Raw genomic sequence first — 144,179 nt, 5'->3', positions numbered from 1 at the left:
AGAAGTTCGCCATTCATCAGCTTTACATTGTATGATGTAACAATTTTGTTGGAAATTTGACATATCGAGTACTAGGCGAAGCATGATAACTGTTCAGTGTCTTAGTCTTCGTTTGACAGTACACATTATGTATGACAGGTCACGGTCAGTGCACGATGCCAAACAATAGCATTGACAGTACACATATGACAGGTCATGACAGGTCATGACAGGTCATGGTCAATGCACAATGCATTACAATAGAAGACGACCTCAGTGAAATATTAATGTACATATGGATATTAGATGCATCAATGTGAACAATACTCATTAAGAGTTAGATGAAGAGCTAGTAAACATTAAAGGCGTAATCAGTATAATTCTGTGAGTCACTTTAACTAGGAAATGTTTTCAAAACGAATATGATGAATGATGAACAACAAACTTATCTACAGTCTGTTATGACATTTACCATTTGAAATGAAAAATAACGCTTTTCATGTGTTTTGATAATTTTATCCAATTACAGATCTTCGTAGTTGCAGGGAATACTACATATGTCACGCAATTTGAATCTCGGACTTAATCCTTGTTACCTGCTGTGCAATAAATTTAAATAGATATATTGAGAAGTAAAACTACACAGACAGGCAATCGGGATTGGAATATTTCCTTTCAGGGTAATGGTATCGTCTGGCCAGCACTGCATGAAAACATCGGTCGGGTACAGCCCACCTTACCGCCCAATCCAAGATTTTCTGATGAAAGATTCCTTTCAAACTTAGCATTACTTGCCTTGCGAAGATGCAGATATGTATAGTGAATGGGTATAGTTTAGCTACACTTGAAGTCAGAGAGAAGAATCTACTTACAGATCTACTCTTATGAACAAACAGAGGCATAGTTTGGAGGACACCAACCACATCTCGGGGGGGGGGGTTGAGCAGCTGTATGTAGTATTTAGGGAAAGATACAAAAATGAAGTAATATTCTTTGAGTAGTACATGACATTCGTTGTAAAAGATTTACAACATTATCTTTTAAAATGCATTTCGGAAATAGTAAGGCTAAAACGAAGTGAGGACCCCGAACATTATGACAGGTGTTTACGTACGTGTCATAGTGGTGGAGTATGTGCATTCTTTACTGGGAACGACCAAACCATTCTTTAAAGACGATTGTTTTTCAAAAAAATCGCATAAAAGTATTATTGTAAGTCACTTCCCGGCAAAAGCGTGGTCCATCCCTGAAGTAATAAAATGAACAACTTGGAATGTCATTTTGAAATGATCGATTTGATTTCACAGACACAAGTAGCTTTGTCTGTCTAACCATATACCAAAGGCATGTCAATGCAGTATTTGAACACTTTGAAGCATTGAGTCTAGGAAAACGAACGCCATGAACCGTCTAGTCAAAAATACTAAAATCAAAGTCTTCAAGGGACAATCTCAAATTAAAAAGTAGTTTTCTCTTAAATTGACTTCTCGTAATTAATGATGAAATCGTAAAATATTGTTTTAACATTTGTATGTTTATTGATGAATCCGTAAGGCTCGTCATTATTTTTTATGATATGTTTATATTCACCTTGGGAAATATCATTGTCGAAAACGCCGCTGCGAATGAAGCGTCCATGTGAGAACGGAATATAGTGGATCGATGATATGTAAATCTACATTTTTCTTTGAACGGATAAGTCCGTGAGATTTGATAAAATTAGTTTAATATTTTCCTTAACATGGTGTGTACTTGGTTATCTGAAAAATGACAACGAACGATGCAAGAAATGTTTAGTTTATCGATACCCTTCATTCTCAAATATTTGTTTACCTTGAAACTATCGTTGCATCCGCATCCTTCAATGTATGTATGTGTGTAACCGTTACGGTTACCTATAGCAGAGTCTATCCTAGTCTTGTTCTCTGTTTGTCAGTCTCTCTCTCTCTCTCTCTCTCTCTCTCTCTCTCTCTCTCTCTCTCTCCATCCTTCGTCGTATCTGTCTAGCCGGATGTCTAGCCCCGACTTGCTGTCTAACTTTAACTCTGCCTTACAGTCTCTATCCCTATGCCCCTCTGCGCCCTCTGTCTCTGTCTCTCTCTATCTGTGTCTGTCTTTCTCTGTTTCTGTCTCTGTTTCTGTCTCTGTCTCTCTCTCTCTTAAAAAAAAACATTTTCATGATGAATTACAGATGCAAAGATTATCTTCAAAACATTCTTGTCACATTGTGTTGTTTCGGGGTTAGCGTCTTTCCTAAATTATGTGGCTTCACGAACTTGGCCTAAATATTTGGGTTGTGTACAAGCATCATGGATGCACTGTCCACTTCGTTGCAACAAAATGCATGACTGCATGAGTTGTGTGTCGTCACTATGGTAAAATATTGAAACATGGAGGCTTGAGAAAGTTCGGGTCGTCGTGACAAATAGAAGGGAGGTGTCTAAATAGAGTAATTATGACAAAGTAGATACCAAACAACACTCCTGCTGAGGACTTATTATTTATACCTTCATAATGGTTTGACTGGTTGAATCGTTTAAAAAGATGTCTTATATATTGCCTTAACAATTTTGAAAGGACTAAGTGACCAGCATGGTCACGGGGACACCATGGGGCAATTATTATGGTTAAAGTCTCACTATCAGAGGATGGTGAGTTCGAGACCAGGTAAGTCCGATGTAACGGACTCGCTGTTAGAGATGGTGAGTTCGAGATTCTACAATATTACACTATGCAAGGGCCTTCGCATTTTGATGATCGGTCTAATGAAATAAAAAAAATCACAGTTTTAGGTCAAATACCTCTGTTCTCTGCAAGGCCACTGCAGATAACACAAGTGATATCTATGGATTTATTTAAATACAAGTTACAGGGCCATTACTATGGCAGTGTCAAGAGAGCAACAAAAATATCGCGGAAATCCTTAAGGCGTTCGCGTATGACTGATAGCTCTATGCAGAAGAGATATGAATTGATAGAAGAATAGAAACAAGAGACGTCAGACTGAAACATACCCTCAGAGGCAGAAAGAATGAACAGTTAACAGGGTACAAGTATTGAGACGTACAGGAGTATATAGACACAGACAGCCATAGACAGATCAGTGTTCAGATAGTGACAGAGGCACAATAGGACGAAATACATGTACCTCTAAGAAAGACAAAGTGACTGACAGATACGTACTGATAGGAGAGTTTATAAAAAAATAATTAGAGGAGTGTCGTGTACAGTGACCCTACTAATTGTCGCATCATTAAATCGACGTGTTTCATGTTTGAGAATAAAACAAAAATATATTGAAAAGTACGATAAATACAGGGCGCTATATCTCACATGATGTAAACAATATATCACATGAACGTTGGAACTCCGTGATGCAGGCAGATAAAGGTATGATGTGAAGTAAGCGAAACCTATAGATAATTGAAAATGTTTGAACTTGAGTTAGATAAATGGTTGGTTTCTGAGTCAATGAGACGAACTAATAACGCCAATAATGTTTTCATTTTATTGGAAAGTATTCAAAGCCTTAAGCAGTTTCAACGTCACGTTCCTGAATATATGAAGATACGCATTATATTGGAACTATTGTGATGTCAGTTGGTCATATTACATGCTGTGAACTTCTGAGAAGCATGAAGTATCTATCTTAATTAATTTTGACAGTCTCTCAAGTGTTGTTTACCAGTCAGATATAAAACACCCATTCCGTATCAGACCTATCGGGTATGTTCTGGTCAAATATACCACATCCATTCCGTATCAGACCTATCGGGTATGTTCTGGTCAAATATACCACACCCATTCCGTATCAGACCTATCGGGTATGTTCTGGTCAAATATACCACACCCATTCCGTATCAGACCTATCGGCTATGTTCTGGTCAGATATCCCACACCCATTCCGTATCAGACCTATCGAGTATGTTCTGGCCAGATGTACCACACCCATTCCGTATCACACCTATCGGGTATGTTCTGGTAAGATGTACCACACCCATTCCGTATCAGACCTATCGAGTATGTTCTGGCCAGATGTACCACACCCATTCCGTATCACACCTATCGGGTATGTTCTGGTAAGATGTACCACACCCATTCCGTATCACACGTATCGGGTATGTTCTGGTCAGATATACCACCTCCATTCCTTATCAGACCTATCGGGTATGTTCTGGTCAAATATACCACACCCATTCCGTATCAGACCTATCGGGTATGTTCTGGTCAAATATACCACACCCATTCCGTATCAGACCTATCGGGTATGTTCTGGTCAAATATACCACACCCATTCCGTATCAGACCTATCGGCTATGTTCTGGTCAAATATACCACACCCATTCCGTATCACACCTATCGGGTATGTTCTGGTCAAATATACCACACCCATTCCGTATCAGACCTATCGGCTATGTTCTGGTCAAATATACCACACCCATTCCGTATCAGACCTATCGGGTATGTTCTGGTCAAATATACCACACCCATTCCGTATCAGACCTATCGGTTATGTTCTGGTCAAATATACCACACCCATTCCGTATCAGACCTATCGGCTATGTTCTGGTCAGATATACCACACCCATTCCGTATCAGACCTATCGAGTATGTTCTGGCCAGATGTACCACACCCATTCCGTATCACACCTATCGGTATGTTCTGGCCAGATGTACCACACCCATTCCGTATCACACCTATCGGGTATGTTCTGGCCAGATGTACCACACCCATTCCGTATCAGACCTATCGGGTATGTTCTGGCCAGATGTACCACACCCATTCCGTATCAGACCTATCGGGTATGTTCTGGCCAGATGTACCACACCCATTCCGTATCACACCAATCGGGTATGTTCTGGTCAAATGTACCACACCCATTCCGTATCAGACCTATCGGGTATGTTCTGGCCAGATGTACCACACCCATTCCGTATCACACCTATCGGGTATGTTTTGGCCAGATGTGCCAGATTTGAATAGAGTCGGACCGTTCGGCATCGACACAACAGACGATTTTACTTCAGGTTGGTATGTTTCATAGGCTGGTAAGAAAAAATTAATTTTTCGTCATTTTCGTTTGTTACATTGTTTGTTTGTTTGCTTGCTTGGTCAAATTCTCTTCTAAATAAACTAAAAAAAAAACGGAACATCTGTCAAGGGAAAGTAAACGGAGATCTTTATTGATAGGCAACGTAAGTGACGTCATCATAAAGCAACTTAACTCGTGTATATCTAATGAAAATAAAAATATAGTTGAAACGAAAGCTATAAAAGACTGGCATCATCATCAAAGCTTAACAACTCTGTAAAAATATTTAATTGCTTAGCAATTTGATTATATTGAACAGTGTCGTTCCTTTCCAATAAGAATTGATATTACAATTTCATCGACAAGGATAAAAATTTGCAAGACGAGCAAAGTAACGTTTTTAGAAATGATCATGTCTTGCTTGTGAAATGTTAAGAGTTATTTGTTGATAGCCGACTTCGTTTTATGCAAAGGGAGTCTCCCTATAATTAATATCTATCTACCTACCTATCTATCTGTCTATCTATCTATCTATATATCTATCTATCTATCTATCTATCTATCTATCTATCTATCTGTTTGTCTGTCTGTCTATCTATCATTTATCTATCTATTATCTTTGTATCTATCGATCGATCAATTAATCGATCGATTAATTGAGTAACAGTTACACATACAGATCTAGGTATACACAAAAATAGAGACGAAATCGTTGTATATAGATTACACGGATCTTGAGACAGATAATAAGTTGCTACATTAACATGGGGGTGGGGGAGAATAAACACACATTTGGCCTAAGGTACTGGCATGTAGGAGTGAAACAAATGTTACACATGTAGTTATGGTGGCATTTAGACAATCCGATTAAGAAACGTAGAGGGACACGAAAACTAACCATTACACTCAAAATTTAAAAACGCCTAAGCACGTGATCTGAATTATTTACTTGTATAATTCGCACATATACTTTTCAAAATACGACAGTCGAAGTCTCCAGAGTCTATCGTATCTGGTTTTAGATTTTGCTTCAAGCGTCTTGACAAAAGTTTACAATCACTTCGGGTATTCAACAATTTGTAATAATGTCAAGCTTTCCTTCCAGGACCACAGTTTATCATTACGCATGCGCAAAGGCTGTGTCAACGCAAGGAACATAAAGCCACCGCTGCAGTGGAAATGAGATAATCTGCCGGGAAATCGTTTGGGGAATTACTTCTCAAGCTTACATTTCTTATAACAACAGAGAAAAATACTTGATAAATAACCAGGGTCATTAAAATTTAATGTTAATATTCCGGCAACCAATCCTGATATAACCTTGGGCTAAAAAGTAATCAACATCGAGTCGTCAATTTCAAACCCGGAAGCCATGATGACGCTGGTACTCCACACGGGTACAATTCATTTGTTGTAAATACGTAGACAATCGTTAGCCATCCTCAATAACGTGTGCTATTACCGCTAACTACCCCCATGTAAAAAAAACAATACTGTAGCTTCAATGTCGGATTAGATGCCTTATTTACTTAAATATTGTTACTGCGGGGAATGATCGGCTCTCAGTAGTCTTATAATAACTTGTGAGTTTCCTCTTGTAAAAGTTTTGCCGGACAAATCTTTGCTTAAGGCAAACGAGCTCGTCAATCTTTCGAACAATTTCAGAACTTTTGAACTAAACCGAGCCATTCAGTCTGAGAGAAAATCTAAAGAATTTCCAAATCTTCTTTAAATATCATTTTAAACATGGAATCTTTCATATTTTCAATGATTTCGCTAAATGTAGACTAATTTCTGGCTTTGCAATATTCAATCATTCCCAATAAAAAGTCCACGTATACAAGGCACTGAAATGTTAACTTTATATAAGCCTACTAGCTCTTCTTATACTGTGGGTTTCACGCCATAAGGCGCGTTCTTACAAATCTTAGAACTACTGAAGTAATTGTAAATAATGAGCGATTCGTTTAGATATGGTGGGCGTCTACGTGCAAACATGCTGGTTCGTATTTCTCAATCAAACAAAACAAAAGACATGTTCATAATACGCACATGCATGCATTCATACACACACGTTCATGACACATTACAAATATTGAAAATATTTATACATATTATATGACAATACACTATCTTTATAATATGAGTAGAGAAAGCCGATAATTTGAGTACAATAAATGATTGAAAGTTGATAATTAGGGTACATTGAATGATTGATAACTGGAGGTAATTGCTTTGGGACGTTGAGCAGTGCGATGCCCTTAAACTCATTCCAAGTGGAAGCCAATGACGGTCAAAATTTATTGGAAAAATTGCTGGAGGTATCCCGAACAGGATGTATACACCATCTTTGAAGAGAACGGATCTGTCTTGTCATCAGTGTCTGTGATTCATAATAGTCGCGGGAAATAGAGACAATTATAGAGAAAATACAATATAATGACGAACGGGCTTCCAGACCATTGGTGCGACTTGTTTGGAACATACTTCATGCCGTTAATTTTCTAATTTTTATGGATACAAGTTGCTGATGTCTCACGTGTAAATCACACACACTTTCAATTACCGGCACAAGCCCTAAGTAATACAACTCTGTGTCGGCATGTAAATACAGCAACTCACTGGACGATTGTGAACTCCAGATGCGTTACGACAACTCAGTGAAAAGGTATAGGCCTCTCAGGTACATAGCCACAGATAGCTGTCACGTGTTCTGAAGGAGATGAATAAAATCGTCTTTACATGTCACACCTGCTGTTTATCAATCTTAAGGCGGCCATAATTAGGTAGACTTCTCTGATGGAAAGTAAAACCAACGAAAGCTTGACTTTGAAAACTTGTGACGTTATTGTCTGCACGATTCACCACATTGTTAATGAAGTCATTCTGAACAGACGTCTGTACCATGACACGGCGCTCTCTAGAGTGTCGTTGATCGATCATCACGTTGGGTACAAATCTCTGTCTAGTCGATAAACTATCATCGGAACGTTCCCTCAAAAATTCATCTCCCGTGATTTTCATACACCTTGCTCGTCATTGATGTGAATTTATTCAGTTTACTCGGTGCGACGAAAAGTTTGAGCATAACGAATTCAATCTGCTCTAAAATTTGCGTGGGTAACAATATTTGCCTGTACACTTCTTTTTGATTTGCTATCTTTTCACTTTTTTTCCCTGGAAGCATGTCATTTTAACACAGTCTGGTTTATATACATACGTTTGAAACTTTGGGACCTATAATTTTTACTTACTCCACAATCCAACGGATGGAAGCAGCATACGAATGCCTTGAACGAACCATTCGCTTATTGTAAGTCCGGTACATTGGCCATGCCGCGATAGGGAACTCACTATCTATAGATTATGCGTCACTAACTGCTTTAAAAATGCATCCTTTTATAATTGATTTGACCGAGACTGTCAAAAATGATAAGCAGGATGTTACTAATTGTGTCGGTTGTAAGCTGACATAATATCAAATTTTACGTAAACCGTAGCTAATGCATTTCCCAAAGTCCCAAATAAGTTCAGGTCTAAGAATATTGTGTTTCCAGCATTTTAAACTCCGCGAATTTAAGCATCAACGTATGGTATATAAAACTCAGGTTAAAGCAAGGCATACCATGTATTCAGATAGATAGATAGATAGATAGAATTAGATTACTCGTGTATGAGTATTTTTTGTGTCTTGATATGCAGCTTACAAGAAAAATGACACTTTTCACAGATATCAAGAAATGTAAAAACACGTGGTATAGAATTTAATTATCAATGCCCTGTTAGATTCATCGAATGGTACTAAATACACTGGCATCTGTTTCAATTGATGTGTTTGACACAAGTATTTACTTCCTTTTGATCGGCGAATCGTATCAATCAATTAACGGTTTCATTTACAATGTCATTTAGAGTGAATTGACTTATTAACGAAATAGACAAGGATTGTATCACGTGTTGACATATCCGGATTGACTCAGCTTTGGGTGTTAATCTGAGCGAACACATATTGAGTTATTGTTTAAAATATATCACTATAAGTGATTCATCCAATTTGTTAGTCACTAAGTCTCCTGTGTTGGTCAAATACTTAGCAAACCATATCTGGCGTCTCGTCTACTTGTTTAGAGTATTGGGAGGTACCTCGTGATACATTGTACACTGATTCGTCTACAGTGAAAAAGTGACGTCATAATAAAGTTGGTTGCTTTTATTCGGAAAGACTGCAGCATCATGGTATTTCTGTAGAAGATTCGAGTAATATTATAACATTTCCGTAATATGACGATTCAGTTAACTCGATTTTAGGTAGCTTTACGTTTCGATAGTAAGTTAACGTGATTGTTTGTTGGTGAAAAAAAAACTGGTACTGTTGCCATTTTAGTCTAATTTGTCTCCTTCATCATTCTTTCTCTTTCTTTCACTCTAGCCATGTTTGTAATTTCCGGTTATGTGTCATTTTCTCTTTGTGTATGTCAAATGTCATTATGTCTCTCTGTCTGTCCTCTCTTGCTCTGCATGTCTGTCTTTCTGTCAGGCAGTGCCCCTATTTTCCTCTGTCTATGTTCATACTTCTCTTGGTCTCTATCTATCTGACTGTCTACCTATCTGTCCTTGTCCAATGCCGTCTCTCAGTCTGCCTCTCCCTGATGTATCTCATTATCTGTCTGTCCGCCTTTGTCTGTCTTTCGAATGTTGTGATTCATTATTACATAGTGCGGCAGATAACAGAATTGGTTTGAATAAATTAGTTCCCCTAATTCTTGTATAGTCACACTGACACACGCTGGTTTATCACAATAACTGTGATCACTATTTGTAACAAACTTAGACAGACGTAAATGGTACAGAGAGGATTCAATTTTCAACAATTCACTTTCCAAACAGAAAGTGAGCAAACGATGATCCCTACCTCGTATTGGTATTAGCGACACGTACACGTAGACAATGTGTAATATGAGGTTATCCCTCGATATCACCTCTTGGTGGGGTCGTATTGCTGCTCGTGCGGTTGTGGGCGGCATCACACTCGTCTTCGACTCGTGTGATGCGGCCCACAACCGCACTCGCAGCAATACGACCCCACCAAGAGGTGATATCGAGGGATAACCTCTTTATCATATACCTATGCCCACGTTATTGAATGAATAAATCTCGTATATTAAAATATGATACGTTTACTGTGGTTTTTCTTGATGGACTACATTTATTTGCGTCATCTTGCTAAGGCGGATTGATGTACTAGCGTCTGACGTAATCTATCAGCTGGCTCATGGACAACTATTTTACGGTTGAGCAGAGAAATGCTTGAACCCTGTCATCAAACATGTAGGATATCTACCGAATCGGTACGGTACATGCAAGTGTTGTGTTTGGTATTATTTTCCAGAACGCATGTACCATGAATACATGATATTTTTGAAAGTTGTGCTTTTGAATTTGCCGGTCCTCCGACATGTCCGATAGCACTTTTGCTTGTCGTCTGCGCGTCTGTGCTTATGCACGGACGGAACAGCTGGTCTGTCATCGATCTGTCAGTGCCCGTACGTTGTGATGCTCTGCTCTTTAATTTGTTCAAATTGGTAGCACTACTAGCAGCTTAATCCGATATCGACACATGTGTTTTATTTAGTTACCCCGCACTTCCCTATGCTTCAAAACCCTGCCACTTTTGGAGATCGGACATGATATCGTAGTCAAAGTCAAAATCATAGACGGGCACCATGGTTTGTTTTGATTAGAGCGCCACCATGTAAGTAGTCCGGTATGCAAATCAACAGGCCGTATCAGGCTTTGTTATGTAAATCAACAGGTCGTATCACTTTTTCATATGCAAATATTCAATTGAATGAAAGAAAGACGCGCTGATCATTCCTTTTATATGCAAATCAACAAGGCGTATCACTTTATTGACATGCAAATCAACATGATAAATCATGTCACTGAACTCAGTACAGACACAATACAGGGCATAGGTATATGATAAGTGATCTTATCGATAGTTAGATGGGAGCCGACGTTTTACTTGTTAATGACATCTAATTTGGAAAACAAGAACGATCCATATCCGCCTTTGCGGAGGAAGGAAGCGGGTTTAAGATCTCTCAGCGATGAACACTAACAGCATCTACGTTTTCTGCCAGACACGGTTTGTCGATTAAAATGATAAGAAAGGAAAGTATTCAAAAGAGCACTAGAATTTATTAGAGTAATGCCGACTCTGCTGTTATACGTAATGACAAATCATAGAAAAAGATATCTCACGAAATATCCCAGAAGTTACTTTTTTTCAAGACTTCAGATTTTGTCTTATCCGATTACACAATCTTAAAACACGTCCACTCAGAATAATGTATTTGCAAACGTAAAAGCAAGGCATACTATGTATGCAGATAGTTAGGTAGGAAATACTAATTGCTTAAAAATCTCTTTTGAAATTTAAAGCACTTCGCATTCTAGTTCTACATGATGTACTTTAGAGGAGTCTCAAGAAGCAAGGACTGGGAAAACCATTAGCTAGGAGGAAAGACCAATTTCAGTACTTCTGCTTTAAGTCAGGCAACGCGGGTGTCAAGGTGGTGGCATTAAACCTGTCAGATCCATTAAAACATAATCAAGGGATCATTTAGGTTGGATCATGGTATTGACCACCATATTTTGTTTCTGACCATACAAATATATTATAGTTCTTCAGATATAGGAGTGGCATCAAGGAATTGCATTATACTCTACGTACAGTGTTTGTCAAGACATATTTTATTCTAGTAGATTGCCTCCTCTAGACTGGTTTGAAAATGAATCAATCCTAATCACAGACGTTAAGTAGCAGCGAAGTTACATCTACACACTGTGTGAAATGTAAAATGTCACCAGTGAGATTGAACTGCTCAGAAAGAAGTGAGATTACAACATATCTTTTCATGTCGAACTCACTTTGCAATTAAAGCGTCACTATGAACTATACAGCGCACTGAAATGAGACTTGTATTTTGTGGTCTTGACGTCAATCGGCGAAAAATTCCTGGAATTTTTCTTGTTAAAATTTTGAAGTGCAACTGGTCAGGCAATCTATCCTGTATGTACAAGAACATACCAAAATGCAACAGTTTATGCTGGATTATGGTAAGCTCTGTAAGCTTCCTAGAGGATATGAGCATTACAACTGAGTAAAAGGCAAGTAATTGAGAAAGTTTCACATTTCTGTGATTTTTAACAGCCAACCTGTACTTTATAATGTTGGGAAAGCATATTCACACTGTCAGGCATGATTGTACCTGTAAGTTAAATAAAGAGACATGCTGCACAAAACACTGAGGTGTGATTTATATTAGTTTTTGCATTGCTGAAATAAATTCTGGTCAAGGATAGTGTACCAATAACGTATGTATATAAATCCGTGCTTAAAAACGACTGTAAAATTGTGTTCAGCAGCTCCATCCAGCAGGCATACATGATTTAAGCTTATTTTATCGTGCAAATTTCATCACCAATACATTGCTGTACTTATATAGCTTGCTTACATCTTAGCTTATGGATACTACAGATAGCTGATGACTTAGAAATAAGACAAGAAGTGGAAAATGTGCCAGCAAAGTGCGTCAATGATTCATTTGAATGGACCGGAATTTTCATTGCTTATATATATGGTGAGGAAAATATACAAACATTCCACTTGAGTACAGGGATAGATGAAAATGGAGATTGTGTGAGTGATGTGAGATGTGAGAAGAGGTGCTTTACACTAAATACTGTCTAATATCTATTTACCCAAAAGTACATGAAGGTAACTGTGAATATTGATTCATAAAGTGCCCTTGGGAAGGATTTCAGAACGTTTGAAGGAAAATGATTTCGATGCCCATCAGGTACAACATCGAGGCATTGAACCGGTACTGTTTCAATATTCGAATGGGCCATGCATAATGGTAAGCTACCTCATATAAGTAACACACACAACACACACGTACACACAGACAGACAGACGTGCGCATATTAGCATCGAGCACTGTAATTCCCACGAGGACATCTGTATACTTCGATATAGCTATATATATATATATATATATATATATATTATATATATAGGTACAATGAAAGCACAGTGACTACTCTTAATTCTCATTAAACAATAGAAAATCGTTAACTTAACAATCAATTATATTGTTATGCAAATTATTCTCTATGGTATCAGAAATTCCTGCAGCGAACACTGGTGGTGCTTCTGGGCTTAAAGAAGTTTTTTGCGGTTTACTTGCCACGAACAGGTTATTTACTGTTTACATAATGCTATTGAGGCCATCCTTATAGGCAGCGCCATCTCCAGCAGCATACCCCTTACCCCTATCCTATCACCATGGCATTAACCTTTCCTAACTTTTGTAAATTGCGAATTTGGTTAAAAAAATTTAAGAGCACAAATGTAATGCCGACACACCACTCCCGTTTTGAACAAACACATCTGGTACTCAATGAATGAATATATTGAAAAAAGTTTTTTTTTCCGGTTTGTTACATAGAGTATGTTTTTTTATTTATACTAAACTCTCAAATATGATGCGCATTTTCAAAAGATCCATTGCAACCATTAAGTTTCTTCCGTACTGAATACTCTCACCTCGATAAAGTGTGCCATTTTGTGGTCAACCTGTTCTTGAATATTATTCAATTAATTAATGATATACACAACATTATAGTTAAAGTACTGTATATTTTAACACAAACCATGTCTCTCTCTGTGGAAAGTCGGTGATTGATCTCTTTATGTATCAGGAGGTCATTGTCAGTGCTTGCACAACTTTAAGACGCTGGTAATCTGACTTTCTCCTGTTTTTCATACTCAATATTCAGAAAGTGCTGTGACAGTGAAAGTAATGAAATCTTGTAAACCTATGATTACCCTTTACAGTATGCCCTGATACATATAAAATTAAGTAAAATAAAAATATAAAGTTTTCACAAAAACTATCAAGTTTTAAATACACAGACATTCAGAATGATTTTACAAACAGACATATAAATGACAAATTATTTCAAATCATGAAACAATGTTTCAGAATAGATGTAGGAAGTGTACCCCCTAAAATAAGTCAAAAGTTGAGAATGTAAACGTTCACATTTACATGTAATTGTGGCATACATACCACAAACACTTTACAAACTTTATTTACTTAAAAGTTGTGGTAGCTTAATTGGCCATCTTTTTGTTTTTATTGGATGTATATTTACCACACATTTATTTTTCCATTATTCAGAACAATGATGGAGGTGATCATCATACTCACATCCTTGGTGTTCAAAATGTCAAATACGGTGGAAGTCACAGTGCAGTAAGAGAGTACAACAGTTCTATGTTCAATTTGTCCCGTTTGCTTGATGCATTTGAAATGCGAGTGATCACTTATGAAGAGATCATAGCAATATTATACCAGCAGGTAGAACAATATGCTGAACAGATCATGGAGCTGATAAGAATGAGAAACGAAGACCGTGTTCGTTTAGAATCACTGGAGAAGAAGATAACAGCACAAGATAAAGTTATAGCATTCAAGGATGTCTGCCTAGCTGAACACGATTTGCGTATTCAGCATCTTGAAAACGCATCATATGATGGCACCCTGACATGGAAGATATCTGATTTTGCTGAGAAGAGAAGTGATGCTGTATCTGGTCAAACACTTTCTTTGTATTCTCCAGTCTTTTTCACTGATAGGTTTGGGTACAAGATGTGTGCCCGTGTATACATGAATTGGGATGGTATGGGAAAAGGAAAAGATGTGCCTCTGTTTTTTATTCTCATGAAGGGGAGTATGACGCCACCTTAAGATGGCCATTTGCTCAAAAGGTGACCCTAATGTGGATTGACCAAAACCACAAGAAAGATATGGTTTATTCCTTTCATCCTGATCCAAATTCCAGTTCTTTTAAGCGACCTTCCAGTGAAGAGAATATTACTTCTGGTTGCCCTGAGTTCATGCCACTCAGTTTGATTGACTGTACTACTAGTGGAAGTGCCTATGTGAAGGATGATGTTGCATTCCTATGCGTCAAAGTGGACACCGATGGTTTGTAAGTTAAAGTGTATTGAAAGAAACTTCCACTCTGAAAACATTTAACAAGTGGCATGAATACCGCTCCTGGTTGCCCTGTGTTAATGCAAGGTTATTGTGAATGTAATCATGTAGTTCATTTGTTGAGGTTTATTGCCTGTAAACAAAATAACAGTACTTTACGTGTTTATGAGTACCTTTCACTGCCAAAGAGTTTATCATCATATGCTCAAGGATAACTAACTTGCAGTACTAGGGTACTTTTTAACTCAGAAGTTGAGAAGACGTTGACAGTGGGTAGAATCAAAGATGTTTGTACAACTTAGATTTACAGGTGACAATCGTATTCTCAGATCACTGCCTGGTCATTACCAAAGTATATAGTCATAAAAAACTTGTGTTAGGGAGTTGAAAGAAACAAATCAATGTTTTCCTTCACTAGAACGTCATTGAAAGCTCCTACCATCATTAGCAAATCTCTTGTTGTCAATATGTATTAGATAGTATTCTTAGTAGACTAAGTTAAACTGCAACTATTGAAATCATCTGGAAGGAGCAGAAGTACAGCAAAGTCTTGACAAAGTGAGAGGAACAGCGGACATCCTTAAACAGTAATTCAATGTTCAAACGGTCTTTACTTAGAAACCAATGTTTCGGTAATACACAGATTGTCTTCCCAGGGTAGAACCTAATAAAAGTGGATAAAGTTAAATCTGTTAAAGCAGGAAGTTGTACAGCTACAGAAAAGTAAATGTGTAACAAAAACAACACAATCTTCATAGTACAGTAAAATACAAGGATTAAAAGTTTATGTGTGATGTAAATAATATAAATAGGGGAATAAATGTACAATATTTTGTCGCGGAAAATCTTGTAAAATATATATTTAACTTCAAAAAATGAAATAGTAAATAGATAGCAAAATAATGAGATTGCTTGAACTTTATAAATACCGTATATAGGAATGATTGATGCTTAGAAATGTTAAGGTTTGACATAAGTTGTTCAACGTACAACTTAGATGTCAATGTATTTTCCTAATTTATATTTTTGTAGGTTTTTAGACGTTCACCGAAATCTGATTTTGTGACACTCAGAACAGAAAATGTAATCTTTTTAAGAACTCACATAGCCTACCACAGAACCCCTCATTTGGAGGTGTGTCTAATACAAGTAGCAATTTAGCTGGACCTTTGGCAAAGACAGTGTTTCATGATACCTGTTGTGTCATTACAAAAGGGGATGTTCAAATTTCATCACACTAATTACATTTATTGGATTTGTCTATTACTGTTTTTTTTATTTTTGTTTTTTATTTGGCTTTATTTAATGAGGGTAGCCTGGTAAACTCTAGAGAGAGTTTATCTCCCCAAGGGCCCTCAACATTACAACAAATATATACAAAACCACAAAAACAATTTTCAAAAGTGAAAATACAAATAACCACATATAACAACTGCCACATTTAACAGGAAAAGCAAGAAAAAATTAAAATTCTGCCCAATATTGTTTTAAATAATTGCTTTTAAAAGAGACAAGTGTCTCAGAAGATTTGACTTCTGTTTTCAACTTATTCCATTCCATAGCTCCCTGTACTGACCATGTGTTTTTAAAAACATTCAGTTTGGCTCTAGGGATATCAAGCTTATTTTGGGAGCTAGCTCTGGTCACACGGCTATGACACTGATTGACATATTGAAACATTTCCGTCATTTACAATGGGGCTATACCTTTCAAGGATTTAAAAACTAAACGTATTTTTGTATAAAATTCTATCAGGTAAAGGCATAATATGTAATGATCTAAAAAGCCCATTGGTCGGATAATTATACTTAGTGCCCATCATAACACGCACAGTGCGTTTCTGTAATTTGAATAATTATTTATATTTACACTAGTTCCCCATGCACTACAACAATAGCCCAAATGGGGAAGTATATATGCATTATAATATGTTCGTCTAGTACTTAATGGTAAATACCGTATTATACGTCTAAGTAGAGCTATACGTGAATTGAACTTTTTATAATTGAATCAGTATTTGACTTCCAGTTCACGTGTAATTCTTTTCCTTCCATTCTTTTTAAGATATCTGAAAAGCTATTTAATCTTGAATATTTGAAATATTTATGCAATTACATGTCATACGTATTTATTTGTTGCACAAGATCCCAAAGGAAAAACAAATATTTAAACCAGCATTGCACCTCACAGAGCTCTGACGATCACATTCTGAACAAAATCATAGACAGGAGCAAGATCAAATACCCACATCTTCCATAATTTATAAAATGATCAGAAAACGATGCATTCACTGTCTAAACCATAATAGCCTGTTTGACAATCAAGAGCAGCCATCCAATAGCTGGAAGTCTGTGTGACCTTGAAGGACGCTGTTACGTTTCAGTAATGCAAATGGAAACTGGCAACAAAAATACTCCTAAAAATGTACGCTGTTCAAAATTAATACAATTATCGATGAAAATTGCCACATGTAATGTTTGATGTTAATTGTTGCCTACTTGAAAATTAATTGAAAAATATGAGGAAAATTCTCTCCAAATCTGGATCCAAGCAAGGGGCTGGTCTCTATGATGCATTCACTGCTTGGAATTGTCAATCGATGGCGATCCATAAGTGTGTCATGTGATATTCTTAATAAGTATCTATCGTTGACTTGTGAGAATTTCCTGCCACTGCAAATCAAAGTGAGACTTGGGTGGACACCGTGGCCAATGGGTATGTGTGAAGACAGTGCCGTGAAAAATGAAATTTAATGCAATGAAACACTGAATGCAGTCACTCTTTGGGAACAAATATTTTAATGACATATCAAAAACGAACAAAAATAATTGACCAATTAACAAAATTCTTCATAAGAGACACTGTTTAAAGCCACAGTAGCAGTAACTTTGAAGGATATTTGTGTAACTCACTTTAAGAAACAAAGTGATTAGTTTACATGTGAGGTGCAAAGCTAAAACATGTGAGGTGCAAAGCTCAAAGACTTTTAACGAAGCCACAGTAGAACTCTAGAGGGCGTTTAGAACGTCTTAAATACCAAAACAGGGACTTAACTTTGAGTGTGTGGATGCACACAGACTTAAGTTATTAACCCTGGTGTTTTTTAAATACAAATACTGTACCTGAAATTTTTCGAATTTTGCACAGTCCAAACGTAGTTTTAGTAACAATAATCATGTGTAAACAAAAAATAAACATTGGTTCTGTAATTGATCAGATATTTCAGAAAGTTACTTTGAGAATGCACTTTGAGACACAATTCAGAATAACATTCAGATTTTCACTACTGTGAGATAATATTCTGTATATTCTAGAACTAACAAGCTTTGCTTATAGTATTGTCTATGTCACTGTTAGATGTTGGCGTCAAATGTCTGTGTAAATGTATCTATTCTGTTTGTATTTGGCTCTTTATTGTTGAAGCAGCTCCAGGAATGCCAGTACGTCGTAGTACTGCAAAGAAAGAAAAGTATGTCAGAGAAAGGTGGTCTAATAACAGCTAAGACACACAAAACTACTTGAATTTTATATTAAATATTTTGAATATGTACAATATGTATTTTGTTTGTGAACTAAATTCTCCTTACAATGTCACATTATGCATTTTGTTAGTGAATTGATTCTTCTTACACCACTGTAAAACTGATATCAGAGAGAACTCTTCATCTGTGTTATACAATGTAAACAGATATACTTTGATTTGGCTCATAATTTGAAAGTTTAAAAGTCCAAACTCACAACAAGTATTAAACCAAATTTAATGGCACACGACAATATCAAGTTCTCTAAACATTCACACACCATACAGCAAGACATAAAATAGTACAAAAGCTCTGGAAGTGACGAAGATTTTGGAAAAAAAACAGCTTCAGAACAATAGAAACCATGCCTGGGAAACAGTCGTTACATGAATCAAATATAGCCATTACGTACACGCAAGCAGATGTACTTTGATTTGGCACATAATTTGAAAGTTTACAAGAGTCAAAACTCACAACAAGTATTAAACCCAATTTAATGGCACACGACAATATCAAGTTCTCTAAACAGTCACACCATACAGCAAGACATAAAATAGTACAAAAGCTCTGGAAGTGACGAAGATTTTAGAAAAAAACAGCTTCAGAACAATAGAAACCATGCCTGGGAAACAGTCGTTACATGAATCAAATATAGCCGTTACGTACACGCTCATTATGCATGCCCATTCAAAATTATTCTCACAAACATCCAAGCAAAAGCGACGTTAAGCACCCGTATCCTTCTGGCGCCGGCCTAAGTCGAACTTTAAACACCGAGTATCGCTTATTGAGCGTGACAGCTACTAACTCCAACAGATCAGTCATCTAAGATGTAAATGTATCCGTACTTAAGTAATCAGTGGACGTACTTGCATGGACTCCAATGCCTGTGCTTTGAAACACGTTTCGCGTGAATTGTCTGTGACCGCCATTTTGTAAATCATGGGTTCCAAACACTTTTTGTCGGTTATGGCTTTAACAAAAAAACTGGTTTCTTTCTGATATTTGCTGCAAAGTAGAAATTATGCCTTATGTTCAACTTTCTTGTACGTCTTACAGTGTTGTGTATTTTCTGTCCACCATGTGCAATCAATTTGTTATATTGACCAGCCTCAAGTTGTAGCTATGTTTGTAGCATACATTGTTGGTTTTCATGGCTGGACCATGGTGTAAAGTTTTAATTTTTTCCAAACAGGGTTGTATTGGAAAGCCTGTTGGCAATCTTTGTCATGCGCTATAATTTATTTTTTTGCAATGCCAGGCTATCTCAATGTGCAATTATTTGTGCGATTCCACGTGTTACTTGCCATTTTGTATTGATAGCTAGCAGCTTTGAGAATTAGAATTTTTCTACTGAATTTCGCTTTTTGTATCTTAGCCTTGTAATGAAGAAAGTTTACAACTGTTGTAATACTTGATACCCATTTCTATCTTTCTGAATTTCTAAAACATTTTCCTTTTTATTCAATGTATAGTAGCATGAGAATTCAGTGCCTTATTAATTATAAGTGATTGTACCATGAGTGTTTCTAAAGTCAATTGAAATACAATGTCTTTGACTTTTGGATACTCAGTCAAGTTGTTACTTAAAAGCTGCTAGGGATACATGACGATATTGCCTGACGACCAGCTGAGGACAATACCCTGCAATAATTTTCATAATACCTTATTGTAATAAATGTTACAATCAAGGCTGTGGTATTAAATGGGCCAGGGTTTTTACTTTTTTAATGCAAGTTCAACAATTTTTCTTCTGATTTATACCAAGTATTCATGACACACTACCTGGGACCCTATGAACAGACATAAAGAGCACCACACATATTCTGGCAATCGTCCAAATGGGTCAATTGGAACTGTTAAGCAGTGAATATGCAGTGGCAGCTACAGAATGCACTGCAGATGATGTATATGGAGACTGGTAGGGAATTCCTTGAAACGTTAATCGTTACATATGAAACAGGCTTAGCGCAAGCAAAATTCTAATGTTAGATTGACTTGACTTTTTTTTATCTACAATGAGGCTATTCACAATGTCTGTACGTAGTTAAGTTCATGCTATGTTTTCCATGAGAACAATATTGTCCATTCTGCTGTAATTGCTCCCAGTAGTTTTACGGGAATAAAATAATGGACTATGAAGTATCAATAATCTGCTACTTTTTGTATTAAGCAAGGCATAGAAAGTCACTTGGTGGATCATCTGCACAGTAAGTTAAAAATTCAAAGTGATTTCAAGCCATTTAAGTCTTACTATCTTCGGAAATTTATTCATGTCTAATAATTATTGATTGTATTATTATTTTTTCTGTAACAGTAATAGCGATTTTGCTTGCCATTGACATTCCTGTATGAGGTTTAAAATTGTCAACTTTGTGTTAATTTAATTGTTATGTGAACTCAGATGTTGTAGGGTTGTAAAATATTTAGGGTGAACGTGATAATTTGTGTTCTGTTTGAGGAACGCAATGTAGGCAATATTGTGAAGAACCACAGTACAAGAGTACTGGTAATGTCACTATTATCTACCCTGACAGCATAGGAGACAGCGCCCTCTACTGGTTGTGATTACTTGTGCCATATTTTCATTTGAAGCCAGAAGTCATGGTCAGCTGTCTCCCTTTCTTCTCCCACTCTGCCCTCTCTTAATTAAGAGTGTATCACATATTTAATTTGTTTAACAAGCAAGTTAGATCTTGGTCTCCTGTTTTAAGCATCCAATGTCATGTTGTTGGCAGGTCAAATAACAGTTCTGTAACTTCAAGTATTATTGACACTTGTCAATTTTGTACGTTATCTTTCCTGCAGTGCTTATTGTTCACGTTCAGGGGCCTGCAACAGCCTCTATTTCCTGCTAGCTTCATTAAAGAATTGCAGGTTCTTGCCTACTAACTGCCAACTTCATGTCCTTGTCATTTCTTTCATCTCATAATTACTAGGGTGAGCATGCTGGAGGGGAGTATCACCAGGAATCACAAACTTTGTTTACTTGAACGATCTGAATTGCTATAAATTATTAATGAGATGACGTTTGTACTGACATGTTTTTCATAAGATGACATCATCGCATTTTGCATATTGGGAGGAGTTACCGTTTGATCCTCCACAGATGTGTGTAAAACTTCTGGAATTGCTCAGAGCAATAATAGGGAGACTGTAATTATTACAGTTGTAGTCTGTTCTTTTACGTGACCGAAACAATGAGAACCCAAACAACGTATGTCAGTGATAATTTACAAATGCCAGTGGATGTATTGACGAAGACATCTTTTCCCTGAATATAACTCTCAACAACTTTTTCTCTTGATATCTCACATGATGAGCAATGGTCAACAGATCACTTTAAAACCTGTTCAATGTACTATGTGTCAAAGTGGCTTCGCATAACTTGTACAAATAGCGTGTGTTCTTCTCATTGGCCAGAATAGCAGCAGGGGCTTCTGTCAATCATTTTATATTATCTTTACAGCACTGTGTATACAGTCTGTCTAGCTGCCGGTACTTTGCTGTAAAACCTAACTCACTACTGTGCAGAATCAAAGGTAATGTGATCAATCACGAGGAAAACCTAAACTTGGCTGCCAAATTTCAAGGTTTGTTTGTAGGAAATTATATGAGGCACAAGAGAAACTTTGCGAATCCTTGATTTTTTTTAACGAAATTCGCAGACTTGAACCAAGTGTATGACGACCTGAAATGCATATGCAAATTTCATGATTTGTTAAAAAAAATGGCTTTTACAAAAGAAAAGTAAGATCATTCATAAACACATAATCTTTGTGACGTCCCTTACATACATTGCCTTGCCTATAAGTTGTTTACTCTAAAACCGAGTATGCAGAGTAGTTCACTGAATCTTACTTTGAACTGGTACAAGTAATAAACATCTTCCTATGGTCATATATGTTGTCTTGAACTTTGTTTTCATGGGAGTCTACAGATATCTCGTTTTTTCTAGACAGCGCCCTCTGCAGGTGAGTTTGATAGAAATTTTCCAAGTGGGGTTTCATCAAACTCATACCACTGGTGTCGACAGAAACTCCTGTAAGTAATTATTTGAGAGAATAGAAAAACAATATCAACAACGAATACTGTAACTCATGGAAAAGCAGTGAAGAATGAGTATTCAATTTCTGTTGAGGTTTTTGCCAGAGAATATCCATCATACATCAGATACATTTGTCGTAGCATTGAAGTGCTGAACACAACACTGCCATGCTGTGAAAATTTTGTGAGTGAATTCACTGTAGAGTGACATGAATCTGCATGTCAATACTTCATGAAAATGCCAAATAAATCCAATCTAGACAATGTAGTTTTTTTCTGAGATGGGCATACAAAACCATTAATTGAAACACCAGACGAAGGTAACTACGGTATTTTGACATATTCACAAACTGTGGGTCACAAACTGTGGAGTTACAAAGTAGCTGAATGTGCAAACAAAGGGGAAGACAATATTAAGAATGTATTTGTACCTTCTTTTCCAACTGTTTTCAACATTTGTTGTAGACTTTGGAGTAGTACATATTCAACAATGTCCTCTATTAAAGAATAATTGAATGAGAATTTGCAAAAAAGTGATTTTTTAGCAAAATGCCCTGCATTGGGTGCAGCGCCTTCGTTAACATCAAACTTTAAAGAGATACCTTGTCCTATAAATTCAAATGCCACACACCGCTACCTTCAAAACAATAACTTCTGGAAACACATTGCCCAGTCTTGATATCTAAGCTATACTATTAATTTTGTTTCTAACACTTTCTATGACACACAGTTAAACCTTGTCCTTGATACCCGACGTGACACTAGCGAACGTGGCATTGTTTTATTAATGTGATGCTTGTGTTAAAACTCTGGTACCCAAAGACACAGTGGTTAGAAAGATTTTTGAGGATAAACCTCTAAATGTGGGTATCATTATATGGTATCAGTTTGATATACAACACTTCAATGATATAAATAAAAGGATATTGCCTGTACAATAAATTTGTTATGGAACAGTCATGAATTTATTTCTTCAATTACATTCTATAACCTTGACATGTACCTAACGTTTCCAGTTGGTATGGTCTTCTAGAACTGTGGCCAATTAGGCACAGTTTAAGACTATCCTTAGCTATTATTTTTAAATGGGATGAGTTACTATACCCTTACAAAAAAGTCCTACAGGATCCCTGTAGGACCCAAGGATCCCTGCAGGAGTCCTATAGGGCTACCTCCATCCTATAGCACCCGTCCTATAGGACAACGCCTGTGCTGTAGGATTTATCTGTCATGTCTTATAGGTTCGTACTAGTCCCATAGGCTCATATTTGTGCCCTATAGGACACCCTACAAGATGATTCTGCCTGACTTTTAGGACTGTAAAACTGAACAAGTAATGTTTGAGTAATGTTTATAATTATAATTATTCCCTTACGAAAATAGTCTGTAGAATTTCACACATTCTCATTTACCCTTTCTCAAAAGCTATTTCTATTTACACACACATGCCAGGAACATACCATATTCCTTTTGCCATTTGTACATGTCATGGCTGTACACAGACAAAGACTCTCTTTGTTAGATCCAAGGTCAAGTGAGCTGACCTGTGCCTTTGCTTTGTTATGTAAATAGTTTCCTGCATTTACAATGGGCTGATTACATAATAGTACAGCCACCCATTATTCATTTGCACTTGAGGCAGTGCACCAGTGAACATGCATGGCTCTTGATCATGAAAAGTACAACTCCAAATTGCATGGAACATTAGGATCCAAGGTCCATTAGCAAGATTCTAACAGTGTTATGGAGAAGGGAGTTCACTAATATGTCACAACTGTAAGAATCGACATTGCAGCATCAACTGAACTGACCTCTTAATTACGTGAGTTAAGATACACATCTATTCAGTTAATAATGCACTTGGCTGAGGTGACAAGTCAAAGGTAGGCCTTGCATTCATATGTGTAGGTTGCTTTATATTTTGTAGTCCCTGTATGTTGCATTGATTTCTGTTTTGATTGATTGTTAATCTTAATTCCTTTAGAAATAAACTACATGTTTATAATTACTTGTTTTGTAAGTTGACTGACTTTTTGTGAGTTTTGCAGTTATTCATTGCATTGGTACCTATAGCAAAATCAGAAGGAGTTATTCCTTACTTAACAAAATTTCTGCACTCTTTTACAGAAGTTTGTTTGCCTTGTGCGAGTTCAATCTCTTAGAAAGTATGATAACAATATGTAAAGCATATTCTGTACCCTATAGGGCTCCCTACAAGACCCCCTATAGGGCTCCCTGTAAGACCCCCTATAGGGCTGCCTACAAGACCCCCTATAGGGCTCCCTGTAAGACCACTATAGGGTTCCCTATAAGACCCCCTATAGGGCTCCCTATAAGACCCCCTATAGGGTTCCCTATAAGACCCCCTATAGGGCTCCCTATAGGGTTCCCTGTAAGACTGCGTTCCAAAATCCTGTAAGACTACTACTGCCTGATGTCCTATAAGACCCTACATGCCTCTACCCTATAGGACTGGTATAGGATATTTTTGTAAGGGTAATATTGTAACTATATACCAATAGCCACTAACTTAGTTTCTCTCCTGTCTATGCTTAATTTAACATATGTTAATGGATGAATCTGCACCAGTTAAAAGTTCAACAAGTAATAATAAACTGTTCAATATTGAAAATTTATGTAAAATCTGTTAAGTTGAGGTAATGTTACACCCCTTAGCCACAATTTGGAATGATCCATTGGAAGATTGCCAGGCATTGTCTTGCTTTTAGGTAGAATCAAGTGAGTCAACTATTCATACAGTCTGCTTTGGTTAAATTTATGATGTGAAACCTGATGTATGCATACAACGATAAGCATTTTTATTTTTAGAATGGGACCATACAGTTTGCATCAGAATGTAGTTCATGGCTTACACTGTGAGTGGAATGATATGCCACTGTGCTTGTGCCTACCCACCTAGTGTGAAATTTATCATTCATCAGGACACTGCATTTAATGTCTTTATCAGTAATGATTACAAGATGACATGACTGCGAACAATCACCATGTCATACACTGGTTGACAAAACTGAACTTTAAACCCATTACTGTTACAAATTAACACAGTTGGTTTGTTATCAATCATGTGACAGAGTATTTATGACACAGCTACGTGTGCTGTGCAAATACAGAAACTAAATTCTGGACAATTTTTCAGTCAAACTCTACCAAATTAAGGCATATTTCAAAAGTTTCTTGTTGTATTCTGGTACTCCAAGCTTCAATAGAGCGATTGATCTCCATCAGTAATTTCTTCTGTTGATAGAATCCATCAAGCCATATCAACCAAGGTATGTTATATTCTCTCTACCAAGTACGTGTCACATTTTAATAATATGTCGGTGTTTTCATCAAAAGACAACCTGGTCACTGATCTCTCAAGGTTTCTTGTTGAATTTTACTGAACATAAATTATTGAATATTTACACACATTCAAAATGTAGACATGACTTATGAGAGCATTGTTCTATCATCTCTACATGAAATTCTCTCTGAAAAAATTATAATCAAGTCACACATTATAAATATTTTATTTACAAGAAACAATGCAGTTTGATAAAAAATCCTGTTCACTAATAGATTTAATCAAAACCCATTGCAGTTGGAGATTGAGGATGTTTTTACAGAAATGGGAGTGAATATATTAAATTAATCACCAACTTCTGCCTAGGATATGGTGTGCCAACATAATGTCAGTTACTGTAAAAAGCATTGTCACAGTAGAGGAAATGACTTGATTATCCCATCTTGTTCATTTTCATATTTTGAAATCCGGCCACTCCAAACACTTTACTGTAGATATATTTCTAGTAATTATAGCAATCAACACAGTCAGGTAATAACAAAGACACAAATGGGCAAATTTGTCACATAAAAGTGTGCCCAGGGAGAGTCAACTTACAAACAGTATAGTGATATCTAATATGAGTTACAACAGATTGATCTAAACTTTTCTTTCCTTGTGTTCAGATATTATTTCACCGTGGTTGTTCTGTGTTTAAAGCAATGTTTTGCAATACATCAGCAAGAACACTAATCTCAAAAGCCACAAGTGTGTACTAATTGTAAAGTAGATTTGCACAGCTCCATTTCTTTGAACTAAAATCATTATTCATAAAGTGGAATTGGTACCAGGCACTATCTTATTTAACTGCTATGTTAGTTTCATCACTGGCAATAGACATGACCTTAGATACCCTTTCCACCTCACCTGTCTTTTCATGTCTATATTTATCTGATGTGATGGTACTTTGACGGAAAGTTGGCAAGCAAATCTTTTAGGATAACTAAGTCATCTTCACAATTTAATGAAAAGTAGTAATTTTGTGAAAGTATATTTCTGCTAACTTTTTCAAACTACCGATCAGAAGTCTTTACCTAGCTGTTTTAATGCAAGCCCCTTGTGAAAACATTATAGATATGTGCAAACTGTGATGAAATCTGCAATATGTTTAAGATTTAATGTACAGGACCAGCAAATTCTGAATTTATAATGTTTAATCATTATTTGCACACACTTTTTAAAACTTGTGTTGTTAACTCTATGAGTGTTGCTGTAATGGTTCTACTCCGGAATAAAAAGGACGCGATGTGTTCTACAGACTCAGTACGCCCAAATAATCACGTGATGCTGGTACAAACAAGCTCACATGTGTACTAACGCGTATGGAGATACACGTACATCTATGCGCGTTTGCGCACATGGCTTTGTTTGTACCGTGGTCGATTCGAATTCTGGGTTTGGCCTATTACCATGATTTTTATGAAGCTGCTCTTGATACCTTTTACACACATACCAGTATCTTGGCACATCTCATTGAAAAATGACCACAGTCCTAACAATTGAACAGTCCAGACTCAATACTCTTTGACCTCAAATGAAAGTTTCAAGCGCAGTGACCTTGTGGCCTTCACAAAAACTGTACTTGTGTTTACTTAGGCTATATCATAAGCAGTAACGCATATCCGTGTAAAAGTTGCCAAATTTAATAGCAGGATGAAATTTCCTTTACTTCTAGTTACAAGCACTAGGATACATCGATGACTGTAGATATTGGATGACCAATATTTTTAAGTATATTATTACTCTACTGTTAAGCAATTAAAGATTTCAACCAAACTACATTGTACTGTAGCTGTGAAATATGTATGACATTCATGGTTAATTTCACAAAAAATCATAATACAAAACAGTATTTACATATTTGCTATCTTATATCTCTCATTACATTTTCATTCCTCCAGAGACAACTACTATTAAACAATTAAAGATTTCAAAACAAAATACATTGTACTATATTTTCTGAAATATGTATGACATTCATGGTTAATTTCACAAAAAAATCCTAATACAAAACAGTATTTACATAGTTGCTATCTTATATCTCTCATTACATTTTCATTCCTCCAGAGACAATGGCAAACACACTTTCTGAAGCACTACTTGTATTGACATCATGGAATACAGCATCAGATGACCTGACATCACAACCAACAAAAACACTGGTCAAAGATTTCTGTGCAAACACACTGAAGTCGGATCAAGTTTCTAAACTTTACTGTACTGTTCTTGATGTTGAAGTCAGTGAAGACCAGAAGAAAAGATGCAGAGAGTGTTGGTGTCTCTTTGATCCCAGCTACAAGAAGCAAATGGTTAAATCCTGGTGAAGATCAACCAGGGGTTCATTGGCTTGTACACCATGATAAATATTACCCACAACTGAAGGACTTACAAAATGTAAAACATGTAGTCAGCTTTTCTCCCAAGACAAAGAATGCAGCAGCTGCAATACATGAAAGTCTTTTCCCTCAAGCTCAGCTTCACCAAATATCTGTTCCAACTCCTCCTGGTGTAGTATTTGCTTTTGATGCCTGGAGCAGAGATGCCTGTGGTCTGACTGGATATCACAGAGCTATAATCCAGGATTTCATAGCTAGGAAGGCAGAATCAGGAGAATATCTCAAAGCATACTCCACTGTGGTTGATGTTGAACTCAGTGCAGATCAGATAGAAGATGCTGAGAAGTGTGGTGTTACCTTGATAAAAGCAGAGATACAGAAAGGAGTTGATAAGACACCGAAACCGGAATGGCTGGTAAATCATACAAGTCACTTCCCTGATCTAGGAAAGTTAGAAAATATCAAGTATGTGGTTGGTTATGCTCCTAAGACTGGATGGGCTGCTATAGACATACGGAAGAAACTGTTCCCTGGTGCAAAGCTGGTCTTGATCAACCATGTCTGTCAGGAAAAAAAATGTCTCTTGGTGGAGGATGAATTTTCTGAATTGAAAGAGGGGATGCTAGAGATGGCAAGTCAGGCTGACATACTGTTTTCTATTGGTCCTCACATACATGATCACTTCAGTCGTGCATACAGACGTGACAAGAAGCTGTCCGATATTCCGCACAAAGAGATTCTTCCCATACCAAGACAAGAGTATTTTGGAGATGAATCGCCGGGCATTGAACTAGTAGGCAGTGGATATACCATATTAACATATGGTCAGCTGAACACAGAGGAAGCCTTGAAAAGATGTGACTCAATAGCAGCTTCCATTGGATCTACAGCAAACAAACTCAAAGAACTTCATATAAAACAAACTGAATGGAAAATACTTGGAGTTACTGAAGAGGCATACGAAGAAACAGAGAACTTTCTGGTTGAAAAACTTCAAAGTAGCCATGCCGTGCTACAGCCCTACAAACACTACTCAGTAGAAAAACTCTTAAAATCTCTCCAACAGTCTGACCTTTGTCTTCCTCCATCATGCTACACTGACTACAGTTTTGAAGGCTTGGAAGCAATGGCAGCTGGTCTACCAACAACAGTCCAGGATGATTCACACATTGCTGCTATGATTGACAAACACTTTGAAGATCACAAGGATTACTGTGTTGTCAGGAATGGAACAGAAAATCTGACTTCTAAGATAATTGAAAACCTGACAAAAAACAATGTAGCTGTCCAGAATGCAAAGCGGCTCAAAGAAGTTTTAGCTGAGAGTGAAGCTGTGACAGAAAGCTTAGCTAGGTTTGCTTCAACATTGACTGATGAAGATGCAGAAACACAAAACTCTGATAAAAATGGTAGGTAATTTCTTAATTATGAGCACTATTTATCGCAATTTGTGAGCATAAAATCACAATGATATTGTTGGTTTATACTCCCTGTAACTGTTATGATAATGGACACTTTCACAAATAAATGTCAGACTATTTCAACCACTATATTGAGATTCATCTTCATGGCAGCAGTTATGAAGTACTGGAAAAGAATTTTATAAACAAAACAATTTTTGATTGATGTGCAGGTAAAACTGAAAAGAAGGAGAAAAGACAAAAAAAGAGACAGCTCAGGGGACTGGACCTGCAATGGCAATTACAGAAGGTTCCAGCAATACAGAAACTGATGTATTAATGCCATCTAGACCGTCCATCAACAACAGTGAGGAGACAATAAAGACCTAGGTGTAGAACTAGAGACCCCTGTCATAGAACATTTGGAGAGGAAAGAATTAAAAAGCACAGAAATGCAGTCTAGAATCTCAGTGACAGGAGAGACAGAGAAAGCTGAAACCAGAATAGTAAATCAAGGGATTGCAGTTACAGAAGATGTAGAGTGTATACAAACCACTGGTGTGCAAACTGGCCTATCAGTCACAGAAGGTCATGAAACTACCGTTACAACAGCCACAGCAGTGCAACAAGGGATATCAATTAAAGAAGATATAGAGACTGCATATACCACAGTAGTGCACCCTGGGATGCCAAACACAAAAGATATGGATGCTCTAGCAAGTACTGGTACAACAGTGCAATCTGGGATGCCAGTCACAGAAGGCATAGATACAACAAAACCCACAACAATGCAATATGAAGCCGTGAAACCCAACATACAGAGAATGGGAGGAGTCAGTAAAAATCCTGGAACACCATCACCACTACCACAGTCAATAGCAACAGGAGATGACAAAGGTATGAAATACTTTACATTTCACCATTTATAAACAATAATATCAAAACTGTGTGGCAGTTATATGTTTTCACTTCTAAAACAGTGAAAGTGCATGAAATACAAAATGTAACGTAAACAAACATTCATGATTGTCTGGCTTATGTTTTCATTATTGAGAATTTTATGTCATCAACAGACATTACTAAAACATTATAAACACATATATCCATCCATGACACTAAAGCACAATGCATATGTTTCTGCTAATTATGCATCTAGATTCTAATGATATTGTGGTACATATCGGGCTAAATGATGGATCCTATGAGCAGCAGTTGAGAGAGCTTGAAAAACAGGAGTCAACAAGTGGTGTCAGGGAGGAAAAAGAGAAACTGAACACTACATGGGAGGAGTGCAATGGAGAATTTGAGAAAAAGGTGAATGAGGTGACCGTCAGTGGAGAAAGCCAGCAGATGGTACACTACAATTGTAAGGAACACTTTGGTAAAGTCAAAGTCAAAGGCACTGAACAGGGTTCATTAGCAATCCACCTGGACCTACCCACTGTGTATAACCTGTACAGATTAGAACACACATGTCTATCTGGTAGTTTTCCTGACTCATTTGAACCACTATTGATAACTGATAAGATGAGAGAGGAGGCTGACAAAGTTGGATTACAACTCAAGTTGAAAGCAACATATGACCAAGCCAGATTCGATGAACTGGAACTGTTCTTCATAAATAGTAAGTTTACAGTGTCTAATGATGTTCCTCATATCTCAGTATTGTAACTACTGGACTTGATCATACACCTGATGTTTCTAAATGTTTTATCAATTCTCTGAGGATGTTTACTTCTGGTTATCAGGTAACTCTGACCTAGTATTTGAATGCAGGCAAAGGTCTGTGTTGTCTGCTAAATATCTGTCAATCATACAATCTTAGACTTTGGATTACCTCACAATGCAAACGATAACTGATGTCATTCCTACATTCACTTCAAATTCAGGTTGTGGTTGAAAATGATTGTGAAACAACTACCCACCTTGAATATTTGCATTGTGGAAAACTCTAAACAGCAGTTTGTCTGACAGTTTGTAAATTTCTGTCATTCAGGAGATGGTGGTGGACTTAAACCAGTCAAAGTCTATGATGATGTCATTGAAGGAAAGGATGCTGAAGAGGTACAAATTGATGTAAGTTTCTTGGCATTCAATATGACCTTGACAATAGCAGAAAAAGTGAACACAATTCAACAAGATACCGTCATTGCAGCTGCAGAGAATTTTATAATATTACTTCAAATTTTGTCATTGACAGAAAATTAGTGATACAAGTGAAACACCAAACATATAAACCATGTTTTACTTTTACATTAACAATTTCAGGATGAAGACACTGATCAGAAATCTCACACTGTAAACACAGGAAAAGTTGACAGAAGTTCTCAGACTGAGCAAGGACAATGTAAGTAACTGACATTATGAAGGTTTGTGTATTTCAGTTGGAGAACACCAGATATTCAAAATGTACCATCACATAAAATGATATTTTGATCAGTCTTAATATTTTACTGAGGAATGTATTGTTAATGACAATGTGAATCGTCACATATCCCACAATGCCATTGTGATGTTTTGCCACACTACCTTTCACAATAGACATCCACAGAACTGTTTAACGTAGAATACACCTCTGGGACAGATATTTAGACTCTAAAATTTACTTTTCTAATCTAACCATTGTGGGGCTCATTTTAAATCTCTTTTAGAAAGAAAACATTTCACCACTAAAAATTTATTTTTCCCATAGAGTTAATATAGGAATGGCAGCCATTTTAAATTTCAAAAATACGTAAATGCTAGGTAATTTAAAGTTTGCATGGTAACCCCTAATTTTTATTTGGTAAGAGAAAGGTTTAAAGTTTCATTGGGGAAATTTTGAGCAAATGTTTAAGTCTAGATCACTTTCAATGCACATATAATGAAGGCACCCAATATCATTAATTACAGAAAAACACAAATGCAGTAAATATAATTAGACTCAATTACATAATTTATATAATTACACTTAATTACTTTCAATCGATTTATAAAGTAAATGTTTAACATTTATGATTGGTATAAATCCGTCTGCTTTGTTTTTGTCAGCCACTGAAGATATCCAATCTAAATCTGAGATGGAAAGGGCAACTCTAGAATCTCAACTGAAGGCGGCAAAGGAAGAGATGGCTGCTTCAGAAGAGAGATGTAAGGAACTGACACAGAAGTTAGAGAGCAGTGAGAACTTTTTGGTCAGTCAACGGATTGGGACCAATGTAAAGCAGAATGCATTACAGTCTGAACTTGAAAAGAAGGAGACTCGGATCAAAGAACTTGAGAATACAGTAGAAGAATTAAAACATAAATTGGAACTATCAGAACTGGAGAAACATGGAGACAAAGGTAACAGTGTCCTTGACTACATACATGTTAGATTAATTTGTATCTTTGAATTCATGATTTGCTGAAGTAACTGGTTGATTCTATGTGAGTCAGTGTGTGTATTGTGATTGGTCAATATTGGTCTACCCTTGATGAAATTTAGCATGGCAAAACCTTTCAAATGGCGAACAGTCACTGATCATTTTGGAATAAATAAATTTGCATCAATTAATTCAAACAACATCCTAAATAATTTGAACATCTGAAAATGCTAGTAATGTTGAATATGATTTCATTTTCAACCTTTGATAGTTTCAATGGTGTGTACTCAAGTACCGGTATGAGTTTAGCTGGTAACTCATAACATTTATCTGCTGTGAAAGCAATCATTATTCATTTGGATTTTAATTTCTCTACTTTGGGTACCTGATGAAATCCACTAAATCCTAGTGAGCATGCTTAATAGAAATAGATTCCATTGTTTTACTGAATAAGCAGGGAATCTAAATCCAAGTGAACTGTCTCCAACATCAAAATAATGACATTAAATCCCAGCGACATTAATGCTTTTTTTTTTTTTTATTTAGTCCATCATCCAACGGGCGTTAGCCCATTTACAGGATTAGGTACCCATAACCCACTACCCCAATGGAGCACTTAGGAGTAAAGTGCCTTGCTCAAGGGCACAACACCGAGCTAGAGTCTCGAATTCACCGTCCTCCGACAGTGAATCCGCTACTCTGGATCTACCGGGACTTGAACCGGGTCTCGAACCCACCATCCTCCGATAGTGAGTCCGTTACCCTAACCACTAGTCCACGGTGCCTCCCTTTGCTTTTACAGTAATCCTCGTTTATTTGGGTATTTATAAATCCCTTTTAACTCTGACCTCAACATAACTCATGATAGGTTTAGATTTACAGCCTAGCAAGGTGCAAAAGTGGTAGATAATTAATTTTGTCATATCAGGCAATTTGTTTTATGATTTTTTAGGAATAACTAATTTCTCCAATATTTTTTTCATCAAGTCATTAGAGTAACAAATAATGTCCAAAACAAATTTCAGAAAAATCCAAAGTCCACGTAGTATTGTTAAATGCCACAAGCATTAGCAACTTTATTAATCTGTGCTATTTTTTGGTGTAATATTACATTTATCTCAGTAGATTAAGAACACATGAAATTAGTGGGTAAACATGATGGAATTTGCACAGATACTCCTTCAACTTTAAAATGAGACATATTTTCCCAACAGGTCCCAGGACCAGTGATCTTAGGTTTTTTACACTAAATCCTGGTATTTCATATCCCTCTGAAGCCTTGCTTCAAAATAAGTCATGTTGGATTTAGATTTACAGCCTAGTAACTTGCAAAAGTGTTAAACAATTTTGTCATATCAAGCAATGTGTTTTATGATTTATGAGAATAAGTAATGCCTCAAATATTTTGTCATCAAGTCACCAGTGTAACAAATACTTCAAAAATAAATTTCAGAAAAATCCAAAGTCCATCTAGTATTTGAATACAACATGCATCAGCAACTTTATTCATCTGATGTGTTACTTTTTGGTGTCAGATTTTATTTATTCAGCAAATTCTGAACACATGAATTCTAGTGAGTATCATTGCACAGATACTCCTTCAACTTTCAAATGATAGAGAGTCAAGGTCTTAAGATTCCTCTGTTTTTACACAGGTACCAGTGATCTGATTTTTTTTCACCGCCCTCACGGTAAAATCCACTGGCCCACAAAAATGGTTTTTGATAAAGCATATGGTAGGAGGAAAATTCTGACAGGGAGAAAGTGTAAAAGTCAGGTTGTAGAGTAGTTACTGATTTGACATATTTAATGGAATTGATGCATTCTTGGATAGACCTGAGATCAGAGTGCACATTGCAGCTTTAGTGAAAGGTATCTATCATTTGTTGTACGTACCTGGGTACTATGTTAAATCATTCAGAGAGCTGATTGCATTTATCAGTTGTTTACATTTGTGAGACATCAATGGTCACCAGCAGTTGAACAGTTGTCAGAGACAGTTGTGATTTGATTTTATGAAAACTTCTGCATCAGACTGAACTTGTAAAATGAAGTGAGTGTTAAAATGAGGTGCATAGATGCTCCTTGAAACTTGATGAAATTTTCCAGATCTGATAATCGCTAGTAGGATGGCAGCAGATAAACATCTTGCACTTTGTAAAATCCTCAGATCCTAATTTCATTTCACAATCAAAAGGAGTCTCTGTCTTGATGTCATTTTTACACAATTTTATGTTTACAGTCATCTGTCAAGGTGTAACTTACTGTAATAACAGCTTTCAAATGCTACCAAAACCTTCAAAAGTAGAGTTCAAATTGAAAAACCTTGCTTACCTTAGTTATTCTTTATAGATATTTACTGATGCGTATTATAAATTTACAGTTTGTAAATTTACCGAGCCCAACAATGATTTCCCTTGTACCGTAGAGTTTTGTACATTTCACAGACTTCAGTGACAAACAGAATTTTTTAAAGCATTTCTTTTTCCTGCCACAAATTATCATCTAATAAGGGTAACAATGGTATAAACTTGAGTTGGTAATGAAAGCACTGAAATGTATACGCTGGCATAATCTCTATGGCAGACATACCACACAAAGTATGTAATGTATTGTCATTTACATACTACACACATATAATCATCACAAATGTGCCAATATTGGTGGTGATTGGCAGAGATTTGATTACAAACGTGTTAGCAATTTGTGTTGCTTATTTTTACATGACATACCGGTATACATAGTCATAGTAAGTTTGCATAATTACAGAAATTCTCTTATGTACCAGAGGCTACATATTACTTGAGGTTAGCAGGTCATCCCAGGGTCACATCAGCCAAATACATAACACTGCCTGATAATCCCCATACCCAATTGACAGTTTCCAATGACACCAGTTAGTGTCTATTCATTTAAATTGACTGTTTGTATACCACTTTGCCATATTACACATATGCCAATCAATTTTGGTCATTTCTTGTGGTGCCGTCTGTTAATGTATAGATTGTCGCATTAGAAAAGGACACTGTTTATCAAACAAATAAAGCAGTTGATTAGTTATTTTTGAAGTTTAATCAGTAAACAGATCAGTGAAGCAGAAAACTGACAGTTCAGTTTAGGGGCTGTGTCACTTCATTACTGATTGCATTTCAAATTTATTAAAAGTCCATGCTTGGACCATTAAAAACTCCCAGATTTGCATCTCAGCTGGGACTATAGGACCACTTTGCTCAAATTGAACTCTAGTTCTGGCTATTACACTACAGTAACCTACACTGCCTCTTCAGTTGTTTTGTTGGTTTAAGTTGTTTGCAGAGACCACACATAAATGAATCTTGGTTGCAGAATGGCACCCTAATGCTCTGAAACTTGAAATCCTACAACCAGTTCCAGATGTCTGGAAATGCTGCCTGCAACTATTTGAAGATATCTAAAATTGCACCCTGCAACCATGAGTTCAAGACACATTTTAAATAGCAGGCAGAGTTAGAGATTTGTCCCAGATAATAGACTCCCACTTTGCTGTCATAGATTGCTTTTCATGTTGTACCTTACATTATTATACACCTGAGTCAGACTCTGTAACCTATGGAATTTCGTCGTACAGTTAGTTTTGGTATCAGACAGAAGACGCAAAGACCAGTAACTTTGACGCAGAGTACAAAAACTTTGGGTGTTATTGGACGCTATTTTATCTTTGACCTCAAAACACCTTCACATTAACACAGGGAAAAAGAAGAGAAAATTTTAGATTTTTCACAAAAATATAATATACTTCTTAGCATTGAGTACTTCACAAATTAAATCATCGTCAGTCCTAAACCTCTGAATTCAAGTGAAATTATGCTGCTGACGTACAATTTCTACCATGTGCACTGGGCAACGTGGGTTGAAATTTTGTTCTGTGCGCTTAGCAGATGCACTCAACGCGTTCCCAGTCTGCTCGTGATCGCTCAGTACAGTGCGTGACGAGCATCCAAAAGACACTTTAATTTCTACTTTTTTTCTTATAAAGTTGGACTAAAAAGGTGAATAATAATAAAGTTATTCCCAAAATACCGGGATTTATGTCCATATACATCGTACGCTTCAGTATTTTCATTGACGCTAAGCATCTCTGACAATACCTCCGCTTCACGATATACTTGGACATAAATCCTGGTATTTTGGGAATAACCTATATTATCGTCTTCTAAGACCTACAATTCACTCCCTTAGATGCAGTGCGGTAACCTCCAACTGGACGATGTCCCGGGCCAATCTTCATGCAAATGTTTTTACTAAAAGATGCAAATAAGATGACCCATGCGTATCCACAATACAATACTCAGTACATTTACACATCATGGCAGAAGGTGACCGCGGCCTATCCACAAATACATCTACACGCTATGAAGGTGACCCAGGCCAATTCTCAATACAAATGCATGTACAAACTATGGAAGGTGACCCAGGCCTATTCTCAATACAAATACATGTACACACTATGGATGATGACCCAGGCCTATCCTCAATATAAATACATGTACACACTATGGAAGATGACCCAGGCCTATCCAGAACAGGTACACACTATTTGTATTGATCATAGGCTTGGGTCATCTTCCATACTGTGTGCATTTACGTGTATTGTGGATAGGCCAGGGTTATCTCCATAGCCTGTACATGTATATGTTGATGGGTTGGAGTCATCTTCTGCCGTGATGTGTACATGTACTGAGTAATTATATTGTGGATAGGCCTGGGTCATCTTATATGCATAGGTCATAGTATTTGCAGGAGGATAGGCCTAGGACATCGTCCGGTTGAATGTTTATGTTGCTGTTCCTAAGATACTGGCTGTTGCATGATATGGGAAATCTACTTACTTTTAAAACAATAATCACCAAAGCTTTGACACAATGAGGTACTCAGGAAATCATCTGTTTAAGTCCTGGAAACTTTCACCGTTGTATCAGCCATGCGTCACAATCTACAAAACAATAGAAACATCATAAGTCCGGGCCATTTCCAAAATTGGTAATGCCATACCATAATATTTTTTATCCTATCATCAGCCACAAATTGACACAAAAAGCTCCATGGATGTAATTTGTGAAAAAAACAATTAATCATGCTGTATTGTGTCATATTATAATCTCCAACAGTGGCCACTCTGTCAACACACATTTTCAAATCATATATCATTTTAGTCTGGCTCAGATAACCAATCCCATATACGGTATTTCTTTGATGCTCGGACTCTCGCCTGAAGTCCTGCAATATATTAATGATGTACCAACACAGATTGTTCAGAAACCCCACTTGCATCAGAGATGGCAGCTAATAAAAATTCTTAGAGAGAGATGAAGGAAATAAGGAAAGGAGTAACTGAAATGAATTGTAAATATCTTGATTGCTGCTTTGCTTGATGGTCTTATTGTTTGACAAAGTGTCCTTGGGGAAAATAGGATCATGTTCATCATGAAAGAAGTGCCAAGTTTTGGATTTTGCAGCCTACAAGAAAGCTTGATATAAGAAGGCATGGTATAGCGTCACCAATTTCGGAAATGATCCGGACTGATTATTAAACTGTAGTCAAACTATATGTCTCACAAAAGTACTATGACTATTCATGACAGGAACAACACTGTAATTTTGATGTACTCACCTCTGAACTTTTAACATCACAGACTAAGACGGGATATTGTCATTTGAAGGCATGCAGACTACGTATTCACTGTGGCATTCTGTATAAACATTGTCTGAGAGGAAAAACGCAAAGAAATATTTAGTGTCATAGTACCTGGGACCTTATTTTTATCAGAATTGATGCACTTATGGATAGACCTGAGATCACAGTGCACATTGCAGCTTGCATTGAAAGTTTTGTCAAGATGTAACAGACCTAAAAGAAAGAAGTCACTTTGATACCATGCCACTACAGCTGTAATGAACACACTGACTGCAGGAAAGTAATCAGGGCTTGAAATTAAATTTCAAATGTGGTGGTCCATGTGGACCACCTAACAAATATTTTGGTGGTCCAAATTAAAAATGTAGTGGTCCGTAATATAACAATTTTTTAAGATGGCATTATAGGTTTGTGACGACATACATTCAAATGACAAGTTCTCGCCCAAACTATGTTATATACGTAAAACTTGCATATCACCAGAAAGCTCTTTCTATGAATTTTAATGCTGTACCATTACATTTTGGTTTTTTGAAAAGGCCGAATTTGGGATATTTCACCATGAAAATTATAACCATCACCTCACATAGCCGATTGTCATTTGAACAAAGCAATATAAAAGTTTAATATACTGTCAGCGTAACTGTGTCTTAAAATTTTTGAAGACGACTTAGGTTTGTTGAAGATCACCAGTCATGGTTTTGAATCATGTTTTGTTCATTACTTAGTTTATTTAAACTACGAAAATTAAAATCCTTAAATGTGTTTGGAAAAATCTGAGACACAGTTTGGAGACCATCTGTACGACTTTCACTTGTGAAAATTTGGTAGACATACCTGTCATCCTTGTCGACTTACACTATTTAGACCAAGAGAATCGTGTTAAAATGGCAAGAAAAGAAAATGGAAAAACACAAGAAGTTTGTTTGCATTCCTTTGTTGGCATAATTTTCAAGAGCGAATAATTTTTTCGGCATATCTGATGATACTATACTGAAAACTGACCACCTTCAAAGGCCATGTCCTTAGGAAGAAATGGCATGGAAAGGATAGTTTTTCGGAGTTTTGAAGGAAAATACTCATACTAACCTATCACGCTACCTTAAAGATGATTTTGACTTGTCAGTTCGCATACTCTTATGTTCAAAATTATCGCTGTTAACAATTATGATGACAAAAATCCCACTATTTGCTCCATTGAACTTGAAATTCACAATATTATTTTTCTGAACTTTATTATCTACTATAGAGAGTCAAAATACTTCCACTCATAAAAACCAATAGCAACCAGTAACAGAACCCGATTTGAACACTGCCTGAACACGAATGGGCCTGGGGTGCTCAGAGCTATGTGAAAGGCAAGAAATCAGTAGGTTGTACACTGAACAGCACAAGCACATGTGAGTTTGTGTTCTCGATCTGCGTTCTCTCGATCTACAACATTTTTGCCCTAACAAAAAATGAATTTGTTTTCAATTATTTCCTACAAGCTAACTGACAAAGCTGGTGTCTTCAAAAATTTCTGACGTAAGTGGTGGTCCATTTGGACCACCAATATTTGAATTTGGTGGTCCAAAATGAAAAAGTGGTGGTCTTTGGACGCAAGACCACCGTTAATTTCGAGCCCTGATAACTATTATATGTATCAATTCTGATCACATGGGAACACAGTCTAATTGATATGGTAGAGCAGTGTGCCCTCTAAGCCTATTTGGCATGCCATGACTCATGAATATTCTCTGTGACGCAAGAAAATTTTCAGTTGAATAGGAAATTACACTTTGTGACTCCAGAAAATTTCACAAATTTTTCAATTGACTCAAAAGTTTCCTGAAATCTCTTTTGTTAGAGGGCACACTGACTACTATGTGTTGAATTTCATGAATATCTGCCTTGTTGATCAAGTCATCCTGTCTCTGTTATGAACTGTAATCAGCTGTAGGAAGAATTTTGTACAAATCCATTTTATCAGAATTGATGCAATTTTGGGACAGACCTGAGGTCAGAGTGCACATTTCATAAATAAATGAACTGTTTCATGGTTTATCAAAATTTCATGATAAATCACATAATTTTTCAGCGATAGCATTTGATTCAATTTCCCTTTCACTACAGGTATGAAAATAAAACAGAGTAGCTTTCTTGAGAGAGGGAGACATTTTACTGTGAGGTGACTTCACAGCATTTTAAAGTTAACGATCGGAATGCTGGAATTATGGACCATTTACCACCATGATAAAATACCAACTTGATGATGAGGATCTGTGAATTTAACAGAGATATGTCGACAGTTGAATCTGAGGGAATTGTCATGTTTCATGTGTTCTGTTACACTTCCAAACACAAAGTGCAACAATTTACTCTGATAAAAACCCTGTGTTGAAGCAGATAAACAGTAAATGACTAGTACACTGTATAGTTTTTATGTACTCACCTCTGAACTTTTAACATTAGAGAATAACACGGGATAATGTCACTAGAAGGCATGCAGACTAAGTTCACTGTGGCATATATTCTGTATCTACATTGTCTGAGAGGAAAAATGGGAAGAAACTCCGTAGTGTCATAGAACCTCCATTTTATTAGAATTGATACACTTATGGATAGACCTGTGGTCAGAGTGTACATGCCTTGCAGCTTTCATTGAAGGCGTTAAAGTGTCTGTTTTGTAGATTTTTTACACCATTCTGAGATCTGATTGTATACATCAGTTGTTTACATTTGTAAGAATACCATGGCTACCAGTAGACCACTGTCATTGACAAAAAAGATGTTTTAAACTGGACACTATCATTTTGTCAAGGTGTAACAAACTTAAAAGAAAGAAGTCACTTTGACACCTTTCAGTACAGCTGTAAATGAACACACTGACTCTAGGAAAGTAATCATTATTACATGTCAATTCTGGACATGTTGTAAAAGTCTAATTCATGTGTTGAATTTCATAAATATCTGCCTTGTTGATCAAGTAATCCTGTCTCTGTTATGAACAGTAATCAGCTGTAGGAAGAATTTTGTACAAACCCATTTTATCAGAATTGATGCATTCTGGGACAGACCTGAGGTCAGAGTGCACATTTCATAAAATAAATGGACTATTTCATGGTTTATCAAAATTTCATGACATATCACTTAATTTTTCAGCAATAGCATGTGATTCAGTTTGCCTTTCACTACAGATTTGAAAATAAAACAGAGTAGCTTTCTTGAGAGAGGGAGACATTTTACTGTGAGGTGACTTCACAGCAATTTTTAAGTTAACGATAGGAATGCTGGAATTAGGGACCATTTACCACCATGATAAAAAAAACCAAACCAAATTCATGATGAGGGTCAGTGAATTTAACAGAGATAGGTCCAGAGTTGAATCTAAGGGAATTGCCATGTTTGTATCATGTGTTCTGTTACACTTCAAAACACAAGCTGCTACAATTTACTCTGCTATAAACCCTGTGTTGAAGCATATATCAACACTCAATGACTGTCCATCTTCCCGTTGGAATCTGTGTTGAATATAAACACTTATTACTTGGACAAGTGACCAAACTAGGAAAGTGTTTGTCAAACTCTCACCTCTGAACTTTGACCTCATTGCATGTACTGCAGTGATCACTCTTTGACATCTTGTAAACTTTCACCATTTCATTCAATTATTGCTGGTAGAATAAAAGAAAACAACATGTTAAAATGTAGAAATCTATACTGCCAAAACTAGGAATAGTTTAACATTTCGATATCATGTGAATCTAAATTAATCTGTAAAATACTTAAATAGCAAAAAAAAAATACATGGTTGCTAATGTTTTTACTCAGTAGATTAATACATGTAGGCAGAGTGGCAACCATTTTATTTTGTTATGAAAATGTAGCTCAGCAACACTCCAAAACTGATGACATTTATTATGCATATCACAATTTTTGTCATAAAATATGGCTGATATTTTACAGTAAATTTTACCAGGATGGAGAGATATTGGCATGGGTGTATTATAATAGTGTTGGAAACTGGTTCACATCTAATTCCAATATTGCAACTCACAAATAGACTTCCCGGAAGAAACAGTTACTTACCAAGAGGCTGTCTTCACAAAATATTTAAATGATCTTAAAATCTGTGATGCCATGCCAGACAGATATCTGCTGAAATCTGTATGACTAAAATGGAGGAAATCACATTATGGAATAGACTCAATGCAATATTTGTGTGTGTTTTTACTATGGTTATAGGAATATGTAAATGATTGAGGAACATTGATAATATTACTACTGTCTAATAGTAAAACTGTATTCATGTTCGGTTCTGGTGAAAATGACCAGAAAATTCCAAGAAAATTGACTTCAAACTCACATATGTCTTGTGGAACATCAAAAGTTATGAAAAGAAAATTATAATTTTTTGGTTACAATCATCAAACTGTTGCTATGGATACAATCAGACATTCAATGATTGTATTAATTCATTGAGTTATCATTTTGAACTTTACAAGAGTACAAGTTTTAACAAAAAATTTTCATTTATTTTGAACTAGAGAAAGGTTACAAGGAAATAATGAAATGAGAAATTTTAAACAAATAGAATAAGTGCTGTTGCTATGGTTACCAGAAGCACACAAGTGTCTTAATGTATTGGCATATGATTACAAAGTTTACTTCAGTCATTTAAGTTTTGTAAAAGAATTTTTATGATATTATGACCTCTGAAAAAGTAATGAAGAAAAGCAAATTTTGAATATTTACGGTATGTTGCCATGGTTACTTGTTGGCATCATTGTACCAATATTTCTATGTATAGAACAAAATCTTGGTCAAAATGACTAGACAATTTCCACTAAACAAAGTTCACTCAATTTAGTAACATCTATATTCATTCACACTTAGAAACCTCCAGTAAAATACTACAGAATTTCACTGTATGTCTATTCATACTTTGTCAACAAAATAAGAATTTTTAAACAATAGCAATAAAACATTGCCATGGATACCAGCCATACATTCTATGAGTCTTTCCATTTATTGAGAATCATTGAAAAAGTGAACTACAGTGTGTGAATATTTCCTGGAGAATTTTTATTTAAATTGCACTACATACATGTATTACCAGGAATAGATAATTTTGAGGAAATGGAATATAATCTGTTGCCATGGTGATTAATAAAGCTCAAATATAGTATTGCATTGAAAGAAAATAAGCAAGTGTGTATTAGCCTTTAAATTTTGTGAAAAAAATTTCAGGGTAATTCAACAACAGATAATTATGAAGAAAAGCAAATTATTAACATTTACGTTGCCATGGTTACTTGTTATGCATAACTTTACTAATGCATTGATGCATAATAAACAAGCTTATGTAAGTCTGTAAACTTTTGCGAAAAAATTTTCAATCTACTTCATGAAATACAAAAGTTACAGAAAAATAAATATTTTTAGCCATTGTCATAAAAAATGTTGCCATGGTTACAGTAATTAGTGAATGAATTCATTTTTTGGTTCACGATAGTTACATCTTTGAAAATAATGAAATGTACTCAATGCAAAGAATTTTGAATTTAGCATGACAAGCTAAAATTCATGACAAAATACACTTGTACAAAATACACAATGTACTTATTTTGCCTATTTCTGCTGAAAATGTTGCTATGGTAAATTTGCAAAATGACCAATAATTGTGAGAATTTGCAAAAATAATATAAATTATACTTAAAGGAATTATGTGAGTTTTCAAAATATTCTGGGGCAGTGAAAACTTTATAAGAACTAATTATGTTTCTTTTTACAGCAGAATAAAAAGTAAACTGTGTAACAATGTACACATTAATTTCCACAAATTTGACCTTTGACCTTTCAGGTGACTGGTCAGTGACATTGGTCAATGGTCAACATCAAGGCCGAGGACAAAAGTTCAAGTTGCCATGTGGTTTAGCCTTCCACCGTGATAAACTTGTGGTGTGTGACCGCGGTAACAATATTGTACAGATATTGAACAAAGATTATACCTGTGACAAAGTCATAGGAAGCTTTGATGGTCAGTTTGCAAAGCCATTCCGGCCACTGAGTGTAGCCATCTCACGTTTCAACCACTATTTCATACTTGATGATGAAAATAAACAAATTGTTGTTTGTGATGAAAATGGTAAAATTATCCAAATAATTACTCTACCTGAAAACACTGAAATAGTCTGGGACATAGCTCTGATGGATGACTTTGTTTTGGTCACTTTGCGTTTGACCTCTCCGGACACCTGTGTGAGACCTGAGGACAGAGATGATAGACTGGTCAAGTACACTCAAAGTGGAGAATATCTAGCAGAAGTCAATGGTCAAATTAGAGGCCAAGGACAATTCAACTGGCCGGTGTCTGTGGTTGTAAACAGCAACAATGTCATCATGGTTTATGACAGGGGCAATGAATGCATCAAGTGTTTTGACAGCGACCTGAATTTTTTACATCAATTCGGACAAAGTCAGCTATCAAGGGGCATTGTGGGATACATTGGATCATTGCTGTGGATGAAGATGATAATGTTTATGTTTGTCACCACTTTGATAGAATCCTAAAATATCGATGTGATGGAAAGTGGATCTGTGATCTGTTGAAAGGTAATGTGAGATACCCTGAGTACATTGCAGTCATGGGTGATAAAATTGGTGTTGTAGAGTGGGACAGTGACCAAATCAAAGTATTTTCCAAGTAGATAAAATACACCAACATGAAGTGTATGTCTACATGACATCAAAATGTCAGAATTTGGAGGAATTTTTTGAAAGGAATAATTTTGTGAGCGTTGAAGTTTGAACGCATTGCATTGACTTGACTGCATTGTTGACAAGGATGTCATGGCAACAAGTTGATTGCAAGGTTATTTTTACAAATTTAGAAATATGGTTGTTGACAAAAATTGTGATTTTTGTCAGTCGATTCATCTCAGGGATGTTAGAAATCCAAAACGGAGATATTTTGTGGATTTATCATCAACAATTTTGACCAATTTTGTCATGGAGGTATTTGACTGCCGTTGTACACGGCATACCCCAATGACAACATTGGTCAAAAATGTTTGTTGATATTTAAATATTGGCGTTATTTTTCATTTTAAAATTGAAATTTTGGATCGGACAATCTCAGAGATACAGTCGCTCACTTCCTTTGTATGCCGATGAAAGAATCTTTCAAATTTTGTGAAATTTTTGCCGAAAATTTGGTCAACTTGTGCAAGGGGATGTCTACAGGCAATAGTACAGATATAGATACACCTTCCATCACATCTCCATAAATATCGGGCGGAATATCAATTGTGTGTGCAAAATAAGATGAGATAAAATACCTGCATATCTGATGATTTAATTTTGTTGAAATCTGTCGATATTTCCATCCGATGGAGGAAGATTACTCCGATTTATGGTTTATAAACAACGACTTCAACCTTAGCAATCATCGCCATTCTAAGTTCAAGAAATACGTTGAGGGCGTTGTATCCAGGTCGATCTCACTATGTCGAGAGGGGTCTACTCTGGTCATCGTTCGTTGTAAAAACATTTATAGGGTAATTTTGAAAACTCACATTGCTTTCTTCGTGTACAAGTGTCTTGTTTGTATTGAATTTTAAATAGTTTCTAGACAGTTTAATCATGATATTTTGAGAGAGAGTAATCGGTCTCCTTCCTGAGAAAAGTGGTTGCTGCCGTATGAAAATATTATAGTGTTTAGAAACATTGTATCAAAGTTAGAGCAGTAACTAAGGACGCTTACATCCCAGACGTGTGTAAGATGTAAACAAACATGAAATAAGACACCAGGGTAGATCACCATTTATACAACGTTGTCGTTGTGAAGTTCATGATACCAAATCTTTGTTTTAGATTTCAACCCAACTTTTACCAACATGTACAGGAATAGGTGAGCGTCACCTCGTGATTTTGATATCTACAACAGACATGTGATGATATTGTACTTTTATCTAGTGTAGAATCAAGTTTTGATCCGAAAATCAAATACTTTGTTCTCTCCTACGCAAAGATGTTGTTCGCAAAGATAGACATTTTGTTGGTAAGTTACAAAAACGTCGCAAGTTTATTTTCAATTCATTGTTGTGCTGTTTACTGATGGAAATCAAGGTATCAACAATCTAAAGACGCAAGTTGTTTGAAAATTATTGCATAGACTGACTGTTCAGTAGATCCATCAGTCAGTATAATTTGAAATTTATTTTGAACATTAGGCATTATAATGTACTATATAAATTTTGTCGCAGTGTACCGTAGTTTGAATACAATGAACCAGTACCGCAGAGTAGTAGTGGCAATATTTTTGTCTGATGGGAAGTCTTTTATAATCTTACAAAATAATGGATGTAAACAAACAGTCATTTATTTTGAGTATGTTCGTTATCCACACAAGTATGTACGAATGTCAATTTTAAATAATCTGAAATAGAAATAAAATACTTTTATTTCATCGTTAATTTTCGAGTATCGCATTGTTTTATGAGCTACTTCATTTTTTTTGAAAAAAATCTCCCAATGTTGCTACGTTTGCCATGATGAACACACACGGTTCCTCTTTGTGCTACTAGCTGTGGAAACGCAGTCATCTGTGGCGGGGTACAGATGCATTTAATAAAAGGTCATCCCCACCGTGGCAGATTGACCTTTTAATGACGCGCATATACGCACCTGTACTCCACCATAGATAGCTGCGTTTATCGTGGTGCGTGCGCGGTGATGGTACGATCACAGTCGCTCGAGAGTTATTCAGCTCTGGGACTATTCGCCCATAGACGAGGGGTATTTCTCGCTTCTGTATACTCGTCTATGGGGCGAATAGTCCCAGAGCTGAATAACTCTCGAGCGACTGTGGTACGATCAATGTTAGAATAGGGGTCATCTCAGGTCAAGTCTGTTTTCCACAAACTGCACACACTTGAAATCATCTGCCGTACACTTGCAGAAACAAGTTTGTTATCATTTGCATCAAGTTGATTGAACACTGTGGATGATGACATTGTGTTGTTGATATACAAGGGACAGGTAGGTATTATTTAATTTACTGAATTCTCGGCAAGCGGATTTGTTTCTATTACAAGTTGAATCAACGACACGGATCAGTGTCACATCCATGGATCTGTTTACTATTAGAAGAACAGGGCTTTCTTGTATTTTGTGGCCATCGGCACATTGTACATCATGGAGAGTAGAAGCGAGAATGTATATGGTTACGTTCCGGGATGCTGATTGGATTAGATTAGATTATATTAGTTAGTTAGTTACCCATTGAACACTGTGTGTTGACGGCTGTAGGAGTGGAGTGTGACGAGTGTCTACTCTACAATCCTGTGCACTCGGTCTACAAGCCACTAAATGTTCTACTGACAAATTCCCTGTTACACTCCTGAACTTATTTAAAAACGAAACTAAAAAAAAGACTGAAGTCAAAACAGAACGACATTATTGCATAACCGTCCGGCCTGCCTCATGTAATATCTTAGTCTCTTCCATTCTGTTGCATTAGCAGCAATGATTGACAGATTCAAACTTACAATGTATCAACATTTCCAATTTTCTGATTGGTAGCTATGACTTACAGTGTATCAAAGACTCAAGTTGATGTGACAGGAGCGGAACTTGATAGTACAGCGCTGTAAATTTTGCAGCGTGGTTAGCGCATGTTTTATAATTTGCTGTCAATTTGTGTACTTTAGTCATCAGAATGGAAAGGTTGAATTGATCGACATATCTATATCGTCTGCTGATTTATTGAACCAGGGGAAAAGATTCATGGGATTGTATGTAATTACCAATGTAAGGTTTACATCAGTGACATTTTGGGTGAATTCCATGTAGGAGAAAGGAAGTTTGTTTGTTTGTTTTTGTTTTTGTTTGGTTGTTGTTGTTTTGTTTTTGTTTTTTAGCAAAGATTACATCAGAAAACTGTCGTCAAGAAATCTTGGCAATTTCCTCCCTGAAAGTAAGTCTCCCTGGCTCTGGACATAACAATCTATAGATCATCCGCTATTAACTGTATAACGCTACCGGAAACGACCTAGCTATCTGGCATCTAGCTATCTAGCTATCTGGCATCTAGCTATCTAGCTATCTGGCATCTAGCTATCTAGCTATCTGGCATCGAACAGTGCATCGAACAGACTGCATATATGTAGGCCTACTTTTATGCAGGGAGCTATCTGATCTGTAATTGTAAAGGCCTTTACATTTTTACACCAGATAAATCCGACAAACGGAAAGTGTTTAGCTTTTCAAATACTTCACACACGGGAAAGTTTCTTTCCCTGCATTTCCATTTACAAAAATTACAGTTTTGTGATATGAGCAACAGTCACTTGATGAAAAGAACTGAGTGAGCATCTTTGCGGGCCGGATGATTAGGCAGCGAGTGTATCAGGGCGCCCTCAGTAGTCAAATAGTGATAACTACTTTTGTTTCACAGAAAGTTTCACAGATATCAATCACGACGATCACTTCAGGTAATAGCATATTAAATACGTGTTCGATTAGAAAAACGTACTTATTGCAATTCTGAAAAAATAAAAAACGTTTTAGTCATAAAAAGATTTGTACGAATAGAAGAATCATAATCTTGGTATAATAAATAGTGTTAATAAAATGTTGAAATGTATTTTGGGACTACTGTATTATGAAATGTACACGACATGTAAACATGAATGTCATCTGACGACTGAATGGGATTTATTGTGATTTGAAGGACACTGACAAGTGTTCAATCACACTATTCAAAGATATTTCCGAATCGAGAACCGAAGTCGTTCGGAAGACCTCGGACGTAAACAAGACATACCAAGATGGCGGCCACCATGTGTGTCCACGCTGCATCAATATACTCGCCGATCGTCTGTGTTTATTGACGCGTGATGACAATAGCTGTGGAAAACTAACACTTACATGCTCATTTGAATGGCTGTTGACTTGTTAGAAGTGGTTTTTCTACAGTGAAAATGTGAGTATTGCTGCACTATAGCGGCCCGACGTTTTGTGTCTATGTACAAGTCTGTGTTATGGTCCTCAAATCCGGGTCCCGCTGATTACTGCCGTCGACTGTCAGTCAGGAAATGAACCTTCCAATGACTGTAACCACCCGATATCTTAGTACTAAAGACAACTACTCGCTGTAAAATACCTACAGAATAATAGTCCCTAAAAACGTTGGTATCGAAAGAGTAGTAATGCTCGATCGTATTATGACTGTATTTTTCAGACTCGGTTTAACAGTAGTGGTCTTTGGTATTCAGGTATCGACTGATTACAGTCACTGAGTGATTGGAAGGTCATTTTCCAGATGGGCAGTGGACGAGTAGAGACCAGTATTTGAAAGTTACTTGCTAGATATTTGAAAGTTACTTGCTAGATATAAGATCTTTTACCTATAGGAGGTGGCTGACAAAACTTAGAATTTCGGATCACAACCTACAAATAGAACTGGGTAGAAGGTCAATTCCAAAAGTTCCTGCAAATGAAAGATTCTGCAAAGATTGTAAGTCTTTAGTTGAGGATGAATTTCACTTTGTAATAGAATGTCCAAAATACAGAACTTATCGAGATAGTCTATTTCATCCACAAGTTTGTATTATCCTGGTTTTCTTGATTTGAATGACAGAGAAAAGTTCATCTCACAAAGATAAACTGTACCTCTTGCTAAATTTATTTCTTGTACTTTAGTTCCTTCCCCAGCAGCAGCTTCATCCAGTGTTTGCTGAGTTTTGTAATTGTTGCCTTACCACACTCCTTTAGTGTGTTGTTGAGCAATAAAGTAAAGTAAAGTGACTGGAAGTACTTAGCAGGACCGGAAACGCCCACAATTTCAACATGTCAACAAAGCTTCATGTACATGTGTGTAAAGTTCACTTTCATTGTATTGCTCTTACATTGGTATCTTAGAACGGACTAAAATTCACTTGTCTACGGTAGTAATGTACCCACACACACACACGTACAGACTGAGTTCACAAACTAAATACTCTGTATCTCAACATGCCTGAAGTTGTGGAGTAGAAGTTACCAGAAAAGAAACTTATAAAGATCAAAAGACCAATACATAAAATTCCCGCAGTGTTTTATCAGGCCTGTAAATTTTGCCAGGGTTCCCTGTCACATTACTTTGGTTCTCCTCACAATATCAATGATCTTAGATGACAACAGATGTGGTACCTGGGTTCTCACACCATTTTGACTCATCTTCCTAAACCTTAGCACAAACATTGTACTGTCCTTTTAGTGAAATAGAATGTCAGTGTCTCCCTCGGAATAAGAAATCAGGAATGTGGAAATGGAAGTGTTAGAGAGATATCTTAAACTTCCTTCCAAAATTCAGCAATGAGGGGAGTTTTAAGATGTGAAATAGTAGCACAACATAGATAGCATTGTGTATACTAGCAACAGGTAGTTACTGACTGCCTAGAATTTGTATTTTAATCTTCTTGTTTTCCCAAACCAAAGACTGTTGAAAATCAATTGTACTCCCAGAAATGGTTCTACGCTGGGAAAGACGCTTGCTGTGTTCTGAACACTCAGTATGTATAAACAAACCCACATGTAAAAACATAGATGGAAATACACATATTTTTGTGTGTTTGTGCATGTGGCTTTGTATCATGGTCTGTTAAAATTTCAAATTTCAGGTTTAACCCTTTAGGATATGTTGTTTAAAGGTAACAGTAAAACACACACGGCTTTCACAGCGTACACCTTAAAATAACAAAAGTTTTTATTGTCAAACAAAAAGAAGAATATCAAAACTGAACATGTCAGTAGACTCTTGACATGCAGGAACATCTCAAAAGACTACAAGTAATGCAGTAAGATTGCATTACCATTATTGTGTCCAGTTTAATTGGATTGAAACTCCCTCTACAATCCAGGTTGAAGTTCTACACAATATTCAATAACACACCTACAGTTTTGTATGTTTCAACTTCATGGAGTGAATGATATGACTTATAGCAGTCATATTCTTATAGTTCTGTTATTTCTGTTGTTATACGGTGATGACTCAGTTTATTCTGTTCCTATTCACAGGGGATCAGCTATTGCAAGAATTGTTGGAAACAATGAAAATTGTGTTGACATGTGAGTATAGGAAGAAACCAGTGAATGGGAAATATTGACAGAAATCATAAATATGGTATGAAAATGTCAAATATCTACCAGTCTTCAAGATGAAACGGAATGTGGTAAATGTTGTAATGTTTTATCCAGGTTACCAAGACAAGGAGGAATATCCCTCCCTACTTGACAATTTAGGGGATTTGGTTCTGATATAGGTGGTCAATAATAAATTTTACAAATTTACATTATGTGAATTAAGTTTTCTGAGTATTAGTAAATTAGATTGTAGATCAAATATCTAATTGTGCATAAATCTTGATCTAATAGATGTTTGATATTTATAGAATTCAATGATATAAGTTGAAACATATTTTTGTAATCTTTAGGCAAACTATAGTGATAGTCTACACTGGACAAAATGCTTGATATACATTCAGTATATTATCTATTGATGTATATGTAACACAATATTAATAGTATAAATAACATAAATCTTTGTATATAGAACATTTCAGTACGTTGATATACCGGTACATAGGGTATACATCTATGCAGATCAAGAGTATACGTAATGCAGATCTTTGCACACCAAGTGTACACTGTACTTAATATACATTTTATTAGTATACGTACGCGTATACTTAACGTATTTGACAAATGTACGGAATCAGCATATGTGTATATTGTTGTGTATCAAGCATTTTGTCCAGTGCAACCTCTTTCAGCTCTAAGCACATCTTTCAACATATTGGTTTTATTTAGTCCAATAGTGGGTTAAACCAATTATGATGTAATCTTATGTTTTCAGTGGTAATCACAGTGCCAAATGCAACTATTAATATTCAATAAAAACATTAAATTACATAAAATATGCAGGAGTTAATCAGCTTTCCATAATTATTTTGTTTTGTGTAGTGAATTTATACTTATGAATTTTCAAATTTCAATTTTAGACTTCTACAAATGATGTTTAAGCACTGGAACATTGACAGATCAATTAAAGTGTACTTTGGTGTTAGAGGGCGCTGTTGACTGCAGTGTCCAATGGCTATACAGAGTTAAAATCCACACTTTCTCGAAAGCAACAATAGTAGGTACAGTTACACTCTATGAAAGCAGCAATTCCCGACACCTTGGTGGTAGAGGGCGCTGTTGACTGCTGCCAACAATGGCATCTAGAGAGAACAATCCACCCTATCTGTAAAACAAGAATACAGGTACAGCGTGCACTCTATTAAAGCATCTGCAGGACACCTTGTTGGTAGAGGGCGCTGTTAACTGCTGCCAACAATGGCATCTAGAGAGAACAAATCCAACTTTCTCTAAAACAACAATACAGGTACAGTGGCACTCTATTAAAGCATCTCTAGAGAAATAAATTACTCGTAATAATATTTCAGTTGTATGGACATTTGTTATAATATTCAGTTACAAAACTCAGAACAAAATTATTTCACCAATGGATAAATGCTGTGTTGTAAAGAATCTGACCTTTTAGAATTGTATCAAGTCAGAATATTCCAAGTTGGATCACTGTGAAATCTGAATATGCCCTTCATTTGAATCAGAGTTCAACAAGTTGTCACCATTAACCTGTCTGATATTTTTATTTCAAGACAGGATAGCTTACAGTGTGTCCTCTATCAAACACGTATTTCTGGAAACTTTGCATCAGTTTGAAGAATTGTTGAAATTCTTAGGATCAGCCCCATATCTTTATCTGTAAACCAATAAATCAAGACTGCTTTTATCACCAGCTTTTATAGTCGTTTTAGTGTGTCATATTGGCTTAGAAGGCACACTGATAGCTTATCAATGAAGTCAGTTTGCACTGAAAGCAGTATCTGGCTATGTATGCATTCAATGTTTCAATGTTTTTCAAACCAGTTTATTATTTGAATTGAATCAAAATAGACCGTCAATCTCTCCATTTAATTGTATTTTACTATCTGTACCTTTACTTCATCTTGTTTTGTAGGAACTCAGAATAAGTTGTAGGTTGTCTTGTTTTGTTTTCACACAAGAAACTCCTAAAATTCCAGCAAACACTTCAACACTTCTCAGCTTCTTTCCTAAAATGCAAAAGGTAGATACAAAGCTAAGAATATCATTTACAGATATTTATAACAGAGTCAGACAAAACATGGCACATTCCATGCTGATCTCATCAAGTGGAAGAAATTCAGACACCAATGTGTTCAACTCTGCTGAAGAACAACCAAGACAGAAATAGGAAATCTACAGGAACAATCTCCATATTGAACATGGTATTCACCATGTATGTGTTTTTTGGTGTATGGTTATACACCATGATGTAAGGTTAACAAAAAACTATAGGTCCACCAGCAGAAATCACAAATAGCTGCATCAATATAGAATGAAAAAATGAAGGACCTGTGACCTCTATGACCTTTACACCCTGGTATTTAATTGTGGTGCATAGGTCATTACTCAATATCAGCAAACCAGTCACACTAAATTGCCAATATTTTTACTTTTAGCAAAATAATTGCAGTGTTTCAAAATGAGACGTTGAATACCATAACAATCAAACTGAGAATCCATCCATTTTGGTGCAATAACAGTGATACTGAGGATTGGATCATACCAACAGCATTTCAAAGTGGTGTTTGATTTATTTGATGTGTGGCTGTTCACTTGACAGGTGGTGTACTTATCACAAGGCTAGTGTCAACAAGTTTCTCCATCCAATCCTGTAGTGTAGTGAGTGTAGGTCCATTTACCTTTTGGTAGAATTATTACTCAATACTTATTATAAAATGATTTGGATACTATAATTTTAAGTGTTAAAAAATTGACTTTTACTTAAGCACATGTGAAATTCTGAAGTTTGCAGTTATGACCTTACTGCATGAACAGTTCATTACTTAATATGAATTTCATCTGTATAGTTCTGTGGATAGGGAGTTGGAACATTTAATTGTTACAGATTGTGTCAGAAGGAATATGGGTGACAGAGCCATTGAATCATTTTGTACAGTATGTAGTATCTGATATTATTGATGTATTGTGTAATTTAATTTGACAGGAGCTGGAGTTGCTACAGAGTTGTCTGCAGAGCAAGCTAAGTTGTGTATGGTTGATGATATGATGTCATCATTAACACTGTTTGCTACAGCCTATGCTAGAGCTGGAGGTGAGAATATTGGTTTTGAAGTCTTCCCTCACAGCATGGTCCAGCCAATTACTTTGTGGCACACTGGAAAAATTTCATGTAAGTCTGTTTATCATGGCAAGTGACATACCACACAGTACTGTAAATTTCCCATAATTCGTTGCGATTTGTATCCTCAGAGATTCCCCAGAGAAGTCTACCAGGTCTCCCATTTGAAGACCAATTCATAGACTAGTTGTAAAAATTCTGAAAACTTACTTTTAAAGACACAATTCTTCTCAATTCTCATTTTAAATGATTTGAAAATTAGGCATGATTGAGAGGGAGATAGCAATTTTGTAACATTTTCCACTGATAGTGTCTTCAGCCATACAGAATAATGTGGTAGAAATAGGGTGACAAGTTGCATCTGTTTTATGCAAACAAAAGGATATTAACCCCTTGACTACCAAGGCCAATGTATTGCTATATACCAGCCCCTTATGTACGGTAAATATTGATAAAATCTTGGATGTGGTCATTACATGAACACTGCTTAGAGTAAAAAGTACCAATAAACCATATATTTTCTGAATCAGCATGAAATTTCCCACTTTTTCATACATAAGTTTTGTATTTCCAGGTCACATGACTGGTCACATGACACATCATGTGACCAGAGTTGGCAAAGAATATGAATATTTGAATCATCAGGACGTGTTTTGAATCCGTAAAATGACGCAAATTTGAATACAGTTGCAATTTTCATGGCATTGTCTTTACATATATGTAATAATAACTATCCTTTACTTTATTTATAGATGTACCTGTTTCAAATTTTTCTCACAAAAGGCAGAGTAAATGAACCACAAACATCAGCATCTGACATGATTCTGTATTTGAAAATGAACACATTTTATTTGTAAACACCTGCTTTATGTCTTCCTTGCAGAAACATTCATCTAAAATGGTTATGATTTATCCCAAAATAATTCACAATAATTAAAAATACATTTTAGGAACAACATATCACATGACCAAACACATGACCAGTCATGTGACCAAGTCATATTGATAATATGGCTGCTATAAAATTTCACTGGCTTGTAGTAAAAAATTGTATTTCCTCTAGTTTCATTCACGAATATTGCTGTTAATAGAACATATTTACATAAATCATTTGTTTTCAATAAATAAACATTTCATTAAAAAAAACAAACCATAAAAATCCTCTCGATCATTCGTACTTCTGAAAATTGTAAACAAGCGGTGCGCACTTCTGTGATCAGCCTGACCTTTCAGGGTCAAGGTCATGGGTCACAACATTTGCTTCCGGATTTTGGCCATACTCGGACGTACGGGGGCGCAATCATATTCAGGCCAGATTGGAATACATCAATCTTAGTTGCGCTGCGTGCCGACGCCGAAATTACGGGATTTTTAGGGACAAAAACGAAGCAAATTTGCTTATTTAACTGTGCCTGATATTTCCGGCACTAAAGTATATGGTAATTAGTCCCCACGGACACCGTCCGGGGGGACTTATAGGTTTGGTCATGTCCGTGCGTGCGTGCTTGCGTGCGTGTGTGCGTGTGTGCGTGCATCCGTCCGTTCACGCAGATATCTCAGAGATGCAAGAAGCGATTTCATTCAAACTTGGTAAAAGGATTACTACATATGTCATACAGATGCACGTCTATTTGTTTTGTGATATGATCCAATATGGCCGCCAGGCGGCCATTTTATTACGATTTTTTCATGTACAGAGCCATAACTCAGACATGTTTCAACCGATTTTATTCAAAGTTGGTACAAGGACATTGACCAATGTCATAGATATGGACGTCAATTTGTTTTGTGATACGATCCAATATGGCCGCCAGGCGGCCATTTTATTACGATTTTTTCATGTATAGAGCCATAACTCAGACATGTTTCAACCGATTTTATTCAAAGTTGGTACAAGGACATTGACTAATGTCATAGATATGCACGTCAATTTGTTTTGTGATACGATCCAATATGGCTGCCAGGCGGCCATTTTATTACGATTTTTTCATGTATAGAGCCATATCTCAGACATGTTTCAACCGATTTTATTCAAAGTTGGTACAACTGACTAATGTCTTAGATATGCACGTCAATTTGTTTTGTGATACGATCCAATATGGCCGCCAGGCGGCCATTTTATTATGATTTTTTCATGTACAGAGCCATAACTCAGACATGTTTCAACCGATTTTATTCAAACTTGGTACAAGGACATTGACCAATGTCATAGATATGCACGTCAATTTGTGTTGTGATACGATCCAATATGGCCGCCAGGCGGCCATTTTATTACGATTTTTTCATGTACAGAGCCATAACTCAGACATGTTTCAGCCGATTTTATTCAACGTTGGTACAAGGACATTGACCAATGTCATAGATATGCACGTCAATTTGTTATACATATATACGTCAATTTGTTATGTGATACGATCCAATATGGCCACTAGGCAGCCATTTTATTACGATGTTTTCATGTACAGAGCCATAACTCAGATATGTTTCGACCGATTTTATTCAAAGTTGGTACAAGGAGATTGACTAATGTCATACATATGCATGTGAATTTGTTATGTGATACGATCCAATATGGCTGCCTTGCGGCCATTTTGTTACGACTTTTTCATGTACAGAGCCATAATACTCTCAGGCATATCTCAACCGATTTTATTCAAAGTTGGTACAAGGACATTAACCTATGTCATACATATGTATGTCAATTTGTTTCATGATATGATCCAATATGGCTGCATGGCAGCCATTTTGTTACAATTTTTTCGTGTCCTTAGCCAAAACTTGGGCATGTCTCAACTTATTTTATTCACCAATTTTAATCATTGTACAAGGACAGTGACCTATGTCATACATATGCACATTGATTTGTTTTGTGGCCATTTTTTTCCGATTTTTTCATGTCTGGAACCATAACTCAGACATGTATCAAGCGAATTTATTCAAAGTTGGTACAAGGACATTGACTTATTTATGTATGTCGATTGGTTTCACGAGATGGTCCAATATGGCCACATGGTAGCAATTTTGTTATGGTTGTTTCATGTCGAGAGCCATAACTCTGGCAAGTCTCAACTGATCTTATTCAAAGTTGGTACATGTACATTGACTTACGTCATACATATACGTGTTGAGTTTTGAAACAGTAAGATCAAATATTGCTGCATGGCGGTGATTTTGTTACAATATTCAAATGTACAGAGCCATAATCAGACATATTTCCACCAGTATCATTCAAAGTTGGTACAAGGACATTGACCTACAAGTATTTCATACATATGCTCGTCAATTTGTTTCACGTCATGTAGCAGTAACATGTCAATTATTGAAGTTTTGTAAGTAGGCTGATATGTCAAGAAATATGTACTGCATCAATTCATGAAACTTTATACAGATGATAACTGATGTTAAGCTCACATTGCTTTAACATTGAAAAAGACATTTATCAGTGTCATTTTAATTAATTTGTAATTGCATAAGTAATGAACTTTCCTAATTAGGGTGATATAGCCATAAATTAATACAACGTCAAATGTGATGAAACTTGATACAGATGTTGATCTCATAGTGTTGTAAATACTGCATCAAACTTTATGAAATATGGTACCAGTGATAATCTGTCAAGTGTTAGAATTGTGTGCACAAATGTTTTGCACATCCTGTTGATTAATTCCTTGTTGACTCATTTTCTGAACTTTAGGATGGTGGCCTACATTGGTTTTATGTTTTCATCACCATGGAACTCATTTTTGGCCATTGAGCGTCATCTGTATCAAAGTATTTTTATCACAGACCTAATTAATGAAGAGGACTCTATCCTCTCTGAGGACATGTAATCAAAGTACCCATTAACAAGTGGGGACTGTGTCATCAACGATGACTTGTTCAATATGGCGCCGGATATATCCGACGTTCAAGGTAGTCAAGGGTTAATTTTTTTCCAGTGGAAAAGACATAAGAAATTTGAATTCTAAATTTTCTCAGAGAATGACACCCTTCAGTTCATCATAACTTGCTGCCCAAAAGCATGGCATTTGTAGTACCTGCAGATTGTGACTTTGACGGTTGTTCAATGGTTATTTGGAAACTTTCACTGAAATATCTAAACATATTTTTACTATGAGGTTATTACGAAAATACCGCAAAGGATGCACAAGGACACTGGTGCAGGGTATCACCGGACGTGAAGCGGAGGGCGATACACTGCCCCAATGTCCGAGTGCATCCTTTTCCAATATTTTCGTAATAACCTTATTATTATACATCTTACATTCCTGACTGGGGCATCAAATTGTCAGAGTAGTGACCGTTTTCATGCAATGTCAACAATTTTCTTCTGATTTAATCGCGCCAGTGTGGAACGCTATCTCGGACGCGCTTCTGCAAACTTTGGAGTTGTGTGCACTACACAAAACATGTATGTACAGAGCGCGCGAGACTATTTTGGCACTCGTCAAATGGGTCCCTTGAAACCGTTCTACAGTGAACGCGCAGATACAGCCGCAGAGGATGGGGCGCCTTGAAACCGTACGTGTTACGGAACAGGCGTTCCGTACGGCTTTTTTAGCGCACGCAAAATTCTATTGTTCTCGATGGTAGATGTATAATATATGTATTATTTATCAATTATTCTGATGCTGCATATTATTGCTTATATGCAGAACTGAAAAATTGTTATGAAAAGTAACCTTCAGGGATACAAATCGAAGGGAATTTTGGGTAATTTATTGTACTGTGTACCTTCAATTAGGAATTTTCTCCCTAAAAATTTTATACTCTAAGAAAATTTCCGTTAATTTGTAAATTGGATCAACAATTTTAACATCTTTGAAGATCAAGAGATGCATGTTGAATTCTGTAAAATACTGATTAAACTCATACAGAAAGGCAATGGAAAGAACGTGTGTGTGTGTGTATGTGAGAGAGAGAGAGAGAGAGAGAGAGAGAGAGAGAGAGAGAGACAGACAGACAGACAGACAGACAGACAGACAGAGAGACAGACAGACAGATACACAGTGAGATATGGTGTGGGGAAAGGAAGGGTGGTGCCTTGTTAAATAACACAAGCCATAAAAATTGTAATTTGATCATTTTTGATCATATCTATAACATTGGATATTTTTGTTTTGATTTAACATTGACAGGTGCAGACCGTATGTCATCATTTGATGATTTAATTGCATTGTCTGATATCTGTGATGTACCCACTACCAAGATCATCTCAAGTAAGGGACCAGGTCAGTTTCTTTCTGGGGGGGGGGGGGGAGGCAGCAGATTCATGGGGGTCACCCTTGTTTTTTACCGTGGCGAGGAGTTGATGAACAGTTCATGAATAGTGCATGAATTTAGTTCATGCACTATTCATTAAATGAACTGAATAGTTCATGAATGTGCATGAATGTTATATTGAACAGAACTTTTGATGAACAATGATGAATTTTGTAATTCATAAAACATTCATCAAAATATGATTCATGAAATATTCATCAACAGAAGTCGTCATCTATTCATGATATATATTCATCACCACATGTGCATGATGTTCATCATAATTCTGTTCAATTTAACGTTCATGCACATTCATGAACTATTCATGTCCATGTCATCTCATGAAATTCCTGAACTATTCATGAAATATTCATCACATGTTCATAACAATGTAGTGAATATTTGATGAATATTTCATGCAACAAGTTGATGAATAATTCATGAACCATGTCTATGAATTGTTCATAATTTATTCACTGACAAAGTCCATGAAATATTCATCACTGTTCCTTATGTTCATCAAAAATTCTGTTCAATTTAACGTTCATGCACATGCATGAACTATTCATGTCCATGCCATTCATGTATTATTCATAAAATATTCATCACATGTTCATAACAATGTTACTGAATATATCATGAATATTTCATGCAACAAGTTGGTGAATAATTCATGAACTATGTCTATGAATTGTTCATAATATATTCACTAACTAATAGCATGAAACATTCATCATTATAACACCACTACTGATTATTTGACGAATATTTCATGGAATGTATTGGTGAATTTATTGTGAATTATTCATGGACCTGATTCATGAATTATTCACAGTATATTCACAAACAAACAACATGAAATATTCATCAGAGATTCATCATCGTCAATGACAATGAGTTCATAAATTGTTCATGAATCATGTTCATGAATAATACATAAGCACAATTCATGAATTATTCATAATGTATTCATCTACAAATTGTATGAAATATTCCTGTTCATCATCAATGTCAGTGAATATTGATGAATATTTCATGTAGTGCTTTGGTGAATATATTCTGAATAATTAATGCATTATTCAGAAGTAGGATTTTTGAATTACTCAAGATATATTCACCAAAAAACTTCATAAAATAGTCATCACATGTTCATGAACGTAATGAATACCTCATGCAATATGCGGTAAATATAGCTGTACAGTGAATAATTCATGAAACATTTCAATGAAGAGTGCATTCACAATAATTGTGGTATCCAAACTGATAAGAATAACTGAACCATGTATATTATGTGTAAATAAAGACACACATGCTTGTTTAAAATTAAAACAATGTTGCGTGTGGATTTCTTGTTATATTATATTATATTTTATTCAAAGTCAATGGCCAGAGAATGAGCAAGCCTGAAAAGGCTCCACATTGAATGAACAGTCTATGATACTCCCGTTTCTCCCAAGCTGCCCATTTAAAAGTCTTTAGTGTTTGACTGAATATTGTGTACAACGAATCTGAGGAAAGAAATCAAGAATTATTTGAAAGTGAGACAAAAACTATTTGAAAAATTGAAGCAAAGAAACCAAATGCACTGAATATATGTATGGGTCAAAGAAGTTTTAAATATTGATCATTGCAAGTCTTGAATTCTGTACGTGGTGCATTACGACATGCTCCAAATATAACAACGTTTAAGGTGAAAGTGAAACAATTCATAAAAGAAAATGTTCCTCTGTAATTATTTTGTTCTTTGTATTGAGATTTTTGCTCTTTGTATTGATATTCTGCTGCCTTTTTTTCCTCTGTGTTTATGAGCCCTGATGAAAGTTACTCTTTGAGTAGCTTGGTCGCTCAGTAAAGGTGTAAATAAATAAAATAAAATAATAAATGAATGAATTAAAATAATTAATATTTTCCATTCAGTTTGGTATTTACGTTCAGCACTTGTGAAATGAAAATGAATCAGTTCTCAACGAAAACTTATTTTTGGTTCAATATAGGCTATATTTAGCGTTACAATGATTGTAGAGTAAATCATTTAATGATGATGTACAGTACGGTACACTGATTTACCTATCTAACTGATATCTTGAAATGGTAGAATTTAACCAGGCCAAAGCTCAGCCAAATTTATATCTCTAGCTGGACAAACTAGTTTAGTACTGGGTTAACCTATCTCAAGTCATTTAGGCATGAAATAAGGAGCAACCACACAGTCGTACAACATATTATAACACACAACATATATGTATTACTAGTTGCATCAAATCATCAACGGCTACATACCTCAATCGATCTCCAAATAAAGGTAGTTTAACTTGCTTTCAGTATAAATAACTCGGTTGTAAACTCTTTCCAAATACTCAACAGTTTCTATGAAAATTATTACATTACCACTGAGGTACGTCACACACGACCACGTAGCTCAGAAATAAGGAGAATTCACATGCTCTTGACAACTCTTGACAGTTGGGATTCGGCCGGGGTGTTCTGTCTGTTGCTTCTCCGCTAGGTGACTGGATACAGGATACCGTATTTTGTGGGTTCAAACCCCGATTGAAGACACTGTGTGTTGTCAATGTGAATCTTGTTCATCAATGAACGCGATTGTCAGTCCGGGGAATATGTCCGTACGTAGAAATCGGCGAAACACACACTATCCACCGCAGATCCATGGCAATACCATGTGCGCAGCCATTTTGAATTCTGTTTACTTCCGCTCGAATCCACAGAAACACTCGTATTGATGAAGTCTTCACAACTCAAACTGTGTGCATCGGCAAATGCTCAGAGAAACAATCACAGAAAATGTTCTCTTGTTAATCAAAGACATCTGACCGGACTTATGCACTATGTAAAGTTTGTAGTCAGCACACACTTTGCTGTAGAAATAAACTAAATTTAAACTCACGGCAATACATCTCTGCGTACAGTATATCGCACATATACGTGAACGGCTTTCACTTGCTAGCGATGCGATGGATGTCCGTTCGATCGACCAAGTAGGATGGTTTTAGAGTTTACAAAATAGTCCCATCCACGTAAAGTTCGATCTCTATCAATATCAGTCTTCATGTATATTCATCGCCTTGAGAAAAACTCCAAACTGTAGACACTAAAAGGTTTTCGGTCTTGCTGTGCTGCACCGTGCACGATATGTACACCTCGTACTTCACAGAAAATATAGTCGGCATATTACTGCTTTTCGCGTTCACAAATTTTGAACTCTGTCTCATCCCTGGTACTGTGTACACATTTTTGCGACACCATGATGTCATTTGGCGAGCGATTCCACAGAAAGATCACAAAACTATCCGCTAAATATTAAAGAAACTCCTTTGGTCATAAATACCCAGCTGGCAGCCGACGATACAGAAATCGTACTTCGCGCCGTTCAAGCCTTATGACGCCATGGAAGGGCGATCTATAAATCATTACGCGATTGATAACAAAGTCCTGTTTTTCAACGCTGGAACTGTCGATTGTCTATCTGCTTCACACCGTTAGTTTTCATACTAGACATAGAATTTAATTTATTAGTTCAATAAAACTGGTTATATTTCTTATATTAAGACTCAAAAGAGAATAAAATTCTTTGAGCATGAAGAATTGATATCAATGCGCGAAGTGAACTTACTATTATTACAACATGTTGGTTGTAAACAGCTGGGCTAGCCGCGATGGCAAAGTAGCCGTACTCGATTTTCGTACGGCAGCTCAGGATGAAGTGTAATTCTAACCCTCTCATCTATGCTCGGCAATATAGCTGTCATGCTAAAAACATTTAGTACAAAAACCTTCACCTCAGTGGGCTAGTGATACAGGTGACTATATATCCACCACAGGCATTCGACTCAATGCAAGCAAACCGTCGCACTGTGTAAAAGTACTGGTTGTGTCAGTGACATTTTGCCAGCATTGAGTCGAATGCTGTAATATCTTAGCCCTGCGTTACGATGCTGTGTCCATACAACGCCGGGATCACGCAGGGCTATGGGATCTACATTTTACATGTATACAATGAAGGCAGTAGCTGTGACCATGGATGTATAAAACACGACCGGCATGCAGTAACTTATCTCCATCACCGGGGACTTAATTGTACCAGACATTTATGCATTGACAGCAATTACTGTTTCTACAAAGAAATAATCTCTTCTGTCGATACTTTAAAGGTAGGCATTTGCAGTAACAAAAGTCTATGACCCCTTGTAGCTTGTTTTCAATGAGGATATAAGGGTAAGACGTACGTTGCGTTCAGACTTTCACAGAAATTATAGGGTTAAACTTGCAAGACTGACAAGTTCACAAGATATTCATGATTTTGTTGTTTCATGCACTTCATTATTCATCAACATTCATTAGAAATTCATCATTATACTTCATGAGTTATTTATGAATTTTCAGGAATACATCGAATTCATCAAAATTTTTATAAAAATTTTGCTTCATGCGCTTGATAGTTCATTGAAATTCATTACAAGATTCATCTTTACATGTGATGAATTTTTTATGAACACATCTACTCCGTGATATTTTCATGAACTTATTAAATTCATCAAGAGTCTTGAAATGTTCATCAACACTGACATCAATTGTTCAACAAATTGCAAGACTGACAGGTTCAGCAGATATTCATGAAGTTTTTGTTTCATGCACTTCGTTATTCATTAAACATTCATAATTCATCATTATACTTCATGAGTTATTTATGAATTTTCAAGAATACATCGAATTCATCAAAATTTCATAAAACTTTTGCTTCATGCACTTGATAGTTCATTGAAATTCATCATAAGTTCATCTTCATGTGTGATGATTTTTTTATGAACACATCCAGTTCATGATTAATTCATTAAATTCCACTCATGACCTTTGATGAGTTTAATAAGTTCATGAAAAATTCACAATGAAATTTCATGAATAAACCATGAACTTATTAAATTCATCAAAGGTCTGGAAATATCCATCAATAATGAGATGAATGTTTCATGAATTTTTAATGTACTGAAGAGAAATTCACAAAATGTGCATCAAAGGTTCATGCACATATTTTCTTATTCATCAATGTTCATCAAATGTTCATGCACAGGAGTTTTGTGGTACAGCCAAAATAATACATGAACTGACAGGTGTGAATTTTTTATGAATTACGATGAATAGATCATGAATGTTCATAAAGTCATGAACTTTTCTTCGCCGGGGTGCTTTGGTGATAGGGGGTCACCATGTTTTTGAAATGCCCAATAGGGGGGTCTAGTGTGTTTTTTGAATTTTGATATGGGCTCATACTTGCCTAAAATGCTTTGTGCCCACCACAAATTTCATCAGTCAGCTGCATTTTTTCAGCGCTCTTCAGGGGCGCAATTTTAGTAATCAGACATATTTTTAGCCTGCCTCTTGGGTGTGTGACATTTTATTATATCAGACATACATATATCAGAGATATATGTATGTTTAATATTTTACAGCATGCCCTTTCGTGCATTTAATATACCAGACATGCATATCAGAGATGTCTAGATTTTTAATATTTGTCGGTGCACCCTTTTGGCGCGTACTTTAATAATTCAGATATATGTGTGAGATATCTTGATGTTTGCAAAGTGAATGTCAGTTTTGCAAAATAAAATCTGCAGTTTATGTGAAAAGCATGACACATTCCTGATACTTTTCATCATGAAGTATATTTCACAATATATTTGATACAGTATCATACTTTACAAAGAGAAAATGACAAGATATTTTTTGCTCTCATTGATGCTACTGTTTTGCTTTGAATTGTGTCACACGTTTTCTGTAGGAAAATGAATCAATGACTAAAATAACAGTTAAACAAAATGTAGTTTTTTTGTCATTTAGCTATGCTTTCATGGTTTCAATGTTAACAGAAACGTCCTCTCGGCAGTGATTCCTCTGGCTACAATTACCTGTTAGCCATTCTGGCTAATTGAGACCAAAATTGATTAGCCAGAACTGTTTTAACGTACCTGTATTCGGCATTTATGATTTTGGACAACTGACAGTTGAATATTTTGTGACAGTCACATTCACAAATAATATACTCTGGCGGGTCCTATCAGATGCCACAGAAATGTAGCAAAAAATGGCAAAATAAGTTAAAAACCATTTTTTACGGAACAAACAGCACTTATAGATTGGGTCATTTCAGTCCGTCCGTCCGTCCGTGCATTCGTCCATCCGTCCATTCACACAGATATCTCAGACATGTCAAGGTCAATTTCTTTGAAACTTTGCACAAGGATAGTACCCTACCCCATACAGATGCACGTCGATTTGTTTCACAATGCGATCAAATTTGGTTGTGTTAGAGGACTTTTTAGTTTACACCTCCATAGACTCCCATGTATAAGGCAGTTCTCCATAGACTCCCATGTATAAGGCAGTTCTCCATAGACTCCCATGTATAAGTCAGTTCTCCATAGACTCCCATGTATAAGGCCAAGAAAAATAAAAATTTAGTTTCTCATCATATTCATATTGCAAAAAGGATGCAGTGACACAGTTTTTAGTCCCCACGGATGAAGTCCAGGGTGCTTATAGATTGGGTCATGTCTGTCCGTTCGTCCATCCGTGAGTCCATCCGTTCACGCAGATATTTCAGATATTTTGACAAAATGTCATGTGACCTCGGTGACCTTTGACCTCAAATATACATATTTGTCCATAACTCAGTAACCACAAGTGCTACACCCTTCATATATGGTATGATGGGACACCTTACAGTTCGTTGCCACTCTTAATTTGTAGGTTCATTCACGCAATCGCAGATTGTACGACCTCATGAACTTTGATACGCACATGCCTATTCAATCCCGATTACGCGTATACGTCACACAGATTACAGCAGGAATCAGCGGTTGAACTGTACGTACTCGGAAATGGACGGTGACCGGCCACAGTGCAGCCGGGCAAGTGGTTATAATGCCAGGACCGATCACTTAGCGAAGATATATATGGTTGTTTACACACCAATTTCAAGCTGATTTAGATCTCAAATTTCGCTTTGCTGTACATTTTCCTCCGTGTTGATAACTGAACACCCATTCATTGGTAAATTCTCGGGGACAATTCATTGGCAATGGTATTATCACTGTACGTACTATAATGATGAAGTTTCGGAATGCGAATTAAGTTGAACTTGAAGGCGACGAGCAAAAGTAACTGATTTTACTCCATGCCCAATGTGTCTAGCTCGGTTCTGAATGTGTGACACGTAATTTGACTAACAGCAGTGTATCTGTATTAAACATGTATCTCGAGCATGTTGAAGCTTCAACATATTTACGATGTGGTTTAAGGGACAGTGGAAAGTACGAAGTCAATGTCAATCCCCACTCACATACTACCCTAGTGTGGGGTATTTGGAAATAATCTTATGAAGTTTGTCAAATGCCTCAACCCCTGGAAAGACAACTTGGAAACCCTAAAATCAACAAGCAAATGGCCATACCCCCCCCCCCCCCCCCCCCCCCCCCCCCCCCCCCCGCACACACAAAGATGGCTGGGGCATTTATAAATTCTGACTCTATTCTGGGTCAATATGAAGTAAATGTTGCATTTTGTTTAGTTTTAGGCAAACCCTGTCTAATTCTAAAATTTGTCTTGTATTGCACATAGCTCTTTATCAAAAAAGAGTACTTCCAAAGTCTTTGAACCATCCACAGTTCGGCGGTCATCAATTTCGCTGGCTTAACAAGGCTAAACGAATACAATTTGCGGGACAATGTAGAAGGGTAACCGATTTTCAAAATGTCTCCCAACGTCCCCCGTCAACGTAGCTCAATGAAACTGCCATCCTTTGTTTATTTATATTTATCGATTGAATAACTCGAATGACATTGCTCACAAACACATAAGTACGCGAAAATGGGACTTTTTGAACAGCAGATGCTTGACCTGTCACTGCCGATACTGAAAACATTGAGGTGACGATCGCACTACGTCAAACAGAAAGCTCGAAAAGTTGAAAAATTACGACCTACAATGCTCTCATGCTGCCATGATGTTGTGATGAGGTTAGTCACGAGGTTAACCATGATCGAATTTTTCTGAACTTGACCTTCCATAGCGTTTAAAACAAAGGCCGAAATTAGCCGATGTCCCAACCCAAACACGAAGACTTTGAAGTCAGTTACTTAATCGAGTTGAGATCTGGGCATGCGCAGTCATTCGAAAACGAACCTCCAAATTAAGAGTGGCAACAAACTGCCTTATGACGCTACATATAATTATTGTACCTCATTAATTATGTGCATATCTAATTTTGAGCGAGCCAATAGAGCTAGAGGTCTGATTTTTGGTATATAGGGATAACTTAGCAATACAATTTTTTTGACAAAATGTCACGTGACCTCAATGACCTTTGACCTGAAATATACATATTTGTCCATAATCAGTAACCATAAGTGGTACACCCTTCATATATGGTATGATGGGAGACCTTATGACGCCACATACTGTACCTCATTAATTATGTGCATATCTAATTCTGAGCAAGCCAATAGAGCTGGATGTCTGATTTTTGGTATATAGGGAAAATTTTTTGACACAATGTCATGTGACCTCAATGACCTTTTACCTAAAATATACGTTTATGTCAATAAATAAGTAACCACAAGTGCTTTGTACTTTCTGTTTAGTAGGATGGGAGACCTTATGACAACACACGCTTTACCTTATTAATTATGCACATATCTAATTCTGGGCAAGTGAATAGAGCTAGAGGTCTGATTTTTGGCATATAGGGATTAATTAGCAATACAATTTTTTTTCAAAATGTCATGTAACCTCGATGACCTTTGACCTTGATTATAAATATATATATATATATATATATATATATATATATATATATATATATATATATATATATATATATATATATATATATGCATAACTCAGTAACCACAAGTTTCTATACCCTTCAATTTGATAGGATATTAGACTTTAAGATGTCACATCTTGTACCTCATTTATTATGCGCATATGTATTTCTTGGTGGCCAATACAGCTAGAGTTCTGATCTTTTTTGCCGATTTAGAACCATAACTTAGACATGCCTCTTGTGTTTCAAATTGGGAACAACGAAATAGACCTATGTGGCCATAGACTTCAACATATAGGGTACACTCCAGTTATACTTCTTAATGACCACATTTCCCTGCCCCATCAAGACTAATACTCCTGTTACAAGTGGGGACTATGTCATTGTCAGTGACTTGTTACTTGTAACATTCACAACTAACTTTATATCCTGAGTGCTTCACACATATGTGACTTCTGTATCACAAGTAAATCATTTACAGGGTAACTTCAAGATGTTCTCTGCCCTAGTCATCAAGTGCTCTCAGTTCTCTAATCACAGAGTTTAATTTCTGTACCAATTGTTCACATTGAGAAGGTGTACTGGTAATTACATTTTGTACACTAGGTGTAAACAGTCTCCTATCTCTATTGGTAGTCCAAACATATAGATTCAAAATAAAACTGCTCTATGGGTGGTCCTTCACTAACTATTCTCAACAGTGTTTCAACAGTTTCTGTCTTACGTTATTTTTCAAAATATTTTTATCAAATTGAACTGACTCATATCAGTGGCTGCTATGAGGTCGCCGTAGCGTCATGTCCTTCTCGTTTTTGTACGCTGGTTTCATTCTGTTCACCACCCTAGTGACCATCGACTGCTGCTGTCTGCTAAGCTTTTGAAAATACCCCGCACTGACTGTGTAGGGCCATTGTTGTTTACAAAGCACTATGCACTTGTCGTCATGAAAAATTGAGGTCACCGCATGCAGCCATCTGCATGGCAAATTACTCCCTAAGTTACTGATTACAGTACATGTCTGAGACTGCGCACTAAAGCAAGGAAAGAATGGCCACCCAGGGATGTTAAAAAATCTCTCTGCCTGTCTGCTGCACTCTCGATCAAACAATCGCCCTCCTGAAAAATTGGGTTCGCCAGTTTGGCAAAGAGGGGCTGAAAACAGTTCGCCAATCCGACATTTGATTCGCCATTTGACTGTCTGGCGAGCGGCAGCGGAAACACTGCCTATCGGACACTGTGCATATCAAATTTGGCTACAACATATAAAAATAGCTCTGTATGGCTTCTCAGGAGATTTAGTTGGATGGCTGGCAAGTCGTAACACCCATCAAAGTTTTTGATTTACAGCTTTTCCCTCTTTGATATCAATTGATGTCCATTTACATGTATCAGTTCAGGACATCTGGTTAAGGACAGACAGTGTAAAATACATTCACAGCTCATTAAAAATACGGTATTCAAAATTTAAATTGACACTTTGAAATTCCTGTTTTACAACTGACATGACAACGATTTCATTAAAATACAGAATGACTGAATGATTAAAGTGTATATATACATATAATATTATGTGAAATATATATTTTATTCCACCTTTTGCTTTACCTTTGTCGTGTGAGGATGGGGGGATGTCGACCCATTTTTCAAATTCTGAATGTGGGGGGGGGGGGGGGGGTATGCCAGCCACTTTTTGACGTTGGCAAAATATAATCCGATCCTCTCCCCCAGGGTAAAGAAACTGACAAGTCCCTAAGCGGGTCAAATGTCAACTTTTCTCATGACAGATATGTTGTGAGGCATGCTTATGAAGGCTTTCTATTTTACCTCCAACCTAGAAAAGACAGATATCTTTGACTGGAAATTTTTGTTGAAAGGATATTTTCTTTCTTACTGAAGCTAAATGTTGATTTTATTTGATTTGTTGGTAAACATTAGAAATAATTGATTTTGAGTTGACCATAAACATGAATTAATGGATCCAGATGAAAGGAAAGGCGAATCTTCTCTGCTTGGTCTCTCCCTTGCCCAATGATAAATGCTAATTGTTAGCATGCCATCCTTCATTTCCTCAAATACAATATTACAGCATTCTAAAGAAGAAATTTGCATGTTTTGTTTGTCAGTCTGTACGAGACTTAATTGTAAAACTCTTTGTTAAAGATAATCTGTTGTCAGTAATCTTCTGTGTTTTTACCCTATGAAGGTTTCAGACGGAATAATTGCTCCAGGATATAAAGATGAAGCCTTACAGATCCTATCCAATAAGAAAGGAGGAAATATTATGTTCTTAAGGTGTGTTTGGATTTGATTTAAAATAGTGGTGTGTGTTGATTTGGTTAGAGATTTGTGTGTGTCAATTGAGTTGATTATACTGGTAGTGTATGTTGATTTCATAAGAAGATGTGTGTGTGTAGGTGTAGGGACATACATATATACTGATGTTGGACTATATCTTCTGGTGTAGGGCCATCTACATGTATAGTGGCGTATCTATAGATGTAGGGCTATATCTTCTGATATTGGACTATCCACTGGTATGGCTATATTTACTGATTTTGGGCGATATCTATACACTTGTAAGGCTGTATGTGCTGGTATAGGGCTATATTTATTTGTATAGGGTTATATCCACTGATGTAATGCTATATCTACTCTTATAGGGCCATATGAATTGTTGTATGGCTCTATATTGGTACTGGACTATATCTACTGCAATAGGGTTATATCTACTGTGTAGGGCTATATCTACCATACATGTAGAGAGCCATATCAGTTGATATATTGCCATATGGACTGGTGTAGGGCTATATCTATTGATGTAGGGCTATATCCAATGATGTTGGGTTATATCTACTGGTGTAGGGTTACATCTACTGGTGTAGGGCTATATCTACATGTATAGGGCCATATCTATTGATGTAGGGCTATATCTACATGTATAGACCTAAATCTACTGATATAGGATGATATCTGTAAGTGTATAGGCTGTATCTACTGGTATATAACTATGTCTACTTGCATAGGGCCATCTCAAACATTGTCTTATGGCGTATAGATGTACAGATTTATTTCAATATTCCCATTGTGAATGCTACAACAACTTGGAATAATAATTAACTGTGTGAATACACTGTTAATCACCATCCTGAATATAAGTGTAGGTTATCGCCCGCTTGAAACGTAAACAACGAGGCGGAGCCGAGTTTGTTTTACGTTTCAAGCGGGCGATAACCTACTTATAGCCGTCAAGCTAACAGGTAACCCAGGATTAGCGTTTATCACTCCTGTCTGACAGCGCGGAATCAAAGAAACCCAGGATTAGCGTTTATCACTGGTGTCAGACAGTGCTTACGATTAAAATGTTTTGTTTTCAGGCAAGCTAATTTTTCCCATCAGACCACCATGGCATCGACTTATCACATCTTGCGTTTATCACTTGTGTCACACTGCTTACGATTTTAAATGTTTTGTTTTCGGGCCACGTAACTTGCCCATCAGACCACCATGACATTGACACGTTTCAAATAGGGAAATATTTACCATGCATAAACCACTCATACACCTAAACATGAAAAATAAAACTTTTTTTGAGGTTATCAAGTTATCTTCATTCTTTATTATCAATAAATCATAGAGCGTACAGTCTATGGATAAATTGCGAACAAAATACTAATGTGTTTCAAGCCGGTGATGACCGACTTATAGCCGTCCAGCTAACATGCAATTGAGTCTCTGAAAGTCAATGAGTCAAGAAATATTTTTGAAACCCATATATCATCAATCATCTAACTCTGAAAAATCAAAGTTTAGGTCAAAATTTTACATCCGAATCTGATGATAATATCCCGTCCTTGTACTGGAAGTTCTTATGACGGTAGTGTGAATCGCGAGGTTTCTTGAACTTCTTCATCTAGTTTGCACTACGCACAGTAAGGCTGCTTGGCGTTACATTTAGGGTTCCTGTGCTTAGGTAGTTGAGACAGTCGGGAGCATACGGTTCACCTTCTTTGTTTCTTACCTCCATTACAAAGTGGCTCAGGAACACATCTAAATCATCAACGCCAAACTCTGCCAGATTGTCTGCCATGGGAATTTGTAGCTGCTTCCCCAAACCTCTGTAGCATTTCTCACCTCGGCCCACTGATTCCACACGCGGACACTCCAGCTTGTGGTTCTTCTGGTGTTTTGCGGCAATCTTCCACGCACTTTTTCTTTAATATCGTCTTCAGACATGACATGGAAGCTATTACGTGCTGCAGCCATCGTGGTCTTTAAATTAGTTTTCTTTGGAGGCAAACCTTAGAGATGTTACTCGCTACACAATTAGGAGCTTGAATGAAAATCACATGTTCATCTGGCGTTTTTCTAACACCCTTACAGTCGGCGATGCACAGCCTAGCACTAATTTATATAATCTCAATTGATATTAGGTCGTGTGTATTATTTCAGGTCGTCTTTCCTATTAACACCTCTGTGGTTTTGTTTCAGTACTTAATCATTTATCACCCGCTTCCAAGTTTTCTTTCAGTAGTTAATCACTTATCACCCGCTGGCAAAAACCCAACCACACCTGATAAGTCGTCCTGAGCAACAATTTTAATCCTCAAACACATCAAATACTGGGTAAACATTTTGACAGATTCAGGCTATAAACACTGATATCAATAAGTACAGTATGTGTGTATGCCAAGTACCGGTACAGTATGTGAGTGTGCCAAGTACAGTATGTGTGTGCCAAGTACAGTATGTGTGTATGCCAAGTACAGTATGTGTGTATGCCGAGTACAGTATGTGTGTGCCAAGTACAGTATGTGTGTGTGTGTGCCAAGTACAATATGTGTGTATGCCGAGTACAGTATGTGTGTATGCCAAGTACAGTATGTGTGTATGCCAAGTACAGTATGTGTGTATGCCCAGTACAGTATGTGTATGCCGAGTACAGTATGTGTATGCCAAGTACAGTATGTGTGTGTGTGCCAAGTACGATATGTGTGTATGCCGAGTACAGTATGTGTATGCCAAGTACAGTATGTGTATATGCCAAGTACAGTATGTGTGTATGCCAAGTACAGTGTGTGTGTGTATGCCAATTTCTATCCAGTTTATTTTCCCTTCATTGCTATTTCCCATTTATCATCACCCATATTCCGTCCCCATCTCATCAGTGCCTTGTGTCATCATTCCTTGTAGATTGATCCAGATTATGAGCCTGTTACCATGGAAACAAGAACTCTGTTTGGTCTTCAGATGGAGCAGAGACGCAATGATGCAGTCATCAACAAAGAAATGTTTTCAACAGTGCAACAGACAAGAAAGATGTGAGTAAAATTTTAAAAATTTCTTGGTCAAAATTGTAAAAATGACATGTAAATCATTCAAATATGAAAGTTATATGTGAAAGTGGTATAATATTGGACCTCAAAAGTTCTTGTAAATTGCTGAAAAAGTCGTTGAAACTCCTGCCTCCAGCTTGATCAGAGAGATTTTATTGCCAATATCAGTGTCTTGGAACCAATATGCACAGATGTAGAATAACATTGACATAATATATGCTTGTATTTTACCAAACAATTAACGTGCCTTCTTGCCTCAGGTCAATGGTTTGAATTAATAAAGTATAACTGATGTGTGTGACATACTCATCAGTGAAGACTAACTGACCTCTTTTGACTTGATGATAACTTCTGACTTATCGACCAATCACTGTTGAGTTACTGGTCACTTTAAAATGACTGGTCTTACATTTCATTGTTTCATCTGCAGTTACCAGAGTCTGCCATCAGGGATCTGATTGTAGCCACTATAGCATTGAATACACACAGTCTAACTCTGTCTGCTATGCCAGAGATGGTCAGGTGATTGGAATAGGAGCTGGACAACAATCCAGGATACACTTCACCAGACTGGCTGGTGATAAGGCCAATAATTGGTAAGTGAAGAAATTGTATGATGTTTAAATAAGCCTATTATAAGCTCTGATGCTCTTCATAAAACGCTACTGGCTATGTGATACCAAAGACCCTGAAAAAGTTAGCTTCATTGGCTGAGCAGGTTAACCCTTTGCAGTCCAGAGCGCCCAAACATTCCAAACTTCCGGTCGATTTGAAAATACAGGAAACATAACGGTTTTTCCGTGATGAATGTGTTATCATTTTCGTACTGAGCAAATGTTAGGCTACATTTTCCCAATCATAAATATACAGTTTGCCATTATAAGTTTTTGCACAAAATCGATCAATGTTTTCTCGGACACGTCACTAATTTTGAATTTTAAATTTTGTTTACGTCCAGCCATAGCATTAACCCTCACTGAAAAATCGCGTATGTCTGTTGCTCTAATGCCCAAATAACTGATAGGGTGATGAAATGCAGGCGTTCATAGCAGTGAATATTTCGATCGAAATTCACACCATTCCAGATGTAAACGACTACTGGTCAATAGACGACAGATGACAAGTACCGGGGATCGCAAAAGTAATGCCAAAAAACCAATATAAGAAGTATTTTCATGTCAGTGAAAATGAACTCGATGTACTCGCCTGCGACCCCAACCGTGCATGATTGTATGTTCTAATTTCAAGCTCATTTTGATCTCGGGCGTTCAATTTTCTTTTCCCGCAAATTATGTGTCATTTTGCCAGCTGTTGATTGATTAGGCTATGATAAAATTCAAAGGCCATATGATTCAGTTAACGCAAGCCCAGCCAGTCAAGTAGTATCTCAAAGTTTAGATGCTTACTTGTCCCCTTAGCGGATACTGTCTGAGCTTTGATCCCTACAATTTATTGAAAAAAAAGGCGGACGTACAGGTGTCCAAAAGACAATTACCGTACCCTCATTTTTTGGAAATAATACACCTTTATGAATAAAAACTTTTATTTTGTTGTAAATTTAAAAATTGCGTGTTCAATATTACTTTTATTTTATTATAAGTTTAAAAATAATGCAAATATTTCCTCAATGTGCCATGAAATTTTGCACAGGTTGGTTGATGATATGTAATAGTATGTACGGCAAAATCTCGGCTCTATGATGCTACAAAATTTGCAAAATTAGAAAAACATTAATCTTCAAAATAACAACCATGTAAAACATGAAGAAACACACTCAAATTATGTGTTTTATTTATTTTTATTTCAATGGGACTTCTTTCCTGTAAAGGAAAAGGTAAAACTATGCAATAAATCAGCTGTCAGCTTCATTCGATGATAAAGTGTAAAGAAAATTTCTTGAATTCCCATGAGCTATATATCATTGGAAAGGAAATTTTATAGTTTTAAAATAATTTCACGTTGCTGTAGTCAGTTTTGAGCCACTTTTTAAAAAAATTTGGAAAAAAATATACTGTTAATGATTACAGAATATTTTAATTGTGGAGTAGGGAGTTCTGATCTCCACTGTGCATTGTTGTGCAAATAAGCTGGGCTGCAAATTGTAAGACTTGTGAGTAGTTTCTGTACAGACTGTGAAGTTGTTGAACGCCATTAACAATGTAGTAAAGTATCCAGATAATATAGTGATGCAGAGCTCATGTTATAATTAACAAAATAATTGTGTCTTCATTGTCATTTGATTTGTGTGTGCCATCATTGTGTGGCAATAATTATGAATAAGGTTTTTTGTGTCTGACATATAACTCAACTTGAAATGGCATACATCATCATCATCAACATCATCAGTGTTCATTGCATTGTAGGTGGTTACGTCAGCATCCTAAAGTTCTAGAAGTTCAATTCAAACAAGGTGCGAAATGGGCTGACAGATCGAACGGTATGGATATCTATGTCAATGGAACTGTGGGACAGGTGAGTGTATTCGATTGACCTTTGACCCCTGTCAGATTCATATTAAGTTATCGTCAGTTACCATCAGTCAGTGTCTGTGTTGTTGTTGCAACTAATGATATGTACATGTCAGTTTCTATGTAGTATGCAGATATGCCCTACAAATCTGATAAAATCAGGTTTGCAAATTGTGTAATTTTTGATGATGCAAATCAAATCTTTGTGTTTTTATCATTGTGTGTGCATTAGTCCATGTATCCCTCACCAAGCATGTTCTAGACATGCGAACCGATTGTTTCAAAGTTGGTACAAGGTCATTGACTTATATGTCATACATGTGCACGTCAATTTGTTTCATGATACTACTCAATATGGCTATGTCATGGCCATTTTTATTGGCCTGAGCCATAATTCACACATGTTTCAACCGATTTTATTCAAAGTTGGTACAAGAGCATTGACCAATTTCATATGTACCGGTATGCATGTCAATTGGCTTCACAATTGGATGCAATATGGATGCCTGGTGGCCATTTTGCCAAGATTTTTAGCTCTCATTTGGTATACCAAAGAGAGCTTATCGTATAAGGTGAATCATTTCATTTGCATCTCATTTACATGTCGTCTGTGTGTATGTATGTATGTATGTATGTATGTATGTATGTATGTATGTATGTATGTATGTATGTATGTATGTATGTATGTCTGTTAGTCCGTCCAGATCAAAAACTCCTAAACCGCAGCAGCTACCGGCTTAGTATTTGGTGTACAGGTGCACCCAGGGGTGGAGATGTGAATTTGTTCAAATGAACATGTCAGTGTCAAAAATATGCAAATGAGGTAAAAAAAGGAAAAATCCTGCAAACTGCTAAAACTCAGTAACCATTGGTCAGATTTGGTTGAAACTTGGTATGTAGGTTCCTTTAGGTATTCTAAATTAGGTGTGTACAACTGTGGATGAAATTTGCGTGTTTGTATTTTGGGTAATTTTTTTCAGTTTTTAATAAAAAATATGTTTTTCTGAAATAGCTTGTCAGATTGCTTTGAAAGTTGATATCCTTGTTCCTCAGGATTAACCCGTTGACTACCAAGGCCAATGTATTCCTATACCGTATACCAGGCCCCTTATGTAAATATTGATAAAATCTGGGGTGTGGTCATTGCATGAACACTGCTTAGAGTAAAAATTAAGTACCAATAAACCATATATTTTCTGAATCAGCATGAAATTTCCCACTTTTTCATACATAAATTTTTTATTTCCAGGTCACGTGACTGATCACATGACACAGTCATGTGACCAGAGTTGGGAAAGAATATGAATATTGAAGCATCAGGACGTTTTGAATCCATAAAATGATGCAAATTTGAATACAGTTGCAATTTTCATGGCATTGTCTTTACATACCGGTATATGTATTAATAACTACCCTTTCCTTTATTTATAGATGTACCTATTTAAGATTTTTCTCACAAAAGGCAGAGTAAATAAACCATAAACATCAGCATCTGACATGATTCTGTATTTGAAAATCAACACATTTTGTATTTGTAAACACCTGCTTGATGTCTTCCTTGCACAAACATGCATCTAAAATGGTTATGATTTATCAAAAAATAATTCACAATATTTAAAAATACATTTTAGGGAACAACATATCACATGACCAAACACATGACCAGTCATGTGACCAGTCATATTGATAATATGGCTGCTATAAAATTTCACTGGCTTATTGTAAAAAATTGTATTTCCTCTAGTTTCATTCACGAATATTGCTGTTAATAGAACATTTTACATATAAATCATTTGTTTTCAATAAATAATGATTTCATATCATTAAAAAAACCCCATAAACATCTTCGCGGTCGTCTGTACTTCTGAAAACTGTAAACAATCAGCGCGACGCTTCAGTGATCAGCCTGACCTTTCAGGGTCGAGGTCGTGGTCACGACATTTGCTTCCGGATTTTGGCCATACTCCGACGTACGGGGGCGCAATCACATTCTGGCAAGATCGGAATACATCACCCTTAGTTGCGCTGCGTGCCTGTGCCGAAATTACGGGATTTTTAGCGACAAAAATGAGCAAATACGCCTATTTAACTGTGCCGGATATTTCCGGCACTCAAGGTATATGGTAATTCAATATGGCGCCGGAAATATCCGGCGCCATAGGTAGTCAAGGGTTTAACTCAGTCAAGTTGGTAAAAATTGTTGTGAATTTTTAGTATTTGTAATTTTGGGGCAATTTTCCCAAGTTTTGGTCAAATTTTTTTTTCTCCAAAAATACTCATCTGATGCCTGTCGTATTTGGTATACAGGTTCATAAGGTTGATCAAATGTGATGTATTCAAATTCTTAAGAAATTTGGAATTTTGTAATTTTTATTTATTTATTTATTTCGAACTCCAACACAGATATGATACAGTTAAAAACCATATACATCCGCACTTACAGGAGGATTTTAGTAAAAAATACAAATAACATGATGTTACAGGACAAGAAAGCAAGTTAAAACAAATGACATGCACAACAAGGACAAAGTAAAAATTCAAAAGCAAATGCTTTTAGCTTTTCTTTTAAAACTCGAAACAGGAATGTTAAAAATTGGTAGACATTGATAAAAACTATTATATAGCTTAGAAATGCGATTAAAAAGTGAATTGCTAGTAAATTTAACTCTACCACCAGGTTCATAAAATGTCCTTCTGTCTAGTTGATCGCCCAGGAATGTGTAAATTAAAAATTGGTTGGCAATCAAGAAGGGCATTAATTGATTTGTGAAGAAAAACAAGGTCAAAATAATGTGCCTTTTAGACAGCATTGGTAAATTAAACATAACACACATATCATCATATGAATAATCATCAAACCTTACATTTACAAGATAACACAACTATTTAACAAAGTTACGCTGTACAGCTTCCAGTTTGTCTGAGTACACTTTGTCAATACTATTCCAAACAACTGATGCATACTCGAGTTTAGTTCTAATGAATGTTTTGTAAACCACGAGCAATGCATCCACTGACAACCGTTTGCCAAACCTTTTTAGCATGCCAAGTAGTCTTCGAGCATCAGTGACAATTGAAACAACGTGAGTTGAAAAAGTTAACTTTGTGTCTAGTGTCACGCCTAGGTCACTGTAACTATAAACAGTCTTCAAATTGTGAGCATCAATATTATAATCCCTCTCAATTGGCAATCTTTTCAATGAAAGACGAAGTACTACACATTTGTCATAATTAAGGTGCATTTTCCATTTCTCAGACCATGTGGACAAGTAATTGATATCTTCTTGTAACATTGAACAGTCATTCACACTACGTATTATCTTAAACAACTTCAGATCGTCTGCAAAGCCTAAGGAGCCACATTTAAAATTACCAAATATATATTTAAATAAAGAATGAAACACAGTGGTCCCAGTTGTGACCCCTGCGGAACCCCGGACTTAACTAAGACAGGGTCTGATCTACACCCTTTAACATTAACTACCTGGGATCTATTAGTTAGGTAGCTACTAAACCAGTCAAGGAGGGCGTCTTGTATTCCATACTTACTAAGTTTGTAAACTAAATATTTATGATTTACTTTGTCGAAAGCTTTGGAAAAATCTGTATATATAACATCCAACTGTCTTGTCTCATTAACAGCAATACGAGCTTCATTAAGCAAGACAGAAAGATTAGATTCACATGATCGCCCGGGCAAAAAACCATGCTGTTGTTCAGACAAAACACACTTTACATGGTTATATACATGCCTTGAAATCATTTTCTCACACATTTTCGAAACAATTGACAAAAGGGACACTGGGCGATAATTTCTAACGTTAGTTTTTATACCCTTCTTGTGTATAGGTACAACCAAAGCTTTCTTCCACTTTGTCGGGAAAACTCCCTCATGGATAGACCGATTATATATGAAAGTTAGTGGAATGGAAAGTGAATCAGCACATTTTTTTAAAACTATCGCTGGCAAATTATCATCACCCATTGCCTTATGTTCATTTAGGGCTAAAAGTTCTAACTTCACCTCTGACACAGATATAGTGAACTTACGCAAAGGATCATGTAATTGAGTGTCTAATTCAGGAATGGTAATGATGTCATCATTTGTAAAAACAGATTCAAAGAAGGTATTGAAAATATCGGCCTGAGCTTGCTCGTCACAAGCTTCATGTCCATCCAACTCTATAGTACCAGGAATACGCGATTTTGTCCCTTTCATACAAGCTGAAGTAAAGGAGAAAAATCGCTTGGGGTTGCACTTGACATCTGCTGAAACAGATGCAACATAATCATTGTATTTCAATTTCGCCAGTTTCTGGAATGAGGTACGAGCCTGCTTGAAAAGTTCTATATTCTCAGGCACAGGTATACGTCTTTTGGCACGATGTCTAAGTTCTTTCAATTTTAAAGCTTCAATAAGCTCTGCATCATACCAGGGGGGGACGCGGCGACGAAGTTTGATTTGCGGCACGTGGTCTTTAATAGCTGGCATAATTAAATCATAAAAAGTCTCCACACAGTCATCAACGGTACCAGCTGTCAGTAAATCGATCCATGGAATAGCTGCAAGATCGGATTGAAGATTTTCCAGTTGGCTTCTTAAAATTGTACATCTCCCTCTGCGCAAAGGCAAATTTTACAGGTTTTGTAATGCCTTGCAGTAATACAGAGAGGGATTGGTGATCAGAGGTAATGATGTTTTCTCCGACCTCAACACTTACTTTGTCAATGTTTGACAGACACAGGTCAAGAAAATTGTTCTCCTTGTTGGCAGTAAACAGTGCTGATCAATATTGAAGTTTGAAATTACTTCATCCAAAAAGAAGTTGCTGATATCATTTGGCGTTGTACACACATACTCTGATGTTAATTTCCATGTAATATTTGGAATATTGAAATCTCCAACAACAATGTATGGGAGACCAGACTTTTGCACATTTTCCAATGACAACACCAGTTCGGAAAGGTCATGCACTGTTGAAGACGGTGGTCTGTAATATGTTCCAACAAGTAAGCTCCTATATTGCATTTTTATTTCAACCCAGATTAGTTCACAGTTAGATTCAAAGTGTGTAATTCGTTTGGCTCCAAGAGAGAGATTTACTCCAATAGCTACACCTTCACCTCTTGTTTCTCCCGTCTATCACGCCTGAACCATTGGAATTCATCAAGCAGTTCATGGTCTCCCACAAAAGGCTTTAACCAGGTTTCAGTAAAGCAGACTACATCGAATGATTTTAAGCATTCACTGTTTGCTTAATGTCATCAAGTTTGTTCTTTAACTTTGAGCGTTTTGGTAATACACACGCATTGGATTGTGCTGGACACCACGGGTTGTAGCTGGTCCAGGATTTGGATGAACATCACCTGAGATGGTGATAATGTTAAAGGTAGAGGTGTGATTAGCACAATAATGAACTGGAGATCCATATTTGTACCGGTACCTGAATTTAGGAATCACGTCTATTACAGATGCAGTTCTGTTGTGTCTGTAGACGACATCTGTGACGGAAGGCTCTATGCTAAGTAAGCCTGCAAATGTAGCAAATAACAGCAAGATGTTGGCCTCCATTGGTGTACGGGTGAATTCCTATGGAAGCTGCTAATTGAGCAATCCTGTGAGGGATTGTTATGCAATGCAGTTTTGCAATCCACTAAGTACAATGATGACTACAGATGGTAGGATGTCGTAGCCGCATATAATTAGAATAGCACTGCAATCCTCTGCAAGAACGGTTATTCCCTGTAGAAATACTCCAAAATCAGAAAACAGTTTCCCCGGAGAGGGAACTGTTAAACAGGCTTACTTGACGTTCCCAGTGTACTCAGGGTATTCACGAACCTCAGTGTACAGCATGGAGTTCGAAAACAAGCTAAAATCCAATAAAATTACTAAAACTTGGGGAGCTCTTGTAGCGTGACTGTAGCATGACTTGTAGCGTGACTCAGTATTTTGGGCAGTTTTTGTCATTTTTGGTCCAAAAATGTATTTCTCAAAAATTGCTCATTTGATATCTTTGATGTTTGGTAAACAGGTTCGTAGGGTTTATCTTAATAAGATATATTGGAATCAGGATGAAATCTGCAATTTTTTATTTTTGGGCAATTTTTGCTATTTTGGTCATAACACAAATATTGAGTAGAAATTTTCCTATGTATGATCTTAATTTAATATGTTCGAATTATATCTTCTTCAATTACATATTTTTGCAGCTATATTTGCCATTTTGGTCTGGCTGACCTGAAGTAGGCTGTCAAAGATTTCCTCCATCAACATGTGTCACAAAAAGTTATTCTCTACATAACACAAAGGAGCTCTATCAGCTGCCAGGTGACTTGTTTTAAATTTTTTGAGAAACGTCTTCAATTTCCTATTTTTATGAAGCTTCCTATTGTTTTTAAGAAAAAAACTTACGGAAATAGTCCACAGTATTGATTCCATAACTTATTCATGTTGTGTTGATATGAACAAAATTAATAAATTATTTGTGAAAAGATTTTCTGCTGATTTTTCGCGATTTATACCTACAGGAACTAAGAATACATAATGTGGTGATTTTGTGAGCATTTCATATGTTAAACTGTATTTGGTGTTAAAATGTGGTAAAAGAATTATTAGAAAGCACAGCTGAAGGTGATTTAGCAGGTATGGTTTCCAACAAATATTCCAAACTTTTTCAATGTTTGAGAGTATCGGGTTGTAAATAGCTCTTACACTTCCTGTCATTGTATCTCTTTAAATAAATATTGTTGATACCAAAGGGTGAACCATTTGATATCCTGATGGGGGGATCTGGAAGATTTTCAGAAAAAAAAAGATTCCAAGCAAATGTCAGTGAAAAACAAATTTACCAGTAAAGGCTGGACTAAAAGAAAAGGTGGAAGGGTGGGAAAAAATCCTGTACAGTGGATCAGGTAGAAAATAATGCTACCTCATCAATCTTCAGACCCCCAGCCCCCCCCCCCCCAATATCAAATGGTCCACCCCCATGTCTTTGTGCACACATTTTAAAATGCACTGCATCTCAGTTGTAGATTCCAAGTCAGGTCAGGATTTAAAACGAATAGTCAAGTTCACCACAGTTAAAATTCTTAAGTTGATCTCAGTGCCATCACCCTTGTGACATATTGGTTTTATAAGTTAATCCAAAAGTGGATGCACCAGTTGCACTGGAAGAAAACAATGCTTACTTTTTCCCTGTAGGGTTTTTGAGTTTAGTATGTTGAAATCTCTCTGTGTATCTGGTTTTTGAGCAAAATGTAAACATTGGTTGCATGTTAATTGTTAAGCATCAGTCAAGGTTATCTGTTGTTCATGAAAATCAAGAAAAGGTAGTTGCTTGCCTGTATTTGCCAACACATAACTGTCTTGCATGTTGATTGTCTTAAGGTAGAACGCACCTAGGGGACAGAAATTCGGGCCTTCGAATTTTATCAATTTTTTTCTGACCTACCACTTGTGGGGGCTCATTTTGAAGCTCTTGGTGAAAGAAAAGTTTTCACCGTCTTAGTTTTTCGAAAATCAAAAATTTTATTTTTTCCTATAGAGTTAACACAGGGATGGCGGCCATTTTGAATTTCAAATATCGAGAAATCGCAAGTTATTTGTCTCTCTAGTACCAAAGTTTGCACGGTGACCCCTGATTTTTATTCTTGTTTTGGTAAGAGAATGGTTGAAAGTTTCACTGAGGAAAGTTTGAGCAAAAGTTTAAGTCTTTCACTTTCGAGGTGCATATTCTTAATAAGTAAGCGGTTAAAGGCTAATTTGCACCAATTCTTTTCTCAGAGTTAATGTCAAGTTTCAAGTGTTAGAATCAAGATATTTAGTTCAAATTTTCAGGATAACTCCCTTAGTTAATACTTTTTCCAAAGAATATAAAAATTGTATATTTGTAGCCATGATTTTGAAATATGACACCAATCAATATTAAAATTTAATTTTTCATATTTTTTTACATCTTCGAATTCAATAATAAATTAATATTACCAAATTAGTTATAAATATGTTGACACTATTAATTGTAAGATTTGTACGGCAGGATTTGTAAATAAAATTTGTTTTTATGATTTTACATGGGTTTACATATAAAAAAATTATTAAAAATTCTTTCAAATTTCAAAATGTGATTTTTCAAAAAGTACTTCAAATACAGGAAAATTGTGCCGTACAAATCTTATCTGTAACCTTGTTAATAGGCTGTAAAAATTCCATGTCCATATCTCATTTTAAAGGTTGGATTAAATTGGTATAAAATTATGTAGGAAAACTGTTATTCTGTCAAAAATTGTTGAAAACAAGCCATATTTGCACCCCTCTTTTGAAGTCAAAGAGCAGTATTTTTGGTTAATCTCACTTTTGACACCTCTTTGACACTCAAAGAATCTAAAAATGCATTTATAATAGCAGTCACGCATTCTGAATGCAAGCACTGCCTTGTCAAAGTTTCCTGAAAAACAGTAAAAAATGACTTTCGTTTCTTCGCTTCGATGTAGTGTGTATGTGCGATGTATGATAGTGAGCAGTGCGTGCGGTGAGTGCTTCACAACCCTACAACTGTTGAGCGGTCTCAGTCAGAAAAAATGTAACAACTTAGCCGGCTATTGAACCACTCTTTTTTGGGAGTGGAGATTTAGCCGACTGGTTCTGTCTCTGGCCTTTCAGCTAGGCGACTGATGCCGTATGTTGTGGGTTCGAATCCGATTGAAAACTATCCGTATTTCCCTTTTCAAACATTTTTTAAAAGCTAGGGGACCTCTACCATAGTTAATACACTAAGGACTCCCCAACTTCCTCTTATTTGGTTAGTTTTTCAGAAGTTTCAATGGGCTATAACTCTGCAATGCTTATGACCCCAAATGTCTAGTTTTTTTTTATTCCACAGAGAATGTTGACTACTTTCATGTTTCAATAGTTTTATTGAAGTTTATAACTGACGCTCTAGCCTTTACTGCTACCTTAAGCATAATCACATACTGATTAGAAAGGACAAGAAACTAATCAAATTGATGTATAATATTCACCCTGAGTGCCTGTATATACCGGTATAACTATTTATCGTTACATCCAGCTGTTTGTTATATATTTATCACTCTCCATGGGCCAAAGCACACTATGAAGCCAATGTTATCATGGCCAGTCTGTCTGTATGTCCATCCATTCACCAGTCTTTCTGTAGACCAAGTTTGTGGAGTTCATAACTGAATAATTTCCATATTACATGTGGCCAGTTTTGGAATGCTTAGATGGTTATCTATAATCCAATGGAATCTTGTAGGCGTTGATAAAAGAATAAGAAAAAGAACATGATTTTTCATAATCTGCAATTTATATTGATAAGAGACTGATTACTTTATTATTTGGTACGTATGATAGGAGAACAATGTATGCGACAGTTTGATTGAGAAGCATAAAATTCGTATCTATGTATTTTTGAAATTTTTACCGACTTTTTGTCAAAAGTCTTGTTTTTGAGAGTCACCTGTCAGATACCAGGTATCATATTTGGATTTTAAGTTATAAGGATCAATTGATTACCATATATCAAAATATTGATGAAATTTGTGTAAGTAAATAAGAGTGAATTGGAAGACAGAAGTTTGCAGTGTAGCTGACACTGTTTTACAAAAACATTAGCATGGAGCTATGTATAAGTTGTGTTTAAAAGAAGTTTTGATTTTGGGTACTGTTCTGCATTGTTTTTTTTAATGCCAAATATGATATTCTTGAAGTCCCTGGTCTATTGCAAAACATGAGAATTGCTGCACATTTTACCTGTGTATTTGTGGTAGATACGTGTACATGCTCAACTGTAAATTAGTATTTGTTCAAATGAAGTCAGGGTTACTGAAATGCTACTGAGCAACAAAAGTGAACACATGGTGTAAAAACATTGGTCAGATTATTTTGGCAAGGCAGCTAACATTCCACATTGTACAAAAAGTGTTGCATGGAAGTCGCTATGAGTGAATCTAAAAGAAGATATGGTGTACAGATATTGTATACAACCAGTCTTTCATTTTCAAGATGCAGGACAATACAAGTACCGGTATATTCATGATAAGTGTCATCTGTATAGTCAGTAAACTTTGCTGCTTAATCCAACAAGGTCAGGTTATTAGTTACAAACTCTTACAATCGTGGATGTAAATATGACAAATTTTGTGTGAAAAATGTTCCAACTTTGATTTGAAAGGATTTTGTTTTTTCCACTGTCATATTGTATATTTATGGAATTGCTTGTCTGTGTAAGTAACAGCTTCTACACAAATCCCCAGTTTGATGCTTTGGAAGTCGGTTAGAATAGCTTTAAAAAATTGCCCCAACAATACACAATTAGAGATTTCATCAGAAATTCAATATTTAGGGGCTATTACACGAAGTTTGGGCGATACCACGGCGTATTCGAGTGATGTGTCCGTATTTTGACAAGTTGCGCAGCAACGAGTCAAAATATGGACACATCACGAGAATATGACGCGGTATCGCCCAAACTTCGTGTAATAACCCCTTTATCATATATGCATGCTTTGGTTATGACTGCTTTCCTACAGACGCTCCGAAATTAGAAACGAAATCAACTTGAAATCGACCTTGCTTCCTCCAGGCTGTACTTATAAAAAGTTGGTTGCTAAGGAGTGATGACAACCACATCACTTCTTGATATTATTCCGCTATCGGACCATTCCACTTCAAAGCAGGGTTTATGGCGCAATTTTAAAGCGAACAATTTCAATATTACGATGTAGACACAAGTTTCACAATTTGAAGAAGATGTATTTTTAGCTTAAAATGACGTTGGATGTAACCACGGGGCCGGCCGACCGTGAACAATGACACGTTTCGGTAAAGGATACAAATTTTCAATATGTTTTGTTTGTATGTTTTTGGTACAACTGTACTTGTGCCTAAGTGCAATGCCCATGAAGTCACTGCAAACAACAGAATTTTGACCATAATCATAATGACGTTTCGGATTGTCATTTGTCTTATTCGCTCAGCTGTTTTATATGTACATATACCAACGAAGGTCATGCATACCAGCGAAGGTCACGCGTACGCGTCGCTGTAAGTAGTTCGGTTACAGTGAAAATATAATTCGTATTTTCACTAGTTAAAATATGGGTTCATATCAGTACCGTCTAAACAATAGAAGAATGGCAATACAGGCATAGCATGTATGATAAATATTACTTGGCTCATCTGTAGTAGAAAACTGTATACCAAATTTCAAAGCTATCAGACCAGTACTTTTTGAGAAACACATTGTTTGACCAAAAATGGCAAAAATTGCCCCAAATTATGAAATTGCACATTTTATCATAATTTCAATAAATATCATTAAGGTGATCTGTAGGAACCTGTATACCAAATTGCAGAGCTATCAGATGAGGAGTTTTGGAAATACACATTTTTTGACCAAAAATGGCAAAATTTGCCCCAAAAATACAAAATTACAGATTTCATTAGAAATTCAATATATATCACTAAGTTCATCTATAGAAATCTCTATACCAAATTTCAAAACCATCAGACCAGTAATTTTTAAGAAATACATTTTTTGACCAAAAAATGGCAAAATTGCCTTAAAATGGCAAATTTGCATATTTCTGCACACTTTGACCAAATCTGAAATAAATCATCCCTTGGGAAATATATACCAAATATCAAAGCTATTTGACTGGTAGTTTTGAAGAAGAAGATTTTTAAAGATCTTTTTACCAAAAATGGCAAAATTGCCTTAAAAATAAAATATGCAGATTTCACCATGATTTGAACAAATCTGACTCAAGTCACCCTAAGTAAACTGCATATCAAATTTCAAAGCAATCGGACGAGCGTTTCAGAGAAGATTTTTTTACCAAAAACACCAAAAAATGCCCCCAAAATACAATATGCAAATTTCACCACAATTTGAACATACTTAAGTGAGGTCACCCCAAGTGAACTGCATATAAAATTTCAAAGCAATTGGACTAGCGGTTTCAGAGGAGAAGGCAATTGTTGACGGTCGACGACGACGGACGAGACGGAAAATCAACCTATTTTGATAAGCTCCGCGTCGCTGACAGCGGAGCTAAAAGTGTTCAGTCTACTAAGGACACATTGAATACAATGACTAATGATTCACACCCTGTCAGAGAAGTCTTCAATGATTTGGGTGAAGTTCCTAGCAATGGTCAGAAAAAACACATACAAAAACATTCAAATCACTGACAATCAGCCACTCAGACAGAGGTTCTGTAATGTAAGAGAAAATTATATCAACAAACTGCTGCAGAATCTAGATAGCCGATTTCCAGATGATGAGATGAATAATCTGGAATGTTTTGATGTGATTCTCACCCACACAGATATCCTGACAATGTGGCCAACCTACCTGACTATGGGGTCAACCAGCTTGATCAACTGTTGAATCATACAAACAATACAACAGGTATTGATGCTATAGAGCTGGGCCACTCTTTCTGTTTTTCAAACACTTCACAAGATCTCATAGGGACACACTGAATTTTGATATGTACGTATATCAAGCTGTCGCTAACTGATTTTACAGAGGAATATCCTGATTTTGCCATTCTTGCTAAAATTGCTCTTGTCATACCAGTGTCCTCTGCCCATGTGAAAGGGGTTTTCAGTACGAAATGCTATCAACAGGGGCACGATTCCACAAAGGCTTAATAGACTAATGTTCATCAAACTGGCCCTGGTTGGCCCAATCATGGGTTATTTTGATTTCATGAACACTGCTAGCTTATTTGCCGGAGCTGCTGGCAGCATGTGAACTCAAACCTGCCGCACTTGCTGGGTGAATGTCATTTATAGTATGAAACTACTTACCTTCTTGTCAATTTGCCAGATTTGAATATTTGTCCAAATTTCACAACGTTGTGAACTTGTCATCAAAGTTATGAGATAATGAGTAAATGCAATCATGAATAGTGTTCTTTGATCAATGACGGCCCTTAATTACGAACTAGAATTTTCATGTAAGGATTCTTTTAAGAAATTTGCAAACACTTGCCTTGTGTTTTTAAATGTAATTGAACATAAGTGAAGACCATGGCATGGATAAACAATGAAATATTCTTGTGAATAAATTGGACCCAATATTTTGATGCATGACTCCCATTTCTAACACCAGGAGTCCCAGGGACTTTCAGAAGTAAAAAGTGATGGTAAACCCTGAAGATGCATATATAGGTATTTTTGAAGCGAGTCATTCCACATCCACTTGCATACATCTCAATATTTGATGTATTGATGCATCAAATGCTGGATATGTGAACATGTTCAGACAAAAAATGTTTGTTTCAAAAACATGAAAAGGAGGTAAAAAAGGCCAACTCCACCAAAATGCTACAACTCAAACCTCGAGCCAGATTGTGTTTGATATTGGTATATAGGTACCTTGCACAAACTTTATACAAAGTTATTGTGCTGCAAATTATGCATGGCTACTTTGTTATAATCTCAGACATAATTAATGAACAGGAGTCTGTCGTCTCAGAGGACTTGTTATCAAAGTACTTCCAAAGTACCGGTACATACCGGTATAGACAAATGGGGATTCTGTCATCCTTGATGACTTTTTGTTTTGAATTTTGTTTATGTCCACACAATGTCAATTGGAATGGGGTTGTGGTTTGTCAGAACTTTTACACAAAGGAATTATGAGATGACTTGGAAAGGCTTATAATATTGTTACACACTCCAAGCAGTAATGGCGTTGTAAAGAAAGCTCACATCAAAGCAGTAACTTGTAAAACTTTAGTGATTTAATGTAGTTTGGGAAAACGAAGAGAGATACAGTAAAATACGATACAATACAGCATGACTTTGATTATGTATTAAATGCAGGTCTAGAGCAATTCAAAATGTGTATGTTTGTATCTTGATTTGACAGAATTATGATTGACGAGAAATTGTGAATTGACATGTTCCAACATGATATAAAAGTCGTAGTGAAATGAGTTTGAAATGTTGAGGTGACTTTATTTTGTTGCCTGTGGCAGTAGTTTAAGCCGCCAGTGATTGGAATTTATACTTAGGGTGGTGCAACAATTGTTTAGAGTGTCATCTCGCTGATCCCAGAAGATCATATCACTAATTGTTGTCCATGTGATATTGGGAGTAAGTTAAAAAACAGGCGTATTTTAATAAATGTGTGTGTGTGTGTCCTATCATTTGTTAATTCATTCGGGTGTGTTTATTATGGAAGTGAATCAACAACAATTATAGATCAAACAGTTGAAAATTTTTTCCAAAGGTCTTAAATACAACATTACCATGGCTGATGTAATCATAGCTGACTTATGTCACTCAACAAATGTAACACTATGTGACCATTAACCGCTTTATCGACCACACACTTCAAATCAAATTTGTGTTTATCTGAAAAAATCTGTCTCCACTTTTGCACCAGAATTCTCATAAAATTGAGCTAGTATTTTTCAATCGCTTTGGTCCCTGCTGTCATAATTGTTTGACCATAATTGCTGCTGGCAATAAAAAGATGTAATGAAATGCTGGAAGGTATATACAGCATGTGTGATGACCTGAAGTGACGTCATCATGGCTTTCTTGATTTTTATAAAGCTCAGAAATCTTGCACTGGTTCATAGTTTTGTTGAATACTAAATTTTGAATACAGCACAACTGTCTAGTACTAAAACCATGGCAAGCAGTCAACTGATATCACACAAGAGCATAAGAATGTTTGTGAAATCATCACATTTACAAAGGGTCCATTATTTTGTTCAAATAAATTTACAGCTACAAAATATATCACCTGAAATGCATGGGCTGATAAGCGCTGCACTCTTAAAATGCTGTAAATGTTTATGATGGGTGCCATAAAAGAATCAAACCTCAAATCATGTGACACAAGCCAAATAAATACTCCTGTTAACTAAAGTCATAAAGCAAGCAACTGCTGAGAGTCTGTTTGTAGACAAAGCTACTTGTTATGCTCTACATAACACAGTGGAGTTCTATTCAAAACAGGTGGTCAGACAGCTTTGATATTTGTTATACAGGTCCTTAGTGAGATAATTAATCTTTAACTTTTCAAGAGATTTTGTCAAACTGCCTGTATTAAGTGTTCACCTAGTGTGAGGGACAGATGGAAAAGACAGTTTTTCTATTGATTCGAAGAAATTTAGTGGGTGATGAACAGCCTGACACCGAAGAGGGAGGTAGCTATGACAGATTATCTGGAAGGAAACGAAGTTTTCGTGATTTTACCGACATGATATGGCAAATCTCTCATTTTATGATAGCTCTGGACATTGCTTCAATGCTTGCAATCGTCCATTGTCGACATCAATTTCCATGGAGTTTACTTTTTCCTTTTGCTCTTTTCCAACAAAGCTCAGACTTTTGACCCCATTCGACTGCTGATGAGCTGGGGTAATGGCCTCACAATAAATTATCCATTTTTACTGGAGTGTTTTTTCGGGCGTGGGTATATGAAACATGGTAGGCACATACAGTGAAAATACAGTGAAATGTGTTATGGTCGTCTGTACGTGGTGGTGGAAAGTTATACTTATTAACATAGGAAAGACAGCCAACTTTTGACGTCATCACATTCCTGAGCAGTTGGTCCTAGCCAAACCTTGTAACCTCTGGTTATTCACAGCTCACGGCTTCGCTGATCGCTCCAAATGCAGATTTGAGGTCTGGCATGAGTGACTATAGGTAAAGCCATGATAATGCATTTATGGTCCCTGACTCCTGAATTGTGGCCAAACGGCTTGTTCTTAAATTTGTTGTTTCTTAATTTGACTATAATGCACCTGTATCTAATGCAAACATATTAAAAAAATGATTTGAAACACAATTTCCAGATATGATTTGTCAGCTTCAGTATATTTAATTAATTTGTTTCCAGAGTAAATTCTGACACACAATGAAATCTTTGGAACCAACTTGAAACTACTGATATTACACTTTTTATCACTCTGCAGAATAAACACAATACAAATTGCAAGACAATATTATGAAGAAAATGCTTTTTCATAATTCTGTAAATCTCGTACTACACATTCATGTACCTGTATATCATTAAACAGTCTTATAAAAGGCTGTACAGTTTCCTCAGTAATTTCAAAAGCATAAGCACCACTCCAGCTCAGGAGATGAATGAAACCTTAATCTACCATTTTAAGTTGATTTAATGCATTCCAACATTCCATTCTCAAAGCATTAGTTATGAAAACTAGGTTTCTTTGCTTATGCTGTGCCAAGTGGCAAAGTACTACCATTTTGTATTATTTGAAGATATACCTGTATTCAACATCTGGCACCTAAAGACAAAGTGGCGGGAAAGAATTTTGTGGGTAAATCTAAAAATTGTGTAAGATCATTGATTTGACATAAAATACATCTGTTCAATAATCATGAAAAGGATATTGTCTGTTGTTAAGTTTGCTATGCAACACAGCGATGAATGACCCTGATAACAATCTGTAACTTTGATGTGTACCTCTCAAGTTTGCATACCCTTCTCGATCTTTGCAGTTTTGGAACATTTCAGACTATCTTATTGTGTGCAGTGGGGAATGATGTAACACAAATATATTATTCCCTTAAATCAATAACCATATACTCAATTAAAAAATTCACAATATTTCTTATTGAATCTGAATAAGATAAATGTTCAATAAACAAGAATAAATTGTTTAAAATTTAATTTGTTACTTTTTTATGTGTCTTTTTATTACACCCCTAGACAAAATTTGGAATGGTCCATTGGAAGATTGTCTTGCTCAAAGCTGAAATCAAACGAGTTAATTGCTGCATACAGTCTTCTTTTGCATTCTTAAATTATCAAATTTATAAATTTTGTAATATAAAACTAATGTACCATATAACACAGATGATCACAGTTATTTTCCCAACAGAACCATAAAGTGTATATTCAGAATGTATAGTGACTCTCTGTTCATGCTGTTGTAAGTGGAACAATGCGCCAAGATTTTTGTGCATATCTTCTTTGTAAAACTTTTGTGATATCTATTGATTATAATCAAAAAGATAAACAATATCAGATTAAACTCACACTGCAGTTATTATTCATCAGGACACGGTGGATAATTTTTTATCACTAATGCTTTACCTGATGTGTGTCTGTAAACAATCACCATGTCATGCTCAGTTTGACTAAAATTGAACTTTAAACCCATCACTCTGCTGTATGAACACAATAATTTTGTTGTAAATCATGTGACAGGTAAGGACTTGTAGCTACATGTACAGAAAAAACAGAAATTTTAAGACGCTTTAGAGTCAGTAAGGACTTGTAGCTACATGTATAGAAAAAACCCAGAAATTTTCAGACACTTTAGACTCAGTAAGGACTTGTAGCTACATGTATAGGAAAAAAACAGAAATTTTCAGACACTTTAGACTCAGTAAGGACTTGTAGCTACATGTATAGAAAAAACAAAGAAATTCTCAAACACTTTAGAGTCAAACTCTACCAAACTCAGGAATATTTCAAAACTTTCTGGTCACATTCTGGTACTACAAGCTACAATACAGCAATCTACATCAGTATCCTTCTGTTTAAAGAAATTGTCAAGCCAAATCAACCAAGGTATGTATATTCTTTCCATCCAAATGTTGGCGTCTGTATTCAAAGACAGCCTGGTGACAATTCTCTCAAGGCTTCTTGTTCAATTTTGTGATTAATAATTGAATATTTCTACATATTAAAAATGTAAAACTTAACATATGAGAGAATATTAAATTTTCATTACTACATACTTGATAATCTCTCTGACCAAAGGTATATATTAAAAATTATTTCTCTCAAAATCAGCTTGCTCATGTATTTTTATTCAATAAAATAATTTTAGCAAAACCTTTTGCAATTAGTCTTTGGGCCAAACTCTGAAAAAGGCTCTAGAAATAGACTTAGTGAGAGCTTCATATATTTGTTAATAGTGTGTGTATATAGAAATGAGAAAATTTACCCAAAAATATGTATACTTTTTCACATTTTTCCTCTGAAAAGAGGGAGATTCATGCAAGTGTGTGATCCTTGACATGTATTGATTTTTTTCTGAATATTGTCTTCTAGATATCAACAAATAATTCTTAGCAAACACATTGACATAACTCTGTGCAAAGCCATTCCACTTCTCTACAAGAACATCTCGATGAGCATCCACACTTCTTGCATTTACAGCTTAATGATTTTTAGAATCTGGTGCAGGGGTAGTGTCATATTCCCACTGGATTGATAACTCTGTGTCTGCTATGATCCATCCATGTCCATGTGGGCTGATGACCTGCATCCATTTTGGCTTGCAAACATCATCTGTAGATTGCTGTTTGTTAGTTTGCACGCTGTGTATGCAATTTCAGACTATATATCTCTGTTGGGAGGGAGGGCACCATCACTTTGTGAACCAAGACGGAAGCAATTGTATCTTGCTTCATTTACATCACTGCACCCATTTTGGCCATACACATCACACACAAATGATTCTATTTGTGTGAACAGTTCATCAGAAAGTGTCCATGCTGCCCAAAGTTCTTGGAATGTACTTGTATAGGTATCATTAGCCAGGTATCATTAGCCAGCATTTTGTTGATGTGTGTGTTGGATTAACCCTTCATGACCCTAACTGGATATTCAGAAGATCTCCCTCTATCTTTCTTAAGGCCCTCTGACACAAAGGTCAAGAAACTTCTTGGTAAAACAATAAAAAGGTTACAGATTAAATTACACCTACACAGACATGTTTTTCTTCCACTGTCTTAAAGCAAATAGACATGCCACATGGGTCTGACAAACATTCCAGCCAAAAGTAGAACTGTAGGCGCAACGATGTATTAAAGGTGATTTCCTTTTATGACTTTCCAATTATTTAGATGACCAATTTTGAATACAGTACTTAGATATTTTTAGTAGAATTTAGTTCTTTTCTTCCGTTTACTTTGGACTTGATTTACCTCAACTCTCCGGCGTAGACAATGAATGACCTTGCATTTTAATCTCTTTACTTACCCAATTTTCACCGCTTCTTGAATAAACCTATCCTAAACTAAAGCAAATTAGGGTGGTTATTTCTTGGAGTGGTTGGCACTTAGCGGATACAAAAGTAACTTTACTCCGCCACAGTGAAAAATCGTTGGAAGTGAGAACCATTGAATCATTGGAAAAGACACTGACTGGAGTACACAGCTGACACTGGTATAGGCTATTCAAGGTAGGCCCCTGTGTACACATACCGTACAGCCAACTACAACTGACTCAAAGAAATCATAATGAATGAAAATGAAGTCGAAGGCGCCGAACAACAAGCCCAAACAGAATCTCAAAATGAAAATCAAGAAAATAAAGAGGAAAACACTAAGGCAGAAAATACCTTAGTTAAAATAAATGAAGGAGCGGTTTCCAGTGGGACGGCCTCTGCCCGAATTGAAGGGCGCCCTCTGCAGGACATTGGAAAAATAGAAAGCGGACTGCTTTATGCTACCTTGGACACTCAAAAGGCGCTGTCAAGCATTTTGAACAAAACAAGGTGAGTTCTCATCGACCTTAGGAGAATGCAGGACCCAACAGCAAGCAAAATTGATACAGCAGAGGCACTTCTCAAGGAATATGAACAAACTTGGAACAAACTTCAGAGACTTTATCAACAAGACAAAATCCAAGCAGGTAAAGAGCAAGCAGAATTAACGGAAATAAGCTTCAATAGGAACATTGAACAAGCGAATCAATACATGAACAATGCAAAGACAAGGAAAGCTGACAATAGCGCCCTCAACCTCAAATTACTATTCTCCCTAGGCAGCTAATTCAAACAGAACTAGATCATCCACATCATCCAGGGCAAATGCATTAAAGGCACAAGGCAAGGCACGCTTTGCAACAAGAGAGGCAGAGTATATGAAGACAGTAGCTCACCATAAAGCAAAAATCAAAGTCATCGAAGCTGAAATGAAAGCAGAAAGGACAAGGATAGATGCAGAAACCCTCCAGAAAGTAGAAGAAAGTTCCACACCAGTACAGACACTTACTACGTACACCAGGCCAGTCACCAAACAACCATATATCACGTAACATTGCAATGAAAGAAGAAATGAGGCAAGATCCATTAACAGCACTGAACTTTACCAAGTTCATACCCAAAGCACCAAACACAGGCTTAGAATCGTCAGAACAGAACAGAACCAGAACAGAAAACACCAACAGAATCAGGTGAGACAGTCACACCTACAGCAAATCAACAGACAGTGACCCACAACAAGCAATAACAACAACAACATGCAATCTCTAACTGAGATAGCCCAAGTGATGGCCCGTCAATGTTTACCACTACAACAACCAATAACATTTGGAGGCGACCCAGCCATGTACCGGTACATGTCATGGAAAAGATCATTCTAAGCCACCGACATTATAACCACAGCCTGCATACAGACATCTGAGAAACTAGATTTCCTGCATAAATACACGCAGGGAGATCCGCATAAAATTGTTGAAAACCATCTACAGTGATATGTACGGTAGACGACACAGACGAGTCATATGAGAGGCTTGGATAGAAGTAGAAGACAGATTCGGCAACCTTGCAGTCATCACTGCAGTAATCCTGGAAAGGCTGAAGTCCTTACTGAAAGTTAAACCGGACGAATGGAAAAGCTACTTGAACTCTCAGACCTATGCTTTAACACAGAGGCACACATGAGAAAACTTCCTGACCTCTCATCCCCCAAGACACCACAAGGACTCAAGCCCGTCATGGAGAAGTTACCAAGATTCGTCCTCAACAACAGAGAGATAGCGTGGCATAATACAAACGACACCAAAAATCTTTTCCTCCATTCAAGTTGTTCACAGACTTTCTGAAAGACACAGTGAAAGTGGCATGGATCCTGATATTCCAAGACTAGACGACACACCCCCTGGAACAAGTAAGTCAAAATCCAGTCAACAAACAAAGACTAGAGCGTGTGTACATGCAATAAAATCATCAAATGAAGAAAAACAATGTCTCTTCCATGAAGCTACAGGACATGACCTGAAAGATTGCAAAGCATTTGCAAAGCAACCAGTTGCTGACAGAATTGAACTGTGTAAGAAGAAAGGCTTGTGCTTTCAATGCACTGAGAAACATCTCGCCAAGGACTGCACATCGACCATCAAATGTGCTATATGCAAGAGCGAGAACCATGTCATCACCTGAGCTACAACAAAATGCACCAGACTCATGAAATGTCCAGCTGGACGTTCGTGTGGGAAGATAGTCCTCGCAAAGGTATACACACAAGATTGACCAGACTTACGTAGTCCTAGATGACCAGTCCAATGCCTGTATGGGTGAAAGCTACCTCCTTGACACACTGAAGATACACTGCCCAGATCTCGAATACAAACTGTCAACATGCAGCGGCAAAGGAGAACTCAGAAAGGGACGACGTAGCAACCACGTCATCATAGAATCAATCGGTGGAAAAAAGAAATTCGCTCTTCCTGTCCTGCTAGAAAACAACAAACTACCGAGCAACAAGAACGAAATACCCTCACCAGATATTTGCAAGGCCTTCAAGCACATGAAGCCCATCATCAATTACATTCTAGAACCAAAAAAGAATGTTGGAATCACTTCCTTATCGGCAGAAAGTGCCCAGAACCATTAAAAGTCAGAGAAACAAGGAACGGACATATAACTCGCCTTGGGCTCAATGCACCAACCTAGGGTGGCCAATTTCAGGCGAACTGTGCGTAAAGAGACAGCAATCCACACTCAGTACACCGTACAACTGCAACTCTCAACGGCTACGACAAATCAGCACTCGAAAGTAATCATCACATCCACATCAAAGACATTATATGCCCGAAACATGTCAACTTCGGCACCACCGTCTTCACGGGGACACATACCTTACGACGAACAAAAGGCACCCTCCGTTGAAAACAAGCAATTCCTGGACATCATGCCACGAGAAGTCCACGTAAATGAGGAAAGCAATCTAGAACTTCCTCTCCCCTTCAGGCAAGACCCGAAGAAATTACTTAACAACCAACAATCAGCTCTGAACCGATTTTACAATCTATAGAATCAGCTTCAGCGTAAACAGCAAATGATGGAAGAATGCTTTCATTTTATGAACAAAATAATGGAACGCAACCATGCAACTCCCATTCCAGGAGACGAAATAGATGCCGACAATGCATGGTACCTACCACACTTCGGTGTCTACCATCCCAAGAAACAGCAGATCAGAGTAGTATTCGACTCCAATGCAAAGTACAATGGAGTCTCCTTGAACGATGCATTGCTTCAGGGACCTGACCAAATGAACAGCCTCCTCGGTATCCTGCTACAATTCCGACGTGAGCAGACAGCAGTAATGGGTGACTTAGAACAAATGTTTCTCAGCTTCCGTGTCAACAAAGAACACAGAGACTATCTGCGCTTCCTTTGGTTCAAAGACAATGATTCCATGAAACCAGTAATTCAGTACAGAATGAACGTACACCTGTTTGGCAATGTCTCCCCACCAGCCATTGCTACCTTAGGACTGAGAAAGATTGCTGAAGATGGCATATCTACATATGGAGAAGACGTGAAAGAGTTCATACACAAGAACTTTTTATGTCAATGACGCACTAACCTCAGCACCAGATGCAAAGAAAACTTTCAGTCTCATCAGCAGAACAAGAGACTTACGGGCGACCAGAAACATCAGCTTTCACAAGATCATTTCTAATGACAAAGAAAACATGACAGCACTTCCAAACGAAGTACCGAGCCAAAGATCTACAGAGTTTGGATTTCAACCAAGACACCTTACCAACACAGAGATCATTAGGGGTCAAGTGGTTTCTAGAGGCAGACGCATTCACATTTGAAATAGACTTGAAGGAGAGGCCATTCTCATGGCGGGGAGTACTGGCGACCGTCAACACAATATACGATCTACTCGATAAACTCGCACAAATTTCTGTAAAAGGAAAACTAATACTGCACCAGGCCTCATGAATGAAACTAAAGGACGCAACTCATCAAACCTTGGATGGGATGAAACATTACCAGAGAAATACTTGCCCAGATGGACACGCTGGTGCAACGACCTCAACTAGGTGAGGTGAGGTATGAGACTGATTAAAGCGTGTGCTCAGTGAAGTGAAGACACGTTCTTTTGGTCTCTCCGCTACTGATCTTCTTTTTCCGTGATTTATCCGTCACTATCACGGTAATGTTGCGATGTCAAGATTGTGGAACTTGCCAGAATGTTAGAGTTTGCCAGGGTGACTTGGATTTGTGCCCAAATTGCAAGAAAACGTGGTTTCCTGTACCTGACCATGACCATGACTGATCTTCTTTTTCCGTGATTTATCCGTCACTATCACGGTAATGTTGCGATGTCAAGATCGTGGAACTTGCCAGAATGTTAGAGTTTGCCAGGGTGACTTGGATTTGTGCCCAAATTGCAAGAAAAACGTGGTTTCCTGTACCTGACCATGACCATGACCATGGCGAGTCGCCTTTTTCTTGCAACAATGGCAGCACTGGTGTATCGTCTGACCCTTCAGCATCTGGTACTTCTGGAAGCGGGACTACTGGTCATCAGAAGGTGCGAAGCTCCAGCTTCCATCTCAACACTCATCAGAAGTCACATTTCCTGGTAATGTCATCATTAACAACTTTTGTGTTTTGTTGTTAATAAGATGGACGTTCTGCCAGTTGATGATATTGTGAAACTGTGTCTGCGTACAATGATCACGCAATTGAACAAGCCAAGGTGATTCTATATGATGTATGTGGTGAGTTTACCTCTCGACGCCTGAAGAGACGACAGGGTCAGAAAAAGTCGAAATCGAATGTTCAAGACACTGTGACGCTTTTATTAGAAATTGATCCTGAGAATATTCCTGTCTTCGTGGCTCAAGATCTGTCTAAGCTACCTCCAGTTGATTATAATTACATCGATGTATCAACCTTGTTATCAAAGATAAATCGAATGCAAGTTGAGTTTGATGGACTTAAAGAAGATGTCAATAATATGTCCAGTCTTTATTTGCGAACGTCTGATGATATTCGGCAAATAAAGGACAAAATCTGCAATCCTGTTCTTGGAAATTCAGTGCATCAAGCTATAGCAGTAGATACAGCGGACAATGCTTTCACTGCTGGGAATGTAAATTTGCACATGAATGGCTCTAGTGATAAAACGCCTGGTGATGATCCACCTGTTGCAAATATGAACTCTGATGATGCTTTCTGTGAAGATGACGTTGTACATGCCAGTGACAATCCAATTCCAAGGTGCGAGTCAAGGGAAAACTGTGACAAAACAGTATCTATAATGCTGCTGGTGTCAATACAGATGATGGGTTTACCATGGTGACGTACGTTCGACGTAAACGTAATCGATCCAGTTATGCCGAGGCAGTTGTCAACGGTAAACCCGATGACCAAGCTTATAATTCAAAACCTGGTAGTAAGCTTGTGTCTTCCAGATCATCAGCTGAGTCTACACTTGCAGCATCAGCAGGACATCGCAAGTATATCCCTTTTCCTGCCAAGTCCATATTTCACCATCAGGTCAAGATGATTAAAATTAGAAACACAACATATTTCATATGGTGTATTTAAGATAATACTGTACATTTGAAGGCTGTTGAAAACATAATTACTGTAAACTTGATTTTTTGGACTAAAGATGCTATAACATACCAAGCCAAGTGGGTGAAAATATGTCATGTTTTGGCTCAAAATCAGTTTTTAGCTCACATTTGGTATACCAATGTGAGGTTATAAGCTGAATCAGTTCATTTGCATCTGATTTGCATGTCTGTATATTTGTGGGTATGTGCGGATGTATGTCCGTCACACACAAAGGCTCCCATACCGCCAAAGCTACCGTCTCAGTATTTGGTGTACAGGTAGATGTAGGGGTTGAGATGTGAATTTGTTCAAATGAACACATCAGTGTCAAAAATGTGCAAATGAGGTAAGAAAAAGGGAAATCCTGCAAGTGTGCAGGAGTGGTGGCAGTGAACTGAATCAGCCCACACATCTGAATAAGAGGATTTTGACCTTAAACCTATTTGTATGCAGGGTACCTATTATGTTTGGGAGTGGTAGCAGTAACTGAAACAGCTAATTGATCATTTCCTGTCATTGTTTATGAACTGTGACATATTAACAGATCTGCTGAAACCATATGGATGTCTATTTTTGTACATCCATGGTAGAAAGATTCTCTGCTATGCATGTTGCTAAAGTTGACCTTCGATCAGTACCTAAAGTTTCAGACCTAATTTACTTTTGTCATTCTTAATTTTCTGGTTTAAATATTTCTTGTTGTTTTTCTGGTTGTACTGTGCAGAAATTGTCATAACATCAACGTATAATTTTCCTGCACTGAACAGAGATAGAAATAACACTTATTGTTGATCTTTGGTATGTACCAATTCTGATCAAATTTGAGCGACACCGTATAATTGCGGTATTTTTTAATGACTTGGCTGATGGGGAAGTGATACTGTCTGGCAGGAAAAGGGTTAAAGTTGACAGTAAGAAGCATTCAGGTCTTCCAGCTGTTACGCAAAGCAAGTCACTGTTGTCAGCAGACTGCAACCCAACACGAAACCCGTCCATGATGAACTGTGAACAGTTAGCAACGAAATATGGATTGTATGCGTCTTTTCGTGTAACTGTTAATGCGCGGAACTTTCAGAAACTTCTGAATCCCGATGTGTGGCCAGAAGGAGTACTGATTCGAAAGTTCTATAACCAAGAAACTAACTAATGAATCTGCACATAGCATCATATAATTGTCGCTCTGTCAAGAACTCGTTGAATGCAGTTCGCGATCTGTGTGATAGTCACGACATTTGTTTATTACAGGAACTCTGGTTGACAAGTGATAACATATCCTTTCTACAAAAGAATCACCAGGATTTTTATTACTTTGGTGAATCTGCTGTTGATACTAGTGAGAGTTTATTAATAGGTAGACCGTATGGCGGTCTTGTGTTTTTATGGCGCAAATCGATAAGTCATGCTGTTAAAGTCCTTTGAATTCCTTTAATGATAGCAGAATTTTAGGCATTGAGCTCAATATAGCCAATTGTAAAATGCTTATTATTAATGTGTATATGCCGACATGTAATAGTGAAAATCATGATGAATTTATAGAGCGATTGGCTAAGGCTTACGCCATTGTTCAATCTAGTGATTGTTATAGTTGTATGATGATCGGTGATTTGAATGCTGATACTGATTCACTATTTGGTACAACTCTGCAAAGTTTCTGTGATGAGTATGACCATCTCTGATAAGCTTTTACTGAGAGATAATCCATTTACTTATGTCAGTGACATACATGGTACCACTTCATGGCTTGACCACTGTATTTCGTGATTCTCTACTCACCAGTGTAATATTATATAGGGCCCTTGTGTCGTGCCAGGGGTTAAGATTGGCAATGTTATATGTATTCATGATAAAATAGAATTGATTGTTACTTCATATACGTTTGTATGACAACTATGCCCAGTTTCCCTCTGATGAAAGCAGTTCACGTACGTACACGACGTCGAACCCTGCAGCAGTGCGGGTATAGATTTTCTGTAATATCTAAAAATTTTGGACAAAAACTGGCAATTTTTACCATGGTAACAGCCTATTGTGTTAAACATGGGACGTATTATGCCATCATTACCATTGCAATGGTAACCGCACTGCCCACCTTCCACTTGTGAGCTGAAAACTAATAATAAATTGCACGTTTCAAATTTGCTTATTTACGAGTACTCAAAAAAACATGGCGCGGCCCATGAAAGTAGGGTACACTTCCGGTTAGTCGCATAGTATATTATGAATATGCGCATGCGTAGTCAGTAAGCTGCTGGCGCGACTATTAATTCGATGTCTGTTTTATATGATGTAATATCTTCTGATCATTTTCCACTCAGCATAGTTCTCAATACTGGTACATTGCCGTCATGTGAAAATCTCAATAACAACAATAAGCAGTACTCTGGGAAATCTGTAAATTGGTCTAAGGTAAACTGTAATCAACGTAATGAATATCGTAATATCTCTGACATGCTTCTTGCTGAGGTTCACATTCCTACTGATAGTCTTTGCTGTAATGATGTACATTGCCATAACACAAATCATGCTCAGTGTATTTCTCAGTTTTATGATGATATTATTGATAGCTTGTATTCAGCAGGTCTTCAGATTTCACCATGTATTCGTGATAATGTTGATCATACTGTGACAGGGTGGAATGATTACCTCAAAGATATCCATTCTGTTGCTCGGGATGCATTTAAACTGTGGCGTGAAAGTGGAAAACCAAGGAATGGGCCCTTTTTTGAATTCAAGCGTCGTACGCATGCGAGATTTAAATATGCTTCAAGAAGTTGCAGACGTTATGAGGAGCAAATCAAAGCTGACGGCTGCGAATAGTTTGTTTACTGGTAATTGTAATGCATTTGGCAGTCCATCCACAGAATTAATGCAAAGACTCCGCCTAGACCCAACACTGTAGATGGCTGCAGTGGTGATGTCAATATCTCTGAAATGTGGCAGAACCATTTTAGTGATCTCTTAAATGTGGTGCACTTGGTTAGAGACAAAGAATTCATGTTAAATAAGGTTGACGATTGCAACCTTGATCGAATGAGTTTTGTATCACCTAGTGATGTTCGTAAAGCTATTGACAATTAAGTTACAACAAGGGAAATCTGCTGGTCCAGATTCTCTCTCATCTGAGCATTTTTTATATGCTAGTAATAAGTTAATTGTACTTTTGAGCATGTGTCTCATGTCAATGCTTATTCATAATGTATGTCCTCCAAGATTATCTGAAGTTTTATTAGTGCCCATTGTTAAGGATAAGAACAAAAATGTAAGCGACAAGAACAATTATCGCCCGATTGCTCTGTCTACTATTACTTCGAAATGTTTTGAATTAGTCATTTTGAATAAGATTGAGTCGTTTCTTGGATCTTCACCTTACCAATTTGGTTTTAAAACTTGTCATTCTATTGATATGTGTATGTTTGTCCTGAAAGAGGTCATTAGCTATTATAGAAGTCATGGTAGCAATGTTATCGTTACTTTTATGGATGCTTCTAAAGCTTTCGATCATGTGAATCACTGGTCATTATTCAAGAAGCTAATCAGCTGTAATGTTCCTATTTGCTATGTGAGATACCTTTTAACCTGGTACAGAACGCAAGAAATTATCTCTGTTCGATGAGGCTCCTGTATTTCAATACATTTTACAGTTAAAAACGGCGTGAAGCAAGGTGGTGTATTGTCCCCAAAATTTTTCAAATGTGTATATGGATCATCTTAGCCATAGATTGATTAATTCTAAGTTTGGTTGCAACATCAGTGGTATTTTTGTTAACCATCCGATGTATGCAGATGATATATGTCTGATAAGCCCGTCAGTGAAAGGAACTCAGAAACTTTTAAATATATGTAGCAATTATGGCAATATTCATGATATTGTTTTCAATACAGAGAAAACTGTATGTATGTGTATAATTCTCAAGCGATGTATGATTGAACATATTCCGGCTGTTTATCTTAATGGAGTTAAACTGCGATTTGTTGAAAAGAAAAAACACCTCGGCTATCTGTTGACAAATACCTTCAGTGACAATTCTGATATCGAGCGTCAGAGGAGATCTTTTTATATCTCTGCTAACATGCTTTTGAGAAAATTTTCTATGTGTTCTCAGAGTGTTAAATGTAAACTATTTAAAGCATATTGCTATCAATTGTATGGTGGTAACTTATGGGTCAGCTATAATAAAAGCGCCCTGAAACAATTGAAAGTTGCTTACAATAATGCTGGTCGCATACTTCTACGATATGATAGACGCAGTGCTAGGACTATGTTTGTATATAATAGGATTGACACTTTTGATGCTTTGCTTAGAAAGCAAATCAACAGTTTGATGAAAAGGATTTCTATGAGTGAGAACTTAATTATACGTAAGGTGTATGATGTTGTGTACTTCACTTCTGACTTGAGGAGAAGATGGATAAATTCAGTCTTCTAATCTTTGTACATGTCTTCATGGTCTAACCCATAGATGAATATTTCTCAATGTCACCATTTTTGTATCATTCTTTTCTCCCAATCCTGTAATCATTTATATATATTGACATGCTCATTGTCCGAAATAAAGAATTAATAATAATAATAATAAACAACTTGCTGTCCTCAACACATCAACGAAGGAAGTAGAAGGTGCTCACCGATTTCAATGATTCTCACCATTGAGATCCTTGAAGAAAAGTATTACTCACTTAATAGGCAAAATCAGATGAAGAAAATCACCAGAGAAGACAGACAAAAAGGAGGAGATGTCTCCAGAACAAGTGAAAATAGAAATGATGGCACAAGCAGAAACCATCATCCTATGCTCAGTACAGAAAAGTGTGTTTCATAAAGAATATGAGATACTATCTGCAGCAAAGCCATAGTACAACCACATTTCATGACTTATCATCGATCATGTACATCGACAAGTACAACATCAATGCAGACAACTCACCCTGTCAAACGTCACTGCTAATGGCTATTGGATTATGGGTGTACCGTACATGACATGGTAAGAAGTATACTACACAAATGTGTGATATGTAGAAGACAAAAGTAACTGGACTCTGCCATATCTGACCATTTTTGCTGGTTTGATGTAATATCAGCTGGCCCTGTAATTGATTAGCACAACTCACAGCTAACATCAAGATGTCTGTATCAGGACTGCGAATGACAATGTTGTCTGCCTCCCCAATGTATGATGCATGTTGAGCATGAAGTAGTAGTCTTGTGTCACACAGTAAGTGAGGCTACCCACAATTCCCCTGATTTGTTCACGCAGATATTTTTTGCTAAAGGCTTTTTCAATTTTATCAGTTTCTTAACAATTTTTAACTTACAATTTAAGTTCAGGATTATTTGGTAAAACTATGTTCCAAAATTATTGATCATGTTTAAAATTCAAGAGTAAATTGAATGAGAAGTCGATGTTTGGAGGTGCTAAAAATTGCACACTTGTCAAGATAAAGTTATCAGCAACTAAGATGGTCTCATCATACCACCTGTCAGACATGCAAATTTCCTTTGTTACGAACATTAAAAAAAATCAATACCCTTTCTTTTGCCAACACAGATGCAACTTATTCCCTTAGTTTCCTTGAAAATATTGTGTATGGCTGTCAAAAATCTATGTCGACAAAATTACAAAATTGCTATCTCCTCCGCGGAAAAGGGGTTGATCTTCCCTGTATTCACAGTGAGAAATCAGAAAATTATGATGATCAGAACTATGTTGCCAGAATTTTGAAATATGGACCGAGTTGTTCTGTGTACAGAAGAAATTTGCTTCAGTTCAGTGAGTGATCTCCGTGTGTACGGATCATGGAGAATTGTGGGTAGCCTCACTTACTGTGTGTCAGCCTCTTCATGGTCACACTGCAATTCTGATATTTCAGTTACATCCATGACACCATTTGCTGAACGCAATCTGTAGCAAAACTCACCCTTTGGTGATACCCTGCAGGCACTCTGATTCATATTCTTTCCATGATTCAATCAGAAAAAGTAGGAGAGATTCTTTATTCTTACCGGAGGCAAGGAACTTTTTTAATTGCCACGGCATCTTCAGGGATTGAAGTGTGATGGGAATCTCATTAAAGGTACCTGTGTTTGCTTGATGCTTTCTTTCTGCATCTTTATGGATGGTTCTCTGTACTAATTAATGACGAGGTCTATTCTTGTGGCGCAACACTATATCTTTCTTTCATAAATATGACTTTGTTTGTGTACCGTCTATTTACTGTCTGTTCTGTGCTGTTTTGTGTCTATGTTTACAACTATTGTCTTGCGAATTCTGACCTAATGTCATTGGATTATGGATTGGTATGATAGTGATTATTTTTTTGACGCGTTTGCTGGTAAAATATGCTGGCTGCGAATTCTCCAAAAGTAGCTTGCACTTTACTTTGCATCTGTATATTAAGGCCATGGCATCGACTAGAACAGCACACTTTCCTTCGAGATTATGGTCCACAACTGCATCTGGAAAGGTGGATTGAAGATGATGAGCCAGGATAGCCTTGTTTGTCTTTGTCATTGTTTCATCAAAGTTGGCTAACATTGCTTGGACATGGCCAAGGGGATAAGTCATGACCTCACGAAGATCAAGGTGTCGCACCTGTGCAATGACCAGCATCCTCCGAAGAAGATTACGGTTTTCTTTCAGTGATAGCGAACTCATGGTAACTTTGGACTTTGCTTTCTTGGCAAGATCTACGAATGTCTTACTCCTTATTACAGACATTTTGTCAAACAAATCCTTTGATCCATGTGTTAAACGCTGCTTATTAAATTGTTGGTAACAGATAGATGGGATTTTGTTCAAATGAAGTTTGCATTGCAAAATTATACAAATGAGCTGTATACAATATGTGAAAATAGTCAAAAATTCACTTTGAAAATTAGTGGGCAAGTACCTTAGGTGGACCTTATACAGTTATATGTATATTGTGAAGATATCTTGAATTTTGTATTTTTGCTGAATTTTTTGGTTATTTTTCTCATTTTAAGTAAAAATTCTTCTCTGAAACCGCTGGCCCAATTGCTCTCAAATTTAGGTTGGATATTTGCAAGGATGTTACCCTTCTAATTTGTTGAAATTACAACAGAATTGGCAAAATTACCGTTTTGGGGCAATTTTTGTCATTTTTGGTCAAAAAATCGTAAAAAAATATTTTTTCTTTAAAACTGTTGGACAGACAGCTTTTATATTTGGTGTACAGTTGCCCAGGGATGACAATAGTTGGATATGAGGAAATTGTCCAGAAATATGCAAATTTGTATTTTTAAGACCATTTTGTCATTTTTGGTCAAGAAAACATTTTTTAGCTCATATTTGGTTTTGTATATAAATACAAAATAACTTATATGATGAGTCGGTGGCATCTGTATGTCTGTATGTATGTGGGTATGTATGTCTGTCACACGTAAAGGCTCCCATACCGCCAAAGCTACCATCTCAGTATTTGGTGTACAGGTAGATGCAGAGGTTGAGATGTGAATTTGTTCAAATGAACACGTCTGTGTCAAAAATGTGCAAATGAGGTAAGAAAAAGGGAAATCCTGCAAATGCGCAGGAGTGATGGCATGCCAGTGACTGAAACAGGCTTGAGTCATTTCCTGTCATTGTTTATGAACTGTTACATATTAACAGACCTGCTCAAACCATAGACAGTAGAGGGAGGAAGACTGCTATGCTCAAACTAAGAGGGGCTTGTTTTAGTGCTGTGCATGTTGCTAAAGTTGACATCCAGTACCTAAAGTTTCTGACCTAATTTACTTTTGTCATTTTTTTTTCTGGTTAGCTACTATAGACTATAGTCTATAGAAGCTATTGGGATGGGTATCCGTCCGGCGTCCGTCGTCAGTCTGTATGTATGTATGTATGTATGTATGTATGTATGTCCGTTTGTGAGGCGTCCGTCCACTCAAATATCTTGAGAACCGCAGTACTTACTGATTTGATGTTTGTTGTGTAGATGAAAAATATGATTTTGAGAAACTGTTTCTTTTAATTTTTTGATATTGTTGAAAATAGGCAAATTAATGCCAAAAAAGGTGTTTTTGGTAAAATATCTTCTTCTTCATAACCGCTGGTCAGACAGCTTTGTTTATTTGGTATACAGGTCCCTAGGGATAACCCAACTTAGATTTGTTCAAATTGTGATGAAATATGCAAATGTGTATTTTTAAGGAATTTTTTTGTCATTTTTGGTCAAAGTTGACTTACATTGTATGTAATTCTTGTACTGTATAAACCCTATCAATTCACCCAGAAAAAATAATTAATATGATTTTAAATAATTGAATTAATTAGGAAATCATCAAAGCCAAAATAATTTTAGTGTGGAATTATCAGAAAGTTCAACTTTTTTTGACAGTTCATAGTGAATTGAGGATTAAAACATGTAAAGGCAACTTTCCTGAATCCCAACTTTGATATATTCTGAACCACCATTTATGTTATCTAAAAGAAATTGCTCATAATAGTTTGTCATGATAGGGTGGTCAAATAAATAGAAATAGAGAAAGTTCTAATTTCCATTTATGGTTGACTTGGTAAGGATAAAATAAGATTACTTTTTGAGGAAAAAAATAGAGTGGTCAATTAAAAGAGTGGTCAAAGTGATAGGGTTTTTATGGTAAAGCTGGGCTGTAAGATTCCTCATGTGCTATTTATAGCAATTATGCAATCTGTGTAAACAGTGCAATGAAAGTGTAACATGATTCCTTATAATGCTTTTGATGACCTTGAACTTCTTAAGTTTCAAACATTTGTCTCTTCAGTGTGCTTTCTCTGAGCACGTACAGTCTCAACTTATTCAACAGAACTTACTTACAATGTTAATTTGAAAGTTAAAATGTGCTTGGTTAATAGGATGAAAATACTGATATTAAAAGATAACCAGCTCAAGATTCTTTATAACCTGACAGATATGCTGTTTTTTTATGACGTAAATCTTGATTTAAGCAAGTCTTGTTTACTTTAATTAGAATGTAATTAACTCTCGTTTATTTGCTATTATAGACTAATATAGTCTGATGAAATATGCAAATCTGTATTTTTACGGAATTTTTTTCCATTTTTGGTCAGGCCATCCTGAAATGAGCCATCAAAGATATCCACCTTCTTCATCAATACATGTGTCACAAAAGGTTATTCTCTACATAACACAGCAGAGCTCTGTCAACTGTTGAGTCGCTTGTTTTTTCAAAACCGCTGGTCAGACAGCTTTAATATTTGGTTTACATGTCCCTAGGATGACCTAAGTGAGATAATTTCATACAGTCAGGAAATACTTAATTTTGTATCCATGTCTATAGTAGCTTCAGGGACTTTGGCCCTATGTTTTAAATATTTCTTGTCGTTTTTCCGGTTGTACTGTGCAGAAATCATTGTCATAACATCAACGTAGAATTTTCCTGCCCTGAACAGATAGAAACAATATGTATTGTTGAGCTTTGGTACCCATACTGGTATATACCAATTCTGATCAAATTTGAGCGACACCATATAATTGCGGTATTTTTAAAACAATTTTGTCATTTTCTGGCAAGAATACTTGTTCTCAAAAACTACTTGTCTGATAGCTTTGTAATTTGGTATAAAAGTCCTGAAGGATGTTATCTTCTGCTCAAAGTGTTGGGAAACCCCAAATTTGTATAAATGGGTAATTTTCTCGGTCTTTGACCTTAAATGACCTATACCAACCAGGATTTGTTGTGAGACAGTGGTTAAGGCAGTGAACATAATTTTGTCATATTTGGTATTAATTGGTTGTGAAATTTGATCCAGAAAACTACGCTGAGGTTAATTTTTTTGCTTTTTGGACCAATGTTTACAACTTTTCCATGCAAGACACACATGAACTGATAAGAAATTTCAATCCAGGATAATTCCGGTGTCATAATCACCCCCAACAGTGCAAGGCATTTCACCATTTGTAACTAACTTAAGTGGTTTTTACATTTGAATGACAGCACTGATAGCATTTTAAAAATCCCCAAGGTTGTAAATAAATCACCTAGAAAAATTAATAAAGAAGGCAGTTCAACCAGTACTGCTTGTCTTCTAATGATCTTTATTTAAAAAATACCGACGTTTCGGCAACATACAGGTTGCCTTCTTCAGGGCAAAAGCTGACAAATAAAAATGAGCACAAACAACAGTAAAAATCGGGCTGGTAAACTGAGAGTAAAAACGAAATGAAATGAGAATTACAATGCTCATGAAAAGTGGAACTACAGTGAGTAAAAAATCACAGCTACTGTAGTAAGGAACGAAATTAAAAACCAGTAGTGATAAAAAACAGTGAAAAGCGCTATGACTAAAAATTAAAGATCAATAAGCCATTTGAAACGAGAAGGGTGGTTGAAACAAAGGTACAATGGAATGAAACTGACCTGGATGCGGAGAGTAGAACTGTACCAGCTGAAGTGGAGGGTCGGAATGAGCAAGTTCATGGTGAAGGGACTCCTAAGATGGAAAGAAATAGTCTGAACTAAGGGTCCCCTAAGTGGTTGGAAAAGGGGAAGAGTTGAAACGCGGGAAAGTAGCTTTATCCTTCTCTTTGGTTAATGCCCTTGGGTGTGAGTGTGTCAATTTCTTCTTTTACGGGTATTTGTGGTGTGAACTTTGTGTAAACCAGTAGCTTGGAAGTGTGATGGATTGTGGTCGAGTTGATTAAAATGTTCTGAGACTGGGGTGGGTTTACGACTGCGGATTGTGTATATGTGTTCGTAAATTCGTCTTTTGAGTTCCCTTTTCGTTTCCCCAATGTATTGTTTTGAACATTTTTGGCAGGTGATAATGTAAATGAGGTTACGGGTGTTGCATGTGATTTTGCCGATGATATTATGGGTTTTACCTGTTGTGGAGCTGGTGATAGTGTTGGTTTCTGTAATGAATCGGCACTGATTGCAGTTGCCGCAGCGTTTAGTTTCACCTGTTGTGGGTTGATGTGGTAGTTTTTTGAGGTCTGCTCTTACGAGAATTTTTCTAAGATTTGGAGGTTGTCTGAAGGCTGTGATAGGTATATCCGGAATGGATTTGTTTATTTCTTTGTCCTCGGAAATGATACCCCAGTGTCTGCGGATAATGTTGGAAATCTTAGGGAGAGTGGGGTTAAAGGTGGTGACAAAGGGGATTCTCTTGTGTTGGGGCTTATCAGTGGGTTTAGTGGTAAGTAAGTCGTTTCTTTCCATGTTTCTGGCTTTTTCTATGTACGTTTTGACTGTTTGGGGTTTGTAGCCTCGTTTCGCAAAATGATGTGTCATTTCTTTGGTTGCTTTGTCATAAGTGGAAGTGTCTGAACAGATACGTCGATAACGGAGAGTTTGGCTCCGAATAACCGAATTGAACGTGTGATTAGGATGGCAGGATGTTGGTCAGAGATATGGATGTTTATCTGTGGGTTTACTACATGATCAAGTGTGAATAGAGTTGTTTTGTATCGACATATCTGTATCTAGTATGGGGTTCACATCTAGGCCCAGGGCCGGCCAGAACTAATCCGGCAGAATGTGAGAAGATAAGCTAATCTTTTGTCCGCGTTCACATTACGTTCAACGCTGTCCTAGCCTAGATCATTTGGTAGCGTCTAGCCGACCTTTTACCTTATACAGGTCAAAATACATTCATCAGATACATTCCAGTTCCTACATAGAAAATCATGTCATCCAAAATCACCCTTCAAGGGCCTAATCAAAGGCGAAACATTAAGGTACATGAGGACATGTAACAATGAAGAAGACTTCAACAACAAAGTCAAAACATTTAATGAAAAGCTATTACTGCGAGAATATCCACAACAAGAAATATCAAACATCAATGCGGAAACAAATTACGCTACACGAAGAACACATTTAAATCACAAACAAACGCACAACAACAACACAAATAAATTGATATTTGCTACCAAATATAGTCCACACATCAAAACAAAAGACATCAAACAAGCACTCCTGAAGAACTGGGAAGAAATAGAAAAAGACCAAACACTAAATAATTTATTCACGATGAAACCGATCATCGCTTACAATAGAAATCCAAACATTGGCGACACACTCATAAATGCACAAGTACACAATCTTAGAGAAACGACCGAACAAAATGAAACACAACAAACTGACCCAAACATAAGTATTCTAGCCTCCTTGCTAGACGAACAAAACACTGACAATAATTAAACCACGAACAGTGAAACATAAATCTAAGGAGAGCAATCTCCAAAGAAAAGCGACTGAGGAAGAAACCACACACTGGTTTCGAAACGTAGCGTCAAAGGATCACCCTGTCATTCGACAGCCAGATTACGGCTACGTCTCGCCATGGCTTATATCTACACCAATAGCCAAACACACAAAATCAAACACAAACACAGAGAACGAAAAAATAGTGTAGGCGATGTGTGCAGCCGCTTTCCCTTTATTACAAACGCTGTGAGATGATATTGTAGGCGATTCGATCCCTTGACGTGCCGTCCATCAGATTTTTCACCATATCTTCGTTCCAAATGCCTAAAAGACACTTGATTTCTTCCGTAGCCCAGTTGACTCCTCGACTCGCCATGTCTAAAATGATACTGAATCGTCGAATAGGTCAAAGACTACACTGCATGTCAACTACAGAGGGCGTCAACTGGGACCTGAGTCGGACAAAACGCGTTCACATACGCTGTTTACTGCTCGGCCAGAGACCTGGGTCGGCCACAAACTACCCTCTCAATAGGACAGAAATTGTCCGGACAGTGGCCGGCCAGAACCGTTCACACCTGTTTTTTGGTCGGCCACGAACCTGGCTAGGACAAGGGCCTAGTCTTTTTTGGCTAATGTGAACGGCCCTTAGGAAAGCAATGTGTTCAGAGCTCTGTTCTATGGTAAACTTGATGGTAGGGTGTACTTCATTGCAGTGCTGGTGGAATTTCAGGAGGGCGGAGAGGCCATGGATCCAGATAAAGCGGACGTCGTCAATAAATCTACGCCATTGTGTGGGCTGAAGGGGTATGTTATTAAGGATCGTATTTTCAATTTTGCCCATCGCGAGGTTAGCATATGACGGGGCTACTTTAGAACCCATAGCCGTTCCATGTTTTTGAAGGTAGAAACTGCCTTGGAAAGTGAAGAAGTTGTGTTCAAGAATGAATTGGAGCATTTCAATTAGTAGATCTGTATTTTTCGACGTTGTGCATTGTAAGAAATTCTCTGACAGAGTTGATACCAAAGTAATGTGGAGAGGGATTGAACATCAAGGGTAACCAGGAGGGCATTATCAGGGATATTGATCTGATTGATATCTTGTAAATGGTGATTAGTGTCCTTGATATAGAGGGGAGTGATTGAACGATGGGTTGAAGGTAATAGTCGACGTACATAGAAAGAGGGGTGGTGAGGGATTGGCATTGGGGAATTGGTCGGAGAGGGTTGTCCTTTTTATGTATTTTGGGCAAGCCGTAAAAATGGCCGGGTTTAGGTTCTTGGGGTAGTAATTTCCGAGCAGTTTTATTCGAGATCCGGTTTTTTCCTTCTCCAGTGGGTAACTTTCTTTTGTAATTTTAGTGTGTATTCTTCTGTGGGATCAGATGCGAGTTTCTCGTAGAATTTTGTGTCATTGAGTTGTTTCTCACTCTCAGATATGTACCAGTCCCTATCCATTACTACAATATTGCCCCTTTGTCAGCTGGTTTGATAACGATATCATCTCTATTACGAATTTTCTGAGTGAGATTCTTTCTTGTTCAGGTAAATTGGGCCAACAATTATTCCAATTGTGAGAATTGAGAATATCCCCTTCAACCATATTGAGAAATCTTTCTAAGTTAGGATTGGAGCAGGGCGGAGGGTTGTACTCTGATTTTTCTTTGGGAAATGGGCCGGGAGGGGTGTCTATCTGTTCAGATGAATTTCATCACGAAATAAATATGCTAATCTGCATCTCCTTTTGAACTCGTGTATGTCTGATTTTAAAGTAACCATATTTATATTATTTGGGGTTGGGCAAAAAGAAAGCCCCTTGGAGAGAACACGTGTTTCACAATCAGTAAGTTGTTTGGAAGAAATGTTGAAAACAATTTTAGGATCTGAGATAATTTTGTTTTTGTGACCTCTGTTGTTACCGCGATGTGTTCTGTATCGCCTATAAGATTTACAAGTGTTATTTATATCTCTACCTTGTTTATGTATCAGACTGTTGAGTTTCCGACTTTGCTTTTGTTTATAGAAACCAGAAATTTTGTTTTGAAAAGCATCTAATTTCTAATGACCGAATCAATTTGTTGACTGTTCAAGTCTCGCTTCATTAAAGAAACAGTGACATTTACTATGTTCAGACAGGGAAAAATTGAAACGTTTCTGCAACATTATTTGTGATTTGTAAACACAGGGGATTAATAGATTAAGTCCGCTTGCGTCCACATACACAAAATTAAGCCATTGTTTTGATGTTTAAGATGCGCCCTCTCGAGTTCAAAAGGTGTGTATATGGCCAAGCGTTGTTTGAAACAAGATGGCTGATATGGACGACGTCGTACTGGCTGTAAAGAATGTGAAAGAGGCTCCCCACCTAACTATCCAAAATGTTTTTGTGTCGAGTTTGTGTTTTATTCGTTTCTAAAATGTGTTCCTACATTCTTATCCGATTGTTGTGTTAATAAAAATGTTTGTTTCGCCTCGCCATAAGCTTTCCCCACACAAACAAAACATTACCGTACACACTAATCCAAACTTCCCTACAAATATCCGAGGCGAAACAAACATTTTTATAACACAAACAATCGGATAAGAATGTAGGAACACATTTTTGAAACGAATCAAACACAAACTTAATGACTCAATCGAATATTTTTGTTCCCAATTAATAGATCATAGACAATCTCAATTCTCGGTTTAGGCCTATGGCATTTTTTGTCGACCGATAAAAGTATTTTCATCTTCAATATTCCATTCTAATTTCACCTACGGTATATAATATCCTAACCTCCTGTGACTTTCCTTCTAAACGTTGATTTGCCTTGTGCACCAAAAGAGATGCTGTATTTTATGCCAAACGATGAAAAAATATGTGAAGAAATAACCATGTATCAGTCAGTACGGCAGGCGAAACCCGGACGGCCATACCGATTGGGGACAGAGCAGAGTAGATCGAAACGCAAACGGGGTGTTATTATACGAAGGCGGTGACTTATTTTAAAGCTGAATAAAATGCTGTCTCTGGTTGTGTAAGTCTGTTGATCGAAATATATATTTTGTTCCCAGTTGATTAATCATTGGGGGATGGCAGTCTCGATCTCCCCTTTATGGTTCGATATTTACTGACTCGTTCCCTCTCATTATTGTCAATCGATGAAAGTATTTTCGTCTTCCATATTCAATATTACTTTGACCGATGTTACATCCTGACCTATACTGTCATTAGTTTTGACCAACGTACAAAGACGTTGCCCATGCGTCCGGTTGATGATATATTTTGCAAAACGGTGAAGAAATGGGGGCCCGGGAGACATCGATGTCAGTCTTTCCGGACTGTTTACATGTAGCTTAGGGGATATCAAAGGAGATGAATCAGTTAGTTGAATAAAACATAACTTTTCGGACTTATTTTATGTCAATTTTGTCAATGTCGGACTTTTGATTCGATTGAGAAACCAGAATCACCTACAGAGATGTCTGTATTAAACACGGACGCACAATTGGGAATAGTTTGTTGTGCTCCCATAAAATTTCGAAGCTATAGGTCTACACTTGTCGTTTCGATTCACAGGTAGCGGTATACCGATGACCAGATATTGTACCATTCTTAAAACTAGTCCAAGCAATTTTACGACACTGCACTATTTGTCATCGTGTCTCCCCGTGTACGTCCTTGAACCTATGTACGTGACCATTGTTTTACTGCGCCCATTAGAGTGTAAACCCGGCCCCTGCTCGTTCCCAGCAGAATACTTTTAAAGTTCTGTACATCAGTGTACACTGTGTGTATAAGCCCTAAACCTAGTTTAATTCAATTATGGAAAGGTATTAAAGAATAAAGGGTCGTTACAGTTGCTAAAATTGCGAGAAAAGGGCACTTTTTACTCAAATAGAATAGTCCTATCCACAAGCGCTATTGTTTTAAATCACGTCCAGGGTGTGCTGTTGATTTTCATTCTTTCGTGCAATTTCATTCGTTTGGAGCACATATCCTTTCATTTGACCGCTCTGTGGGACTCTTCTGGATATGTGTTTTGGATGAAAAGAACTCTACAGTGAAAGAAGTAAACTTCGACGGTGATAGGTATACAATATCGGTTCGATGTGCGAAGATATGCAGATTACAAGTTATTTTAGAAGTTCTCAAAACCAGTAAAAATAATTCTGCGCGCCACTTATTGATAATTTCTTCTTGTGAACGTCCTTGAATCCGTGACCGCAACCATTGTTTTCGAAGTGTTCGACGGTCGATGATCGGCAGATTAATGAAGATATATGTTACTGAACTATCGTGTGATTGTTTAATAGCATGGTTAGGTAATAGACGGTGTAGTCTGTAGAGGCGATACGGCGAAATTCCACGGCCCAAGGGAGCGTACATCGCATGGTTTCTTACAACGAACGAGCCGTCGGTTTCCATAGCTACTACGTGAAATCCGGCCTCACCGATGTCCCGGGCCGATGTCCCTGTCCTGATTCGGAGAACAACTTTCAAGCTGCGTGTTGAGGTTTAGATGTCCGACTTTTCATATTCAAAAGGCTTATTGATTTACACAGAACACCCGTCTTGTTTTTAGACTTTCTTCACGGTAAAATTCATATAATTGCCATACCGCGAAGTTCCCTGTGCATTTCAATATGTCTATTTGGAAGCAAAAGCGCCACGGACATTCGATCGATGGTGATGAACTTTCTCCAGGCCGTGACATGTCACCAGTTACGAACTTTACCGGTTTTCGATACGAAAGATGCAATATATTATCAGCGTTGTTCACGTTGTGTTTTGAGTCTGATGTCGAATATAACAGGAAAACACTAACGATTAGAGTGACGATAGAGACCATGCCCGATATGGAAAAATTGACATCAACTACTTGCATTGAGCATTGAGCAGTGACCTGAAACTTCAGACTGATATATGAATGTCGACATTATAAAACATTATTTCGGACATCTGAACCTCAACACTAGTGCGCCGTGTGTAGGCAGCCTTTCTGTGTGCTCTGGATTTTATTGACTTTAACGCGTTTAATGGAATGATGACCAATAAGTACGATGGTAGTTGTCAGTGAAAGTACCAGGAATGTGGTGAAAGTTGTTTTCGTCTTGGTAGTGGCATACTCAGTGAGTAATCCATATCTGAATTACTGTGGATTTCAATTTGGGCCAAAACTATGGAACTCAATTCCAGACAACTAAAGTTAACCACTGACATCGATCTCTTTAAGCGTGAACTTAAAACACATTTGTTTAAACAGTACTATAAATTGTAAGGACCAATTGCAATGTGCTTTTTTAACCAACAGCTTTAGCCCACCTTTTAACATTGTATCCAGTTTTATTATTCGTCTTCAGCAGTGATCTTTAACTTGCAGACTTTTTTATGGTTTATTATTAGTGTGTGTTGCGCTTTTGAATATTTATGAATAGAAAATGCGCTCTAGAAACTAAATAAACTTTAAACTTTAAACATTGAAATGCCGGAGAGAGAGAGAGAGAGAGAGAGAGAGAGAGAGAGAGAGAGGTGTTTACGCTGTCGCGAACTGATTATACTGTTTCGGATATGACTTTGGTGTAGACGATACACAGACATCGAAAATGTACACCTACTTTCCAGAAATTCGACTAATCTTATAATAAAGAGTAGAACAAATCCAAAAGTGTTGGTTGAAGTAAATCTTCAGATGTTGGTTTTCTAAAGTTAGACAATACTTACAGAAATATGGTCGTCATAGTCTTCTCTTAAAAACTATTATCTTCAACACCACGTTTCTTATGATCGGTGATGTCATTTTTTATTATTTTTACAAACTTTCAATGCATCAAACGCCATAAGACTATCTCATCTGCCTGTCAAGGAGTTACAATATATTTCCAAGGGCTGGCACACGATGTCAACTTACGTGTCGTCCGTCGAGCGGCCGGTGGCAGTGTCACAGATTGTTCCGTCTGTAATCGCGGCCACTTTGATTTTGATGTGACACCAACGTGCGTTTTAGGTTTTTTGTTACCTAATTTGTCGACCTCACAAAATTTCACAGTCCATGCTTTGAAGCAGTCTCAACATGGCAAACATGTCTCGCTTTAATTTCATCCTCGTCGTTCCAAATTAAATTCGACCACTAAATTATTTCGGCAGTTTTAATTTCCTATTAATTCGACGTTTTTCAAATCGTAATTATTTTTTTCTGGTCGAATTGATAGGGTTTTTGGTAGCAAGCTTATCTCTTCGTCGGACCAGTATACCGCGAGATGTAGTACTGTGTTCGCAGCCATGGCGAAAGTGAATATTGTATGATGGTTGTTGTTTGTTTATGTTACAAATACCTGTCGCGTGAGGGCGTTTGAAACGCTTCTGAAGCGGCTCAGTCTGTCCACACAGCGATTTGCGGATAGAGTTAATCCCTACAACGGCTCTGGTCGGGCCGACTAAACCGTCTCAAATCTGAAACGCTTCAGAACCACTTCGGAGTGTCCACACATAACTTCCTGTGTCAGTATTGGCCAGAACCGTTTCAGAGGCGTTTCAATGGCCTGTGTATGAACGGCATAATTGATTCTATTTTGAAAGGTGTTAAAAGCATTCTTTTGTTCTTTGATAATGAGCTGTATTGTTGATCTTTCAGTCTTATGTAATAGTCTTTTCAGTTGGTTCTTGAAGTGTGGTCTCTCGATAGGTATGTTGGGTCTCACCTTGATTTGTAAACCAAGTGGCGTGATGTTGTAATTCAAATGTTCCGTGAGGTGATTGATGTGGTTTTCACACTGAATAATTTTCTTCTGTAGAGTCTTCAATCTGTTGTAGAAATTCCATTGTGCTTCACTGAAATCTGTCATGGTGGTTGCAGGATCCAAGTTGCTGGATGCTGGGGACTTCATCACGTGAATTAAGTAGAGTGTTCTAAAAAGAGTCAGTCCAACTACAACCATAGAAGCAACACGTAGAGTGCGGGAACACACCAGGATCATGGCATAGATAAATTAATAAAGAAGGCAGTTCAACTAGTACTCCTTGTCTTCTAATGATCTTTATTTAAAAAATACCGACGTTTCGGCAACACACAAGTTGCCTTCTTCAGGGCAAAAGCTGACATTACAAATAAAAATGAGCACAAACAACAGTAGAAATCAGGCTGGTAAAAAGTAAACAGAGTAAAAACGAAATAAAATGAGAATTACAATGCTAATGAAAAGTGGAACTACAGTGAGTGAAAAAATCACAGCTACAGTAGTAAGGAACGAAATAAAAACAGTAGTGATAAAAAATAGTGGAAAGCGCTGTGACTAAAAATTAAAGATCAATAAGCCATTTAAAACGAGAAGGGTGGTTGAAACAAAGGTACAGTGGAATGAAACTGACCTAGATGCGGAGAGTAGAACTGTACCAGCTAAAGTGGAGGGTCGGAATGAGCAAGTTCATGGTGAAGGGACTCCTAAGATGAAAAAAATAGTCTGAACTAAAGATCACCTAACTCTGTTAGTTGATCCAGTACCTATGTTGCAGACCTTATTTGCTGATGTCATTCTTGTTTTTCTGGTTGTACTGCATAGAAATCATTGTCATGATATCAGCGTAGAATTTTGCTGCACTGAACAGATAGAAATAACATTCATCGTTGACCTTTGGTACCAATACAACTAGTATATGTACCAATTCCGATCAAATGTGAGCAACACCGTATCATTGGCGGTATTTTAACTTTACCTAATTTCATGCAATCGGACAAATTTAATGGGTAAAACATCGATTTTTAGTTTTTTGTGCCTTTGGCCAAAGTACTAATGTGATGACGCGGCCTCTGTTGTCGCATACAGTGGGCTGTATGCCGTGGACGCAGGTATCTTAGAAACGCTTCGGTAACTTTTTCTGAAATTTTGTATGGTGGTCACTTGGGCATGTATCTCAAACAGTCTTTTTTCTTTTTTGATCGAATCATTTTAAAGTCACATTTAGCTTCTTTGTGAAAACCACTATTTTCAATTTTTCCTCAAAACCACTGATTTGATTATTGTGATGTTTGGCATAGGTGTTCGTATAATTGAAATGCCGTCAGAAAGTTCAAAATTTGGTGATACATGCCTTGTATTATTTTTAAACAATATTTTTATCCATTTTTTGCTCACGTGTTGACACACGTGGGCATATGTCGCAGCGATGTCTGTCTGTCCGTCTGTGTGTCTGTCTGTCTGTCTGTTGGTCCATTTTCTCAAAAACGGCTGAACGTATTTCAGTCAAATTTGGTAGACATCTTCAGAATTCAAATGGCTAGAACTGAAAAGGTGTTGGTGGGCGTGGCTTGCATATTAATGAAGTTATCACAGTTTTATTTTTCTGATACATGGTAGTCTATGGGAAGCCGGTATCTGTGGTTTGAGGGCGCTAGACGATGCTGAAATTAGACTCGGTTTCGGATTCGGTTTCGGATTCAGTTTCGGATTCGGTTCGGATTCTAGAGACTGAAAGAAATTTTATATTTTCAGCCAATTGTTACACTGTGGAATACTGGATTTTCCTTACTTTCCCTGGACCCTTTTTTCAGCTAAAATAATATCTAATCACACTAAACAAAGTGAAAATAAGTATATAGGGATAACTTAGCAATAGAAATTTTTTGACAAAATGTCATGTGATCTCGATGACCTTTGACCTTAAATATGAGTATATGTCCATAACTCAGTAACCACAAGTGCTACACCCTTCATATTTGGTATGATGGGAGACCTTATGACATCACATCCTGTACCTCATTAATTATGCGCATATCTAATTCTGAGCCAGCCAATAGAGCTAGAGGTCTGATTTTTGGTATATAGGGATAACTTAGCAATACCATTTTTTTGACAAAATGTCATGTGACCCCGATGACCTTTGACCTCAAATATACATATATGGCCGTAACTAAGTAACCACAAGTGCTACACCCTTCTTATTTGGTATGATGGGAGACCTTATGACATCACATCCTGTACCTTATTAATTATGTGCATATCTAATTCTGAGCCAGCCAATAGAGCTAGAGGTCTGATTTTTGGTATATAGGTATAACTTAGCAATACAATTTTTTTGACAAAATGTCATGTGACCTTGATGACCTTTGACCTCAAATATACATATATGGCCATAACTAAGTAACCACAAGTGCTACACCCTTCATATTTGGTATGATGGGAGACCTTATGACATCACATCCTGTACCTCATTAATTATGCGCATATCTAATTCTGAGCCAGCCAATAGAGCTAGAGGTCTGATTTTTGGTATATAGGGATAACGTAGCAATACCATTTTTTGACAAAATGTCATGTGACCCCGATGACCTTTGACCTCAAATATACATATATGGCCATAACTAAGTAACCACAAGTGCTACACCCTTCTTATTTGGTATGATGGGAGACCTTATGACATCACATCCTGTACCAAATTAATTATGTGCATATCTAATTCTGAGCCAGCCAATAGAGCTGGAGGTCTGATTTTTGGTATATAGGTATAACTTAGCAATACAATTTTTTTGACAAAATGTCATGTGACCTTGATGACCTTTGACCTCAAATATACATATATGGCCATAACTAAGTAACCACAAGTGCTACACCCTTCATATTTGGTATGATGGGAGACCTTATGACATCACATCCTGTACCTCATTAATTATGCGCATATCTAATTCTGAGCCAGCCAATAGAGCTAGAGGTCTGATTTTTGGTATATAGGGATAACTTAGCAATACCATTTTTTTGACAAAATGTCATGTGACCCCGATGACCTTTGACCTCAAATATACATATATGGCCATAACTAAGTAACCACAAGTGCTACACCCTTCATATTTGGTATGATGGGAGACCTTATGACATCACATCCTGTACCTAATTAATTATGCACATATCTAATTCTGAGCCAGCCAATAGAGCTAGAGGTCTGATTTTTGGTATATAGGGATAACTTAGCAACACAATTTAACTTGATTTTAGTCATTGAAACTTGCTATATACATCAAAGATACTGTGATATAACATTATTGAAAGTCAAAAGACATTTTTACTTCAGCCAATTCCTAATTTGCATATTAAATGAATTTTCATACTTAGGGATATTCATCTGAATTGACTTGATCAAAATTGATGTAACTTGCTATGTACATTTCAGACACTGTAATACAATATTATTGAAAGTCATTAATCATTTTCTCTTCAGCAATTCCTAATTCGCATGTTTAATGAACTTTCCTAATTAGAGATATATATCTGAATTGACTTGACCAAAGTTGACAAAACTTGCTACATATATTGCAGATACCATGATACAACATTATTGACAATCATTAAGCATTTTTACTTAAGTCAATTCCTAATTTACATATTTAATGAACTTTGCTTATTAGGGATATATACTGGGATTTACTTGATCAAAGTTGGCAAAACATGACAACATTGATGATTATACCTGGTTAAAACAATATCGAAAGTCATTTCACATTTTCATGTCAGCTAATTTACAATTTGCATATCTAATGAGCTTTCACAGCTCGGCATATATGGCTTGAAGGACTTGGCCAACGGTAATTACACTTGCTATATAAATGACAGCAGTCAAAGAACTTTAATATTTTTATTTCAGCTAATTACATATTTGTATACTTCATGACCTTTGAGAATTAATCAGTGGTGATTATTGTTCATTATGTTGATCATAATACTTTCAATGAAGTTGCAAACATGTGGCAAAGGTTCAAATTTACAGATAACTATGAAACACGTGAGCATTTTCAGTTCATATCTGGTTTGCTCACGTGTTTACACACGTGGGCATATGTCGCAGCAATGTCTGTCTGTCTGTGTGTCTGTCTGTCTGTGTGTCTGTCTGTCTGTCTGTCTGTCTGTCTGTGGGTTTGATATCTCAAAAACGGCTCATCAGATCAGAGTCAAATCTGGTACATAGATTCAGTTTGCAAATGGCAAGAACTGATTAGTTTTTGGTGGGTGTGGCTTGCATACTTTTTGCTCATTTGCATAATTAATGATTTTAGAAAAAATGGATATACATTGAGAACGACTGCACACAATTTGATGAGATTTGCTACAAATGTTGATCACACCAAGATATATCAGCTGTGAAAGTCATTAAAGGGTGACGCAAAAGATAGTTACTAATTTGCATATTTAATGACATTTCCTAATTATGCGTATATGTCTGAATTTACTCGATGAAAATTGACGAAACTTGGTATGCATATTGAAGATACTATGTTTTAACATTATTGAAAGTCATTAAGCATTTTTACTTCATCCAAATCCTAATTTGCATATTTAATGACCTTTTGAAATTAAGGATATATATTTGAATTTACATGACCAAAATTGATGAAACTTGCTATGTACATTAACGATACTATGATAGAACATTATTAAATATCATTAAGCATTTTTACTTCAGCCAATTCCTAATTTGCATATTTTATGAACTTTCCTAATCAGAGGTATGTATCTGAATTGACGAGACCAAAGTTGACAAAACTGGCTATGTACATTAAAGATACTATGATAGAACATTATTGAAAGTCATTAAGCATTTTAACTTTAGCCAATTCCTTATTTGCATATTTAATGAACTTTATAATCAGGGATATTTATCTGTATTGACTGGACCAAAGTTGACGAAACTTGCTATGTACATTAAAGATACTATGATACGACGTTACTGAAAGTCAATAAGCATTTTTACTTCATCCAGCTCCTAATTTGCATATTTAATGAATTTTGAAATTAGGGATATATATTTGAATTTACATGACCAAAATTGATGAAACATGCTATGTACATTAAAGATACTATTATGTAGTCTAACATTATTGCAAGGCATTAAGCATTTTTCTTTCAGCCAGTTCCTAATTTGTGTATTAAATGAACTTTCCTAATTAGGGATATATACTTGGATTTATTTGATTAAAGTTGGTAAAACATGCTATGTATATTGATGATTATACCAGGTTATACCAATATTGAAGTCATTTCGCACTTAAATTTTCATGTCAGCTAATTTACAGTTTGCATATCTAATGAGCTTTCAAAGTTTGAATATATAGTTTGAAGGACTTGACCAAAGGCAATTACACTTGCTATATAAAGTGGTGACACAATGACAGCAGTCAAAGAAAGTAATTATTTCTATTTCAGCTAATTGCGTATTTGAATACTTAATGACCAATAGAGTTTAATCATTATGTTGATCATAATACTTTCAGTGAAGTTGCAAACGTGTGGCAAAGGTTCAAATTTACACATAACTGCAATATATAATGAGACACGTGAGCATTTACAGTTCATATCTGGTTATTTTATATTTACTTGATTTGACTCACTTTCGCTAAAGCTACCGTTTGCGCATGCGCACAACTGTAGGACAAAATCTGAGTTGAAGAATCGAAACGGACGCCATCTTGTTTCTCGGTCGGGGCATATTTTTTACGTTGTAAACGTTTCACTGTGTATTTCAATATGTTCTATAGTTATGAAGTTGACAGTGATGCACTTTTGCGGCTGTCGTGTATTTTTTGGTACGAAAGGCGCCTTTGATCCACTGAAGAATGATGGCCTCCGTAGGCGATAAACACCGGTACCGGCAGGCATATCAGTTCTACTGAGGAAGTAATCCACTGGCCCGTATAGGTCAGGGGCTCACTTAGGGGAGAACCACTTGATTTCTGGGGGGTATGGAGGATTTTGAGAAAAAAATTGTCACCAGGTGAAATAAAAGAAAAAATTAAGCCTGTAATGGCTTGAGAAAAAAAATTCTCATAACAGACAGAAATAAAAAGGAATTGTCACAATGCACTTGAAATGAGCAAAATTTTGGAAACTTCATTCTCATGTATTCTTTGCTGGCATGCTGCCATAGGCAGCGCAAATGTTTTTACCACAAGCAATTCTTATGTGTTTTTTTTCCCAGCACTTATGATATAAGCATTCACTACTTTACACCTCAGTGCACTCGATGTTTTCCTTCCTTTTTCTGACCCAAGAAATCATATTTCAGGATTTCTGTTGCAATATCTCAATGGCATAGGCAATATCTACCGGTAGATGGGACTATTTGACTTCTGTAAATTGTGAAAATTTAAAACACAAGACAGGAGTCAATAAACTAGTGTTAAAACCAATATATTATTCTCTCAATATAAATATGTTAGAAAGATTACAAAAGTTGACAATGAAAAATTGAGGAACAACAAATATAATGAAATACAATGTGTGAGCCTTGTTTCTCTGACCACAAAAAATAACATCTCCCCTGAGAACTTAAGGTGGTTGGAAAGGCTAGAGCGTCAGTTACAAATTTCAACAAACTATTAAAATATAAAAGTAGTCAACATTCTCTGTGGAATAAAAAAAACTAGACATTTGGGCACAAAGGCATTGCAGAGTTATAGCCTGTTAAAACTTCTGAAAAACTGACCAAATAAGAAGAAGTTGAGGAGTCCTTAGTGTATTAACTATGGTAGAGGTCCCCTAGCTTTTAATAAAATGTTTGAAAGGGAAAGTCATTATTTGCTGTTTTTCAGGAAAGTTTGACAAGGCAGTGCTGGCATTCAGAGTGAGTGACTGCCATTGTAAATGCATTTCTAGATTATTTGAGTGTCAAAGAGGTGTCAAAAGTGAGATTAACCAAAAAAACTGCTCTATGACTTCAAAAGAGGGGTGCAAATATGGCTTGTTTTCAACATTTTTGACAGAATAACAGTTTTCCTACATAATTGTATACCAATTTAATCCAACTTTGAAATGAGATATGGACATGGAATTTTTACAGCCTATTAACAAGGTTACAGATAAGATTTGTACGGCACAATTTTCCTGTATTTGAAGTACTTTTTGAAAAATCACATTTTGAAATTTGAAAGAATTTTTAATAATTTTTTGATATATAAACCCATGTAAAATCATAAAAACAAATTGTATTTACAAATCCTGCCGTACAAATCTTACAATAAATAGTGTCAACATATTTATAACTAATTTGGTAATATTAATACTATTCAATTATTATTAAATTCAAATATGTAAAAAAAATATGAAAAATTAAATTTTAATATTTACTGGTGTCATATTTCAAAATCATGGCTGCAAATATACAATTTTTATACTCTCTGGAGAAAATATTAACTAAGGGAGTTATCCTGAAAATTTGAACTAAATATCTTGATTCTAACACTTGAAATTTGACATTAACTCTGAGAAAAGAATTGGTGCAAAAATAGCCTTTCCAACCACCTTAAAAGGAATTGACTGTTTTAAAGAAAAGCAGGTATAGTACTGATCACTGTTGATTTGCCAAAAAAGTGTTCTATAATTTAAAGTTGTATATATACTAGACTTTCCATTTTGTTTTCATTTGTTGGAATGTAAAATGAATACATGAAACCATCCTGTGATATGTGAAACACTGGCTTAAATTTGAAAAATTGCACTGCTACTCCATTTGAAAAAAAAAATTGATGCAGGTCTGACAGTAGAAATAAAAAAATGCTGTCTCTCTGACAAAAAAAGTTCCCATACCCACTTCCTGCATACCCCCCGAAATCAAATGGGTCTCCCCTTAATATGCGCATGCGCATATAACAAGTTAGCGTTGTTTTGCAAGGACTTTGAAAAATCAAACCGACGCCATCTTGTTTCTCGGTCCGGTGCGAATTTTGACATTTTAAAGTTTTTAGCGTGTATTTGATGATGTTTTGTAAATATGAAGTTCACAGTGATGGTACTTTTGTTGCTGTCATGTATTTTTTGGCACAAAACGCTCCTTCGATAGACTGAAGAATGATGGCCTCCGTACTCGGTACTCACCCGGTACCGGCGAATCCATTGCTTTAGCGAGGCAATCCCACCGGCGGCCCGTACTAATAGCTGGGTGAGAGCGAGGGAACGCTCTCTCCTTCTACCTCCATGTCATAACCAATTAGCATCGTTTTATGTTGATGTACTGTCCTTTCCACACAGCGATAACTTTTAGTTTTCTGTTGCTTATTAGTCCCCACGGACACCGTCCGGGGGGACTTATAGGTTTGGTCATGTCCGTGCGTGTGTGCGTGCGTGCGTGCGTGCGTGCGTGCGTCCGTCCGTCCGTCCGTTCACGCAGATATCTCAGAGATGCCTGGAGCTATTTCATTCAAACTTGGTACAAGGATTACTTCATATGTCATACAGATGCACGTCGATTTGTTTTGTGATACGATCCAATATGGCTGCCAGGCGGCCATTTTATTGCGATTTTTTCATGTACAGAGCCATAACTCAGGCATGTTTCAACTGATTTTATTCGAAGTTGGTACAAGGACATTGATCAATGTCATAGATATGCACGTCAATTTTTTGTGATACGATCCAATATGGCCGCTGTGCGGCCATTTTGTTACGATTTTTTCATGTACAGAGCCATAACTCAGGCATAACTCAACCAATTTTATTCAAACTTGGTACAAGGACATTGACCTATGTCATGCACATTGATTTGTTTTGTGATACGATCCAATATGGCCGCCGTGTGGCCATTTTATTACATTTTTTCATGTCCAGAACCATAACTCAGACATGTATCAAGCGAATTTATTCAAAGTTGGTACAAGGAGATTGACCAATGTCATACATATGCACATTAATTTGTTTTGTGATACGATCCAATATGGCTGCTGTGCGGCCATTTTGTTATAATTTTTCATGTACAAGCCATAACTCAGGCATATCTTAACCAATTTTAATCAAATTTGCTACAAGGACATTGACCTATGTCATACATATGCACATTTATTTGTTTTGTGATACGATCCAATATGGCCACCGTGTGGCCATTTTATTACGATTTTTTCATGTCCTGAACTACAACTCAGACATGTATCAAGCGAATTTATTCAAAAGTATTTTTATCACAGACCTAATGAAGAGGACTCTATCCTCTCTGAGGACCTGTAATCAAAGTACCCATTAACAAGTGGGGACTGTGTCATCAACGATGACTTGTTTTGGGTAATTTCGACAGTTGTGCATTGATTTTGACATCATTGTTGACTTCGATCGCTAAAGACAGTGTGTGCTTATGTTGACCGATTTACTAAGGAAGTACGCGCACTTCAGAATCACGGCATAATCCGACATGGTAATTTGGCATGATCATCAGATCATACATGATCCGAGATTGCACTTTAGCACGGTCACGATAACTAATGTGGTTTGTTTCACTGTTGTTTAATACCTATATTTCCACTAAAAGACCATTAGAATTTCCTCCTGGCTACTTGAAATCGTGCACTGGCATGCATGTACTAGTTGTCAACATCACTATGCTTGAATGTAGTAGACTCTTACTATGAATATATCGACTGTCAGTGCATATTGCATATGTGTGCAAGTCACTCCGTATCATATCAAAAACTGTAGTATTGCGACGTTTGAGCTGCCAGAAGCCAGAATTTACAGTTTACGAGAAAGTTATCTTACATGTAAAACTCAGTTCTACTGTGAACAAAATGCAAGCTATGTTGTATAACTATCGTGAATAGCATAATATTTTGTACCGACAAACTGTGGTCAGGATGATACTGTCCAATTTTAATATTTGTCTCTTGGCACACACCAGATACTCATGACTGTAAAACAACATTGCCATATAATTGTATATTCAGTTTTTATATTTAGTTTGCTTTTCACCATATTGTATGTCCTTCCCTGAAATACGTAATTCAAAATTAAATATTGTTTTTGGCCTATACATACTTGAGGGGTAAGTTTATTTAGTCTCATACATTAAAGATGCACTGTTGACCTACAGAGTCCAAACTTTTATCATTGTATTGTAGATAGGTGTACACTCCAATACTAAGTACAAGTGTGGTGAGTGTAACAAGCAAATGTTTTTTAGTCAATGGCCCAATTTATTTTCTATTTGATGGACAATAAATACATGTGTAATCAATGCCAACAATCCAGTTTAAGTATTTGATTTAGATTAGCCATTGTCCATTATACTAAATAGTTTGTGGCTAAATTTTCTCCCTTCTGTATTATATAAGTTCACCGTTTCCTGTTTTAGATATTGTTGATCCTATTGAGTCCCATCTCTTATTCTTAATTCACTTTCACACATATCAAGGCTGTTGATACTTAGAATCCACACTTGAACTTATGCTGGAGCAGTAACCAACCAGTTCAAATAACTTTCATTTATGTCCAAACAATTTGACTTTTTGCCAAATTTCACATTTATAGCAAATAATAAACAGTAAGGAGGTACAAAGGACGTCGGTGCCCCCGGGCCCATGTTCTATTTCTTTATGGTGGGAACTCATCATTTCGGCTATGTGGAATCAAACTTCAGAGTTTAGTGGACGTTTTGAAATGATACCCCGGGTCGTCCCACAGACTAAATCAATGGTGATTGAGACTTTTTTCCAGAGTTTGCACAAACAGATTAAATTGGTCACCAATTTCTGGTTCAAATCTAGTTTGTCAACTTAATGATATGTCAGTTAAAAATCAGAATTGATGTGAGAGAAAGACTTAAATAACTACAGATGTTGATTATGTGTGATGTATATATGTTATGAGACTGGCCACTCATAAAGGTCTTGACGGTGATTATAACAATCATAGAGTCAGGAAAGAACAAAAACATGTATCTGAAAACATCTTATGAAAGAGAGTGCCTATGAGAGACACTAAATTTACAAAACTTAGAGTAGAAGACGGAACATGACAGCATAAGATGATTATTCTTGATCAGATATAATTTCCGTTATTAGTGTGGAGAAAGAATTTGACTGTGACTGCACAAGGAAGTATTTTTTACACATTGAAATGAACACTGGTCTCTAAATGCACAAGTGTACTTATGTACTTGTTCACTCTCTCATTAGCTCCCACCTCGACTACGCCAATTCAATCTTATATGGCATGCCAAATCAGCATTTTTATAAATTACAGCGTGTCCAAAATGATACAACACTAGTGGCAATGCATCTGAGAAAGAATGATGGTGTGACTGACTCACTGATACAACTACACTGGCTTTCAGTAAAGACCAGGGTTAATTTCAAAATTGTTTTGTAGGTTTCAAGGCTTTGAATGGTATGGCACAACAGCATATTTGTGAGTTGGTAGAAAGAGTCAGTGTCAAGGTATATATCTGCGAATAAATTCCGGTATGAATCTAGTAGTACCGAGATCTTTCAACAAGTATAATGATCGTGCATTTGCAGTTTGCGGTCCAAAGCTATGGAACTCACTTCTTGTTGAATTAAAGTGCATAACAGAAATTCAACCTTTTAAATCAAAACTAAAAACATTTCTTTTAAACAATTTTATCAACTGCACTGATTAGTTTTTAATATAATTTGACATTTTATGAGATTTTTGTTTAAATCTTGTTTTGTATTTTTATTGAATGCAATACTTTTTATTGTTTTACTTGATGTAAAGCGCTTTTGAATATTTTATTGTAGAAAAAGCGCTATAGAAATATATTAAACATTAAACATTAAACATTACTTACTCAGTGCCATTCCCGTGGCATGTTTGATATCTATAGAATGTGTATGAGTATACTGGGTGGGCTCTATATTCACTTTTCACAAGAAACATATTGATTTGAATTTACCAGCATGAAACCGACATCCTAACTGAAAACTGCCATACTAATTACAATAATGGCAACAGACATGATCTGTCAGGCTCCTATATTCGGATCATAGCCAGTCAGTGTAATTGTTAATCTTAATATATGGACATGACAGATAATGCTGTCTTAGTATAACTTATGAAATGATGTTATTTTTAATCTCTAGAAAATCTTCTCTTTTTAAAAATCTAATGCCAAGTTGTCATACTTGATCTTTTGTCTGAGATTTTCAAGTATGTAAATAAAAAACAAACCTTCCCTCTTTAAAACCAATTGAAATTTGGTTAGAACTGAATGATTTATTATCATGACATTCAAAAACTACAATCTTATTACCTGAACAGAGAAAGTAGAGGTATTTGGACAAACAAAGTAACTTCTGCTCTGATTTCCCTTAACCATATTTAGACATTCACCACTAATTTTCGCTCATACTGATACAATACAAAATCCACATACTTCCTTTGACAGACCTTTCATTACATTTCATCCCTCCACAGACAATGGCAAACACACTTTCTGAAGCACTGCTTGTGTCAACATTATGGAATACAGCATCAGATGACCTAACATCACAACCAACTAGATCATTGGTCAAAGAATTCTGTGAAAACACACTGAATTCTGATGAACTTTATAAACTCTACTGTACTGTCCTTGATGTTGAAGTCAGTGAAGACCAGAAGAAAGATGCAGAGAGTGTTGGAGTTACTTTGATCACAGCTACAAGGAGTAAATGGTTGAATCCTCAAGAAGACCCACCAGGAGTTCTCTGGCTTGTACATCATGACAAATACTACCTGGGCTGAAGGATTTGCTGAACATTAAACATGTTGTAAGCTTTACTCAGACAACAAAGAATGCAGCAGCTGCAATCCATGAAAGTATTTTCCCTCAAGCTAAACTCCATCAACTATCTCCTCCTGAACCAAATGGCGTGTTGTTTACTTTGGACGTTTGGAGTAAAGATGCATGTGGACTAACTGGATATCACAGAGCAATAATCCATGATTTCTGTGTGAGGAAGAGGAGAGCAGGACAACTACTGAAAGCATTCTCCACTGTGCTTGATGTAAAGCTTTCTGAAGACCAGAAGGAAGATGCTAAGAAATGTGGAGTTACCTTGATTCCTGCAAAAGAGAAGAAAGAGACCAAGAAAAAAGAGTTGCAAAATGTGGAATGGTTACTGAAGCATGAGATCTATTATCCAGACCTAAGAAAACTCCCAAACATCAAGTATGTGGTTGGCTATGCTCCAAAGACTGGACGGGCAGCAGCATATATTAGACAGACACTTTTCCCTAGTGCGAAGCTAGTCTTGATTAACCATGCCTGTCCAGAGAAAAACTGTCTCTTGGAAAATGGTGATGAGGAAGATCCTGAATTGGAAGAGGAGATGTTGAAAATGGCAAGTAAAGCTGATGTGTTGTTCTCCATTGGTCCTACAATATATGAGTACTTTCAAAATGCTTACAGGGCAAAGATTGATGGAAGACAGCTTTCAGATATCCCTCATGAAGAGATTCTCCCAAAACTTGGACAAGTTTACTTTGACAGTAAACCTGTAATTGTCAAAGATATGAAAGCACATAGTCTACTGACATATGGACAGCTGGACTCACTGGAAGCTGTAAAAGATGCACATCCATGGCGGCTGCTGTTGGAACTGTAGCAAACAAGGAATGTCTTGAGAAGCTCCCAGAATGGAAAATATTTGGCATTTCTACACAGGATAACAACCTTGTACAAGAAATCCTGACTGAAAATATAAAAAGTGGTAGAGTCTCGCCAAAACTGTACTCAGCATCTCCAGCACCAACACTCTTACAATCCATCCAACAGTCTCACCTCTGTCTTCCTCCATCATGCTACACTGACTACAGTTTTGAAGGCTTGGAAGCAATGGCAGCTGGTCTACCAACAACAGTCCAGGATGATTCACACATTGCTGCTATGATTGAAAGACACTTTGTAGAACATGAGGATTATTGTATTGTTACAGGTACACCAGAGAATCTAGCAGCCAAGATCACCCAAAACCTGGTCCACAATATCAAAGCTTTCAAGAAAGCAAAGAGACTGAAAGAAGACTTGACTGAAAGCAAAGCTGTGACAGAAAGCTTGGCAAAATTTGCTTCTATATTCACAGGGGGAGAAGCTAGAACACAAGATTCTGACAAACAAGGTAGTCACACTTTATGTTTATTGCAATTGCAAATAGTATGATCATGGCAACAAACACAGTCTTTTGAATTTGATTATATCATACTTTAGCTGATAAAAACGGATCATTTTAACTCATAATATCTTTACTCCATTTCAAACAAAATGATTTGCAATCACAGAATGTTCATCATAGGGTACTGCTCCCACTGTGAAATGTAAAGAGGTGAATCTAACAACAGTTACAAACTACATTATGAAAATTTATATTTGTATGGAAGGTGATCATTTCAAATTTTGAATTCCACAGATATTGTTGTAAATTCTGACTTAGCAGATGGAGTAAGTGGGAAAAGAACAATAATACAAGCAAAGATTACAACAACAGTAAACATACTGACTTCTTTTTCCACAGTGATACAACCTGACATACCGGTACGTGTTACTCAAGACACAGAGAGAACAGAAGATGTACGGTTGCCAGTTACTGGAGATAAAGAATGTGAAGATTCTATGAAAGCAATGCCAGCTGTAATGTCTGTCACACAAGATATGGAGGTTACAAAGACTACAGCTAAGAATTCTGGGACGTCAGTCGCAAAAGATGTGGAGCTGACAGAGACTACAGCTATGAATTCTGGGATGTCAGTCACAAAAGATGTCGAGAAGACAATGTGTCTTGGGAAAGTCAAACATAAAAAATCAAAAACCTCAAGAAACATCAAACAGACTGAGACACTTGAAAATAAAGAAACTGCCATACAAACAAAACATAGATCTCAAAGGAAAAGAAAGCCAATCCATGAAAGTGACAAAACAAGAAATCCTAAGAAAGCAAGGGGAGAAGAAATTAGAAGTGGACAATGCAAACAATCCAAACATGAACAGACTGAAATAAATGAAAATGGTCATATAAAAACCAAACAGACCAAACAACAGACACAAAGGACGAAAAAAATCAGCACCAGTGAAAGGAAACAACCACCCTTAGATTCTACAACAGCTAAAGACAACACATGTAAGCAATGATTAAGATTTTTCATCACTGTTTACATAACGTTGTGATTGGATGTTTTGCTGAGCTGCAAAATGTACAATATTGGAATTACAGTTGAGTAAATATGATTTCAAAGTTTGTGGTCAATTAAGGCGAGACATTGCAGTATTTGCATATGGAAGCAATGTGGATAATTTTATTTACACAATTCCTTCTTAGAGGTTCTGTAATTTATTTCGTTGATTTTTTGTTATGACAGAGCCCCTGGCAATACAGAGTAGGGGCAATGTGCAAAATATCTTTGCAAAAGGGCTTGTGGTGTATTCTGCAGCCATCCTGGGGTGAGAAACTATATGCAGGGATAGCAAAATATACTGCAAGCTGTAGTGCAAATATCTTGAGTATAGCACACTTGCACTTCTTGCTATGTGGGTCAGTTATCACTTCATATTGTCATAGGAAAACACAAAAATAATGTTTTGACGTCGGAGGTGTGGTTGAACAAAATAAACAAACTTCATATTTTGCAATCAGGTTTGGTTTAGAATGTTGCCGCTGACTTCTCATTGGGTCATTATAATAACCATGGCCTGAAAAATAAAATTTTTATCCACTTGCCCTAAAATTTTCCAAAAGAAAAATTCTGCTCTTACCCAGATTATGGGACCTCTCCTATATGGTTTGTGACAAATTGGTGGTATATACAGTTTTTAATTGTAAAAAGAGTATATTATCATAATGAAATTAAGTAAATATGGGCTTGATGTGTATTCTGCTATCCCCATGAGTGTCTAGCTTACAGTTGAATAGCAGAATACACCACAATTGCCCTCATGCAAATACCCTGAGTACGTCTTGCACTGTCTCACCATGGGTTTCTCTCATAATATTGCATACTCTCAAGTTTGACGGCACTGAGTCAAAGGTGTTACGGAGTAAAGATCCAAAAGCCTGGCTGAATGTATGATTGTAGTGGAGAGGTAATTTTAAGTATTTCCATCTGTTTTCTAAACACCAGATTCAGATGATTTCACAGTTCATGTTAGTCTGGATGAAGAATCCTACCAGCAACAAATGAGATATCTTGACAGTCAAGTCCAAACAAGGAGAGTCAGGAAGATAAAGGAACAATTGAAAGCAGCATGGGAGAAGATCCAAGCAGAGCTTGACAAAAGAGAAAGTGAGGCTATAACAAATAACAATTCTGTCCAAAGAGTAGATCAAAATTGCAGGAATAGCTTTGGTGAAGGAACAGTGACCAAAGTACGAAAAGAGATTCCTTGACAATCTCACTTGACCTACCTACTCTGTATAACCTGTACAGATTGAAACAAACATGTCTATCTGGTAGTTTTCCTGACTCATTTGAACCACTATTGATAACTGATAAGATGAGAGAGGAGGCTGACAAAGTTGGATTACAACTCAAGTTGAAAGCAACATATGACCAAGCCAGATTTGATGAACTGGAACTGTTCTTCATAAACAGTAAGCTTGAAATTTCTTTATTAAACTAATTGGTTAAGCTATCTGACTCAATAGCACAGTTGATGTTTCAAAAGTTTATGACAATAACATACTGTTTCTGATAAAATTCAGATTTTGTCCCATATTTTTATAAAGTATGTGACAAATGTGAGATATAGGTCAATGTGTGAGCTGCTACAACTTCTGCGTTTTTTTCTTCTTGTGGGTTTCTTTTTGTATATATATTTCTTTTGATTTTTAGCTCACATTTGGTATACCAATGTGAGGTTATCGTATACGGTAAGCTGAATCAATTCATTTGCATCCTATTTGCATGTCTGTATATATGTATGTATGTACGTATGTATGTATGTATGTTCGTCCACGTCAACAACTCCTAAACCGCAGCACCTAATGTCTTAGTATTTGGTGTACAGGTGCACCTATTGGTGGAAATGTGATATTGTTCAAATTGAACTTGTCAGTGTCAAAAATATGCAAATGAGGGGAAAAAAGGAAAAACCCTGCAAATTGCTAAAACTCTGTAATCGTTGGTCAGATTGGGTTGAAACTTAGCATGCAGATTCCTGTAGGTATTCTACATTAGGTGTGTAAAAATTGGGATGAAATTTGCATGTTTCTATTTTTGGGGTAATTTTTTTTTTCGGTTTTTAGTCAAAAATCTTTTTCTCTGAAACTACTTGTCCGATTGCTTTGAAAGTTGGTAAACATATTTCTCAGGATGACCTCAATCAAGTTTATACAAATTTAATTGAAATTTTCATATTTGTAATTTTGGGGCAATTTTCCGAATTTTTGGTCAAAAATATTTTATCCAAAAACTACTAATCTGATAGCTTTGATATTTGGTATACAGATGCCCAGGGATGGCAATAGTTGGATATATGGAAATTGTCCAGAAATATGCAAATTTGTATTTTTAAGACAATTTTGTCCTTTTTGGTCAAGAAAACATATTTTTAAAACAATTTTGTCATTTTTGGTCAAGAAAACTTGTTCTCAAAAACTTCTTGTCTGATAGCTTTGTAATTTTGTATAAAAGTCCTGAAGGATGTTATCTTTTGCTTGAAGTGTTGGGAAACCCCTAATTTGTATAAATTTAGGTACTTTTTCTCAGTCTTTGACCTTAAGGTAGAGACACACGTTAGACGATACTTATTTTAAACTCACTTTTTCTCAATGAATTTCACTTTTGGACCCTATACACTTTATATTTTCTGTTATCCCTATATCTTAACATTATGAAAAAGATGTTAAAGATGTTTATTTTCCGAAATCACTGTGTCTGTGGCCATTTCTTTCGAAAATATGCCTTTTTGAGTTTTTTTTACCTAAAAAATTAGATGTTCATGGACTATGGCGACTTGAGATCTTTGAACAGAAATCAACAATTGAGTAGTCTGGGGAAAAACGGTGTCCCAGATTTTTTCTATTCCCTTTTGTTTCAGCACAATAACGTGAGAAAGTAACAACTCTGGGTTTTTGAATAAATTACCGGGTTTCGTTCACTTCAGCAAGACTTTCTCTTGTTCCATAGATTTTACCGAAAATCTGAAACACCTTTTTACAAATATGTATTGCTACTGTGACCTGGTAAAAAATCAGACCGATCTTTGCACCCTACTCCAACCTAATTTCTTTTGAAGTTACGCTTATCAGGCCAAATCGGAAGAGAGATAATCAAAGAATTGTGTAAACACCCCATTACGTACAAAAATCGATCATTGATATGACTTATGGGGCGATTTTTATTCATGTTCACGAACTTGCATCAAGCAGGAGACTAGATGTTTTGTATTTTACTTCAAATACCCTTCCGAAGATCATATATGGCAAAAAAATCGGGAGAAAACACACACTAACTGTTGAGATGTACGAGTAATGAGGGCAGTTTATTTACATAACAAACACTGCCACGGCTAATCTGTTTTTGCTCAAATTAGAGTCTAAGCTTGTTACCGTAACTGTAAATGGTTGTCAAGATCTATCAATCCCTTTCTCTTCAGTTTAGAAGTATATTTTACGCCTGTCGGAGGCGAATTGCGATATTTAACGTTTGCGAGAGTTTCAGTGGATCACATTGATTTCGACATCGCGGCGTCACGGAAGCCATGGCGGTGACTATTCAAGTTCGTCATTTGGCCCATGCGCTTGTTGAACTTCCCCTGGAAGATGAATATTTATGCATACACATCGCTTGACACGTCCACCAGTTTCATTCACAAATTTGTTCACATATCGCCCACCTTCGCATCGGAATGAGCGTACTGTGGTAAACAGACTTTGTGGCTGACTTTCATGTTGGAGAACTTACTTCGGTGGAGAGAATCTGATAATCAACTAGCTTCCTCGTCGGAAGAAAGACTCGTGTCCGACATCTCATCTTCTGCCATGTTGCTATAATACGACCCTAAGTCAGACAATCTGAGTTTTGTTCTTGTAGCCTTGTCATGATCTTACTTACTCTCTTCTTACGACCACGCTCACGTTTTACGCGCCCGCTTGTCACCACAGAAGCCATTATTATTACCGCACACAGGACAGTGGCAAATATGCGCATGCGCGCCGGACAGGATCAGAAAAAATTAACATAATCTGTTGACCTTGCGTCCCTATCCTAACATAGTTAAGACAACCGAATATAACAGTACGCGTAGTTCGCAAAAAGTCTATTTTTATTTAGTATTTCGAGCATTTCTTTATACAATATTGTCTTGACATTTTTCCTCATGTAAAGGTTATACGGTAGGGACTCCAATTTCAAAATAAAACCAAAATCTCTGTAAAAATGCATTAAACATGTGTCTATACCTTAAATAACCTATACCAACCAAGGATATGTTGTGAGATCGCGGTTAAAGCTGTGAAGATAATTTTGTCATATTTTGTATCAATTTGTAGTGAAATTTGATCCAGAAAATAAAGCTGAGTTTAATTTTTTCATTTCGGACCAATGTTTACAACTTTTCCATGACACACAAGAACTGGTAAGACATTTTGATCCAGGATAATTCCAGATGGCATAATCACCCCCACAGTGGAAGGCATATCACCATCTGCAACTAACTTAATGCCGTTTACATTCCAATGACAGCACTGATAACATTTTAAAAATCCCCAAGATTGTGAATAATTCACCTACTGTACATTTCCCCACTCTCTCACCTTTTTTTAGCTCCGCTGTCAGCGATTGCCTTCTCCTCTGAAACCGCAAATCCAATTGCTGTGAAATTTTATATGCAGTTCACTTGAGGTGACCTCACTTCAGTTTGTTCAAATTGTGGTGAAATTTGCATATTTGTATTTTTGGGGCATTTTTGGTGTTTTTGGTAAAAAATCTTCTTCTCTGACATCGCTTGTCTGATTGATTTGAAATTTGATATGCAGTTTGCTTAGGGTGACTTCGGTCAGATTTTTCAATTGTGGTGAAATTTGCATATTTGTATTTTTAAGGCAATTTTTAGCTCCCATAGCCATATGTATATATGGCAATGGAAGCTATTCTTATAGGCTAGTGAAATGTCTGTATGTATGTATGTCTGTATGTCTGTATGTCTGTATGTCTGTATGTCTGTATGTCTGTCCGTCAACATCAAAAACTCCAAAACCGCTGTACATTTCATCTTGATATTTTGGTGTGTACATGGATGATGGGCTGTAGATGAGATTTTGTTCAAATGAAGTTGTCATTGCCAAAAATATGCAAATTAAGTGAAAAAATGTAAAAACGGTCAAAATTGAAAAAACTCAATAACCACTGAGCAGATTACATGAAAAATTAGCATGTAAGTACTTTGGGCTGACATGAAATGATTGTGCACATCTTGGGTCAGTGTCTTGGACTTGCTATTTTTCATGAATTTTTTTGTAATTTTCTCCCATTTTTGGTCAAAAAATCTCCTGCTCTGAAACCACAAGTCCGATTGATTTGAAACTTGGTATGGAAGTGCATAGGAGTGACCTTTCCCAAATTTGGGCAAATCGTGGTGAAATTTGCATATTTTTAGTTTACACGTCCATAGACTCCCATGTATAAGGCCACGAAAAATAAAAATTTAGTTTCTCATCGTATTCATATTGCAAAAAGGATGCAGTGACACAATTTTTAGTCCCCACGGATGAAGTCCAGTGAGCTTATAGATTGGGTCATGTCCGTCTGTTCGTCCATCCGTGAGTCCATCCGTTCACGCATATATCTCGGATTTGTACCTCATTAATTATGCACATATCTAATTTTGAGCGAGCCAATAGAGCTAGAGGGTCTGATTTTTGGTATATAGGGATAACTTAGCAATACAATTTTTTTGACAAAATGTCACGTGACCTCGGTGACCTTTGACCTCAAATATACATATTTGTCCATAACTCAGTAACCACAAATGCTACAGCCTTCATGTATGGTATGATGGGACACCTTATGACGCCACATATTGTACCTCATTAATTATGCACATATCTAATTTTGAGCGAGCCAATAGAGCTAGAGGTCTGATTTTTGGTATATAGGGATAACTTAGCAAAACAATGTTTTTGACAAAATGTCACGTGACCTCGGTGACCTTTGACCTCAAATATACATATTTGTCCATAACTCAGTAACCACAAGTGCTACAGCCTTCATGTATGGTATGATGGGACACCTTATGACGCCACATATTGTACCTCATTAATTATGCGCATATCTAATTTTGAGCGAGCCAATAGAGCTAGAGGTCTGATTTTTGGTATATAGGGATAACTTAGCAATACAATTGTTTTTGACAAAATGTCGCGTGACCTCGGTGACCTTTGACCTCAAATATACATATTTGTCCATAACTCAGTAACCACAAGTGCTACAGCCTTCATGTATGGTATGATGGGACACCTTATGACGCCACATATTGTACCTCATTAATTATGTGCATATCTAATTTTGAGCGAGCCAATAGAGCTAGAGGTCTGATTTTTGGTATATAGGGATAACTTAGCAATACAATTTTTTTGACAAAATGTCACGTGACCTCGGTGACCTTTGACCTCAAATATACATATTTGTCCATAACTCAGTAACCACAAGTGCTACACCCTTTATGTATGGTATGATGGGACAGCTTATGACGCCACATATTGTACCTCATTAATTATCACATATCTAATTTTGAGCGAGCCAATAGAGCTAGAGGTCTGATTTTGGTATATAGGGATAACTTAGCAAAACAATTTTTTTGACAAAATGTCACGTGACCTCGGTGACCTTTGACCTCAAATATACATATTTTTCCATAACTCAGTAACCACAAGTGCTACACCTTTCATGTATGGTATGATGGGACACCTTATGACGCCACATACTGTACCTCAATAATTATGCGCATATCTCATTCTGAGAGAGCCAATAGAGCTGGATGTCTGATTTTTGGTATATAGGGATAACTATAGGAGAGAAATTTTTTGACCAAATGTCATGTGACCTCGATGACCTTTTACCTAAAATATATGTTTATGTCAATAAATAAGTAACCACAAGTGCTATGTCCTTTGTATTTAGTAGGATGGGAGACCTTATGACAACACACGCTTTACCTCATTAATTATGTACACATCTAATTCTGGGCAAGCGAATAGAGCTAGAGATCTGATTTTTTGGCATATAGGGATTAATTAGCAATATAATTTTTTTTTTCAAAATGTCATGTGACCTCGATGACCTTTGACCTTGATTATACATATATATGCATAATTCAGTAACCACAAGTTCTATACCCTCCAATTTTGATAGGATATTAGACCTTAAGATGTCACATCTTGTACCTCATTTATAATGCGCATATGTATTTCTTGGCTGGCCAATACTGCTAGAGGTCTGATCTTTTTTCCCGATTTAGAACCATAACTTAGACATGCCTCATGTGTTTCAAATTGGGAACAACGACATAGACGTATGTGCCCATAGATCCCAACATATACACTCCAGTGATACTTCTTAATGACCACATTTTCCTGCCCCATCAAGACTAATACTCCTATTACAAGTGGGGACTATGTCATTGTAAATGACTTGTTGAGTTAATGGTTGTATCACAGTATTCGATATATCTAATTCTGTATTTTTTCCATTTTATATTCTGAATAATTACATTAAACATATTTCACTGTCTCCAGTACATTTCATTTAAGTATTTTCACTTCATGCACTTTATCCATTTCACACATGTTCAAATATCTGACCAGAGAACAAACACTAAATAGTCCAGGATGGGAGCTACAGTGTCATTGACGCTATTTTTGTCATTTTTGGTCAAAAAAAATCATAAAAAATCTTCTTCAAAACTACCGGTCAGATAGCTTTGATATTTGGTACATAGGTCCCTAGGGATGATCTATTTCATTGTTGTTCAAATTTTGCAGAAATATGCAAATTTGCATTTTTAGGCAATTTTGCCATTTTTGGTCAAAAAATGTATTTCTCAAAAAGTACTGGTCTGATATTTTTGAAATTTGGTATACAGGTTTCTATTGATAAACCAAGTAATATGTATTGAATTTCTGATGAAATCTGTAATTTTGTATTTTTGGGCAATTTTGCCATTTTTGGTCAAAAAATGTGTATTTCCAAACTACTCAACTGATAGCTTTGAAATTTGGTTTACAGGATTCTACAGATGAACTAAATGATATTTGTTGAAATTATGATGAAATCTACAATTTTGTAATTTTGGGGCAGTTTTTGCCATTTTTGGTCAAAACATGTGTTTCTCAAAAAGTACTGGTCTGATAGCTTTGAAATTTGGTATACAGGTTTCTACAGATGAGCTAAGTAATATATTGAATTTCTGATGAAATCTGTAATTTTGTATTTTTGGGGCAACTTTTGCCATTTTTGGTCAAAAAATGTGTATTTCCAAAACTACTCATCTGATAGCTTTGAAATTTGGTGTACAGGTTTCTACAGATGAACTAAATGATAGTTATCGAAATTATGATGAAATCTGCAATTTTGTAATTTTGGGGCAATTTTTGCCATTTTGGTCAAAACATGTGTTTCTCAAAAAGTACTGGTCTGATAGCTTTGAAATTTGGTATACAGGTTTCTAAAGATGAGCTAAGTAATATATATTGAATTTCTGATGAACTAAATGACATTTATTGAAATAATGATGAAATCTGCAATTTTGAATT

General features: G+C 36.6%; 2 protein-coding genes across 2 annotated transcripts; both read left to right on the top strand.

Moving 5' to 3' along the window:
• Positions 1-29,967: 29,967 nt before the first annotated feature.
• Positions 29,968-45,302, top strand: LOC139124304 (uncharacterized). Its single transcript, XM_070690445.1, has 6 exons — positions 29,968-30,626; positions 30,886-31,353; positions 31,726-31,805; positions 31,998-32,076; positions 32,760-33,053; positions 44,593-45,302. The coding sequence occupies exons 1-6, from the start codon at positions 30,182-30,184 to the stop codon at positions 45,300-45,302; spliced, it is 2,076 nt and encodes a 691-aa protein (XP_070546546.1). The 5' UTR covers positions 29,968-30,181.
• Positions 45,303-54,884: 9,582 nt separating this feature from the next.
• LOC139123951 (bifunctional purine biosynthesis protein ATIC-like) lies at positions 54,885-133,187 on the top strand. The gene is made up of 7 exons (XM_070690096.1): positions 54,885-55,056; positions 60,144-60,236; positions 71,313-71,401; positions 74,300-74,427; positions 74,873-75,038; positions 76,806-76,914; positions 132,871-133,187. The coding sequence occupies exons 2-7, from the start codon at positions 60,198-60,200 to the stop codon at positions 133,177-133,179; spliced, it is 840 nt and encodes a 279-aa protein (XP_070546197.1). The 5' UTR covers positions 54,885-55,056; positions 60,144-60,197; the 3' UTR covers positions 133,180-133,187.
• Positions 133,188-144,179: the final 10,992 nt, after the last annotated feature.

This window comes from Ptychodera flava (genome assembly GCF_041260155.1).
Source record: "Ptychodera flava strain L36383 chromosome 23 unlocalized genomic scaffold, AS_Pfla_20210202 Scaffold_23__1_contigs__length_28996876_pilon, whole genome shotgun sequence".
NCBI classification, from domain to species: Eukaryota; Metazoa; Hemichordata; class Enteropneusta; family Ptychoderidae; genus Ptychodera; species Ptychodera flava.
This window is presented reverse-complemented; position numbering and strand designations above follow the sequence as displayed.

Bases quoted from the DNA above. Each gene is read 5' to 3' on its own strand.
- LOC139124304 (XM_070690445.1), top strand. From the start codon at position 30,182: ATGCAGTCTAGAATCTCAGTGACAGGAGAGACAGAGAAAGCTGAAACC. The intron at 31,354-31,725 runs GTAAGTTTACAG...TCTGTCATTCAG, and splicing joins GGAACTGTTCTTCATAAATA to GAGATGGTGGTGGACTTAAA. The intron at 31,806-31,997 runs GTAAGTTTCTTG...TAACAATTTCAG, and splicing joins CTGAAGAGGTACAAATTGAT to GATGAAGACACTGATCAGAA.
- LOC139123951 (XM_070690096.1), top strand. From the start codon at position 60,198: ATGTACCCACTACCAAGATCATCTCAAGTAAGGGACCAG. The intron at 60,237-71,312 runs GTCAGTTTCTTT...TACCCTATGAAG, and splicing joins CATCTCAAGTAAGGGACCAG to GTTTCAGACGGAATAATTGC. The intron at 75,039-76,805 runs GTAAGTGAAGAA...ATTGCATTGTAG, and splicing joins GGTGATAAGGCCAATAATTG to GTGGTTACGTCAGCATCCTA.